The sequence below is a fragment of the Heteronotia binoei genome, chromosome 3 (genome assembly GCF_032191835.1).
Source record: "Heteronotia binoei isolate CCM8104 ecotype False Entrance Well chromosome 3, APGP_CSIRO_Hbin_v1, whole genome shotgun sequence".
In the NCBI taxonomy this organism is placed as follows: Eukaryota; Metazoa; Chordata; class Lepidosauria; order Squamata; family Gekkonidae; genus Heteronotia; species Heteronotia binoei.
This window is the reverse complement of record NC_083225.1, coordinates 191,285,446-191,427,538: the sequence shown is the minus strand read 5'-3', so window position 1 is coordinate 191,427,538 and position 142,093 is coordinate 191,285,446. Positions and strand designations below refer to the sequence as shown.

Below are 142,093 nucleotides of genomic sequence, written 5' to 3'. Positions count from 1 at the left end.
ATTGTGTGTGTGTGTGTATATATATGTGTGTGTGTGTGTGTGTGTATACACACACAATGTTTTTGGCAACTGTGTGACACAGAGTGTTGGACTGGATGGGCCATTGGCCTGATCCAACATTGCTTCTCTTATGTTCTTATGTGACTCAGATTGTTGGACTGGATGGGCCATTGGCCTGATCCAACAGGGCTTCTCTTATGTTCTTATGTGACACAGAGAGTTAGACTGGATGTGCCATTGGCCTGATCCAACATGGCTTCTCTTATGTTCTTATGTGACACAGAGTGTTGGACTGAATGGGCCATTGGCCTGATCCAACATGGCTTCTCTTATGTGACACAGAGTGTTGGACTGGAGGGGCCATTGGCCTGATCAAACATTGCTTCTCTGATGTTCTTATGTGACACAGAGTGTTGGACTGGATGGGTCATTGGCCTGATCCAACAGGGCTTCTCTTATGTGACTCAGAGTGTTGGACTGGATGGGCCACTGGCCTGATCCGACATGACTTCTCTTATGTTCTTATGTTCTTAACACGATGGAATCAAAGCCGACTTTGGAGAAGGCCCTACAGATAGCGACCAGCCGCAGAATCAGACGACTCCGATGGGGATGATAGCCTCAAGCTGCACCAGGCGGGCCAACAAAAGCCAAGGCCACGAGCGACGGAATTGACCACCCCCAAGACTTGCGCCACCTGTGGGGAGCCACGCAAGCGGCGCACGTGCAAGTTCAGGAGCACAACCTGCCATACATGCGGGAAGGCCGGACACATAGCTCGAGTGTGCCAGTCGGCGGTGCTGCGCCAAGGAAAACTTCCTCAGTAACAGAATGGCCACCGCCACAGTGTCGCAATAGTGGACAACAGCCAGGTACTCACCACTTCGGGGACCCAGGTATGCCAGTTGCCTCTTCTAAAGTGCTTCCCCTGTTGAAATCTTGCCTTCCCAAGGCTCCATCCCTCAAATCTCCAGGAAATTCCCAAACCAGAGCTGAGCACCCTGCTGTGCAAACCAGGAGGCATCATTTCAGTGACCTACAATGGCTTTTACAATGGCTTTTTAAGAAACTACACTTCCCACGAGGCAGTGCAAGGACATGTAAATACAGTCTCTTCTGGCTCCTACCAGTTTGATTGCCTTTGTCCTTAATGAAGAGTTGGCATCCTCACTGTACAGACTAGGAGGCGTCATTTCAGTGACCTACAATGGCTTTTTTAAAAACTACACTTCCCATGTGGCAGTGCAAGGACATGTAAATACAGTCTCCTCTGGCGCCTACCAGTTTGATTGCCTTTGTCCTTAATGAAGAGTTGGCATCCTCGCTGTATAGACTAGGAGGCGTCATTTCAGTGACCTACAATGGCTTTTAAAAAAATTACACTTCCCATGTGGCAGTGCAAGGACATGTAAATACAGTCTCCTCTGGCGCCTACCAGTTTGATTGCCTTTGTCCTTAATGAAGAGCTGGCATCCTTGCTGTACAGACTAGGAGTCATTTCAGTGACCTACAATGGCTTTTTTAAAAACTACACTTCCCATGTGGCAGTGCAAGGACATGTAAATACAGTCTCCTCCGGCACCTACCAGTTTGATTGCCTTTGTCCTTAATGAAGAGTTGGCATCCTCGCTGTACAGACTAGGAGGCGTCATTTCAGTGACCTACAATGGCTTTTTTAAAAACTACACTTCCCATGTGGCAGTGCAAGGACGTAAATACAGTCTCCTCCGGCACCTACCAGTTTGATTGCCTTTGTCCTTAATGAAGATTTGGCATCCTCGCTGTACAGACTAGGAGGTGTCATTTCAGTGACCTACAATGGCTTTTTTAAAAAACTACACTTCCCATGAGGCAGTGCAAGGACATGTAAATACAGTCTCCTCTGGCTTCTACCAGTTTGATTGCCTTTGTCCTTAATGAAGAGTTGGCATCCTCGTTGTACAGACTAGGAGGCGTCATTTCAGTGACCTACCATGGCTTTTTTAAAAACTACACTTCCCATGTGGCAGTGCAAGGACGTAAATACAGTCTCCTCTGGCTCCTACCAGTTTGATTGCCTTTGTCCTTAATGAAGATTTGGCATCCTCGCTGTACAGACTAGGAGGCGTCATTTCAGTGACCTACAATGGCTTTTTTAAAAAACTACACTTCCCATGAGGCAGTGCAAGGACATGTAAATACAGTCTCCTCTGGCTTCTACCAGTTTGAGTGCCTTTTGTCCTTAATGAAACTGTACTTTTCTCCCTTTCTCACAATACAAGAACTCGTGGGCATTCGATGAAATTGCTGAGCAGACAGGTTAAAACGGATAAAAGGAAGTACTTCTTCACCCAAAGGGTGATTAACATGTGGAATTCACTGCCACAGGAGGTGGTGGCGGCCACAAGTATAGCCACCTTCAAGAGGGGTTTAGATAAAAATATGGAGCACAGGTCCATCAGTGGCTATTAGCCACAGTGTATGTGTGTATATAAAATTTTTTTTTGCCACTGTGTGACACAGAGTGTTGGACTTGATGGGCCGTTGGCCTGATCCAACATGGCTTCTCTTATGTTCTTATGTTGAGGGCAGATGAGGATATCTTGAACCTGTAAGTCATTAACTATGAAAGGCAAAGGTTTGTGCCTTTAAGGAATGTGGTAAACAGTGGTGGGGGGGCAGGAGGAGGAAGTGGGCAGGGAAAAATGCTCACACTAGGGTTGCCAACCTCCCGGTGGCACCTGGAGATCTGCTATCACAGTGGATTTTCAGATAGCAAAGTTTAGTCCCCCCCCCCCCCGGGGGGGAAATGGCTGCTTTGGAAAGCGGAATCGATGGCATTATCCCCCACTGAACCCCCTCCCCTCCACAAACCGCACCCTCCCCAGGCAGCCCCCCCCCAAATCTCCAGGAATTTCCCAACCTGGTATTGGCAGCCCTAGGCAGATAGCCAGCTCCAGCTCTGACTGCTCTTTTGCATTAAAAGAAAAAACCCCAACTCCTTGTAAGCAGACAGCTAGCACTGCAGGGAGGGCAGTTCTCTTCGCTTGCGGTGCTGGCTTTGGGTGCTTTGGGAGTTTCCCCAACAACTCTCGGGATGCGATCATCGCACAAGGGATTTGGCCCGACCGAGCCACGCCTCGCATCCGGATTTAATGTGCACGATCACGCATGCACATCTGAGTCCTGCCCGTAGGTACTTCGTCTTGAGGACGGGCTGGGATCAGATTAAATGGCTACCAGGAACTTACCAGTAGCAAACCTCTAAGACGATGGTGTCAAACATGCGACCCCGGGGGCCGAATCAGGCCCCTGGAAGGCTCCTATCAGGCCCCTGAGCAACTGGCTGTCATCTGCTTCCTTCTCCCTCTCGCTTGCTTACTTCTGTGTAACAGCTTGCTTTGCTCAAGATCGTACAGGCGCTACAGAGCAAAACCTCTCTTTTCTCCACTGGCTGAGGCTCCTCCCGTGGGGAGGAAGAGCTCGCTTTGCTAGGTTCTCTCAATCGCACAGCCGAGCTACTGAGCCAAACCTCTCTTCCTTCTATTGGCTGAGGCTCCTCCCCCTCCTGGTCCCCTGGGGAAGGAAGGAAAGAGCCAGAGCTTCCTTTGCCCAGTTCCCTGGATCCTGTGGGAGAAATATAAAGAAAGCACCTTTAAGACCAATGAGTGCTAATGTTTCAAGCATGTTTTATTTTAAGGTTTGTTTTTTTAAAAAAAGAAGATATTGGATTTATATCCCACCCTCCACTCCGAAGAGTCTCAGAGTGGCTCACAATCTCCTTTACCTTCCTCCCCCACAACAGACACCCTGTAAGATGGGTGGGGCTGGTGAGGGCTCTCACAGCAGCTGCCCTTTCAAGGACAACCTCTGCCAGAGCTATGGCTGACCCAAGGCCATGCTAGCAGCTGCAAATGGAGGAGTGGGGAATCAAACCTGGTTCTCCCAGATAAGAGAGCTCTGGCTGACCCAAGACCATTCCAGCAGCTGCAAGTGGAGGAGTGGGGGAATCAAACCCGGTTCTCCCAGATAAGAGAGCTATGGCTGACCCAAGGCCCTTCCAGCAGCTGCAAGTGGAGGAGTGGGGAATCAAACCCGGTTCTCCCAGATAAGAGAGCTCTGGCTGACCCAAGACCATTCCAGCAGCTGCATGTGCAGGAGTGGGGAATCAAACCCGGTTCTCTCAGATAAGAGAGCTCTGGCTGACCCAAGGCCATTCCAGCAGCTGCAAGTGGAGGAGGGGGGAATCAAACCCGGTTCTCTCAGATAAGAGAGCTCTGGCTGACCCAAGGCCATTCCAGCAGCTGCAAGTGGAGGAGGGGGGAATCAAACCCGTTCTCCCAGATAAGAGAGCTCTGGCTGACCCAAGGCCATTCCAGCAGGTATCAAACCTGGTTCTCCCAGATAAGAGTCCGCACACTTAACCACTACACCGAACTGGCTCTCGTTATCTTTAACTGCATTTTTTGTGTCTTTCGTAAAGTTTATATCTCTGCTTCCTAATCTTAAATAGGAACACGCCTGTCCCGTCCCAACATGGTCTGGCCCAACAAGGCCTCATTTATGCCAGATCCGGCCCTCGTAAGAAATGAGTTTGACACCCCTGCTCACATTTCCTGGCTCTCTGAATGGCTTCTGCGTGATGAGCCCTCTCTCCCCATGTGCATGAGCGGTCTTGCCCGAGGGCAGCTCATGGCTCTCCCAGCAGCAGGGAAGGAACTATGTGAACTCTGGGGCACGGATCAAAGGGAACCGACTGTTTCAGAACCAGGATACTGCCGCAGCTAGTCTCTGATGTGATTGCACCATCCGTCAAGAAATTCCTAGAGATTTTGATGGAGATGGATGGAATTCACTGCCGCAGGAGGTGGTGGCAGCTACGAGCGTGGACAGCTTCAAGAGGGGATTGGATCAACATCTGGAGTAGAGGTCCATCAGTGGCTGTCAGCCCCAAGGTATAGATCAACGGTGGCCAAACTTGCTTAATGTAAGAGCCACATAGAGTAAAGTCAGGTGTTTGAGAGCCACAAGACGAGAAGGAAGGGAGGCAGGCAGGCAAATAGATGGGGGGAGGGAGGGAGAGGTGGGAAGAAAGCAACTTTATCTTTAAATGCATTCTCCAAGCCTCTGGCAGCTTAGCTTGGAGAAGTGATTTAAAGAGACAAATGTGGAGGCTCTGAGAGCCACACAATACATGTGAAAGATATCCTATTATCCTGTCCTTCCCGGCATGGTCTGGCCCAACGAGGCCTCATTTATGTCAGATTCGGCCCTCGTAACAAATGAGTTTGACGTACGTAGGGCACATTTCCCGGCTATCTGAATGGCCACCCCAAGTATAGATGGAACTCTCTGACTGGGGCAAGTGATGCTTTGTAGTCTTGGTGTGTGGTGGTGGTGGGGGGGTGCTTCTAGTGTCCTGGCCCCACTGATGGACTTCCTGAAGGCATCTGAGTTTTGGCCACTGTGACGGTGTTGGACTGGATGGTCCATTGGCCTGACAGGACTTCTCCAACAGGACTTCTCATGTTCTTCTCCAACAGGACTTCTCATGTTCTTAGGGGTTTGGGAAAGGGAGAGATCTCAGTGGGGTTGAATGCTAGGGAGCCCCCAGAACGGATCGCTGTATTCTGGGGGTCAGGTGCAATTCCAGGGGAATCTCCAGGCCCCACCTGGAAAGTGGCAACCCTGTTTGGTAGATACATGCCCTGGAGGTTCCAAACCGGGTCAGATACCCACCTGTACTAAAGTAACACTGAGGACAGAAACTCCACATGCTTTGCAACTTGGATTATCCTTATAAACTGGGTTGCCAGCTGGGGTTTGTGAAATTCCTGGAGATTTTGGGGGGGAGGAGCCCAGGGAGGGAGGGGTTTGAGGAGGGGAGGGGCTTCAATGGGGGTATTGTAACCAGGGATTTTTGTGTAGCCGGAACTCCTTTGCATCAGGCCACGCCCCCCTGATGTTGCCAATCCTCCAAGAGCTTACAGGGCTCCTTTGCATAATAGGCCACACCCCCTGATGTCACCAATCCTCCAAGAGCTTACAGGGCTCCTTTGCATAATAGGCCACACCCCCTGATGTCGCCAATCCTCCAAGAGCTTACAGGGCGCCTTTGCATAATAGGCCACACACCCTGATGTCGCCAATCCTCCAAGAGCTTACAGGGCTCCTTTGCATAATAGGCCACACACCCCTGATGTAGCCAATCCTCCAAGAGCTTACAGGGCGCCTTTGCATAATAGGCCACACCCCCTGATGTCGCCAATCCTCCAAGAGCTTACAGGGCTCCTTTGCATAATAGGCCACACACCCCTGATGTCGCCAATCCTCCAAGAGCTTACAGGGCTCCTTTGCATAATAGGCCACACCCCCTGATGTCACCAATCCTCCAAGAGCTTACAGGGCTCCTTTGCATAATAGGCCACACCCCCTGATGTCGCCAATCCTCCAAGAGCTTACAGGGCTCCTTTGCATAATAGGCCACACCCCCTGATGTTGCCAATCCTCCAAGAGCTTACAGGGCTCCTTTGCATAATAGGCCACACCCCCTGATGTCGCCAATCCTCCAAGAGCTTACAGGGCTCCTTTGCATAATAGGCCACACACCCCTGATGTAGCCAATCCTCCAAGAGCTTACAGGGCGCCTTTGCATAATAGGCCACACCCCCTGATGTCGCCAATCCTCCAAGAGCTTACAGGGCTCCTTTGCATAATAGGCCACACACCCCTGATGTCGCCAATCCTTCAAGAGCTTACAGGGCTCTTTTGCATAATAGGCCACACCCCCTGATGTAGCCAATCCTTCAAGAGCTTACAGGGCTCTTTTGCATAATAGGCCACACCCCCTGATATCACCAATCCTCCAAGAGCTTACAGGGCTCCTTTGCATAATAGGCCACACCCCCTGATGTCGCCAATCCTCCAAGAGCTTACAGGGCTCCTTTGCATAATAGGCCACACCCCCTGATGTCGCCAATCCTCCAAGAGCTTACAGGGCTCCTTTGCATAATAGGCCACACACCCCTGATGTAGCCAATCCTCCAAGAGCTTACAGGGCGCCTTTGCATAATAGGCCACACCCCCTGATGTCGCCAATCCTCCAAGAGCTTACAGGGCTCCTTTGCATAATAGGCCACACCCCCTGATGTCGCCAATCCTCCAAGAGCTTACAGGGCTCCTTTGCATAATAGGCCACACCCCCTGATGTCGCCAATCCTCCAAGAGCTTACAGGGCTCCTTTGCATAATAGGCCACACACCCCTGATGTCGCCAATCCTTCAAGAGCTTACAGGGCTCCTTTGCATAATAGGCCACACACCCCTGATGTAGCCAATCCTCCAAGAGCTTACAGGGCGCCTTTGCATAATAGGCCACACCCCCTGATGTCGCCAATCCTCCAAGAGCTTACAGGGCTCCTTTGCATAATAGGCCACACCCCCTGATGTCGCCAATCCTCCAAGAGCTTACAGGGCTCCTTTGCATAATAGGCCACACACCCCTGATGTAGCCAATCCTCCAAGAGCTTACAGGGCGCCTTTGCATAATAGGCCACACCCCCTGATGTCGCCAATCCTCCAAGAGCTTACAGGGCTCCTTTGCATAATAGGCCACACACCCGATGTCGCCAATCCTTCAAGAGCTTACAGGGCTCTTTTGCATAATAGGCCACACCCCCTGATGTCGCCAATCCTCCAAGAGCTTACAGGGCTCCTTTGCATAATAGGCCACACCCCCTGATGTCGCCAATCCTCCAAGAGCTTACAGGGCTCCTTTGCATAATAGGCCACACCCCCTGATGTCGCCAATCCTCCAAGAGCTTACAGGGCTCCTTTGCATAATAGGCCACACACCCCTGATGTAGCCAATCCTTCAAGAGTTTATAGGGCTCTTCTTCCCGGGCCTCCTGTAAGCTGCAGGAGGATTGGCTACATCAGGGAGGCGTGGCCTAATATGCAAAGGTGTTCCTGCTACGAAAAAGGCCCTGATCATGCCCTAGAGCAGGGGTGGCCAGCGGTAGCTCTCCAGATGTTTTTTTGCCTACAACTCCCATCAGCCCCAGCCAGCATGGCTGACGGCTGGGGCTGATGGGAGCTGTAGGCAAAAAAATACCTGCAGCGCTACCGTTGGCCACCCCTGCCGTAGAGTCCACCTTCCAAAGCGGCCATGTTCTCCAGGGGAGCTGAGCTCTTTGCCATGGAGACGAGCAGCAGTTCCAGAAGATCTCCGTCTCCCACCTGGAGACTTGGCAACCCTCTCAAAGAGCCATAAGCCCTCTTTTGAGGCCGGCTTGAGCCTAGGGTTGTCAGGTCCAATTCAAGAAATATCTGGGGACTTTGGGGGTGGAGCTAGGAAAGACTGGGGGTGGAGCCAGGAGCAAGGGTGTGACAAGCATGACTTAATGGCCATCCCATTTAAAGGGACCGCACACCTTTAAATGCCTTCCCTCCATTGGACATCACAAAGGACAGGGCACCTTCTTTGGGGGCTCATAGAACTTGACCCCTCGTCCAATCTTTTCCAGACTTGGAGGGCGTTTTGAGGAGAGACACCAGATGCTATGCTGCAAATTTGCTGTCTTTATCTCGTAAAAGCAGTCCCCCTGGAGCCCTGCAGACTGGCAGAGTGATTATCCATTATTCCCTAGAGGTATCGGTCTCCTTAGGTTATAATGGAGTGCCTAGGAGAAGAAGAGATGATGATATTGGATTTATATCCCGCCCTCCACTCCGAAGAGTCTCAGAGTGGCTCACAATCTCCTTTCCCTCCCCCCCCCCCACAACAGACACCCTGTGAGGTGGGTGGGGCTGGAGAGGGCTCTCACAGCAGCTGCCCTTTCAAGGACACAGTCTCAGAGCGGCCTACAATCTCCTTTACCTTCCTCCCCCACAACAGACACCCTGTGAAATAGATGAAGATATTGGATTTATATCCCGCCCTCCACTCCGAAGAGTCTCAGAGCGGCTCACAATCTCCTTTCCCTTCCTCCCCCACAACAGACACTCTGTGAGGTGGGTGGGGCTGGAGTGGGCTGTGACAGCAGCTGCCCTTTCAAGGACACAGTCTCAGAGCGGCCTACAATCTCCTTTACCTCCCTCCCCCACAACAGACACCCTGTGAGGTAGATGAAGATATTGGATTTATATCCCGCCCTCCACTCTGAAGAGTCTCAGAGCGGCTCACAATCTCCTTTACCTTCCTCCCCCACAACAGACACCCTGTGAGGTGGGTGGGGCTGGAGAGGGCTCTCACAGCAGCTGCCCTTTCAAGGACAACCTCTGCCAGAGCTCTGGCTGACCCAAGGCCATTCCAGCAGGTGCAAGTGGAGGAGTGGGGAATCAAACCCGGTTCTTCCAGATAAGAGTCCGCACACTTAACATTACACCAAACTGGCTTCCCCCTCCACACACACACTTTCTGATGACCCTGAAGTGGGGGGAGGGCCTCCAAACCGGGGGATCCCCTGCCCCCACCTGGGGACTGGCAAACCTACTGGAGCCCCTGAATATTTTCACTGCTGCTGTTTAACTCGGGGGGGGGGGCTTCTGCAGTAGCAGCAATGCCCTCTTGCACACTCGCTTTCTCCGTGCATTATCACACAGCTGGGATTATAGAGGAAAGGGCTCCCGGGTCAAAGGGCGCAGGCCAGAGGAAGACGTCATCCTCAGCGCGGTTAACTCTCTGCGCCTGGAACACTGTGGCTCTCTTCACAAACAACTCCAAACGACCTTTTACTGCGTTCCCGGCACCTAATTCTACAAGGCAGGAGTTGGCCTAACCCACCGACTCTCCAAGGCAATCCTGCTTCATCTCGTTTACCTTTGAGCAGGAGCGGAGCTCCGGAACCTCAATTTTATTGTGCTCTTTCTTTCTTAACCCCTCCCCCACAATAATACTTGATTCTGGGCTTCAGGCTTAAGATTCAGCAGGAGCTCATAGAAGCACAGCTCCTGAACCTTTCTGAGGGTTCCCCCTTCTCCTCCCCTCCTACCTTGTCCATTGAATAGGAGGTGCAGCTGCATAACAATCCCTGGATTAGGAGAGCGGGCAGCCAGCCAGCCACCAGGGGCTTTGCCACGCCCCCAGTTTGGTTCTGTGGTTAAGTGTGCGGACTCTTATCTGGGAGGACCGGGTTTGATTCTCCACTCCTCCACTTGCAGCTGCTGGAATGGCCTTGGTCAGCCAGAGCTCTCTTATCTGGGAGAACCGGATTTGATTCCCCACTCCTCGACTTGCAGCTGCTGGAATGGCCTTGGGTCAGCCAGAGCTCTCTTATCTGGGAGAACCAGGCTTGATTCCCCACTCCTCCACTTGCAGTTGCTGGAATGGCCTTGGGTCAGCCAGAGCTCTCTTATCTGGGAGAACCGGGTTTGATTCCCCACTCCTCGACTTGCAGCTGCTGGAATGGCCTTGGGTCAGCCAGAGCTCTCTTATCTGGGAGAACCAGGCTTGATTCCCCACTCCTCCACTTGCAGCTGCTGGAATGGCCTTGGGTCAGCCAGAGCTCTCTTATCTGGGAGAACCAGGCTTGATTCCCCACTCCTCCACTTGCAGCTGCTGGAATGGCCTTGGGTCAGCCAGAGCTCTCTTATCTGGGAGAACCGGGTTTGATTCCCCACTCCTCCACTTGCAGTTGCTGGAATGGCCTTGGGTCAGCCAGAGCTCTCTTATCTGGGAGAACCGGGTTTGATTCCCCACTCCTCCACTTGCAGCTGCTGGAATGGCCTTGGGTCAGCCATAGCTCTCTTATCTAGGAGAACCGGGGTTGATTCCCCACTCCTCCACTTGCACCTGCTGGAATGGCCTTGGGTCAGCCAGAGCCCTCTTATCTGGGAGAACCGGGTTTGATTCCCCACTCCTCCACTTGCACCTGCTGGAATGGCCTTGGGTCAGCCAGAGCTCTCTTTTCTGGGAGAACCGGGTTTGATTCCCTGCTCCTCTACTTGCAGCTGCTGGAATGGCCTTGGGTCAGCCCTACCCACCTCACAGGGTGTCTGTTGTGGGGGAGGGAGATAAAGGAGATTGTGAGCTGCTCTGAGACTCTTTGGAGTGGAGGGCAGCAAATGTCCAATATCTTCATCTACCTCACAGGGTGTCTGTTGTAGGGGAGGAAGGGAAAAGAGATTGTGAGCCCCTCTGAGACTCTTTGGAGTGGAGGGCGGGATATAAATCCAATATCTTCATCTACGTCACAGGGTGTCTGTTGTGGGGGAGGAAGGGAAAGGAGATTGTGAGCCGCTCTGAGACTCTTCGGAATGGAGGGCAGGATATAAATCCAATATCTTCATCTACCTCACAGGGTGTCTGTTGTGAGGGGGAGGGGAAGAGAAAGGAGATTGTGAGCCGCTCTGAGACTCTTCGGAGTGGAGGGCGGGGTATAAATCCAATATCTTCATCTACCTCACAGGATGTCTGTTGTGGGGGTGGAAGGTAAAAGAGATTGTGAGCTGCTCTGAGACTCTTCGGAGTGGAGGGCGGGATATAAATCCAATATCTTCATCTACCTCACAGGATGTCTGTTGTGGGGGAGGAAGGGAAAGGAGATTGTGAGCCGCTCTGAGACTCTTCGGAATGGAGGGCGGGATATAAATCCAATATCTTCACCTACCTCACAGGATGTCTGTTGTGGGGGAGGAAGGGAAAGGAGATTGTGAGCCGCTCTGAGACTCTTTGGAATGGAGGGCGGGATATAAATCCAATATCTTCACCTACCTCACAGGGTGTCTTTTGTGGGGGTGGAAGGTAAAAGAGATTGTGAGCCGCTCTGAGACTCTTCGGAGTGGAGGGCGGGATATAAATCCAATATCTTCATGTACCTCACAGGGTGTCTGTTGAGGGGGGGGGGGAGGGAAAGGAGATTGTGAGCCGCTCTGAGACTCTTCGGAGTGGAGGGCGGGATATAAATCCAATGTCTTCATCTACCTCACAGGGTGTCTGTTGAGGGGGGGGAAGGTAAAGGATATTGTGAGCTGCTCTGAGACTCTTCGGAGTGACGGGCGGGATATAAATCCAATATCATCATTTTCTTCTTCTTCGGACAATGGGATGGGGGTACAGCGAGTGGAACTACTTAGAGCTCGTGGGCAGTGGTTAGGGATGCAAAGTTAGAATCCAGTGGCAAAACTGTGAAAGTAATAAATTGAAAGAACATCGGGTCTGGATAGCATTTGCGTGGGAAACCAATAAAACGGATAATAAAACCAATAAACCAGAATGTGACATGTCTTTCTAAAAGTGTCTCCCCACAAAAAATGGGGAAATAACCCAAACACAGCAGCAGACAGAGGGAAATCTTCCTCCTGCCACTTTGGCCACACAGAAGAAAGGAATTGGAAAAAAAGTGTGACGGGAGGAAGGTTTTATGATGACAATTATAAATTCAAGAAGCCTTTTAAGGTAAATGCTGAGCTGCAGTGGCGGACTGGCCGGGGTGGCAGCATTGCCCGATGGCAAGTGGGCGCCTGATGAAGTGGGCTCCCTTAAACATTAGACAATATGTTAAAAATGTTAATGTCCTTTTAGTAGCTTAAAAATATAATAGAAGTCCCAGTGTTATTACTGGAATGCAACTAAAATTTATATTGTATTTAGGGTTGCCAGCCTCCAGGTGGGGCCTGGGGATCTGCCGTTTTTACAACGGGAGCTCCAGCTGGCCGAGATCAGCTCCCCCGGAGAAAACGCAAGTCTGTATTGACATTTAATATCCACCCCGTGCTGCTCGTAAAATGCACAATGTCTATAACACAGTAATTGCTAAACATATATAGGCATTCATTTCGCAAAAGTTTTCATTGCACCTTTTCCCCACTTTTTGAAAACGTTATTTATTTCTTATAAGGCGATCGTTTAATTTTTATAGGAAATAAATAACGTTTATTTCAACATGTGAAAGGACTTCCTGACAGTCAGAGCGGTTCCTCAGTGGAACAGGCTTCCTCGGGAGGTGGTGGGCTCTCCTTCCTTAGTCTCCTGGCAACCAATATTTTTAGACCCAGTCTGCCAATGCTGAGCTGATAGAATTGAGTACACCATCCGGTGATATCAGAGGTGGGTGGCATAGGCAAAGGAGTGACGCAGAGGAGTGGCGCTAATGAGCTCCGGCACCTCTTTTTCTACAAAATGTAGACGATAAGAAGATACTGGATTTATATCCCACCCTCCACTCCGAATCTCAGAGCGGCTCACAAGCTCTTTCATCTCCCCCCACCCCCCGCCCCAACGGACACCCTGTGAGGTGGGTTGGGCTGAGAGAGCTCTCCCAGAACCTACCCTTTCAAGGACAACCCCTGCTAGAGCTATGGCTGGCTCAAGGCCATTCCAGCAGGTGCGAGTGGGGAATCAAACCCGGTTCTCCCACATAAGAGTCTACACGCATAACCACAAAATGACCCCTGCCTCAAGGACTGGTGACGTGACGGCTCCCTTGGGAGTCTGGGTAAAGCAGTTGCCGTAGGTGGCCGATCTTTGTCTTGGCAACCTCTGTCCCTCCCTGCTGCTCCTGCCCTTAGACTCATAGAATCGTAGAGCTGGAAGGGATCTCCAGGGTCATCTAGTCCAACCCCCTGCACAATGCAGGAAACTCACAAACACCTCCCCCTAAATTCACAGGATCCTCGTTGCTGTCAGATGGCCATCTAGCCTCTGTTGAAAAACCTCCAAGGAAGGAGAGCCCACCACCTCCCAAGGAAGCCTGTTCCACTGAGGAACCACTCTAAACTCACAGATACCTCCCCCTAAATTCACAGGATCTTCATCGCTGTCAGATGGCCCTCTAGCCTCTGTTGAAAAACCTCCAAGGAAGGAGAGCCCACCACCTCCCGAGGAAGCCTGTTCCACTGAGGAATCGCTCTAAACTCACAGATACCTCCCCCTAAATTCACAGGATCTTCATTGCTGTCAGATGGCCATCTAGCCTCTTTTGAAAAACCTCCAAGGAAGGAGAGCCCACCACCTCCCGAGGAAGCCTGTTCCACTGAGGAAGCGCTCTAAACTCACAGATACCTTCCCCTAAATTCACAGGATCTTCATTGCTGTCAGATGGCCATCTAGCCTCCGTTGAAAAACCTCCAAGGAAGGAGAGCCCACCACCTCCCAAGGAAGCCTGTTCCACTGAGGAACCACTCTAAACTCACAGATACCTCCCCCTAAATTCACAGGATCTTCATCGCTGTCAGATGGCCCTCTAGCCTCTGTTGAAAAACCTCCAAGGAAGGAGAGCCCACCACCTCCCAAGGAAGCCTAATCTGCTGAGGAATCGCTCTGACTGTCAGGAAGTTCTTCCTCATGTTGAGCCAGAAATTCTCTTGATTTAATTTCAACCCATTGGTTCTGATCCTACTTTCTGGGGCCACAGAAAGCAATTCCACCCCATGGTCTACAGGACGGCCCTTCAAGTACTTGAAGATAGTGATCCTATCACCTCTCAGCAACTTCCTCTCCAGGCTAAACCTGCCCAGCTCCTTCAACCTTTCCTCATAGGACTTGGTCTCCAGACCCCTCACCATCTTCATCGCTTTCCTCTGGACCCATTCCAGCTTGTCTAGATCCTTCTTAAAATGTGGCCAAAACTGAACCCAATACTCTAGGTGAGGTCTTACCACAGCCTCTGATCATGGAAGTTTAGATGGCCATCTAGGATCATGGAGGTGTCAGAGGGCCATGTAGCTTGTTTCAAAACCTCCAAGGAAGGAGAGCCCACCACCTCCTGAGGAAGCCTGTCCCACTGACGAATCGTTCTAATGATCAGGAAGCTCTTCCTAAAGTTGAGCCAGAAACTCTTCTGATTTAATTTCAACCAGTTGGTTCTGGTCCTACCTTCCGGGGCCACAGAAAACAATTCCACGCCATCCTCTATAGGACAGCCCTTCAAGTACTTGAAGATGGTGATCCTATCACCTCTAAGCCGCCTCCTCTCCGGGCTAAACATCCCCAGCTCCTTCAACCTTTCCTCATAGGACTTGGTCTCCAGACCCCTCATCCTCTAGATGACAGCCCTTCAAGTCCATGAAGATGGTGATCCTATCACCTCTCAGCCGCCTCCTCTCCAGGCTAAATATCCCCAGCTCCTTTCGCCTTTCCTCATAGGACTTGACCTCCAGACCCCTCATCCTCTATAGGACAGCCCTTCAAGTACTTGAAGATGGTGATCCTATCACCTCTAAGCCGCCTCCTCTCCGGGCTAAACATCCCCAGCTCCTTCAACTTTTCCTCATTGGACTCGGTCTCCAGACCCCTCATCCTCTATAGGACAGCCCTTCAAGTCCATGAAGACGGTGATCCTATCACCTCTCAGCCGCCTCCTCTCCAGGCTAAACATCCCCAGCTCCTTCAACCTTTCTTCATAGGACTTGGTCTCCAGACCCCTCACCATCTTCGTCGCCCTCCTCTGAACCCCTTCCAGCTTGCCTAGATCCTTCTTAAAACGTGGTGCCCAAAACTGAACACAAGACTCCAGCTGAGGTCTTCCCAGAGCAGAGTAAAGCGATACCTTCATCCAACCTGGCCACTTACCCTCCCCCCCCCCCCACTTTCAGCCCCAGAATTAGAATAGCAAATTCTCCTCCTCTTCTTTCCTATCAGAAAGTGCTGTTGAATTACAGCCTAATCACACCGAACCCCATGAGGCGTTCAAGGCAAGAGGCGGACAGAAACGGTTTGCCGTTGCCTGCCTCTGCATAACATCTCCGGACTTTAATCAGGGGTGTCGAACTCATTTGTTATGCGGGCCGAATATGATGTAAATGAGACCTTGTTGGGCTGGGCCATGTGTGTTCCTATTTATGATTAGGTAGCAGAGATAGGAAAACACAAAGATTTTTAAAAAAAACCTTATTACATCCTAAACATTAGCACTCGTTGGTCTTAAAGGTACTTTCTTTATATTTCTCCCACGGGATCCAGGTATCCCTTTGTCAAGAACTGGGGAGCTTTCTTTGTATCTCTCCTGTGTGATCGAGGGAACTGGGCAATGGAAGCTCTGGCTCTTTCCTTCCTTCCCCAGGGGACTAGGAGGGGGAGGTGCCTCAGCCGTTAGAAGGAAGGGAGGCTTGGTTCAGTAGCTCTCCTGTGCAATTGAGAGAGCCTGGCAAAGCAAGCTATTCCTCCCCTCTTCCTCCCCCGGGGTTCCTCCCCCAGTGGAGAAGACAGAGGCTTTGCTCCGTAGCTCCTGTGCGATTGAGCAAGCCTGGCAAAGCAAGCTGTGATGCAGAGGGAAGCAAGAGAGAGGGAGAAGGAAGCCGAGGACTGCCAGTTGTTTGGGGGCCTGACGGAAACCCTTTTGGGGGCTGATTCGGCCCCCGAACCGCATGTTTGACACCCTGGTTCCCATCCAAGTGTTAACCAGGGCTGATCCTGCCTAGCTTCCAATATCTTATGAGACTGGGCTAGCTTGGGCCATTGAGGACACGACAAGAGATGAACAGAGGTGGTGTGCCATTGCTTGCCTCTGCGCAGCAACCCTAGACTTCCTTGGCGATCTCCCATTCAAGAACTAACCGGAGCTGACCCTGCTTGGCTTCCATGATTTGGCAACATCAGTCTAGCCTAGGGGTGTCAAACATGCATTTCAGGGGCCAAATCAGGTCCCTGGAGAGCTCCTATCAGGCCCCCGAGCAACTGGCTGTCACCTGCTTCCTTCTCCATCTCTCTTGCTTCCTCCTGCATCACAGCTTGCTTTGCCAGGCTTGCTCAATCGTACAGGAGCTGCAGAGCAAAGTCTCTAGTTTGATTCCCCACTCCTCCAGAGCCAGTTTGGTGTAGTGGTTAAGTGCGCGGACTCTTATCTGGGAGAACCGGGTTTGATTCCCCACTCCTCCACTTGCACCTGCTAGCATGGCCTTGGGTCAGCCATAGCTCTGGCAGAGGTTGTCCTTGAAAGGGCAACTGCTGTGAGAGCCCTCTCCAGCCCCACCCACCTCACAGGGTGTCTGTTGTGGGGGAGGAAGGGAAAGGAGATTGTGAGCCGCTCTGAGACTCTTCGGAGTGGAGGGCGGGATATAAATCCAATATCTTCATCTACCTCACAGGGTGTCTGTTGTGGGGGAGGAAGGGAAAGGAGATTGTGAGCCGCTCTGAGACTCTTCGGAGTGGAGGGCGGGATATAAATCCAATATCTTCATCTACCTCACGGGGTGTCTGTTGTGGGGGAGGAAGGGAAAGGAGATTGTGAGCCGCTCTGAGACTCTTCGGAGTGAAGGGCGGGAAATAAATCCAGTATCTTCATCTACCTCACAGGGTGTCTGTTGTGGGAGGGGGGGAAGGTAAAGGAGATTGTGAGCCGCTCTGAGACTCTTCGGAGTGGAGGGCGGGATATAAATCCAATATCTTCATCTACCTCACAGGGTGTCTGTTGTGGGGGAGGGAGGTAAAGGAGATTGTGAGCCACTCTGAGACTCTTCGGAGTGGAGGGCGGGATATAAATCCAATATCTTCTTCTTCTATTTTCTCCATTGGCTGAGGCTCCTCCCTTGGGAAGGAAAGGAGAAGGAACAGTTTGCTTTGCCAGGCTCTCTCAGTTGCACAGCAGAGCTACTGAGCCAAGCCTCTCTTCCTTCTATTGGCTGAGGCTTCCTCCCCCCAGTCCCCTGGGAAAGGAAGGAAAGAGCCGGAGCTTCCTTTGCCCAGTTCCCTGGATCCCATGGGAGAAATACAAAAGCACCTTTAAGACCAGCGAGTGCTACCGTTTTAAGCGTGTTTTAAGTTTAAAAAATATATATATATCTGCTACCTAATCTTACATAGGTACGCACACGGCCTAGCCCAACCTGACATGGCCTGGCCCAACAAGGTCTCATTAATGTCAGATCCGGCCCTTATATGAACATATGAAGCTGCCTTATACTGAATCAGACCCTTGGTCCATCAAAGTCAGTATTGTTTACTCAGACGGGCCTTCTCTGTTATAGCCCCGTGCCTTTGGAATCAACTTCCGGAGGAGGTACGGGCCCTGCGGAATTTGGACCAATTCCGCAGGGCCTGTAAGACCATCCTTTTCAAGCAGGCGTTTGTAGAACTTGATAGGATGGCTGTTTAATTACCAACGATTTATCTAGTGACCCCTGCCATAATACAAGTGTACAGATAACATCAGGAAGATCACCGCCGTTTAAACTATGGAATGATCCAGGCATTTGGAACTGGTTTTAGATTGTTGTTTTAAATCAATGTATAACTTAAATGTTGTTTTAAATTACCTTATATTGTATATTTTATATTGTATAATTTTATCAAACTTTTGTCAGCCGCCCTGAGCCTGCCTAGGCGGGGAGGGCGGGATATAAATAAAATTTATTATTATTATTATTAAAAAGACTGGCAGCAGCTCTCCAGGGTCTCAAGCTGAGGTTTTTCACGCCTATTTGCCTGGACCCTTTTTTAGTGGAGATGAAGATGAAGAAGAAGATATTGGATTTATATCCCGCCCTCCACTCCAAAGAGTCTCAGAGCGGCTCACAATCTCCTTTCCCTTCCTCCCCCACAACAGACACCCTGTGAGGTGGGTGGGGCTGGAGAGGGCTCTCACAGCAGCTTCCCTTTCAAGGACAACCTCTGCCAGAGCTATGGCTGACCCAAGGCCATTCCAGCAGGTGCAAGTGGAGGAGTGGGGAATCAAACCCTGTCCTCCCAGATAAGAGTCCGCACACTTCACCACTACACCAAACTGGCTCTCCAGGGATGCCAGGGATTGAACCTGGGACCTTCTGCTTACCAAGCAGATGCTCTGCCACTGAGCCACCGTCCCTCCCCAAATGAGTTTGACACCCCAGCCTCAGCCTGCGCCCTCCAGGTCAGGCAAAATGCAGCGGGGGTGTGCCATGGCCAGCCTCCTGCAACCGAAGGTGAGCCAGACGGCATCTCTGTCTCGGAGCTTGTGATGGGCGTTGGCCATTCTGCACAACGCCAACGCATGCCCCTCCAGAGCTCCGCGCCGAAGAAAGCATCCTCCTCCGTCAGAAGTCCGGCGAACCCTGCCTTAGACATTTGTCTCCAACTTGGAAGGCGCCTCGAATTTGAAACTCGCTGAGCACGTTGGAAAAGGCAGAGTTAGGACTTTCAGTCTGTTGAAACGTCCTGAATTTGGTCTGCGTTGCAACAGAGCAGCCCTCCGGATGGGGAGTCGGGGCGGGCTCGAGAGACTCCCTTGGCCTCTCTACGTCAGGGAAATGAGCCATGGGAAAAGGTGGCCGGTTTTGCCTCTCGCTGCCCGATGGAAGTCCTGCAAGGAGTCAAGGACAGCAGTCGTAACTGTCTGGTGACACTTCCCTGACCCTTTTTGTGAAAACATGAAAGGGGCCAATTGGAGCGCTGGCAAGAACAGAAGATAAAAAAAAAACAGATTCCCTCTTGGCCATTGCTGGATTTAGGCTTTTGTGGGCGTGCGCAAAAGCAGGACACAAGTCCCCAGGGGCTGTCTTTGGCACCCACGACACTTCTCTTGGAGCAATTCTGGAGGCTGGCATTGTGTGGCCACCGGCTGAAAGATGTCACAGGCTTGCATGGCCTTGTGAGGCCAGATGGCCTGGCGTGGGTCTTGGGTTGCCTTGGGGACAGCTGGCGTTCACGAGACTGCCCATGAGCGAGTGGCACAGATAAGGCATTTCTTTGTAGAAGACGACGACGATATTGAGTTTATATCCCGCCCTCCACTCAGAGTCTCAGAGCGGCTGACAATCTCCTTTATCTTCCTGCCCAACAACAGACACCTGTGAGCTGGGTGGGGCTGAGAGGACTCTCACAGCAGCTGCCCTTTCAAAGACAACCTCTGCCAGAGCTCTGGCTGACCCAAGGCCATTCCAGCAGGTGCAAGTGGAGGAGTGGGGAATCAAACCCAGTTCTCCCAGATAAGAGAGCTCTGGCTGACCCAAGGCCATTCCAGCAGGTGCAAGTGGAGGAGTGGGGAATCAAACCCGGTTCTCCCAGATAAGAGAGCTCTGGCTGACCCAAGGCCATTCCAGCAGGTGCAAGTGGAGGAGTGGGGAATCAAACCCAGTTCTCCCAGATAAGAGAGCTATGGCTGACCCAAGGCCATTCCAGCAGGTGCAAGTGGAGGAGTGGGGAATCAAACCCAGTTTTCCCAGATAAGAGAGCTATGGCTGACCCAAGGCCATTCCAGCAGGTGCAAGTGGAGGAGCGGGGAATCAAACCCGGTTCTCCCAGATAAGAGAGCTCTGGCTGACCCAAGGCCATTCCAGCAGCAGCAAGTGGAGGAGTGTGGAATCAAACCCGGTTCTCCCAGATAAGAGAGCTCTGGCTGACCCAAGGCCATTCCAGCAAGTGCAAGTGGAGGAGTGGGGAAGCAAACCCAGTTCTCCCAGATAAGAGAGCTTTGGCTGACCCAAGGCCATTCCAGCAGCTGCAAGTGGAGGAGTGGGGAATCAAACCCGGTTCTCCCAGATAAGAGAGCTCTGGCTGACCCAAGGCCATTCCAGCAAGTGCAAGTGGAGGAGAGGGGAAGCAAACCCGGTTCTCCCAGATAAGAGAGCTCTGGCTGACCCAAGGCCATTCCAGCAGGTGCAAGTGGAGGAGTGGGGAATCAAACCCGGTTCTCCCAGATAAGAGAGCTCTGGCTGACCCAAGGCCATTCCAGGAGGTGCCAGTGGAGGAGTGGAGAGTCAATCCCGGTTCTCCCAGATAAGAGAGCTCTGGCTGACCCAAGGCCATTCCAGCAGCTGCAAGTGGAGGAGTGGGGAATCAAACCCGGTTCTCCCAGATAAGAGAGCTCTGGCTGACCCAAGACCATTCCAGCAGATGCAAGTGGAGGAGTAGGGAATCAAACCCGGTTCTCCCAGATAAGAGAGCTCTGGCTGACCCAAGGCTATTCCAGCAGCTGCAAGTGGAGGAGTGGGGAATCAAACCCGGTTCTCCCAGATAAGAGAGCTCTGGCTGACCCAAGACCATTCCAGCAGATGCAAGTGGAGGAGTAGGGAATCAAACCCGGTTCTCCCAGATAAGAGTGCTCTGGCTGACCCAAGGCCATTCCAGCAACTGCAAGTGGAGGAGTGGGGAATCAAACCTGGTTCTCCCAGATAAGAGTCATAGAATCATAGAGTTGGAAGGGAGCTCTAGGGTCATCTAGTCCAACCCCCTGAACAATGCTGTTTCGATTATCATCTGATTGGAATGGAGTTTTCAGTGACTGTTTGGGAAATGTAACTCTGTCCCTAAATGCCATCGTGGGGGGCGGGGCGGGGAGAAGACGGCTGGACTTTGTCCTCCTGCGTCCCCTTTGCTTGCCTTTGAATTGAGGCCAGTCGATTGGTTTCCCAAAAGGGTCTGCAAACAGTTGCCAGCTTCCAAAAACAGCATGGGCGTGGTGGGTGGCCTTGTCTGGAAGGGATCCGACCAAGGGGCAAGTGCCACTCTGCCAGCTACCACTTCCAAAGGTCACCGACGGATGGTGCAATTGTGGCTGGTCTCGGGAGGCTGGAAGCTGAAATCACGGCTGACTCATGTGGCGAAATGTCCCATTAAGAAGAAACTGGATTCATATCCTGCCCTTCGCTCTGAATCTCAGCGTCTCAGAGCGGCTTACCATCTCCTTTATCTTCCTCCCCCACAACAGACACCCTGTGAGGTGGGTGGGGCTGAAAGAGCTCTGGCAGGAGCTGCCCCTCTTTCAAGGACAGCTCTGCAAGATCTGTGGCTGACCCAAGGTCACTCCAGCAGCTGCATGTGGAGGAGGTGGGGAATCAAACCTGCTCCTCCCAGATAAGAACTCGGACCCACCCAACACTCCATGTTGCACAGCGGCCAAAACCCAAGGACCAACAGCAGGGCCAGAACTCCAGAAGCCCTTCCACTGTTGCCCCCCAAGCACCATGAAGACAAAGCATCACTATCTCAGACATGAGAACATAAGAGAAGCCCTGTTGGATCAGGCCAATGGTCCCTCCAGTCCTGCACTCTGTGTCACAGAGGGGCCAAAACCCAGGGGCCATCCAGGGGTCCACCAGTGGGGCTAAATTCCAGAAGCCCTCCCACTGTTTCCTCCCCCCAAGAACCAAGAAGACAGAACATTACTGCCCAGACATAAAAGGAAGCCATGTTGGATCAGGCCAAGGGCCCATCCAATCCAACCCTCTGTGTCACATAAGAATATCAGAGAAGCCATGTTGGATCAGGCCAAGGGCCCATCCAATCCAACACTCTGTGTCACATAAGAACATAAGAGAAGCCATGTTGGATAATGCCAATGGCCCATCCAATCCAATACTCTGTGTCACATAAGAACATAAGAGAAGCCCTGTTGGATCAGGCCAATGGCCCATCCAGTCCAACACTCTATGTCACATAAGAACATAAGAGAAGCCCTGTTGGATCAGGCCAGTGGCCCCTCCAGTCCAACACTCTGTGTCACATAAGAACATAAGAGAAGCCCTGCTGGATCAGGCCAGTGGCCCATCCAGTCCAACACTCTGTGTCACATAAGAACATAAGAGAAGCCATGTTGGATCAGGCCAGTGGCCCATCCAGTCCAACACTCTGTGTCACATAAGAACATCAGAGAAGCCATGTTGGATCAGGCCAAGGGCCCATCCAATCCAACACTCTGTGTCACATAAGAACATAAGAGAAGCCATGTTGGATCATGCCAATGGCCCATCCAATCCAATACTCTGTGTCACATAAGAACATAAGAGAAGCCCTGTTGGATCAGGCAGTGGGCCCTCCAGTCCAACACTCTGTGTCACATAAGAACATAAGAGAAGCCATGTTGGATCAGGCCAATGGCCCATCCAGTCCAACACTCTGTGTCACATAAGAACATAAGAGAAGCCATGTTGGATCAGGCCAGTGGCCCATCCAGTCCAACACTCTGTGTCACATAAGAACATAAGAGAAGCTATGTTGGAGCAGGCCAGTGGCCCATCCAGTCCAACACTCTGTGTCACATAAGAACATAAGAGAAGCCATGTTGGATCAGGTCAATGGCCCATCCAGTCCAACACTCTGTGTCACATAAGAACATAAGAGAAGCCATGTTGGATCAGGTCAATGGCCCATCCAGTCCAACACTCTGTGTCACATAAGAACATAAGAGAAGCCATGTTGGATCAGGTCAATGGCCCATCCAGTCCAACACTCTGTGTCACATAAGAACATAAGAGAAGCCATGTTGGATCAGGTCAATGGCCCATCCAGTCCAACACTCTGTGTCACATAAGAACATGAGAAGCCATGTTGGATCAGGCCTGTGGCCCATCCAGTCCAACACTCTGCGTCACATAAGAACATAAGAGAAGCCATGTTGGATCAGGCCAAGGGCCCATCCAGTCCAACACTCTGCGTCACGTAAGAACATAAGAGAAGCCATGTTGGATCAGGCCCATGGGTCATCCAATCCAACCCTCCGTGTGGCACAGTGGCCCAAACCCAGGGGCCACGACCAGGAGGTCCGCCAGCGAGGCCAGAACTGCAGAAGCCCCCTCCGACAGCTCTTATACGTTGTTAGCACCCTTCCACCTCCCCTAAGAGTATGTGAACCCCCTCTCCAGATCCCGGGGGAGCCGCAGCTCCGTTGCAAGAACCCTCTTTACAATCAGGCTAATGATGCATTTCAAACCAAAAGGAAAAAAAAAATCGGTTTTGCAAGCCCCCCCCCCCGTCAAGGGGGGGTGGGGATAAGCAGCCTCCCGGCGGGCGGGGCCGTGCAGCCAGGGGCCCGATCCCCCCGCCTCCTCCCCGCCCGGGCTCCGGCCATGGAGCGGCCTTGCTGGCATCACAATCCGGCTCCGCCTCCCGCTCCCCCCCCCCCCCCGCCGCGGGCCGGCCGCCTCCTTCCCTCCCGGGCCGCGCCAGGTGGCTATAAATGGATGCGGAGCGGCTCCTCGCCGGGAGGCTGGCGGGGATCGGGAGCGCCGGGCCCCCTAACGAGGAAGCCGAAGCCGCGGTTCTTCTGCTCTGCCCCGCGCCGGAGAAGCCATGAAGACCATCATCGCCGCCTACTCTGGAGCCCTGCGAGGTAGGCCGCCGGCACAGGCGCCTTTCCCTTCTCCCTCCTCTCCGGCCCTGGGGGCAGTCGAGCGAGGGGAGCCCGCCGAGCCGGGATCGGGGCCCCCCCGGACCCGCAGCGAGGCGCTGCTTTCGAACCCGCAGCTCGGCTTCCTCTTTCGTTTTCGCTCTCCCTCCCTCCCTCCCGTTGCAATTTGCGTTTTGTCCCAGAGGCTCCGATCCAGCCGAGATCGGGCCCGGGAAGGGTCTCCCGGGGAGGTGGGGGAGCTCCCAAGGCCTGAGGGCGCGGGGATCTTTTGCAGTTTGCGGGAAGCAGCGGCTTCCCGGGCTTCTCGCAGGGGACCCGATCCCTCCTCCGTCTGGGGCTGCAGAGGCGGGAAGGTGCGTTGCATGCATGCTCCGGGCTCGGGAAGGGAGGGCTGGGTGGGAAATGGCAGTGCTGGAGGGGAAACGGCTTCTTCCCTTTTGTCTTGCACCCGGCTCCTTGTGACCCCTTTCTGCGCAGGAATCAGCCTCCTCCCCTCTTTCTTCCTTGCTATGGTTCGTCTTCCGTTTCCCCAGCATCGTAAGCCGCCCGCTGGGTTTTGCGTTTGGCCCTCCGGCTCGAGATTCCGCACCCCCTCTTTCTTCCTTACTGCTGTTTTGCTGCCTCTTCATCGTCGCCGTCCGTTGCCCTGGACTTGCGTTTGCCTGGCTTTTGCATTGGGCCCCTCCGGTTCATAGAATCATAGAGTTGGAAGGGACCTCCAGGGTCATCTAGTCCAACCCCCTGCACAATATGAACATATGAACATATGAAGCTGCCTTCTACTGAATCAGACCCTGGGTCCATCAAAGTCAGTATTGTCTTCTCAGACTGGCAGCGGCTCTCCAGGGTCTCAAGCTGAGGTTTTTCACACCTATTTGCCTGGACCCTTTTTTGGAGATGCCGGGGATTGAACCTGGGACCTTCTGCTTCCCAAGCAGATGCTCTACCACTGAGCCACCGTCCCTCCCCTCAATGCAGGAAACTCACAAACACCTCGCCCTACATTCACAGGATCCTCATTGCTGTCAGATGGCCTCTGCTGAAAAACCTCCAAGGAAGGAGAGCCCTCTTTCATAGAATCATAGAGTTGGAAGGGACCTCCAGGGTCATCTAGTCCAACCCCCTGCACAATGCAGGAAACTCACAAACACCTCCCCCTATATTCACAGGATCCTCATTGCTGTCAGATGGCCTCTGCTGAAAAACCCCCAAGGAAGGAGAGCCCTCTTTCATAGAATCATAGAGTTGGAAGGGACCTCCAGGGTCATCTAGTCCAACCCCCTGCACAATGCAGGAAACTCACAAACACCTCCCCCTACATTCACAGAGCCCTGTGGTGCAGGGCTGGATCTGGGGGGGGGGGGCAGAGGGGGGTAGTTGCCCCGGGCGCCAACGGAGGGGGGTGCACCAAATTGGGTATGGAGTCCACTGTATTCTATGGGACCATAAGATAGAATCGCCCATAAGGGTGCATCATTTTTTCATTTTGCCCCCCCCCCTCCTCGAAAAACATGTAGATCCGGTCCTGCTGTGGCGCAGAGTGGTAAAGCTGCAGTACTGCAGTCTGAGCTCTCTGCTCACGACCTGAGTTCAATCCCGGCAGAAGCTGGTTCAGGTAGCCGGCTCCAGGTTGACTCCACCTTCCATCCTTCCGAGGTTGGTCAAATGAGTCCACAGCTTGCTGGGGGGAAAGTGTAGAGGGCTGGGGAAGGCAATGGCCAGCCACCCCGTAAAAAGTCTGCCGTGATTCACAACGTCACCCCGAAGTCGGAAACGACTGGTGCTTGCACAAGGGACTACCTTTACCTTTTTAAAATTCACAGGATCCTCATTGCTGTCAGATGGCCATCCAGCCTCTGTTTAAAAACCCCCAAGGAAGGAGAGTCCGCCACCTCCTGAGGAAGCCTGTTCCACTGAGGAACTGCTCTGTCAAGCAGTGTTCCCTCTAAGCTGAGTTAGTGTGAGCTAACTCACAGATTTTGAGCCTCCAGCTCACACCTTTTTGTCTTAGCTCAGGAACATAAGAGAAGCCATGTTGGATCAGGCCAATGGCCCATCCAGTCCAACACAGTCCACACAGTGGCCAATATATGTGTGTGTGTGTGTGTGTGTATACACACACACACACATACACACACACACACACACTAATAGCCACTGATGGACCTCTGCTCCATATTTTTATTCAATCCCCTCTTGAAGCTGGCTATGCTTGTGGCCGCCACCACCTCCTGTGGCAGTGAATTCCACATGTTAATCACCCTTTGGGTGAAGAAGTACCTTCTTTTATCTGTTCTAACCCGACTGCTCAGCAATTTCATCGAATGCCCACGAGTTCTTGTATTGTGAAAAAGGGAGAAAAGCACTTCTTTCTCTGCTTTCTCCATCCCATGCATTATCTTGCAAACCTCTAGGAAGGATGACCCCAGAGCACACTCATTGATGCAGCAGCTCGCAACTTGAATGCCTTGGCAAGGCTCTTTTTCTAGCAGGAGCTTCTCTGCATATTAGGCCACGCCCTCTGCTGTAGCCAATCCTCCTGGAGCTTCCAGTCAGTCCTGTGCGAAGAGCCCTCTTAGCTCTCCTCCTCCTCCTCCTTCCTCTTCTCCTCCTCCTCCTTCTTCTTCTCCTCCTTTTCCTTCTCCTCCTCCTTCTTCTTCTCCTCCTCCTTCTTCTTCTCCTCCTCCTCCTTCTCCTCCTCCTCCTCCTTCTTCTCCTCCTTCTTCTCCTCCTTTCTCCTCCTTCTCCTCCTCCTCCTCCTCCTTCCTCCAAAGTTCCACATAGAGATACGTTACATGTGTATGTACAGAAATATTGCATGGGGTGAAAGGGTTAACCCCCCCCCCCGGGTTGCTTTGAATTTTTAATGAAAAGTCTGAAAAACGATCCGGATCCTCCAGTTGCGGCTCATGTGACCCTCCGTCTTGGCTCGTGCGCGGATAGCACGTGTCCGAAGCGCTAAAACGCGAAACTTTTCCCGTGCGTCGTGTCTTTCATAAGACAATGTTTCTCCGTGCTCGCGTGTGAGTGGTGTCCTTAGCCATGGTTTCCTCCTATTCTATCACACAGGCCTTCAATATTTCCTGTCTTGGTGTAAAGCACCTGGCCCTGATGGCCTTCCCGCTGAGGTATTCACAAAGTTTGCCGATTGGTGGCTCTTGCCCCTTGCAAAATTGTTTTCTTTCATCGACCTGCATGGCTCCATCCCTGACTCTTGGCTTGATTCTATAATTATCCCAATATACAAAAAGGGGGGGTTGGTGTTACCAGAAAATTTCCGCCCCATTAGTTTATTATCTATAGTGGGCAAATTGTATGCCAAACATTTAGAACGCCGATTAACTGACTGGATGCGCCTAGGCAACATCATAGGTCCTGAACAGCTTGGCTTCTCCAAAGGCAAATCTGCTACGGATCACTGCTGCACTCTGGCCTTCCTTGCTGAAAAATATATGCATACCGGGTCAAAAAAAATTATACGCTGCCTTCATCGATTTGAAGGGTGCTTTTGATTCAATCGATAGAGCCCAACTTTGGATCAAGCTAGGTTACCTGGGAATGGACCCTCCTCGTCTGCTGTTTCTCTCGAGGAAACTTCATTCTAATACCTTTTGCCCAGTGAAATTTTCTTCTAGCGGTGACTTGACTAGTAAAATCCCAGTGTTAAAGGGGGTTAAACAAGGTTGCGTGCTGGCCCTGCATCTTTTGAATTTATTTTTAACTGACCTGGCACAATTTTTGAACCCTATCAACAGTCATCCGTCTAAACTTGCAGGCCGAGCGGTCCCCTTATTACTTTATGCCGATGACACTACCATCCTCTCCTGTACAAGAGTGGGCCTGCAAAGGTATCTGAGTGCCTTTTACGACTACTGTAATTGTAATTCACTTTCTATCAATTATGCCAAATCTAAAGTAGTTGTTTTTTCAAATTGTTGGCGCCCACAGAGATGGTTTATTGGCAACTCAACAATTGTGCAAACAAATTTTTTTAAATACTTGGGGATCACTTTTAATCACAAGTTAAGCTGGGTTTCACATCGTAACAACACCGTCAACTTGGCTAAATGTTCAGCTGCTCAAATTAAACAGTTTTTCTTTGCAAGGGGCAACCGATTAGTTCCAGCAGCAATTAAAGTGTTCAAAGCCAAAACGCTTGCCCAAATCCTCTATGGTATCCCTATATGGATCCCAGCTTTTACCAGGAATGTGGAGGGCATTCAAGCCTCATTCTTTAGACAAATTCTTGGTTTGCCAAAATGTGTGTCCTACTTTGCTCTTTGCTCTGAAGTGGGTCAGTCTTTGGCGGAGACAAAAGCCTGGGTTGCAATGTTTAAATTCTGGCTCAAAATTCACTTTAGAACAGATCCTAACAGCCTTCTTGATTGTATGAAAAGAGACCCATATATTTCATCCTGGACAGCAGTGCTTCTGTCTAATCAATTGGGGTTAGAGGTAGATGATTTTTCTACCTCTGATGAGTCATATATCTTCAGATGTATTAAACTGAGACTGTGGGAATCGGAGGAAATGAAATTATGGCCAACAGACCCTTATATTTGCTCTCCAGCTTCCTTAGGTCTTTATGCTTTCTGTGGCAAAATGCCCAATTATCTATCAGACTTAACCATCCCAAGTCATCGCAGGGCATTTATGTTGGCTAGACTAAATGCGTTTCCCTCCAAAGTTTTACAAGGGAGATATCATCGAGTCCCTTTAGCCGACAGACTTTGCTCCTGTGGAGCGAATACTCCTGACTCAATCCAGCATATATTGCTTGATGGTTCTTTTTACCATAACCTCCGTAAAGACTTATTTGGCAAGCTTTCTTTTTCCCCAGATTTGTCTATTCTGCCACCCTGTTATTATTTATTGAGTGATACTGAGGGGGTGGTTAGTGAGGCTGTGGCAAAATTTCTGGCTGACATCCTTAAATTTAATTCTGACCATGTTTGAATGCGTCTGTAAGCTCGGTTTCATTTTGATCTTATCTCCAATGTTTAAATTTTTATATTCTGTGTATTTTTATTTGAATCTATTATGCCATTAAAGGTTTGGTATGATTTGGTGGCTGCAAAATGAAACTGGGCACACAAGTAAGCGTAGCTGCATAGAGGAGCCATGGCTCAATGGTAGAGTCTCTGCTTGGCATGCAGGACGTCCCAAGTTCAAGCCCCACATCTCCAGTTAAAAAAGGACCAAACAGTAGTCGGGGTGTCAAACATGCGGCTCGGGGACTGAATCAGGCCCTCAGACGGTTCCCATCAGGCCCCTGAGCAACTGGCTGTCATCTGCTTCCTACTCCATCTCTCTTGCTTCCTTCTGCATCACAGCTCACACAGGAGCTGCAGAGCAAAGCCTCTATTTTCTCCATTGGCTGAGGCTCCTCTTGGGGAGGAAGTGCGGGGAGAGGGAGAGCTTGCTTGGCCAGTCTCTCTCAATCACACAGCAGAGCTATTGAGCCAAGCCTCTCTTCCTTCTATTGGCTGAGGCTCCTCCCCCTCCTGGACCCCTGGGGAAGGAAGGGAGAAGCCAGAGCTTCCTTTGCCCAGTTCCCTGGATCACACAGGAGAGATACAAAGAAAGCACCTTTAAGACCAACGAGTGCTAATGTTTTAAGCATGTTTTAAGGGTTTTTTTTCTAAACTCTTTGTGTTTGTCTATGTCCTTTATAAAGTTTATATCTCTGCTACCTAATCTTAAAGAGCATGGCTTCTCTTATGTTTCTTACGTGACACATGGCCCAGCCCAGCAAGGTCTCATTTACGTCAAATCCGGCCCTCATAACAAATGAGTTTGACACCCCTGCAGTAAATGATGTGAAAAGACTTTTCTCTGCCTGAGCCGTTGGAAAGCCTCTGCCAGTCTTGGGTCTGATTCAGCATGAGGGTCTAAATCGGGGGTTGCCAAATTTGCTTAATGTAAGAGCCACATAGAATCAACGTCAGATGTTCGAGAGCCACAAGACGTGAACGTCAGATGTTTGAGAGCCACAGGACAGGAAGGTAAATGGGGGAGGGAGAGGTAGAAAGAAAGCAACCTTAAGAACATAAGAACATAAGAGAAGCCACGTTGGGTCAGGCCAGTGGCCCCTCCAGTCCAACACTCTGTGTCACGCAGTGGCCAAAAAACCCCAAGTGCCATCAGGAGGTCCACCAATCGGGCCAGGACTACATGCATTCTTTATATGCAACTTTACATGCCTTCTCCAAGCTGACGGATGGGGCGGTGGGGACTTTGAGAGCCACACTATACGTGTGAAAGAGCCACAGTTTGGCTACCCCTGGACTAAACCAGTACAACACAGCTTTGTGTGTGGGATAATGAGACATACTCCTTTGCAGGGGTGGAATTCTAGCAGGGGCTCCTTTGCATATTAAGCCACACACCCCTGATGTAGCCAATCCTCCTGGAGCTTACAAAAAAGAGCCTTGTGAGCTCTTGGGGGATTGGCTACATCAGGGGTGTGTGGCCTAATATGCAAAGGAGCTTCTGCTAGAATTCCACCCCTGGGCCACACACCCCTGATGCAGCCAATCCCCCAAGAGCTTACAGGGCTCTTCTTACAGGGCCTCCTGTAAGCTCCAGGAGGATTGGCTACATGAGGGAGGTGTGGCCTAATATGCAAAGACACTTCTGCTGGAATTCCACCCCTCGGCCACTCCCTCGTGATGTAGCCAATCCTCCTGGAGCTTACAAAAAAGAGCCTTGTGAGCTCTTGGAGGATTGGCTACATCAGGGGTGTGTGGCTTAATATGCAAAGGAGCTCCTGCTAGAATTCCACCCCTGCTCCTTTGGGCCAATGACCTGGATCGTCCTGAGTTTCCATTGGGACCCTTTGAGGCAAGAAGGGAGCCGCTGCTCCCCCATATTTGAGCTACAGCAGTGGCCCCCCTCAGTTGCCAACCTGGGATGAACAGCGGGCAGGGTCTGTGTCCCAGGGACTTGGCAGAAAGCGGTGGTGGTGGTGGGGCATTGAGTTTGGGCTTCGGTTTACTCTCTCGCAGGCCCTGCAGTGGAACTATTGCCAAGACAGCTTCCTCACGGGGGGCGGGGGGAGGTTGGGGAGTGTGTGTCATGACGGCTGCTTACTGGGATGCGCAGAGGCTAAAAATAGGGGGTCCGGAGGGATTCTGTCTGCAGCTGCGAGCATCCCAGAGGTTCGGCAGCTGTTAGCTCTCCGCAGGGGGCTCTTTCTGAGGATATATCAAGATGGGTCGCCTTGTCAGTGTGTCTGCAGCACTAGAAAGGACCAAGAGTCCAGGGGCGCCTTCAAAATGAACACAATTTGTGGCCGGGGATAAGCTCTCGCACAGTCGAGTCCGACTCTTTGCAACCCCACAGACAAAGTCATAAGAACATAAGAGAAGCCATGTTGGATCAGGCCAATGGCCCCTCCAGTCCAACACTCTGTGTCACACAGTGGCCAAAAAAAATTATATATATACACACACACACACACACACACTGTGCCTAATAGCCACTGATGGACCTCTGCTCCATATTTTTATCTAACCCCCTCTTGAAGGTGGCTATGCTTGTGGCTGCCACCACCTCCTGTGGCAGTGAGTTCCACATGTTAATCACCCTTTGGGTGAAGAAGTACTTCCTTTTATCTGTTTTAACCTGTCTGCTCAGCAATTTCATCGAATGCCCACATGTTCTTGTATTGTGAGAAAGGGAGAAAAGTACTTCTTTCTCTACTTTCTCCATCCCATCCATTATCTTGTAAACCTCTGTCATGTCACCCCGCAGTCGACGTTTCTCCAAGCTAAAGAGCCCCAAGCGTTTCAACCTTTCTTCATAGGGAAAGTGTTCCAGCCCTTTAATCATTCTAGTTGCCTTTTTCTGGACTTTCTCCAATGCTATAATATCCTTTTTGAGGTGCGGCGACCAGAACTGCACACAGTACTCCAAATGAGACTGCACCATCGATTTATACATGGGCATTATGATACTGGCTGATTTGTTTTCAATTCCCTTCCTAATAATTCCCAGCATGGCGTTGGCCTTTTTTATTACAATCACACACTGTCTTGCCATTTTCAGTGAGTTATCTACCATGAGATCTCTCTCTTGGTCAGTCTCTGCCAGTTCACACCCCATCAACTTGTATTTGTAGCTGGGATCCTTGGCCCCAATGTGCATTACTTTGCACTTGGCCACATTGAACTGCATCTGCCACGTTGACGCCCACTCACCCAGCCTCAACAGATCCCTTTGGAGTTCCTCACAATCCTCTCTGGTTCTCACCACCCTGAACAATTTAGTGTCATCCGCAAACTTGGCCACTTCACTGCTCACTTCCAACTCTAAATCATTTATGAACAAGTTAAAGAGCATGGGACCCAGTACCGAGCCCTGCGGCACCCCACTGCTTACCGTCCTCCACTGCGAAGACTGCCCATTTATACTCCTTCTCTGCTTCCTATTACTCAGCCAGTTTTTGGTCCACAAAGGGACCTGTCCTTTTACTCCATGACTCTCAAGCTTTCTAAGGAGCCTTTGATGAGGAACTTTATCAAAAGTGTGGAGGAACCGGCCCGATTCTGCCTTCAGGCCCGGTCCCGTCAACTCCCTATTGAGTCGCCAACTCCTGGAGGGAGCTATTTCTCCTCCTGCCCCTTGGGCTCGCTGCCACCACCTGCTCAGTCTAGGGGTTCAGATTGAGAGGAACAGGACTCCCAATCCCCCTCTCCAGGTATGAGGCCAGGCCTCAAGGTCCTCTGCCACCCTGTACTTGGGTTTCACAGAGACCTCAGCACTTCTTTGGGGCACCCCTGGAGGATTGGCACCTTATCCAACTGCATGCCTTCCCCCTTCCCCGGGGCCCCCTTTATAAAACAGCGTGGTCTAAGGCAGTTGGGGATCTATGTGGTACAGAGTTTGACTGCCAGCATTCAAAACAGAAAAAAATATTTATTTACAAGAGAAAAAGAAAGGGAAAGAAAAACAAAACCAAAACAGTTGCATATAAAAAGTTAGCACCGCACAGCACCCACACAGCAAACAGCATGACAAAGGAAAGGTGTTATAAACGCATCCTACTGTCCCTGGTCTAAACTTGCCCCGCCTTGGGGATGACTTACTTGGTCTGACTGCCTGGGGGCCTCATTTTCCTGAGCAGGCCTACCCCACCAGCAGGAGCCCACAGGCAGGCAACCTCTCTTCCTGAGCACCAGCTGCAAACTGCCTTCTCTTCCTGCTAACTCCAATCCCAAGAACAAAAGAACTTCCTAGGAGACTTTCCCCCTAGCGTTGTTGGTTTGGCTCTGGAAGGGAGGGGGGGTTTGGAGGGAGGCTAGGCCAAAGCCTGCTTAGGAGTTTCATGTTTTCCCTCCCAATGAAGCACCAACATTGACTAAAATGGCGTTTCTCCACAAAAAGCTTTCTGGAAGTCAAGGTAAACAAGGTAAAGTCACGGTAAACAAGGTAAAGTCAAGGTAAACAAGGTAAAGTCACGCCAGGCCCTCCTTTCTTCCGCCATCCTCCAAAGTCTGCTCAAATTCGTGTTTGTTACATCAGTAACGCTGTCCAGCCATCTCCTCTTTTGCTGTCCCCTTCTTCTTTTGCCTTCAGTCTTTCCTAGCATCAGGATCTTCTCCAGAGTGCTCCCTTCTCATTGGGTGGCTAAAGTATCTGAGCTTCAGCTTCAGCATCTGACCTTCCAGGGAACAGTCTGGGCTGATTTCCCTTAGGACTGACTGATTGGATCTTCTTGCAGTCCAAGGGACTCTCAGGAGTCTTCTCCAGCACCACAGCTCAAAAGCATCTATTCTTCTGCGCTCGGCCTTCCTTATAGTCCAGCTCTCACAGCCATACATGACTACTGGGAATACCATTGCTTTGACTATACAGACTTTTGTTGGCAGGCTGATGTCTCTACTTTTTATTATACTGCCCAGGTTTGCCATAGCTGTCCTCCCAAGGAGCAAACGTCTTTTAATTTCATGGCTACAATCACCATCTGCAGTGATCCTGGATCCCAGAAATGTGAAGTCTGTCACTGCTTCCATGTCTTCCCCTTCTATTTGCCAAGGTGTGATGGGGCCGGATGCCATGATCTTAGTTTTTTGATGTTGAATTTCAAGCCTACATTTGTGCTCTCCTCTTTCACCCTCAACAAGAGGTTCTTTAGGTCTTCCTCACTTTCTGTCATTAGAGTGGCGTCGTCTGCATATCTGAGGCTGTTGCTGTTTTCCCCTGCAATCTTAATTCCGGCTTGTGCTTCATCCGGGTCAGCATTCCACATTATGTACTCTGCATATAAATTAAATAAGCAGGGTGACAATATACATCCTTGTTGAACTCCTTTTCCTATTCTAAACCAATCAGTTGTTCTATATCCCGTTCTGACCGTTGCTTCTTGAACAGCAAAATTCTCACAGGGGGGTTGAACAATGGAGCCCAGAAGCAAGTATTTTTTGGGGGGGGGGGGCGAGGGGGTGGTAAGATAGAAAGACCACAGTAAAATTTAGAGGTTCCGGAGCTCCTTTCCTGTGTACTCCTGCCCAAAATGAGGCCTGCACTTGCCAAGCTGGTTTTATCTCTTTTAAAATCTCTGTAGTCTTGGAAATAAGTCAAGCATAGCAAGAAAGATCTAAGAAACTGGTGCATTCTGGGAGGCACCTTTTGAATCAAGTTAAAAGGATCTGAGTGCAATTGGAGCCGCTCTGACCTGCAAGGAGGCTTCTGATCAAATATGTATAAGCAGGTGTTGTTAACGGTTCCTGGTGCTCACCCTAGGAAGAGCTTACGGCCAATGCTATGCTGGGGATTATTAAGAAGGGAACTGAAAACGAATCAGCCAGTATCATAATGCCCCTGTATAAATCGATGGTGTGGCCTCATTTGGAGTACTGCATGCAATTCTGGTCACCGCACCTTAAAAAAAGATATTATAGCAGAAAAAGTCCAGAAAAGGGCAACTAGAATGATGAAAGGGTTGGATCATTGTCCCTATGAAGAAAGATTAAAGCACTTGGGACTCCTTAGCTTGGAGAAACGTCGACTGCGGGGTGACATGATAGAGGTCAAGCATGCAGTTTCAATGACGAGTCGAGTGGATACAAAACTACATTTATTGATAGACTGATACGCTTTCTTAAGACAGGTTCTTGAGAGTGATACAGATAATACATTGATACAGTTCTTTTAAGGCACACTTCAAAGGGTTCCCAAAGGTGGGGGCTAGGAATGCTCTCTAACACATAAACTATCATAAATGTCTACATTCTCACAATGTTATCAGTACCTTGTCCTTGCTTTCCCCCCCGGATGTTTTCACACTCCCAACCAGGAATGTATGGGAAGGTGTTGAGTACTCTTTATCTTGTTAGTTTCCTTTCTTTCTACTCTACTTCGAGCAATAAGCAGGAAAGGGGGAGGGGTAAGAATACCAGTGTCAAACTACTTCAGTCCTCCATGATACTTCACAGGCCAACTTTATGGGGGGGGGCCATTAAACCATTAATTACCATTGGAATTTTACCATGCTTGACAACAAGATCCAAGTGGGCAGCTGTGTTGGTCTGAAGTAGCTGAACGAAGCAGAAGTCAAGCTGCGCTTTTAAGACCAACTAAGTTTTATTTAGAAAGTAAGCTTTCGTGTGCTCTCTAGGCACACTTCATCAGACGAGCGGATCAAAGAGGTTTACAAGATTACGCACGGGATAGAGAAGGTAAAGAAAGAAGTCCTTTTCTCCGTTTCTCACAATACGAGAACTCGTGGCCACTGAAAGAAATTGCTGGGCAGTCGGGTTAGAAGAATTCGAACTGAAAAAAAGGAAGTCCTTCTTCACCCAAAGGGTGATTAACACGTGGGATTCACTGCCACAGGAGGTGGCGGCGGCTGCAAGCATAGCCAGCTTCAAGAGGGGGTTAGATAAACATATGGAGCAGAGGTCCATCAGTGGCTCTTAGCTACAGTGTATTGTTGAAACTCTCTGTCTCGGGCAGTGATGCCCTGTATTCTTGGTGCTTGGGAGGGGCAACAGTGGGAAGGCTTCTAAGTGTCCTGGCCCCACTGGTGGACCTTCTGATGGCACCTGGGTTTTGGCCACTGTGTGACACAGAGTGTTGGACTGGGTGGGCCATTGGCCTGATCCAACATGGCTTCTCTTATGTTCTTATAAGGGTGATTAACACATGGAATTCACTGCCACAGGAGGTGGTGGCGGCTACAAGCCTAGACAGCTTCAAGAGGGGATTGGATAAACATCTGGAGCAGAGGTCCATCAGTGGCTCTTAGCCACAGGGTATAGATGGAACTCTCTGGAGCAGTGATGCTCTGTATTCCATCGCTCTTTGGGCGAAGAAGTACTTTCTTTTATCTGTACTTTCTTTTAAGGAAACTGGCTGTTGAATGTGATAAGGAAACAGCCAGTTTCCTTATCACTACCCTTCCAGGAAGCCCCACCAAACAATGGGCACATCCACAAACCTATTGCCCTTTCACCACACCCCCTCCAGCCTAGAAATAGCAGCTCTCCAGCAGCCCTGGCCTCACTCAATGCACAGAAGCCAAGAAGGTCAGAGCGCCTGCTCCGGCTGCAACGCCACTGAGGATGTTCTCCGCAGCCGAGAACGAAACGTCTGGAAGAAAAACTTTCTCCAGTAGAACACGGCACTTGAGCCCGAAAGATTCTACAAACCCTAATGATGTTACCAGCTGTGAAAACCTGAAATCTTTGATAAAAGTGTACTTCTTCGCCACATTCAGTTTTACAAGCGCGAGACCCTTCGTTTTGTTTAAATGAAACTGCAGATATCCCTAAAACCAGCTGAGGTTTGCTTCACCCTGCACATACTACTGAAGTAGAACAAAGCAGGAGTCAAGTGGTACCTTTAGGACCAACAAAGTTTTATTCAGAATGTAAGCTTTCATATGCAGGCACACTTCTTCAGATGAGGGGATAAGGTCAGACCCTCGTCTGAAGAAGGACGCCTGCATACGAAAGCTTATGTTCTGAATAAAACTTTGTTGGTCTTAAGGGTGAAACTTAACTCCTACTTTGTACTACTGCTTCAGACCAACACGGCTGCCCGCTCGGATCTATACTACCGAAGTGCGTATCTTGCTGGTTCCTGTTGGAGAAGAAAGGTAAAATAAAACGAGGGAGCAAGCCTTCTCAACAATGGCCCCCCGATGGTGGAATCAACTCCCAGAAGGGGTGCGAGCCCTGCGGGATCCGAATCAGTTTCGCAGGGCTTGCAAAACCGCCCTCTTTCAGCTCGCTTTTAAGATGGAACCCGGCTAAATTGACTTCTAGCCATCCTGTACATGTTTCTGAATTGTAGCACCTTAATTAGTAACTTATAATGGCTAACTGTTTTATCTAATTTTTAACTTAATTTATAAATGTAATTCAACTGTATTTTAATCTGTTTTACTGTAATGATTGTAGTTTATTGAAATCATGGTTATACCATGTCCTGTGAGCCGCCCTGAGCCTGCCTTTGGCAGGGGAGGGCGGGATACAAAAATAAATTTATTATTATTATTATTAAAAACTTGAGTGCAGAAAACAAAAACGTGGCGGGAAACAAAAGGAGGTCTATTTGGATTTAGGAAACAGTCTTTGTGGGGCTGCAGGATTAAGGTCTTTCACCCAGTTTGGATTCAGAGCTCAGTTTAACACAGCAAACATTGACCCTTTCAGTAGAGTATTACCAGTCCTGGTAAACAAGGGCCAAAGTCGCTGCATCTACTCATATTTCTTAAAAATAAGTTCCAAACAACTGTGTCACAACACCAGGAGTTGGTTTTATCCATGGGTTTTTCTGAGCAGGAATGCACAGCAACACCGTTCCTGCTGGCTTGGTGTCAGGGGGGGGGGGCTTAATATGCAAATGAGTTCATTTGCATGCCAGGGGTGTGTGGCCTAATATGCAAATGTGTTCCTGCTGGGCTTTTCCTACAAAAATAGCCCTGGACTGTTAGCTAATGTTGCAAATACGTACATAAACATTTGGGGCGGGATATAAAACCTTCTCTTAAAGAATAGTACCCCAACCACCTGCTGACACCTTCTCTGGTACCCAAGAAGTGTTTTTAGGCAGCGGGTGGGGCCAGGCAGGTCTTTTGCCTTCAAGGGTTCCTGATTGGCTCCTGGAGATTTGACTGCCTGCACTGGTTTTTGTAAACCAGTTTTTGTAAGATGTTTGCTCTTTGGGAGGACAGCTATGGCGAACCTGAGCAGTATAATAAAAAGTAGAGACATCACCCTGCCAACAAAAGTCTGTATAGTCAAAGCAATGGTATTCCCAGTAGTCATGTATGGCTGTGAGAGCTGGACCATAAGGAAGGCCGAGCGCAGAAGAATAGATGCTTTTGAGCTGTGGTGCTGGAGAAGACTCTTGAGAGTCCCTTGGACTGCAAGAAGATCCAATCAGTCAGTCCTAAGGGAAATCAACCCAGACTGTTCCCTGGAAGGTCAGATGCTGAAGCTGAAGCTCAAATACTTTGGCCACCCAATGAGAAGGGAGCACTCACTGGAGAAGACTCTTGAGAGCCCCTTGGACTGCAAGAAGATCCAATCAGTCAGTCCTAAGGGAAATCAATCCAGACTGTTCCCTGGAAGGTCAGATGCTGAAGCTGAAGCTCAAAGACTTTGGTCACCCAATGAGAAGGGAGCACTCCCTGGAGAAGACTCTTGAGAGTCCCTTGGACTGCAAGAAGATCCAATCAGTCAGTCCTAAGGGAAATCAATCCAGATTGTTCCCTGAAAGGTCAGATGCTGAAGCTGAAGCTCAAATACTTTGGCCACCAAATGAGAAGGGAGCCCTCACTGGAGAAGACTCGAGAGTCTCTTGGACTGCAAGAAGATCCAGTCAGTCAGTCCTAAGGGAAATCAATCCAGACTGTTCCCTGGAAGGTCAGATGTTGAAGCTGAAGCTCAAATACTTTGGCCACCAAATGAGAAGGGAGCCCTCACTGGAGAAGACTCGAGAGTCCCTTGGACTGCAAGAAGATCTAATCAGTCAGTCCTAAGGGAAATCAATCCAGACTGTTCCCTGGAAGGTCAGATGCTGAAGCTGAAGCTCAAATACTTTGGCCACCAAATGAGAAGGGAGCCCTCACTGGAAAAGACTCGAGAGTCCCTTGGACTGCAAGAAGATCCAGTCAGTCAGTCCTAAGGGAAATCAATCCAGACTGTTCCCTGGAAGGTCAGATGCTGAAGCTGAAGCTCAAATACTTTGGCCACCAAATGAGAAGGGAGCACTCCCTGGAGAAGATCCTGATGCTGGGAAAGACAGAAGGCAAACGAAGGGGACGGCAAAAGATGAGATGGCTGGATAGCGTTACTAATGTAACAAACACGGATTTGAGCAGACTTCAGAGGATGGTGGAAGACAGGAGGGCCTGGCGTGACTTTGTCCACGGGGCCACAAAGAGTCGGACTTGACAGTGCGACTGAACAACAACAACAACAACCGTTTTTTGCAAATGCTGCAATGGTAGCAGCTGCTACCACAGCACAAGGATCTGCCTGAGCGTGTAAGAAAGGGCCGCAAGAACTAAGCACTGATGCGACCCTTCCTGCCCTCCCGCTCACGGTCTTCTGAAGTGCACAGAATCAGCATTACTGTCAGAACCCAGGGGAGCCCATTGCTGTCAGAGCCCATTGAGCCCAGGGGAATCAAACATGTGGCCCGTGGGCCGGATCAGGCCCCTGGAGGGCTCCTCTCAGGCCCACGAGCAAGTCTGCTTCCTTCTCTCTCTCTTTTGCTTCTTTCTGCGTCGCAGCTTGCTTTGACAGGATTTCTCAGTTGCACAGACGAGCAAAGTCTCCATTTCCCCCATTGGCTGATTTCCAGGGTAGGAGTTTTCAGGGGTCAAAGATACAGACAGGAATGGAACTCTGTAAGTATGCATTTTGACTGGTATCTGATGAAGGGACCTTTGGCATTTGAAAACAAGGGGCTGTGGCTCCGTGGCAGAGTCTTTGCTTGGTGTGCAGAAGGTCCCAGGTTCAATCCCCGGCATCTCCACAGTTAAAAGGACCAGGCAGTAGGCGATGGGAAAGACCTCAGCCTGAGACCCTGGAGTCTGTAGGGCTACAGTGGGGCTGTAGCTCAGTGGTAGAGCATCTGCTTGGTAAGCAGAAGGTCCCAGGTTCAATCCCCGGCATCTCCAGTTAAAGGGACCAGGCAGTAGGCGATGGGAAAGACCTCAGCCTGAGACCCTGGAGAGACATACAGTGGGGCTGTAGCTCAGTGGTAGAGCATCTGCTTGGTAAGCAGAAGGTCCCAGGTTCAATCCCCGGCATCTCCAGTTAAAAGGACCAGGCAGTAGGCGATGGGAAAGACCTCAGCCTGAGACCCTGGAGAGCCGATGCCAGTCTGAGTAGACAGTGCTGACTTTGATGGACCAAGGTTCAGATTCAGTAGAAGGCTGCTTCGTGTGTTCACCTCAAACAGGGGTGTCGAACTCATTTGTTATGAGGGCCAGATCTGACATAAATGAGACCTTGCTGGGCTGGGCCATGTTGCGCAGGGCCAAATGAGTACCTCTGTTCAAGATTAGGTAACAGATATAAAATTTATAAAGGACACAGACAAACGCAGTTAAAAGGTTTTTTCCCCCTTTTAAACAACTTAAAATAAAACATGCTTAAAACATTAGCACGCACTGGTCTTACAGGTGCTTTCTTCGTATTTCTCTCATGGGATCCAGGGAAGTGGGCAAAGGAAGCTCTGGCTCTTTCCTTCCTTCCCCAGGAAACCAGGAGGGGGAGGAGCTTCAGCCAATAGAAGGAAGAGAGGCTTGGCTCGGTAGCTCTGTTGTGTGATTGAGAGAGCCTGTCAAAGCAAGCTCTGCCTCCGCCCTGTCCTCCCCAAAGGAGGAGCCTCAGCCAATGGAGAATTCAGAGGCTTTGCTCTGTAGCTCCTGGGCGATTGAGCAAGCCTTGTAAAGCAAGCTGTTATAGAGAAGGAAACAAGAGGGGGCGGGGGGAGGAAGCACATGACAGCCAGTTGCTTGGGGGCTTAATCTGGCCCCGGGCCGCAAGTTTAACACCCCGGACCTAAAATTTATAATCCAGATGTCTTGTTTGTCATCAAACAAGATTAAATAATAGAATCATAGAGTTGGAAGAGACCCCCCCCCCAGAGTCATCTAGTCCAACATCTAGTCCAGGTGGAGCTCTGCATTCTGAATACTACCCGGTTTCCCCAAGGGCTAACCCAGCACTATAACCACTCCACACCACAACGGTGTTCCTTGGGAGGGTTTACCCCTGGAGACCATCTCAGGTCACAACGGAGTATCCCTCTCCAGGCCCGACTTCCTTATCTGCCGAGAGGGATAGAAAGGCAAGCGAGCCATAAACGTGATCGGAGCACAAATATTTACTCTCCGGAAATAAACACTTTACAGGGGCTGTAAACGGGGCAGGGTTAACAGGGGTGAAAAAGGGAGTGCGGGCAACGTGCGGGAACGGCTGGCGTGAGGGTTGCCAACTTCCGGGTGGTGCCCAGGAGAAAACACCCAGTTCCAGGAATACCAGCCTCAGCCAGACTCAACCAACCACTGGACAATTGTGAAAATATTAAACTATTGCAAATAAAGTTTGCAATCGGACATCGCCATCCGCTTCAAGGCGGTCTTCAAAGGCAGGAACGCTTACTGACCTGATTCTGTCTGGGTGTAGCGGCAGAAAAGTCTTGCAAAACTAACACTGTGGCAACAGCATTTCAACATACCGCGACTGGTGTATTCAACTGCTACTAACATAAGCGCTCCTTAAAGATACAAGCAGGCTGTCCAAAATCCACCATGGGTCACCATTTTCTTAAGGACACACAAGCTTTAAAAAGCAAGACAGATCCCATTCATTGTTTAAACCTTTTGGGGCTAGAGTCTGTAGCTTGAAAATCCAACCGCCAACATCCTCACTCTTTACATTTTTTTGTTCTTTTCAAATATTCTGCTAAGCCTTATAGTCGTTAAGAACATAAGAGAAGCCATGTTGGGTCAGGCCAATGGCCCATCCAGTCCAACACTCTGTGTCACATAAGAATATAAGAGAAGCCATGTTGGATCAGGCCAATGGCCCATCCAGTCCAACACTCTGTGTCACATAAGAACATAAGAGAAGCCATGTTGGATCAGGCCAATGGCCCATCCAGTCCAACACTCCGTGTCACATAAGAACGTAAGAGAAGCCATGTTGGATCAGGCCAGTGGCCCATCCAGTCCAACACTCTGTGTCACATAAGAACATAAGAGAAGCCATGTTGGATCAGGCCAATGGCCCATCCAGTCACACAGTGGCCAATACACACACACACACTGTGGCTAATGGCTGCCCACCTGAATTTATGGCTGTTGTGACATTGGTAAATTTTTATTGCAACAGGAGATGAGACGGATTTGATCATATGTACTGCATATATCCTTCTGTGAATTTAGTCTCTTGTGTTATATAATGCAAACTTTGGCAGAGCTGCTCTGGTTTAGGTCAACTGACATAATGGATTTAAGACTGCAGATGGAAATCTTCCTCATGCCACTGTGGCCACACAGGAGAAAGTCATTTAGAAAGTATGATGGCAGTATGACAGTTATAATTCAAGAAGCGTTTGAAGGCAGATGCTGGGGTGGAATTCTAGCAGGAGCTACATTGCATACTAGGCTACACACCCCTGATGTAGCCAATCCTCCGAGAGCTGACAAGACTCTTTTTTGTAAGCTCTTGGAGGATTGGCTACATGAGGGGTGTGTGGCCTAATATGCAAAGGAGCTCCTGCTAGAATTCCACTCCTGGAATTTACGTAGTTCATCTTCCGGTGATGTTAGGGAGAATGTGGCATATACAAATGAGTTATGCAGATAAGTTGTGCTAATGAGCCCCGGTACCTCTTTTTCTTGGTGCTTTGGGGGGGCACAGTGGGAGGGCTTCTCATGTCCTGGACCTCCTGATGGCACCTGGTTTTTTAGGCCACTGTGTGGCCTGATCCAACATGGCTTCTCTTATGTTCTTATGTGACACAGAGTGTTGGACTGGATGGGCCATTGGCCTGATCCATCATGGCTTCTCTTATGTTCTTATGTGACACAGAGTGTTGGACTGGATGGGCCATTGGCCTGATCCATCATGGCTTCTCTTATGTTCTTATGTGACACAGAGTGTTGGACTGGATGGGTCATTGGCCTGATCCAACAGGGCTTCTCTTATGTTCTTATGTGACACAGAGTGTTGGACTGGATGGGCCATTGGCCTGATCCAACAGGGCTTCTCTTATGTTCTTATGTGACACAGAGTGTTGGACTGGATGGGCCATTGGCCTGATCCAACATGGCTTCTCTTATATTCTTATGTGACACAGAGTGTTGGACTGGATGGGCCACTGGCCTGATCCAACATGGCTTCTCTTATGTTCTTATGTGACAGAGTATTGGACTGGATGGGCCATTGGCCTGATCCAACAGGGCTTCTCTTATATGACACAGAGTGTTGGACTGGATGGGCCATTGGCCTGATCCAACATGGCTTCTTTTATGTTCTTATATCTGGGGCAGTGATGCTCTGTCTTCTGACTTGGTGCTTCGAAGGCAACAGTGGGAGGGTTTCTGGAGTCCTGGCCCCACTGGTGGACCTCTGGACGGTGCCTGCATTTTGGCCACTGTGTGACACAGAACATTGGACTGGATAGGCCATTGGCGTCATCCAACATGGTTTCTCTGAGGTTCTTATGTTCTACAAAATGACCCCTTGTAGGAGCGCGTGGACGCAATAACAAATCCACATTCTTCCTGGTAAATTCTGGTTCAGTCCTGAAGCCGGAATCCAGAGTTGTTCATCTTGTCTTCTGGGTCAGTCTTCCTCTGAGGGAGTTAACAGAACTTTGGGTTCCTAGGAACTGTAAACGTCTCAGGCCGCTAGGCCAAATACGCTATTCGGGTTGTTGTGGAGGTGTTTGCTTATCAACTGTGAATTTAGTCTCTTGCGGTTTTATTATGCAACCTTTGGCAGAGCTGTTCCAGTTTAGGTCGATTGAAATAATGGGTTTAAGGCTGCAGTCATGCTGCCAGGGATCCGTCTATTAATCTCCTTGAGAATCTCAGCCAGGCTTCTGAAACGCCTGAACGAGCAGCCCGTTCGTTTGGCTTGAGTACGTGGAATCTTGGCTCTGCGTTTGAAATCTGACCCTCCCAGAAGTGGGGACCCGTTTCCTTGTGAGCGCCTTGGAGTGCCGGACGCCCTTTGTTAATCCTGAAAGTGGTCCGAAGAGGATAAATAGAACCGAGACGTGGGAAAGCCTTGGAGTGTGCAATTGAGCAACTTGGAAAAACGGCACAGAGTGCTTAGGAGTTTCTACACCTGTGAAACCGGAGGGTTGCATTACCGTGACGTGCTTTGGGGACTGTCCTGGTTTGGAGTGCTTTTCATTTCAAATGGCTCGAGGGGTGAGAATTGGCAGCTCAGCCCTGTTGAATACAGTGACCCCCGATCACAGGTTACGGGGAATGCACGTACAATCTGGCACAGTGTACACTTGATTTTTCTCTGTATGTGCATTGACTGTGTATACACTGTACACAAAGCCAGTTTGGCGTAGTGAATAAGTGCGCAGACTCTTATCTGGGAGAACCGGGTTTGATTCCCCACTTCTCCACTTGAAGCTGCTGGAATGGCCTTGGGTCAGCCAGAGCTCTCTTATCTGGGAGAACCGGGTTTGATTCCCCACTTCTCCACTTGCAGCTGCTGGAATGGCCTTGGGTCAGCCAGAGCTCTCTTATCTGGGAGAACCGGGTTTGATTCCCCACTCCTCCACTTGCACCTGCTAGAATGTCCTTGGGTCAGCCAGAGCTCTCTTATTTGGGAGAACCGGGTTTGATTCCCCACTCCTCCACTTGCAGCTGCTGGAATGGCCTTGGGTCAGCCAGAGCTCTCTTCTCTGGGAGAACCGGGTTTGATTCCCCCACTCCTCCACTTGCAGCTGCTGGAATGGCCTTGGGTCAGCCATAGCTCTCTTACCTGGGAGAACCGGGTTTGATTCCCCACTCCTCCACTTGCAGCTGCTGGAATGGCCTTGGGTCAGCCAGAGCTCTCATCTGGGAGAACCGGGTTTGATTCCCCACTCCTCCACTTGCAGCTGCTGGAATGGCCTTGGGTCAGCCAGAGCTCTCTTCTCTGGGAGAACCGGGTTTGATTCCCCCACTCCTCCACTTGCAGCTGCTGGAATGGCCTTGGGTCAGCCATAGCTCTCTTACCTGGGAGAACCGGGTTTGATTCCCCACTCCTCCACTTGCAGCTGCTGGAATGGCCTTGGGTCAGCCATAGCTCTCTTACCTGGGAGAACCGGGTTTGATTCCCTACTCCTCCACTTGCAGCTGCTGGAATGGCCTTGGGTCAGCCAGAGCTCTCTTATCTGGGAGAACCGGGTTTGATTCCCCACTCCTCCACTTGCAGCTGCTGGAATGGCCTTGGGTCAGCCAGAGTTCTCTTATCTGGGAGAACCGGGTTTGATTCCCCCACTCCTCCACTTGCAGCTGCTGGAATGGCCTTGGGTCAGCCAGAGCTCTCTTATATGGGAGAACCAGGTTTGACTCCTCCACTCCTCCACTTGCACCTGCTGGAAAGGCCTTGGGTCAGCCAGAGCTCTCTTATCTGGGAGAACCGGGTTTGATTCCTCCACTCCCCCACTTACAGCTGCTGGAATAGCCTTGGGTCAGCCATAGCTCTCTTATCTGGGAGAACCTAGTTTGATTCCTCCACTTACAGCTGCTGGAATGGTTTTGGGTCTGCTAGAGCTCTCTCATCTAGGAGAACCGGGTTTGATTCCTCCACTCTCCCACTTACAGCTGCTGGAATAGCCTTGGGTCAGCCATAGCTCTCTTATCTGGGAGAACCAGATTTGATTCCGCCACTCCTCCACTTGCCCCCGCTGGAATGGCCTTGGGTCTGGCAGAGGTTGTCCTTGAAAGGGCAGCTTCTGTCAGAGCTCTCTGGACCCCACCTTCCTCACAGGGTGTCTGTTGTGGGGGAGGAAGGTAAAGGAGATTGTAGGCTGCTCTGAGACTCATTCAGAGTAAAGGATGGGGTATAAATCCAATATCATAATCCTTCTTTCTTCTCCTCTTCCTTCTCCTCCTCCTCGTCTTATGTTACATTTCACATACTGAATTGGATTCCCACTCCATCAAGGTCAGTTTGCTATTGAGAGCCAGTTTGGTGTGGTGGTTAAGAGTGTGCTGGACTCTAATCTGGAAAACAGGATTTGATTTCCTCACTCCTCCACATGCAGCAGCTGGGTGACCTTGGGTCAGTCACAGTGCTCTTTCAGCCTCACCTACCTCACAGGGTGTCTGTTGTGGGTAGAGGAAGGGAAGGAGATTAGAAGCCCCTCTGAGACTCCGAGTGGAGGGTGGGGTATAAAGCCAATCTCCTCCTCCTCCATCGCCTCCTCTTATCATAAGTGGCTCTCCAGGGTCTCAGGCAGAGGTCTTTCATATCACCTTCTGCCTGGTCCTTTTTAATTGGAGATGGTGGGGACTGAGCCTGGGACCGTCAGTAAAGCAGATACTAAAAAGAAACAGGCAGACGGTGACGTGAAAGACCTTTGCCTGAGTGCCTGGAGAGCAGCTGTGGCTTTGATTCCCCACTCCTCCACTTGCAGCTGCTGGAATGGCCTTGGGTCAGCCATAGCTCTCTTATCAGGGAGAACCGGGTTTGATTCCCCCTCCTCCACTTGCACCTGCTGGAATGGCCTTGGGTCAGCCAGAGCTCTCTTATCTGGGAGAACCGGGTTTGATTCCCCACTCCTCCACTTGCAACTGCTGGAATGGCCTTAGGTCAGCCATAGCTCTCTTCTCTAGGAGAATCAGGTTTGATTCCCCACTCCTCCACTTGCACCTGCTGGAATGGCCTTGGGTCAGCCAGAGCTCTCTTATCTGGGAGAACCGGGTTTGATTCCCCACTCCTCCACTTGCACCTGCTGGAATGGCCTTAGGTCAGCCATAGCTCTCTTCTCTGGGAGGACCAGGTTTGATTCCCCACTCCTCCACTTGCACCTGCTGGAATGGCCTTGGGTCAGCCAGAGCTCTCTTCTCTAGGAGAACCAGGTTTGATTCCCCACTCCTCCACTTGCACCTGCTGGAATGGCCTTAGGTCAGCCATAGCTCTCTTCTCTAGGAGAACCAGGTTTGATTCCCCACTCCTCCACTTGCACCTGCTGGAATGGCCTTGGGTCAGCCAGAGCTCTCTTATCTGGGAGAACCGGGATTGATTCCCCACTCCTCCACTTGCAGCTGCTGGAATGGCCTTGGGTCAGCCAGAGCTCTCTTATCTGGGAGAACCGGGTTTGATTCCCCACTCCTCCACTTGAAGCTGCTGGAATGGCCTTGGGTCAGCCAGAGCTCTCTTATCTGGGAGAACCGGGTTTGATTCCCCACTCCTCCACTTGCAGCTGCTGGAATGGCCTTGGGTTAACCATAGCTCTCTTATCTGGGAGAACCGGGTTTGATTCCCCACTCCTCCACTTGCAACTGCTGGAATGGCCTTGGGTCAGCCATAGCTCTCTTATCTGGGAGAACCAGGTTTGATTCCCCACTCCTCCACTTGCAACTGCTGGAATGGCCTTAGGTCAGCCATAGCTCTCTTCTCTAGGAGAATCAGGTTTGATTCCCCACTCCTCCACTTGCACCTGCTGGAATGGCCTTGGGTCAGCCAGAGCTCTCTTATCTGGGAGAACTGGGATTGATTCCCCACTCTTCCACTTGCAGCTGCTGGAATGGCCTTGGGTCAGCCAGAGCTCTCTTATCTGGGAGAACCGGGTTTGATTCCCCACTCCTCCACTTGCACCTGCTGGAATGGCCTTGGGTCAGCCAGAGCTCTCTTATCTGGGAGAACCGGGTTTGATTCCCCACTCCTTCACTTGCAGCTGCTGGAATGGCCTTGGGTTAACCATAGCTCTCTTATCTGGGAGAACCGGGTTTGATTCCCCACTCCTCCACTTGCACCTGCTGGAATGGCCTTGGGTCAGCCAGAGCTCTCTTATCTTGGAGAACCGGGTTTGATTCCCCACTCCTCCACTTGCACCTGCTGGAATGGCCTTGGGTCCGCCATAGCTCTGGCAGAGGTTGTCCTTGAAAGGGCAGCTTCTGTGAGTGCCCTCTCCAGCCCCACCCACGTCACAGAGTGTCTGTTGTGGGGGAGGAAGGTAAAGGAGATTGTAGGCCACTCTGAGACTCTTTGGAGTGGAGGGCGGGATATAAATCCCATAAAACCAGAAGTTAAGCTCTAGTCTGCAAAGGCTCTTGGAATGTCCTGTGTGTTTGGGCAAATCTGTTAATATGTCACTTCCGCGCCTCTGTTTTGCTTGCAGATTAGAGAACGTCTTGTAAACAAAATCGGGGCCCGCCAAAACCATTGGTTTCCATAGTCCAGTTCGCTAGCAAGTTAAAACAGCCGTCTGACTCGCTGCTTAACCTTAACAAGAAAAGATGGGCTGGAATCTTCCTGGCTTGGACTCTTTCTCCTGCGATGCTCGGGGCAGAGCGGGAGAGAGCTGCGGCTGAATTGTGAAGGTCGTTGACTTCAGTTGTACTCTCAGCTGACGTCTCGTGACCAGGGAAGACAAATTTCAGGGTGATGCTGCCATGCCTGCTTGGTCATTTGACAATAATTGACTCAGGGAGGACTCTGCTTTTTAGTTTTTGGAGCAGGTATCATCCTGCTGTTCCTCTCTCCTTCCTGGAACAGAGGGGGATATAAAAACTGTAGGTCGGAGCCAACGTTCCCTCTAAGCTGCGGAGCCTTGTGAGCAAAAATTCTACTTTGTGAGCTGCTGGCATTCAAGTGGTGAGCTGCTGTGTAAATGAGCGTGCTCTGGGGCCATTGTTTTCCTGAGCTAAGACAAAAAGGGGTGAGCTGGAGGCTAAAAATCTGTGAGCTAGCTCATACTAGCTCGGCTTAGAGGGAACTCTGTTCAAAGCCATGGCCGGGGCTTCTTTTGTAGTGGGAACTCCTTTGCATATTAGGCCACACCTCCCTGATGCAGCCAGTGCTCCTGGAGCTTACAGTAGGCCATGCACTAAGAGCCCTGTAAGCTTCAGGAGGATTGGCTACATCACGGAGGTGTGGCCCAGGGGTGGGATTCTAGCAGAAGCTCCTTTGCATATTAGGCCACACCTCCCTGATGCAGCCAATCCTCCTGGAGCTTACAATAGGCCCTGTTCTAAGAGCCCTGTATGCTCTTGGAGGATTGGCTACATCAGGGAGGTGTGGCCCAGGGGTGGAATTCTAGCAGAAGCTCCTTTGCATATTAGGCCACACACCCCTGATGCAGCCAATCCTCCTGATACAGCCAATCCTCCTGGAACTTACAGTAGGCCTTGTACTAAGAGCCCTGTAAGCTCTTGGAGGATTGGCTACATCAGGGAGGTGTGGCCCAGGGGTGGGATTCTAGCAGAAGCTCCTTTGCATATTAGGCCACACCTCCCTGATGTAGCCAATCCTCCTGGAGCTTACAGTAGGCCCAGTACTAAGAGCCCTGTATGCTTTTGGAGGATTGGCTACCACAGGGCCTAATATGCAAAGGAGTTCCTGCTACAAAAAAAAAAAAGCCTTGATTACACAACATTGTGCCTTCACACTGCTTCGAAATCTTGGGTGCATATTGTGCCCTGCACACTCACAGTGGGGGAAACGTCCAGATTAGTCTTATGCCGATGCAGCGAATCAATTCTTACCCTTTCAAGGCACCTGTAGGTTGGCTGACAACAATGCAGTTATGTTATTCTGTACTGTATTCTGTACTCGCGGCTGGTGGACCACCAACTTTCTCTTCTCTCGTCTTCAGGGAGGGGTTCCAGCGTCCTTTCGGCCCTTCAAGACCTGTCCTGGCTCTCCAAGTCCAAAGTTGAGAAACAGCTGCAGATTATATCCGTGCTGCAATGGATACTGACCTTCCTGTTCCTGGGTAAGTGTTGCGGCTGCCCAAAAGGCTTGGGTGGGTGGGGGAGGCCTCTGTGTTTGGGTTTTGCGCATGTTGGAGAACACAGCTGACTTCTCTTCTGAGGTGCTCTTAGATCTTCCCTTCTGCCTCCGCTGCCCCCACAAACCAGGTTATGACCCATTCAGCCTGCATCACTCATAAGAACATAAGAGAGGCCATGTTGGATCAGGCCAGTGGCCCCTCCAGTCCAACACTCTGTGTCACATAAGAACATAAGAGAAGCCATGTTGGATCAGGCCAATGACCCATCCAGTCCAACACTCTGGGTCACATAAGAACATAAGAGAAGCCATGTTGGATCAGGCCAGTGGCCCCTCCAGTCCAACACTCTGTGTCACATAAGAACATAAGAGAAGCCATGTTGGATCAGGCCAGTGGCCCCTCCAGTCCAACACTATGAGTCACATAAGAACATAAGAGAAGCCCTGTTGGATCAGGCCAGTGGCCCCTCCAGTCCAACACTCTGTGTCACATAAGAACATAAGAGAAGCCCTGTTGGATAAGGCCAGTGGCCCCTCCAGTCCAACACTCTGTGTCACATAAGAACATAAGAGAAGCCATGTTGGATCAGGCCAGTGGCCCCTCCAGTCCAACACTCTGTGTCACATAAGAACATAAGAGAAGCCATGTTGGATCAGACCAATGGCCCATCCAGTTCAACACTCTGTGTCACATAAGAACATAAGAGAAGCCATGTTGGATCAGGCCAGTGGCCCCTCCAGTCCAACACTCTGTGTCACATAAGAACATCAGAGAAGCCATGTTGGATCAGGCCAGTGGCCCCTCCAGTCCAACACTCTGTGTCACATAAGAACATCAGAGAAGCCATGTTGGATCAGGCCAGTGGCCCCTCCAGTCCAACACTCTGTGTCACATAAGAACATCAGAGAAGCCATGTTGGATCAGGCCAGTGGCCCCTCCAGTCCAACACTCTGTGTCACATAAGAACATAAGAGAAGCCATGTTGGATCAGACCAATGGCCCATCCAGTTCAACACTCTGTGTCACATAAGAACATAAGAGAAGCCATGTTGGATCAGGCCAGTGGCCCCTCCAGTCCAACACTCTGTGTCACATAATAACATCAGAGAAGCCATGTTGGATCAGGCCAATGGCCTGTCCAGTCCAACACTCTGTGTCACATAAGAACATAAGAGAAGCCATGTTGGATCAGGCCAGTGGCCCCTCCAGTCCAACACTCTGTGTCACATAAGAACATCAGAGAAGCCATGTTGGATCAGGCCAATGGCCCATCCAGTCCAACACTCTGTGTCACATAAGAACATAAGAGAAGCCCTGTTGGATCAGGCCAGTGGCCCCTCCAGTCCAACACTCTGTGTCACATAAGAACATAAGAGAAGCCATGTTGGATCAGGCCAATGGCCCATCCAGTCCAACACTCTGTGTCACATAAGAACATAAGAGAAGCCCTGTTGGATCAGGCCAGTGGCCCCTCCAGTCCAACACTCTGTGTCACATAAGAACATAAGAGAAGCCATGTTGGATCAGGCCAATGGCCCATCCAGTCCAACACTCTGTGTCACATAAGAACATAAGAGAAGCCATGTTGGATCAGGCCAATGGCCCATCCAGTCCAACACTCTGTGTCACATAAGAACATAAGAGAAGCCATGTTGGATCAGGCCAATGGCCCATCCAGTCCAACACTCTGTGTCACATAAGAACATAAGAGAGGCCATGTTGGATCAGGCCAATGGCCCCTCCAGTCCAACACTCTGTGTCACATAAGAACGTAAGAGAAGCCATGTTGGATCAGGCCAGTGGCCCCTCCAGTCCAACACTCTGTGTCACATAAGAACATAAGAGAAGCCCTGTTGGATCAGGCCAGTGGCCCATCCAGTCCAACACTCTGTGTCACATAAGAACATAAGAGAAGCCCTGTTGGATCAGGCCAGTGGCCCCTCCAGTCCAACACTCTGTGTCACATAAGAACATAAGAGAAGCCATGTTGGATCAGGCCAGTGGCCCCTCCAGTCCAACACTCTGTGTCACATAAGAACATCAGAGAAGCCATGTTGGATCAGGCCAGTGGCCCATCCAGTCCAACACTCTGTGTCACATAAGAACATAAGAGAAGCCCTGTTGGATCAGGCCAGTGGCCCCTCCAGTCCAACACTCTGTGTCACATAAGAACATAAGAGAAGCCATGTTGGATCAGGCCAGTGGCCCCTCCAGTCCAACACTCTGTGTCACATAAGAACATCAGAGAAGCCATGTTGGATCAGACCAGTGGCCCATCCAGTCCAACACTCTGTGTCACATAAGAACATAAGAGAAGCCCTGTTGGATCAGGCCAATGGCCCATCCAGTCCAACACTCTGTGTCACATAAGAACATAAGAGAAGCCATGTTGGATCAGGCCAGTGGCCCCTCCAGTCCAACACTCTGTGTCACATAAGAACATAAGAGAGGCCATGTTGGATCAGGCCAGTGGCCCATCCAGTCCAACACTCTGTGTCACATAAGAACATAAGAGAAGCCCTGTTGGATCAGGCCAGTGGCCCCTCCAGTCCAACACTCTGTGTCACATAAGAACATAAGAGAAGCCATGTTGGATCAGGCCAGTGGCCCATCCAGTCCAACACTCTGTGTCACATAAGAACATAGGAGAAGCCTTGTTGGATCAGGCCAGTGGCCCATCCAGTCCAACACTCTGTGTCACATAAGAACATAAGAGAAGCGTTGTTGGATCAGGCCAATGGCCTGTCCAGTCCAACACTCTGTGTCACATAAGAACATAAGAGAAGCCATGTTGGATCAGGCCAATGGCCCATCCAGTCCAGCACTGTGTCACATAAGAACATAAGAGAAGCCCTGGGGGGCTTCTAGTGGGGCCAGGACACTAGAAGCTCTCCCACTGTGCCCCCCCCCCGCAAGCATCAAGAAGACAGAGCATTACTGCCCCAGTCATAAGAACACAAGAGAAGCCCTGTTGGATCAGGCCAGTGGCCCCTCCAGTCCAACACTCTGTGTCACATAAGAACATCAGAGAAGCCATGTTGGATCAGGCCAGTGGTGCATCCAGTCCAACACTCTGTGTCACATAAGAACATAAGAGAAGCCCTGATGGATCAAACAATAAACAAACAATAAATAAAACTTGGGAACAAAGCAGGAGTTAAGTGGTACCTTTAAGACCAACCAATTTTTATTTAGAATGTAAGCTTCATGTGCTCTTAAGCAAACTTCCTCAGACGAGGAATCCAGCACAGTGAGCAAAGCCATACAGAGCTGAGCCGAGCCACACATAGCTGGTATGCAGTGGCCCAGAATGCAACATGGTACAGATTTAAGAACCAATGACAGTGAAGTAAAATTATCTGGTAGGCCAGTTGTTTACAATGTAAAATGGTACAATGACAGAATAGTTAAATTGGTAAAACAAATCTGATATTAGGAATTACAGAACTGAGCAATCTGTGGGGGAACACTTTAACCTTCCAAAGCATTCAACGGGAGACCTCAAGGTAGCTGTTTTACTGCAAAGGAACTTCAAGAACAGAACGGAGAGAGAAACTGCTGAATGACAAATTCTTATGAAACTCGGAACAAACACCTCCCCAGGACTGAACAGGGATATTGGTTTTTTTAATCTCATTACAGCTGCTAAACCCAATCTCAGTGAGTACAGCTATACACCCACAGTATTCCAATGTGTTTCTCTTTTAGAATTGTGTATCAGTATAATTATTTGCATTGACATACTCAAAATAGGGATATTGGCTGTATATCTCATTGCATATGAGATATACCCATTTTCACTCTATTTTATCGCATTCCTTTTTCCGATGGTGAACTAGAATCATGTTTACATGTTAAAAAGTAAATTAGGCGGACAAGAACATCACTATCCAATGCATTTCTCTCTTAGCTGTATTGACACACTCAAACAGGGACTTTGGTTGCTTATCCCATTACATATATTGAACCCATCTCCCATTGTCATGGACGGACAATCTCACATTTGGACATACTGCTGTTTTGTTGCTTTCGCATGCTCCTGCGACTCAGATCAAAGGTTTGCTCAATTTGTTAATTGTACTATTCTGTCATTGTACCATTTTACACTCTAAACCACTGGCCTACCGGATAATTTTACTTCACCGTCATTGGTTCTTAAATCTGTACCATGTTGCATTCTGGGCCACTGCCTGCCAGCTCTGTATGGCTTTGCTCACTGTGCTGGATACTTCCTCTGAGGAAGTGTGCTTAAGAGCACACGAAGCTTACGTTCGGAATAAAAACTGGTTGTTCTTAAAGGTGAAACTTGACTCCTGCTTTGTTCTCAAGTTTTATTTATTGTTTGCACGCCTGCTTTTCTCCTGCCCCTTTCAGGACCCAGTCTCGAACCTGTTCTCATCTTTCCCATCCCTGTGGTACCAGTTTGGTGCAGTGATTAAGTGCGTGGATTCTTATCTGGGAGAATCGGGTTTGACTCCTCCACTTGCACCTGCTGGAATGGCCTTGGGTCAGCCATAGCTCTGGCAGAGGTTGTCCTTGAAAGGGCAGCTGCTGTCAGAGCCCTCTCAGACACACCCACCTCTCAGGGTGTCTGTTGTGGGGGAGTAAGATAAAGGAGATTGTGAGCTGCTCTGAGGCTCTGAGATTCGGAGTGGGGGGCGGGATATAAATCCAATATCATCTTCTTCTTTTGTCTCATGGCCAGTGTTCCCTCTAAGCTGTGGAGTCTTGCGAGCAAAAATTCTATTTTGTGAGCTACCGGGACTAAAGTTGTGAGCTCCTGCATCAATGAGTGTACTCTGGGGCCATCCTTCCTGAGCTGAGACAGAAATGTGTGAGTTGGAGGCTAAAAAACTGTGAGCTAGCCCACGCCAACTCAGCTTAGAGGGAACACTGGTCATGACACTCTGCCTGCCGATGCAGCTGAGCTTCAGCTGTTCAGTCTCCCCAGGAGTGGGATGCTAGCAGGAGCTCCTTTGCATATTAGGCCGCACCCCCTGATGTAGCCAATCCTCCAAGCACTTTCAAGGTTCTTTTTTGTAAGCTCCAGGAGGATTGGCTACATCAGGGGTGTGTGGCCTAATATGCAAAGGAGCTCCTTCTAGAATCCCACCCCTGAGTCTCTCTCTGTTCTTTGCCGGGGGGGGGGGAGCAAGCTGCAGATTCCCCCCCCCCGGAGCCTTGGAGATGGGCGTGGTGAAGGGGCGGGGCCTGCAGCTTTTGGCTGCTCCTGTGAAGAGGAGGCTGCTGATTGGCAGGTCATTGATCCCCTGTGTCTGAGCACACAGCTGCGCTCCTTGAGACTAATCAGCTTTGCAGAGCAAAGGGAGGGATAAGAGGGCCAGGAGACGTCTGCGTGTCACTGTGTGGTTCAGTGGAATAGCCGCGGGTTTTATTCCTGGCACCTCCCAACTAAGAGGATGAGATAGAAAAGGATGAGATAGGGAGGGACAGTGGCTCAGTGGTACAGCATCTGCTTGGTAAGCAGAAGGTCCCAGGTTCAATCCCCGGCATCTCCAACAAAAAGGGTCCAGGCAAGTAGGCATGAAAAACCTCAGCTTGAGACCTTGGAGAGCCATGAATGGGGCTGTGGCTCAGTGGTACAGCATCTCCTTGGTAAGCAGAAGGTCCCAGGTTCAATCCCCGGCATCTCCAACTAAAAAGGGTCCAGGCAAATAGGCGTAAAGAACCTCAGCTTGAGACCTTGGAGAGCCATGAATGGGGCTGTGGCTGAATGGTAGAGCTATCTGCTTGGCATGCAGAAAGTCCCAGGTTCAATCCCCGGCATCTCCAACTAAAAAGGGTCCAGGCAGGTAGGCGTGAAAAACCTCAGCTTGAGACCATGGAGAGCCTCATAAGTGTTAGGGAGGGACGGTGGCTCAGTGGTAGAGCATCTGCTTGGTAAGCAGAAGGTCCCAGGTTCAATCCCCAGCATCTCCAACTAAAAAGGGTCCAGGCAGGTAGGCGTGAAAAACGTCACCTTGAGATCTTGGAGAGCCACTGCCAGTCTAAGTAGACAATACTGACTTTGATGGACCGAAGATCTGACTCAGCAGAAGGCAGCTTCATATGTTAAGGGGAGGGACAGTGGCACAGTGGTAGAGCCATCTTCTTGGCAAGCAGAAGGTCCCAGGTTCAATCTCCAGCACCTCCAACTAAAAGGGGTCCAGGCAAATAGGTGTGAAAAACCTCCGCTTGAGACCCTGGAGAGCCGCTGCCTGTCTAAGTAGACAATACTGACTTTGATGGACCGAGGGTCTGATTCAGTAGAAGGCAGCTTCATATGTTCATAGAAAGTGATGTAAAAGAGTCAGAAGGGATCTCCAGGGTCATCTAGTCCAACCCCCCCCCCCCCCCGCATAATGCAGGAAATTCACAAATGCCTCCCCTCCATATCCCCAGTGACCTCTGCTCCATGCCCAGAAGATAGCAAAAAAACCCCCTCCAGAATCCCTGGCCAAAAGGATTATTTCCAGACCCCAAAGTGTCCATCAGCATTTCCCTGGGCGTGTAAGAAGGGGCCACGAGAACCAAGCACTGATGCAGCCCTTCCTGCCCTCCTCCTCACGATCGGCCCAAGTTCACAGGGTCAGCACTGCCGTCAGACGGCCATCCAGCCTCTGCTTAAAAACCTCCAAAAAAGGAGATTCGAACCTGTGGGCTTCCCGTTCCTGGCCCAAGACTTGAACTGTGAACTCCACAAAGCTCTCTTGTGGCTTGTGGCTGATGCAGAAGAGGGGCCCCCAGCTGTCTGGAGCCGGTGGGAAACTTTGGAATTCTGACCCAGGAGGCCGAGCGCGGCCGCCAAATGGCTTCCACGAGCTGATCAAAAAATGTCAGAGAGCGAGGTGATATAGAACTGTTATCAGGGCTTTTTTGTGGCAGGAACTCCTTTGCATATTAGGCCAAACCCCCCCGATGTAGCCATCTGATTGGCTGTGCAGCAGGGCATCTGATTGGCTGTGCAGATCAAAAGGCAAGGGCTCCTTTTTTGTAGCAGGGTCTCCTTTCCACAGGGCGTTTCTTGAGCAGGGACGCAGTCCCAGCTGGCTTAGCATCAGGGGGTGTGGCCTAATATGCAAACGAGGGCTTTTTCTACAGCACGAAGCAATGGTGGTATCAGGGGGTGTGGCCTAGTATGTAAATGAGTTCCTGCTGGGCCTTTTCTACCCAAAAGCCTTGACTTTGCATATTAGGCCACGCACTCCTGATGTAGCCAATCCTCCAAGAGCTTGCAGGGCTGTTAGTACAGGGCCTACTGTAATTTCTTGGAGGACTGGTTATGTCAGGGGTGTGTGGCCTAATGCGCAGAGGCGTTCCCGCTACAAAAAAAGCCCCGAATGTCATAGTGACTTCAGCGTTTTAAGCAGAAGCTCTGTTTAACAAGATGCCTTTTAACAGGCCTTTTTTTTGCAGCAGCAGGAACTCCTTTGCATATTAGGCCCCACACCTCTGATGTAGCCAGTCCTCTAAGAGCTTACAGGAGGCCCTGTACGAAGAGCCCTGCAAGCTCTTGGAGGATTGGCTACATCAGGAGCGCGTGGCCTAATATGCAAAGGCAGGGCTTTTGGGGTAGAAAAACCACAGCAGGAACTCATTTGCATATGAGGCCACACCCCCTGATGCAACCATTGTTTCGCGCTGTGGGGGAAGCCCAGCAGGAACTCATTTGCATATTAGGCCACACACCCTGCTAAGCCGGCTGGAACTGCATCCCTGCTCAAGAAATGCCCTGTGCAAAGGAGGAAACGAAAGGGAAGGTCCTCTGTGCAAGCACCAGTCGTTTCCGACTGGGGTGTCGTTGCTTTCACAACGTTTTCACGGCAGGCTTTTTTACGGGGTGGTTTGCCCTTGCCTTCCCCAGTCCTCTACGCTTCCCCCCCCCCAGCAAGCTGCGCACTCATTTTACCAACCTCGGAAGGATGGAAGGCTGAGTCAACCTTGGGCCGGCTACCTGAATCCAGCTTCCGCCAGAATCGCTCAGGTCGTGAGCAGACGGTTCAGACCACAGTACCGCAGCACTGCTGCTTTACCGCTCTGCGCCACGGGGCGCAAAGGAGACCCTGCTACAAAAAAAGGCCTTGCTTTTTAATCTGCACAGCCAGTCAGATGCCCTGCTGTGCAAACCCTCCGTCCTTCCGCTTTCTGGAAACGCTTGGCAGGGGCCAGGGAAGGTTTTGACACATTGGTTGAAGCATAGAAGTTATGTCCTCTCGTATTTCTTGTCTTAGTTTAGACATTGCCTGAAACAATAAATTCACCGTGAGAGGACTTTCTGCAGGTCGTTCCTCACATCTCTCCAAGCTTGCGTGGGAGGTGGAAGGCAGTTCCAAGAAATGAGTTAGAGGCTGAAAGCTTTTTTCCTTCTGCTTAGTCTTTTTCACCCCTTTCGGAGGCATCTTTCAAAAGTTCAAAAATATAATTTAAAGGGGTAAAAAAAGATATAACTTTGGAGCCAGCTGGGAGAGCGTTAGGCAAAGGCTCCTGACCGGATATTGGTCAAAGCCACTCCCCCCGCCAGGGAAGGTTTTGGAGGACAGCTTGGCACCCATGGGCTCCAGGTTGGGGACCCCTGATGCGGACGCCAAGGCGATAGCTGTCCCCATCGCTCCCCGGGGCGCAGAACCTTCTAAAAGACCTGGATCGCCCTGCAGGCTCTGAAACAGGAGAGAGGAATCACTGGGCCGAGTAACTAAGGAGGCTTGAGAGGCAGCCTTTGGCCGGAGCTGTGCAGGAGATTTGAGCCCAGAGGGCCGTCTTAAGCCCTTGGAGAACAAAATCCGCCTTAGCTGAAGGGGGGGGAGGGGGAAATCCTTCAAGTGCGGAGCAGCATTGTACGCCAGCCCAAATCCCTTTCGCTTAGCACAATGGCCTAATTCTCCTGTTTCCCACCCCTCCCCTCTTCCTCCTGCCACAGGTGTAAGTTGCTCAATCGTTCTCTTGTACTTCCTTTGTACCGACTGCTGGGTGATCACGGTGGTGTATTTTGCCTGGCTGGTCTTTGACTGGAACACTCCCGTGAAAGGTAAGCTGAAGAGGAGGTGAGCTTTTCATCCAAGGCTACGTTTGCCCCCTTCCCCCAGGTACATTTGGAAATGCGACGGCACTACCCGGGGCTTTTTTTGTAGCAGGAACTCCTTTGCATATTAGGCTACAACCCCACCCCCCTCCCGATCTAGCCAATCCTCCTGGAGCTTACAGTAGACCCTGTAAGAAGAGCCCTGTAAGCTCTTGGAGGATTGGCTACATCAGGGGTGTGTGGCCCAGGGGTGGAATTCTAGCAGAAGCTCCTTTGCATATTAAGCCACACCTCCCTGATGTAGCCAATCCTCCTGGAGCTTACAGTAGGCCCTGTAGGAAGAGCCCTGTAAGCTCTTGGAGGATTGGCTTTATCAGGGGTTTGTGGCCCAGGGGTGGAATTCTAGCAGAAGCTCCTTTGCATATTAGGCCACACCTCCCTGATGTAGCCAATCCTCCTGGAGCTTACAGTAGGCCCTGTAGGAAGAGCCCTGTAAGCTCTTGGAGGATTGGCTACATCACAGGGGTGTGGCCTCATATGCAAAGGAGTTCCTGCTACCAAAAAAGCCCCGGTGACACCGTGGTTTCACGCAGTTACCAGTAGGGATGGGCACAAACTGAACAACAAAGCAAAATTCATCACAGATTTTGCCTGAAGAGCACACTCTCCCACAGACCACAGTTTGTAGCGGTTCGTGGGTAGAGCAGAAAGCCGGGGTTTAAAGAGGCTCTTGAGTCCCTTTAAACCCCTGCTGTCTTCTCCCTGTGAAATCTTCAATAACAGCTAAGCGGTGGGGAGCAGAATGTTCCTTGCCACTCGGCTGTTTTTTGGACTTTCTTGTGAAGTTAAACACAAGGCCGGATGCGCCACTAGTCCTCCTGATCTCTGGTGGCAGCAGCTGCGGAGGTTGAATCCACAGAAAACCCCCTCCTTCAGGGCTTTTCTTGTAGCAGCAGCTTTTTTGCATATTAGGTCAACCCCCCCCCCAATGTAGCCAATCCTCCAAGAGCTTAGAGTAGGCCCTGTAGGACGAGCCCTGTAAGCTCCTGGATTGGCTACATCAGGGGTGTGTGGCCCAGGGGTGGAATTCTAGCAGAAGCTCCTTTGCATATTAGGCCACACCTCCCTGATGTAGCCAATCTTCCTGGAGCTTACAGTAGGCCCTGTAGGAAGAGCCCTGTAATCTTCTGGAGGATTGGCTACATCAGGGGTGTGTGGCCTAATATGCAAAGGCACTTCTGCTACAAACGCCCCCCCCCCCGCCCGCTACCCTCCATAATTCTATAAGGATTTCATTCTTTCCAGCCTTTTTCTCTTATGATGCTCCCTAATACTGAACAGAGGCTTCTGTTTTATGTGGTAAAATTGCAAACACTGCAGTGTGGTCTCTTAAACGGCAGAATCCCAATGCGTGGGACTGTTTTTAGGCCTATCATTTGAGGGGTTTTTTCTGACATCCTTTGTCTGTGAGGGGAATTGCACAGTGCAGGGGTCCCCATTTTGTCGCTCACGGGCACCACTGAACCCGCCCAACACTTTCCCTGGCACTGGCTAAGTGTTTTTAGAAGGTAGGTGGAGCTTTGTCCAGCAAAGCTTCTGATTGGCTGTTGGAGAGTTAATTGGCTCCCCAGCTTGTTAAAAATGTGGCTTTGGCAGCAGCTACGCCACAGCAAAAAGATCTTTGTTGTGTGACTGGAAATAAGCTGCAGCGGCCATTTTGTGGCTGGCTCCGCCTCCGGTGGCAGCCATTTTGTGGCTGTGCCCACAACACTGTGGCAGAATTCCAAGGATGCTCGTGGGCTCTGGGGACCCCTGACATGGGGGGGCTGTGAGGCTGTTTTTTGTTAAGATTCTCTCGCCTTCCTGATATATGATTGATGCTTTCTCTTCTCCAAAGGTGGAAGGAGGTCTCAGTGGGTCCGAAACTGGGCCATGTGGCGGTATTTCCGGGACTACTTTCCCATACGAGTGAGTATGGCCACCTTCCCTCCTCTCGAAGATACTTTCAGAGAGTGAACGTCTTGACTTACGGTCAAGTAATATGATGTTTTATGTTGTGCGCTTTGCTGATTCGAAATGTTTATTTTGTAAAATCTGTATTGATGAATTGTGTGAACTGGCAGAGACTGACCAAGAGAAAGATCTTGGGGTCATGGTAGATAACTCACTGAAAATGTCAAGACAGTGTGTGATTGCAATAAAAAAGGCCAACGCCATGCTGGGAATTATTAGGAAGGGAATTGAAAACAAATCAGCCAGTATCATAATGCCCCTGTATAAATCGATGGTGCGGTCTCATTTGGAATACTGTGTGCAGTTCTGGTCGCCGCACCTCAAAAAGGATATTATAGCATTGGAGAAAGTCCAGAAAAGGGCAACTAGAATGATTAAAGGGCTGGAACACTTTCCCTATGAAGAAAGGTTGAAACGCTTGGGACTCTTTAGCTTGGAGAAACGTCGACTGCGGGGTGGCATGATAGAGGTTTGCAAGATAATGCATGGGATGGAGAAAGTAGAGAAAGAAGTACTTTTCTCCCTTTCTCACAATACAAGAACTCGTGGGCATTCAATGAAATTGCTGAACAGACAGGTTAAAACGGATAAAAGGAAGTACGGTACTTCTTCACCCAAAGGGTGATTAACATGTGGTATTCACTGCCACAGGAGGTGGTGGCAGCCACAAGCATGGCTACCATCAAGAGGGGTTTAGATAAAAATATGGAGCAGAGGTCCATCAGTGGCTATTAGCCACAGTGTGTATGTGTGTCTGTATATATATATATATATATATATATATATATATATATATATATATATATATATAAATAAAAATTTGGCCACTTTGTGACACAGAGTGTTGGACTGGATGGGCCATTGGCCTGATCCAACATGGCTTCTCTTATGTTCTTATGTGACACAGAGTGTTGGACTGGGTGGGCCATTGGCCTGATCCAGCATGGCTTCTCTTATGTTCTTATGTGACACAGAGTGTTGGACTGGATGGACCATTGGCCTGATCCAACATGGCTTCTCTTATGTTCTTCTGTGACACAGAGTGTTGGACTGGATGGGCCATTGGCCTGATCCAACAGGGCTTCTCTTATGTTCTTATGTTCTATTTCATTGGCATTTGCTTATGGCCAAATGGTCTGTGAGCAATAAATATATGATATGATATGTGGTATGATATGGCCGAGTAACTAGATCTGAGTCCAGTTGCACCTTAAGAGACCAACAGAACTTTGGGGATATAAACGTTCAAGAGTCCTTTATCAGATAGAAACCTCCGTTTCTCCTTGTATCCTACAAAGGGAACTTTGACTCTCAGAAGCTCATCCCCTAAAGAACTTTGAAGATCATACCCCAGAGATCTTCGAGCCTGTCTTGTTGGGAGGGTGGAATACAAATCATAGAAAAAGAAAGGAAGGAAGGAAGAAAAAGAAGAAGGGAGGGAGGGGAGGGAGCAGTGACTCATGAAAGCTCCTAAAAAAGGTAGTCCCCTGTGCAAGTACCAGTCGTTTCCGACTCTGGGGTGACGTTGCTTTCACAACGTTTTCATGGCAGACTTTTGACGGGGTGGTTGGCCATTGCCTTCCCCAGTCATCTACACTTTCCCTCCAGCAAGCTGGGGACTCATTTTACCGACCTCGGAAGGATGGAAGGCTGAGTCAACCTGAGCCGGCTACCTGAACCCAGCTTCCGCTGGGATCGAACTCAGGTCGTGAGCAGAGGGCTCCGACTGTAGTACCGCAGCTTTACCGCTCTGCGCCACGGGGCTCTTCATGAAAGCTCCTACTTTGCCCCAAATTATGTTTCGTCTTGGAGCTGCTTCCGGACTCTTGCTATTTGCTGCTGCTGCAAACGGACTAACCCGCTACCCGTCTTGATCGATCCCCAAAGATTTTCCTGCTCTCTAAGGTGTTCCCGAACTCAAGTCTGGCAAATCTTCAAACCCCTTCTGAATCTTGGAGGGGTGTGTGTGTCCTTTCTGACTTCCCTGCGTTTGTTGGATGTGCTGTTAAAACGCTGCGGTCATTTAAAAAAAAAAACAACTGGCGTAACAGGTATTTATTTATTTATTTAATTTATTCTATGACTTATATCCCGCCCTTCCCATAAAATGGCTCAGGGTGGCTCACAACAAACGATAAAACAATAAACAAAGTGCAAAATTATTACAATTAAAAAGTCAAAGCATTTAAAAACCTTAAAATCTTAACATTAAAACTATACCGTATATTTCACTAAAGTCTGATAAGCTACATTAATCTAGTCAGGCGTAGGCTAGCCGGAAGAGGCTTGTCTTACAGGCCCTGCGGAACTGAGTAAGATCCCGCAGGGCCCTCACCTCTTCCGGCAGCTGGTTCCACCATGTGGGGGCCATTGTAGAGAAGGCCCTGTCTCTGGTTGTCTTGAGACGGACTTCTTTGGGCCCGGGGATGGTGAGAAGGTTTTGCGTCCCAGACCTCAGTACTCTCTGGGGAACATGTGGGGAGAGACGGTCCTTCAGGTAGGCAGGTCCCAGGCCATATAGGGCTACAGGTAGCTGGCAATATCTGGGTTAGAGCAGCGTGTTTCCCCCGCCACACCTGTACACAGTAGACTGTTGCGCAGTGGCTAAAGCCAGCTGATGCTGAGTGATAGGTTGGTATCAAAGGGCACCCTTATCTGATGTAGGTACAGTGCCTAATTGTTTTTGCCCGTCTGACCGTGTGCTTTTTTTAGCCCCGGGCGGACTCTGCCTGTCTCCCACGCCAGAGTCCAATTACCCGACTTGTAGATGAATCTCAGCTCCGATCTTGTTTTCTTTTCTTTTTTTTTAATTGCATCATTTGAATCTGAAGGTCTCTGTTGCGTCATATCATGATAGAAGGCTGTAGATATCGCTTCAGAGGATGAGGCAAGAGCGGGTGAAGGGTTTCCTACTGCTGGGCTTCTATGTGATAAAAGCCTGATAGCCAGCGTGGCGTAGCGATGAAGGGCATCGGGCTGCTGACTGATGAAAGAGACTGCTGAGAGTCAGTTTGGTGGAGTGGTTCAGTGCGCAGACTCTTATCTGGGAGAACCGGGTTTGTTTCCCAGCTCCTCCACTTGCAGCTGCTGGAAGAGCCTTGGGTTAGCCATAGCTCTTGCAGAGCTGTCCTCGAAAGGGCAGCTTCTGGGAGAGCTCTCTCAGCCCCATCCACCTCACAACTCATCTTTTGTGGGGGAGGAAGATAAAGGAGATTGTGAGCCACTCTGAGATTCAGAAGGGCGAGGTATGAATCCAAAATCTTATTCTTATTCTTCTCGAAGCTCATGACAGTGCATCCTCCTGGACTGAACTGAGACCTAGGTTTTCTTTCTCATTACCAATGCTCATTTCTCCATGCCTGCTACCCTTCTGCATATCACACCTAATCCAATCACGCCTGCTGTTGTCATTCGGCTGCTATTGTCATTCAGCATCTGAAATCACTGCACTCCCGAGATGTAAGGACCAACGGACTCATATTCTAGCTGTATCTAAAGAAGCAAGTGGCAACTCACGAAAGCTCATACCTTGGCACAAATGTTGTTAGTCTAGAACAGGAGTGGCCAAACTGTGGTGCGGGAGCCACGTGTGGCTCTTTCACAAATAGTGTGTGGCTCTTGAAGCCGCCACCACGTTGGTTGGCTTGGAGAAGGCATTTGTCTCTTGAAATCACTTCTCCAAGCCAAGCCAGGTGGTAGCTTAGAGAATGCATTTAAAGTTGCTTTCTTTCCATCTCTCTCTCCACTGTATTTTCCTTCCTTCCTTCCTTCCTTCCTTCCTTCCTTCCTTCCTTCCTTCCTTCCTTCCTTCCTTCCTTCCTTCCTTCCTTCCTTCCTTCCTTCCTTCCTTCCGTCTTTCGGCTCCCAAACATCTGACGTTTGTTCGATGCGGCTCTTACTTTAAGCAAATTTGGCCACCCCTGGACTTGAAGGTGCCACTGAATGGGGGTATGTGAATATATTAAGGCACTTCAAAACTAGGAGAATAAAAAGTGGTGGACTAGAATTGGGGAGACCCGGGTTTGAATCTTGAAGCTTGCTCGGTGTCAATAGTCTTTTTTAGCCTAACCTGCTTCTCAGGGATATTGTGAGGATAAACTGGAGAAAAGGAGTTCTTTGTTGCATCATAACATGGAAGGAAAGGGAAGGTCCCCTGTGCAAGCACCAGTCGTTTCTGTTTTCACGGCAGACTTTTTACGGGGTGGTTTGCCATTGCCTTCTCCAGTCATCTACACTTTCCCCCGCAGCAAGCTGGGGACTCATTTTACTGACCTCAGAAGGATGGAAGGCTGAGTCAACCTGAGTCGGCTACCTGAAAACCCAGCTTCTGCCAGGGATCGAACTCAGGTAGTGAGCAGAGGACTCCGACTGCAGTACTGCAGCTTTACCACTCTGCGCCACAGAGCTCCTTCAGTGTAGATAGGAAAGAAAAGGTCCCCAATGCAAGCACCAGTCGTTTCCGACTCTGGGGTGCCGTTGCTTTTACAACGTTTTCACGGCAGACTTTTTACGAGGTGGTTTGCCCTTGCCTTCCCCAGTCATCTACGTTCCCCCCCCCCCCCCAGCAAGCTGGGGATTCATTTGACTGACCTCGGAAGGCTGGAAGGCTGAGTCAACCTCAAGCCGGCTACCTGAAACCAGCTTCCGCCGGGATCGAACTTAGGTCGTGAGCAGAGCTTAGGACTGCAGTACTGCAGCTTTACCACTCTGTGCCACGTAGCTCTTAAAGGTAAAGGTCGTCCCCTGTGCAAGCACCAGTCATTTTCAACCGCAGCTTTACCACTCTGCGCCACAGAGCTCCTTCAGTGTAGATAGGAAAGCGGGTGGAATACAAATCATAGAAAAAGAAAGGAAGGAAGGAAGAAAAAGAAGAAGGGAGGGAGGGGAGGGAGCAGTGACTCATGAAAGCTCCTAAAAAAGGTAGTCCCCAATGCAAGCACCAGTCGTTTCCGACTCTGGGGCGCCGTTGCTCTCACAACGTTTTCACAGCAGACTTTTTACGGGGTGGTTTGCCATTGGCTTTTACTGACCTCAGAAGGATGGAAGACTCATTTTACTGACCTCAGAAGGATGGAAGGCTTAGTCAACCTGGAGCTGGCTACCTGAAAACCCAGCTTCCGCCGGGGATCGAGCTCAGGTCGTGAGCAGAGCTTAGGACTGCAGGACTGCACCTTTAACCCTCTGCACCACAGGATTCTTACCATAACATGATAAGGCTTTAAATCTTGCTCCTCCTCCTTCCTATGGCTGGGCTTTTTTTGGGATGGAGGCACAACTGAGCCCAGTGTCTAACTTGGGAGCTGGGACTTAGGGTTTCGAACTCTGAGTTGGGAAATTTCTGGAGATTTGGGTGTGGACCTTGGGGAGCGGAGTCATGCCATAGAGTTCATCCTCCAAAGGGGCCGTTTTCTCCCTGTGACCTGATTTCTGTCAACCGGAGATCAGTTGTTGTAATGTTAGGCGATCTCCAGCCCCCGCCAGGAGGCTGGCAACCCTAGCTGAGCCAGATCTAGATTCAGAGGGGTCGGTGTATCCCCTTTGCTCCTGGGAAGCAGCCCTGTGGCTTAGCTGAGCGCCCCCTGCAGGCAGCCTCGGATTCTGCATCTGCTTTCTGAGAAAAGATGCAGTGCCCTGGGAAGGTGTGGACGGACGGAGTGAGTGAGGCGCTGGGGGTCTAACTTCTCTTCTGTCCCACCTTTTCCCTTCCTGTTGCTTCACCAGGACAAATGTCAAAGACATGCATCACCAGGGCTTTTTTTTCATAGCAGGAACTCCTTTGCATATTAGGCCACACCGCCCTGATGCAGCCAGTGCTCCTGGAGCTTACAGTAGGCCCTGTACTAAGAGCCCTGTAAGCTCCAAGGGGATTGGCTACATCAGGGAGGTGGGGCCAGGGGTGGAATTCTAGCAGAAGCGCCTTTGCATATTAGGCCACACCTCCCTGATGCCGCCAATCCTCCTGGAGCTTACAGTAGGCCCTGATCTAAGAGCCCTGGAAGCTCCAGGAGGATTGGCTACATCAGGGGGGTGGGCCTAGGGGTGGAATTCTAGCAGAAGCATCTTTGCATATTAGGCCACACACCCCTGATGCAGCCAATCCTCCTGGAGCTTACAGTAGGCCCTGTACTAAGAGCCCTGGAAGCTCCAGGAGGATTGGCTACATCAGGGAGGTGTGGCTCAGGGGTGGAATTCTAGCCGAAGCACCTTTGCATATTAGGCCACACCCCCCTGATGTAGCCAATCCTCCTGGAGCTTACAGTAAGCCCAGTACTAAGAGCCCTGGAAGCTCCAGGAGGATTGGCTACATCAGGGGGTGTGGCCCAGGGGTGGAATTCTAGCAGAAGCGCCTTTGCATATTAGGCCACATCCCCCTGATGCAGCCAATCCTCCTGGAGCTTACAGGAGGCCCTGCACTAAGAGCCCTGGAAGCTCTTGGAGAATTGGCTACATCAGGGGTGTGTGGCCCAGGGGTGGAATTCTAGCAGAAGCTCCTTTGCATATTTGGCCACACCCCCTGATGTAGCCAATCCTCTTGGAGCTTACAGTAGGCCCTGTTCTAAGAGCCCTGTAAGCTCCAGGAGGATTGGCTACATCAGGGGGGTGTGACCCAGGGGTGGAATTCTAGCAGAAGCTCCTTTGCATATTAGGCCACACACCCCTGATGTAGCCAATCCACCTGGAGCTTACAGAAGGCCCTGTTCTAAGAGCCCTGGAAGCTCCAGGAGGATTGGCTACATCAGGGAGGTGTGGCCCAGGGGTGGAATTCTAGCAGAAGCGCCTTTGCATATTAGGCCACATCCCTGGATGCAGTCAATCCTCCCAGAGCTTACATTAGGCCCTGTACGAAGAGCTCTGTAGGCTCTTGGAGGATTGGCTACGTAAGAGGGGTGTGGCCTAATATGCAAAGGAGTTCCTGTTGCAAAAAAAAAAAAAAGCCCTGGGGATGCATGTCTTTGACATTTGCCACTGTGAAGCAACAGGAAGGGAAAAGATGGAGCAAAATAGAAGCCAGCCCCTCCCTCCCCGATCGTGTTCGCTGCATTCTGACAGCTGAGCGTTTTTGGATGTGGATGGAGCTGTTTGGCATTCCTCTCACCCGGCAGCTGGGAGGCTGTGTGTCTTCGAGCGTTGGCGTCTGCGGGATATTTTGCTCCGGGAGTGTCCCTGGTGGCCCCCCCGGGCACATCTGTTGTTCCCCAGGAGACCTTCCACCTGCTGCAAATGGCAAACAGGGCTCCCAAACAAGCTGAGGCTAAAAATGCAGGGCTGCGCGTGAAGGGCCAAGAGCAGCGGAGAGCTGCAGTCTGATTGTCTCTTCTCTGAGTCTTTTGGGGAGTGAGGGGTCCCCAGAAAGATTTATGGGGGGGTGGGTCTGGCAAGACTGCTGTTAGTTCATACGTTTGGTGTAGTGCTTAAGTTAAGTGTCTCTTGCCACGGACTTTCATTTTCCATTGCCTCCACTTGCACTGTCGCTATCTCTATGAAACAGTAGAAACATTCCTTTCTGCCGGGTCTCGAGAGTTACTAAGGTCGCTCTTGCCTGATTAAGTGCACACCTGCGAGGGGCCTGGGTAGAATCTTGGGGGTGTGGGACTGCTTTCTTCCCGCTTTTCTTTGAATGTATAATGGTTTGGACCAGGGACCATAAAAGAAGGGAAAAAGCTTGCCAAAGCCAGTTTTCGCAAAGGCTGTCTTACTCTGACCTGTCATGTCTCGATAAACAGCTAATTTTGTAATGGACTGTCTCCAATCATTGAACTGTCAGGGTCTGACATGAGTGTGCAGACTCTTATTTGGGAGAAATAGGTTTGATTCCCCACGCCTCCACTTGCACCTGCTGGAATGGCCTTGGGTCAGCCAGAGCCCTCTTATCTGGGAGAACCGGGTTTGATTCCCCACTCCTCCACTTGCAGCTCCTGTAATGGCCTTGGGTCAGCCATAGCTCTCTTATCTGGGAGAACCGGAGTTGATTCCCCACTCCTCCACTTGCAGCTGCTGGAATGGCCTTGGGTCAGCCATAGCTCTCTTATCTGGGAGAACCGGGTTTGATTCCCCACTCCTCCACTTGCAGCTGCTGGAATGGCCTTGGGTCAGCCATAGCTCTCTTATCTTGGATAACCGGGTTTGATTCTCCACTTGCACCTGCTGGAATGGCCTTGGGTCAGCCATAGCTCTCTTATCTGGGAGAACCAGGTTTGATTCCCCACTCCTCCACTTGCAGCTGCTGGAATGGCCTTGGGTCAGCCAGAGCTCTCTTATCTGGGAGAACCGGGTTTGATTCCCCACTCCTCCACTTGCAGCTGCTGGAATGGCCTTGGGTCAGCCAGAGCTCTCTTATCTGGGAGAACCGGGTTTGATTCCTCACTCCTCCACTTGCAGCTGCTCGAATGGCCTTGGGTCAGCCAGAGCTCTCTTATCTGGGAGAACCGGGTTTGATTCTCCACTTGCACCTGCTGGAATGGCCTTGGGTCAGCCAGAGCTCTCTTATCTGGGAGAACCAGGTTTGATTCCCCACTCCTCCACTTGCAGCTGCTGGAATGGCCTTGGGTCAGCCAGAGCTCTCTTATCTGGGAGAACCGGGTTTGATTCCCCACTCCTCCACTTGCAGCTGCTGGAATGGCCTTGGGTCAGCCAGAGCTCTCTTATCTGGGAGAACCGGGTTTGATTCCTCACTCCTCCACTTGCAGCTGCTCGAATGGCCTTGGGTCAGCCAGAGCTCTCTTATCTGGGAGAACCGGGTTTGATTCCCAACTCCTCCACTTGCACCTGCTGCAATGGCCTTGGGTAAGCCAGAGCTCTCTTATCTGGGAGAACCGGGTTTGATTCCCCGCTCCTCCACTTGCAGTTGCTGGAATGGCCTTGGGTCAGCCAGAGCTCTCTTATCTGGGAGAACCGTGTTTGATTCCCCACTCCTCCACTTGCACCTGCTGGAATGACCTTGGGTCAGCCATAGCTCTCTTCTCTGGGAGAACCGGGTTTGATTCCCCACTCCTCCACTTGCACCTGCTGGAATGGCCTTGGGTCAGCCAGAGCTCTCTTATCTGGGAGAACCGGGTTTGATTCCCCTCCACTTGCAGCTGTTGGAATGGCCTTGGGTCAGCCAGAGCTCTCTTATCTGGGAGAACCGGGTTTGATTCCCCACTCCTCCACTTGCACCTGCTGGAATGGCCTTGGGTCAGCCAGAGCTCTCTTATCTGGGAGAACCGGGTTTCATTCCCCACGCCTCCACTTGCAGCTGCTGGAATGGCCTTGGGTCAGCCAGAGCTCTCTTATCTGGGAGAACCGGGTTTGATTCCCCACTCCTCCACTTGCAGCTGCTGGAATGGCCTTGGGTCAGCCAGAGCTCTGTTATCTGGGAGAACCGGGTTTGATTCCCCACTCCTCCACTTGCAGCTGCTGGAATGGCCTTGGGTCAGCCAGAGCTCTCTTATCTGGGAGAACCGGGTTTGATTCCTCACTCCTCCACTTGCAGCTGCTCGAATGGCCTTGGGTCAGCCACAGCTCTCTTATCTGGGAGAACCGGATTTGATTCCCCACTCCTCCACTTGCAGCTGCTGGAATGGCCTTGGGTCAGCCATAGCTCTCTTATCTGGGAGAACCGGGTTTGATTCCCCACTCCTCCACTTGCAGCTGCTCGAATGGCCTTGGGTCAGCCACAGCTCTCTTATCTGGGAGAACCGGGTTTGATTCCCCACTCCTCCACTTGCAGCTGCTGGAATGGCCTTGGGTCAGCCACAGCTCTCTTATCTGGGAGAACCGGGTTTGATTCCCCACTCCTCCACCCGCAGCTGCTGGAATGGCCTTGGGTCAGCCAGAGCTGTCTTATCTGGGAGAACTGGATTTGATTCCTCATTCCTCCACTTGCACCTGCTGGAATTGCCTTGGGTCAGCCATAGCTCTCTTATCTGGGAGAACCAGGTCTGATTACCCACTCCTGCACTTGCAGCTGCTGGAATGGCCTTGGGTCAGCCATAGCTCTGTTATCTGGGAGAACCGGGTTTGATTCCCCACTCCTCCACTTGCACCTGCTGGAATGGCCTTGGGTCAGCCAGAGCTCTCTTATCTGGGAGAACCGGGTTTGATTCCCCTCCACTTGCAGCTGTTGGAATGGCCTTGGGTCAGCCAGAGCTCTCTTATCTGGGAGAACCGGGTTTGATTCCCCACTCCTCCACTTGCACCTGCTGGAATGGCCTTGGGTCAGCCAGAGCTCTCTTATCTGGGAGAACCGGGTTTGATTCCCCACTCCTCCACTTGCAGCTGCTGGAATGGCCTTGGGTCAGCCAGAGCTCTCTTATCTGGGAGAACCGGGTTTGATTCCCCCCTCCGCCACTTGCAGCTGCTGGAATGGCCTTGGGTCAGCCAGAGCTCTCTTATCTGGGAGAACCGGGTTTGATTCCCCACTCCTCCACTTGCACCTGCTGGAATGACCTTGGGTCAGCCATAGCTCTCTTATCTGGGAGAACCGGGTTTGATTCCCCACTCCTCCACTTGCAGCTGCTCGAATGGCCTTGGGTCAGCCACAGCTCTCTTATCTGGGAGAACCGGGTTTGATTCCCCACTCCTCCACTTGCAGCTGCTGGAATGGCCTTGGGTCAGTCAGAGCTCTCTTATCTGGGAGAACCGGGTTTGATTCCCCACTCCTCCATCCGCAGCTGCTGGAATTGCCTTGAGTCAGCCATAGCTCTCTTATCTGGGAGAACCAGGTCTGATTAGCCACTCCTGCACTTGCAGCTGCTGGAATGGCCTTGGGTCAGCCAGAGCTCTCTTATCTGGGAGAACCAGGTTTGATTCCCCTCCACTTGCAGCTGCTGGAATGGCCTTGGATCAGCCAGAGCTCTCTTATCTGGGAGAACCGGGTTTGATTCCCCTCCACTTGCAGCTGCTGGAATGGCCTTGGGTCAGCCATAGCTCTCTTATCTGGGAGAACCGGGTTTGATTCCTCACTCCTCCACTTGCAGCTGCTGGAATGGCCTTGGGTCAGCCATAGCTCTCTTACCTGAGAGAACCGGGTTTGATTCCCCACTCCTCCACTTGCAGCTGCTGGAATGGCCTTGGGTCAGCTAGAGCTCTCTTATCTGGGAGAACCGGGTTTGATTCCCCACTTCTCCACTTGGAGCTGCTGGAATGGCCTTGGGTCAGCTAGAGCTCTCTTATCTGGGAGAACCAAGTTTGATTCCCCACTCCTCCACTTGGAGCTGCTGGAATGGCCTTGGGTCAGCCAGAGCTCTCTTATCTGGGAGAACCGGGTTTGATTCCCCACTCCTCCACTTGCAGCTGCTAGAATGGCCTTGGGTCAGTCATAACTCTCTCAGAGCTGTTCTGCTCAAGAGCAGTTTCTGTCAGGGTTCTCTCCGCCCCACCGACCTCACAGGGTGTCTGTCATGGGGAGGAGAAGGGAAGGAGGTTGTAAGTCGCTCTGTTAGACTCCTTTGTGTAGTGAAGGGTGGGGTATAAATGCAATCTCCTCCTCCTCCATCTTTATCATCAGTTGAGCTGCTGGGTTCCTCCAGCCCCCGTCCTCTAGTATGACAACTTTACTCACCTGAGCAAGGTCTTCTGCAGGTGCCAATCTGCAGATGGGCAAAATCTACAACAGCCCATACTCTTTTGGAATACTGTGTACAATTCTGGTCACTGCACCTCAAAAAGGATATTATAGCATTGGAGAAAGTCCAGAGAAGGGCAACTAGAATGATTAAAGGTCTGGAACACTTTCCCTATGATGAAAAGTTAAAACGCTTGGGGCTCTTTAGCTTGGAGAAACGTTGACTGCGGGGTGACATGAGAGAGGTTTACAAGATTATGCCTGGGAAGGAGAAGGTAGAGAAAGAAGTCCTTTTCTCCCTTTCTCACAATACAAGAACTCGTGGGCATTCAATGAAATTGCTGAGCAGTCGGGTTAGAACGGATAAAAGGAAGTCCTTCACCCAAAGGGTGATTCACACGTGGGATTCACTGCCATGTACTACACGGGTCAGGAAGACAAGGCCCTCCCTCATGCCTGCCCCCCCAACGTTTTAGGAGCTTTTGCTGGGAATACGGTGGGAGAGCTGTAATGGGAGGGCATCATGTGCCTGACAGCAGGGCAGAGTCTCCATCTTGAAATTCAACTCTCCCCGCACGCAGAAAACTAGCCCTGCAGGGAAAAAGGGTTCTACACTCTCTGCCTAGGCTGGCTGTGAAAATGGCCGTCATCCCACCTGGCTTGAAAAATTCAACTTCACCCCAAAAACAGCTTTGGGCATATGAAGAACATTTGATCTTCATATGGTGGTGGTGGCTACAAGCATAGCCAGCTTCAAGAGGGGATTGGATGAGCATATGGAGCAGCATATTGCCACAGCTTATTGTTGGAACTCTCTGTCTGGGGCAGTGATGCTCTGTATTCTTGGTGCTTGGGGGGGCACAGTGGGAGGGCTTTTAGTGCCCTGGCACCACTGATGGCACCTGCGGCTTTTGGGCCACTGTGTGTACAGAGTGTTGGACTGGATGGGCCATTGGCTTGATCCAATATGACTTCTCTTGTGTTCTTATGTCTGGAGCTGTGATGCTCTGTCTTCTTGGTGCTTGGGGGGGGGGCACAGTGGGAGGGCTTCTAGTGTCCTGGCTCCACTGATGGACCTCCTGATGGCACCTGTTTTTTTTTAGCCATTGTGTGAAACAGAGTGTTGGGCTGGATGGGCCACTGGCCTGATCCAACATGGCTTCTCTTATGTTCTCATGTGACACAGAGTGTTGGGCTGGATGGGCCACTGGCCTGATCCAACATGGCTTCTCTTATGTTCTCATGTGATACAGAGAGTTGGACTGGATGGGCCATTGGCCTGATCCAACATGGCTTCTCTTACGTTCTTATGTGATACAGAGTGTTGGGCTGGATGGGCCACTGGCCTGATCCAACATGGCTTCTCTTATGTTGTTATGTGACCCAGAGTGTTGGGCTGGATGGGCCACTGGCCTGATCCAAAATGGCTTCCCTTATGTTCTTATGTGACACAGAGTGTTGGACTGGATGGGCCATTGGCCTGATCTAACATGGCTTCTCTTATGTGATACAGAGTGTTGGGCTGGATGGGCCACTGGCCTGATCCAACATGGATTCTCTTATGTTCTTATGTGACATAGAGTGTTGGACTGGATGGGCCACTGGCCTGATCCAACGTGGCTTCTCTTATGTTCTTATGTGACATAGAATGTTGGACTGGATGGGCCACTGGCCTGATCCAACGTGGCTTCTCTTATGTTCTTATGTGACACAGAGTGTTGGACTAGAGGGGCCATTGGCCTGATCCAACATGGGTTCTCTTCTGTTCTTATGTGACACAGAGTGTTGGACTGGATGGGCCACTGGCCTGATCCAATATGGCTTCTCTTATGTTCTTATGTGACTCAGAGTGTTGGACTGGATGGACCACTGGCCTGATCCAACATGGCTTCTCTTATGTTCGTATGTGACGCAGAGTGTTGGGCTGGATCGGCCACTGGCCTGATCCAACATGGCTTCTGTTATGTTTTTATGTAACTAATTTTATTCCTTCTTCTCTCTCCCTTTCTCTTTCCTTCCTCAGCTTTTCAAAACCCACAACTTATTGACCACTCGGAATTACATTTTGGGCTACCACCCGCATGGCATCTTTGGACTCGGGGCCTTTTGCAACTTCAGCACGGAAGCCACGGGCGTGGGCCAGAAGTTTCCCGGGATCCGGCTGCACCTCGCCACGCTCGCTGGCAACTTCCGATTGCCCATTTTGAGGGACTACTTGATGTCTGGGGGTAAGCGCTGAAGCCCACCCAGCTCTCTTGCTGGAGGCATTATTATTTATTAGTCTTCTATCCTACCCTCCCCTACACTGCGTGGGTCAGGCAGGGTTACAGCGAAGAGTGAAGCAACAATTAAAACATCATTCGAAGAGGAAGATACGGACATGTGAAGCTACTCTGTTCTTGCAACCTGGATCGATGGAGACAGTCGAATGTGTCCTTTTACAGCACCTGCTTTATCAGAACATTCGATCTTCATATCCTACTCCATTTGCCTCCAGGTTTCCGGGCAGATCTAATCAATTTTATGCTTCCTCCTCTTGCTGATTGTTGTAATGAAATCACCTCCAAGGTAGTGAGGTTTTGTGCCTTGGCCTAGTTTAATTAGGCTAAACCAGAAAACACCAGATATCTTCCTTGTATAATGAAAACAATGTACTTAGTATCTCCAACACACAAATAATAATAAGAACATAATAGAAGCCATGTTGGATCAGGCCAATGGCCCATCCAGTACAACACTCTGTGTCACACAGTGGCCAAAAAAATTATATATATATATATATATATACACACACACACACACACTGTGGCTAATAGCCACTGATGGACCTCTGCTCCATATTTTTATCTAACCCCCTCTTGAAGCTGGCTATGCTTGTAGCCGCCACCAGCTCCTGTGGCAGTGAATTCCACATGTTAATCAACCTTTGGGTGAAGAAGGACTTCCTTTTATCTGTTTTAACCTGACTGCTCAGCAATTTCATTGAATGCCCACAAGTTCTTGTATTGTGTGAGAGAGAGAAAAGTACTTCTTTCTCTACTTTCCCCATCCCATGCATAATCTTGTAAACCTCTATCATGTCACCCCGCAGTCGACGTTTCTCCAAGCTAAAGAGCCCCAAGCTTTTCAACCTTTCTTCATGGGGAAAGTGTTCCAAACCTTTAATAACATAAACCAAACCACCAAGTTCTATTACAGTCCCAGGCTTCCAAGGAATATGTAAAGACTTGTACAACACTCAAAGGCGATATAAATATATTCTCCAACTGCACATAACGTATGTTCTCAATGGAAATTTTGATCGTTATATTTCCCGTTTCGATTAGTATCTTTGTCAAGAGATGCACATATGAATAACTTAAGCCTTTAGTCTGAGGCTCTCTGAAGTCTTACGTCAGCTTCAAAAATATTTCTTGTAATCTTTCTTATCTCTGGCGCTTTACAGCCTCTGTAATATTCACGACTCAGTGTTACCTACTTCCTGTTGGGCCAGTAGCTCTCCAATGTTTTCATTATACAAAGGAGATACCTGGTGTTTCTGGGTTGTTTAGACTTTCTCCCTGTCCTGGTTTTTTTCATTGATGTTTAATTAGGCGGCAAAAACTTGGTCTTATTTCAACGTACTTATTCTGTTTTATATACTATTTAGCTCCAATTTTCATTCTAGCCAAGAATTTTTGACATGCAACTCATATTTGTAATCAGGGCCTTTTTTTTTTTTTTAGTAGGAATTCACAGGAACACCGTTCCGGCTGGCTTGGCAGGGGTGTGTGGCCTAATATGGGAATGAGTTCCTGCCGCACTTTTTTTCCTAGGAAAAAAAAGCCCTGTATGAAACAATGATGATCTCAGGGGTGTGTGTTCCTCCTGGGCTATTTCTTCAAAAACAGCCCTGATTGTAATAAACTGAACTTGGAAACATTATTGAAAGCTTAAAACTATAACGGTAGAATATACAGATGGCGATCCGGTACAGAAGGGGGGACGCTCCTAGAAGTTCCGCATGTAAATGCACGCACAATGGACCAAATTCTGGGAAGTGGCTTGCTTTTAATTAAGCCCCACTGAGTTAAATGATGGAACCTCTTCCTTGGGTTCATTTTTTACTGGGTGAGACGTTAACCTGAGAGTCCCGTGTTCGAATCCCCACGGCAGCCATGAGCTTGCCTTTTTTATTATTATTATTATTAAATTTTATTTGTATCCCGCCCTCCCCGCCTAGGCAGGCTCAGGGCGGCCTTGAAGTCACTATCCGTCTAAGTCCATCAAGATGTCATGACGGTAACCTCGTCACTGTCCTGTTCACGCACAAGCTGCCCGTTAAGGAATGCAAGGATAAAGGTAGGATCGTGGGTGGGGTCCTGGAGATAAACATTAAGAAGAAAAACAAGACTTTGTCTGATTACAGGAAATGCTGATCATAGAGTTTCTGGCAGTTCCTAGAGCTACCTGGAAGTGTTGTAGTGTAGCTCTAGGAATCGCCAGGAACTCTGTGGTCAGGACTTCCTGTAAGTAGTTAATGATAGATAATTGTGAAATATTGTTTGTTAACAAAAAATAATAAAAATTTCAATGTGGGGAAAAACAAGAACTTCCTGTAAGCAGACAAGGCCTTATTTTCTTTTCAGCTTTTCTCCCCAGGACAATCCGTTGCCTTGGTTTCTTTCTGCCAGTCATGTGAGCATCAGTAGGCAAGGACTGCTGTCATCTGGCCATCTCCCACCATATGTGGGCAAAAGAGAACCCTCGACGGAGAGTTCTTTGCCCCTTCTTCTGCCTTCCCTTGTGCTCTACGGCTCCAAACATTTTGTTCCCTGCTCCGTGAGGCCCCAAGAGGCGTAGGGGTGAGCGTGTCAGACGATGACCCGAGAGACCGAGGTTCCAATCCCGGCTCAGCCGTGAAGCTCCCGGGATGACCTCGGGTCAAGCAGCTTAACTTCCTTCACAGGGGGCTGATCTCCTCTGGGAGTGGGTAGAAACGGCAGGATAGAAATGTCCTCGGGAGCCCGAATCACCTCCCGGCATCAGAAACAACCCAGGTGCAAAACATGTCAAGCAGCCAAACGACGAAGGGGGCAAAGTTTGACTTCCAGCGGCCACCAGCTCTATGAAAAGTTATCTGGATACGAACCCACATGCAAGGGCAGCCCTGCAGAGAGAAGCCCTGAACAGTTCTCTAGAGCAGAACGTAAGAGAAGCCATGTTGGATCAGGCCAATGGCCCATCCAGTCCAACACTCTGTGTGTCACATGGGCCAAAAACCCCAGGTGCCATTAGGAGGTCCACCAGTGGGACCAGGACACTAGAAGCCTTCCCACTGTGCCCCCCCAAAGCACCAAGAATACAGAGCATCATGCCCCAGACATAAGAACATAAGAGAAGCCATGTTGGATCAGGCCAATGGCCCATCCAGTCCAACACTCTGTGTGTCACATGGGCCAAAAACCCCAGGTGCCATCAGGAGGTCCACCAGTGGGGCCAGGACACTAGAAGCCTTCCCACTGTGCCCCCCCCAAAGCACCAAGAATACAGAGCATCATGCCCCAGACATAAAAACATAAGAGAAGCCATGTTGGATCAGGCCAATGGTCCATCCAGTCCAGCACTCTGTGTCACACAGGGGCCAAAAAACCCAGGTGCCGTTAGGAGGTCCACCAGTGGGGCCAGGACACTAGAAGCCCTCACACTGTTGCCTTTCCCAAGCACCAAGAATACAAAGCATCACTGCCCCAGACATAAGAACATAAGAGAAGCCATGTTGGATCAGGCCAGTGGCCCATCCAGTCCAACACTCTGGGTCACATAAGAACATAAGAGAAGCCATGTTGGATCAGGCCAATGGCCCATCCAGTCCAACACTCTGTGTCACATAAGAACACAAGAGAAGCCATGTTGGATCAGGCCAGTGGCTCATCCAGTCCAACACTCTGTGTCACATAAGAGAAGCTATGTTGGATCAGGCCAATGGCCCATCCAGTCCAACACTCTATATCACACAGTGGCCAAAAAACCCAGGTGCCATCAGGAGGTCCACCAGTGAGGCCAGGACACCGTACCATACCAAACCTTTAATGGCATAACAGTTGCAAATGAGAATTCACAGAAAAAAAAAATTAAACATTGGAGATAAAAATTGAAAAGAAACCGAGATTATAAATGCATTCATACATGGTCAGATTTAAATTTAAGGATGTCTGCCAAAAATTTTGCCACAGCCTCGCTAACCTCCCACTCTGTATCATTCAGTCACTAATGACAGGGTGGCAGAATAGACAGATCTGGGGAGAAGGAAGGCTTGCAAAATAGATCTTTACAGAGATTATGATATATGGAACAATCAAGCAATATATGCTGAATTGAGTTGGGAATATTCACTCCACAGGAACAGAGTCTATCACATAAAGAGATTCGATGATATCTCCCTTGTAAAATTTGGAGGGAAACGCATTTAATTAGCCAACATAAATGCCCTGCGATGACTTGGAATGGTTAAGTCTGATAGATAATGAGGCATTTTGCCACAAAAAACCATTGAGCCCTAAGGATGCTGGAGAGCAGACAGAAGGGTCCGTTGGGCACAGTTTTGTTTCCTCCAACTCTTACAATCTCAGTTTAATACATCTGAAGATATATGACCGCTATCCACAACTGGTTACGTTTGGTCTGCTGACCTGGATGAGGCGTGAAGAACCTCAGCTGGAGACCCTGGAGAGCCATGAATGGGGCTGTGGCTCAGTGGTAGAGCATCTGCATGGGAAGCAGAAGGTCCCAGGTTCAATCCCTGGCATCTCCAACTCAAAAGGGTCCAGGCAAGTAGGCGTGAAGAACCTCAGCTTGAGACCCTGGAGAGCCATGAATGGGGCTGTGGCTCAGTGGTAGAGCATCTGCTTGGTAAGCAGAAGGTCCCAGGTTCAATCCCCGGCATCTTCAGCTAAAAGAGTCCAGGCAAATAGGTGTGAATAACCTCAGCTGGAGACCCTGGAGAGCCATGAATGGGGCTGTGGCTCAGTGGTAGAGCATCTGCTGGGTAAGCAAAAGGTCCCAGGTTCAATCCCCGGCATCTCCAACTCAAAAGGGTCCAGGCAAGTAGGTGTGAAGAACCTCAGCTGGAGACCCTGGAGAGCCATGAATGGGGCTGTGGCTCAGTGGTAGAGCATCTGCTTGGTAAGCAAAAGGTCCCAGGTTCAATCCCCGGCATCTCCAACTCAAAAGGGTCCAGGCAAGTAGGTGTGAAGAACCTCAGCTGGAGACCCTGGAGAGCCATGAATGGGGCTGTGGCTCAGTGGTAGAGCATCTGCTTGGTAAGCAGAAGGTCCCAGGTTCAATCCCCGGCATCTCCACTAAAAAAGGGTCCAGGAAAATAGGCATGAAAAACCTCAGCTTGAGACCCTAGAGAGCTGCTGCCAGTCTGAGTAGACAAGACTGACTTTGATGGACGGAGGGTCTGATTCAGTAGAAGGCAGCTTCATACATTCATATATATATGTTCAGTGAGCTCCGGCACCTCTCTTTCTATTACATGACCCCTGCTTTAGAGAATCTCAACATTTAAAGGGCCGGTTCATGCCTGGGTAGACGCTTTTATAGGACAAGGTGTCCTGGCAGGTGGTCACGTGATCTCAGCTGAAGTGGGGCTTACCTTCCGAGCCCTGCTTTGCTGGCCGAACAGCTTAGCCGTTCAGTCTGGGGCTCTCTGCAGCTGACAGAAAGGGACCCGGAAGGACCCCGGCCGGGATTAGAGAGCCGTCTGTGCGACCTTTTACTCTCTCTTCCCGCCTTCAGCAGAAAAGGTCCCGCAGTGTCATGTTAGTCTGGCCGAGGGACAGGGCCGGATTAACCGTTAGGCCAACTAGGCACTAACCTATGGGCCCCCACACCCTGGGCCAGCTCCCCCCCCCCCATTTGCAGCCCTCCCAGCCTGCACACACAGCCAGCAACTGAGCCGCTCTTTGCCCGACTCGCCTGGTGCGGCTGCTGCCGGCGTCGTCGCCAAGTTTGCCTTTCTCTGCCTCTCCCCCGCGGCTTTGTCAAAGGGGCCTTCAGGACCCTCCAACTCAGAGATGATTTGCAAGGGGGGCCCTGAGATTTTGACTGCCTCGAGGCCTCCACGGGGTTTGATCTGGCACTGCCAAGGAAGGAAGGGATCTCTGGTGTGAAAAAACAACCGATCGCAGCCCGGGCTTTTTGGGTGTTCGAATGGGAAAGGCGCCATCTGGTCTCATTTCTCTCCCTGTTTGTGAATCTGGCCCTCCTTTGGGTAAGCCGATTAGCCCGCTTGGAAGGCGGCCTTGGAGGCTAAGGAGAAAGCAGCTGAGAAGTTGCAGCAGCTGCCAAAATCTCTCGACGGCTCTTGGTGCGAAGCTGGTAAAAGCCCAGCGTTGAACACGTACAAAGCTAGCTTATGTCAAATCAGTTCACCGCGGTCAGTATTGTCAACTCTAATTGGCAGCAGGGTCTCAGGCAGAGGTCTTTCCTAGCACCTACTGCCTGGACCCTTTGTAGTTGGAGATGCTGGGGATTGAACCTGGGACCTTCTGCTTTCCAAGCAGATGCTTTGCCACTGAGCTGCAGCCCCACTGTATGTCTCTCCAGGGTCTCAGGCTGAGGTCTTTCCCATCGCCTACTGCCTGGTCCTTTTAACTGAAGATGTCGGGGATTGAACCTGGGACCTTCCACTTACCAAGCAGATACTCTGCCACTGAGCTACAGCCCCACTGTATGTCTCTCCAGGGTCTCAGGCTGAGGTCTTTCCCATCGCCTACTGCCTGGTCCTTTTAACTGAAGATGTCGGGGACTGAACCTGGGACCTTCTGCTTCCCAAGCAGATGCTCTGCCACTGAGCTACAGCCCCACTGTATGTCTCTCCAGGGTCTCAGACTGAGGTCTTTCCCATCGCCTACTGCCTGGTCCTTTTAACTGAAGATGTCGGGGACTGAACCTGGGACCTTCTGCTTCCCAAGCAGATGCTCTGCCACTGAGCTACAGCCCCACTGTACGTCTCTCCAGGGTCTCAGACTGAGGTCTTTCCCATCACCTACTGCCTGGTCCTTTTAACTGGAGGTGCCGGGGACTGAACCTGGGACCTTCTGCTTCCCAAGCAGAAGCCCTTCCACTGAGCCACGGCCCCTCCCTGGCATTCATGGCCAGGTGGTCATGGAATCCAATGCCCCGTTGGATTCAATGACCACAGCATGGAATCCAGTGCCCCGTTGCAGATAGTGCCTTGGACTAATATGGGACTTTTCAGTTCATGAGAACATCAGAAGAGCTCTGCCAGATCAGACCAGTGAGGGTCCATCTAGTCCAGCATCCTGTCTCAAACAGAGGCCAACATGTTTCTCCAGAGGGCCAACAGGAGGGCATGGAGGATGAGGGCCTTCCCCGATAAAAACATCAGAACGGCTCTGCTGGATCAGAGCAGAGGTCTGTCTAATTTCACATAGTGGTCAGCCAGTTCCTATGGATGGCCAAAAGAGGGCGTAAGAGCCAAAGAAGAGCCCTGCTGGATCAGACCAGGGAGGGCCCATCCAGTCCAGCCTCCTGCCTCACACAGGGGCCAACCAGTCCCTCGGGAGGGCCAACGACAGGGCAGAGAGGCCGAGGCCTTCCTAAGAACATCAGAAGAGCCCTGCTGGATCAGACCAGGGAGGGCCCATCCAGTCCAGCCTCCTGCCTCACGCAGTGGCCAGCCAGTTCCTCTGGAGGGCCAACAACAGGGCAGAGAGGCTGAGGCCTTCCCCTGAGAAGAACCTCAGAAGAGCCCTGCCGGATCAGACCAGGGAGGGTCCCTCTAGTCCAGCCACCTGTCTCACACAGTGGCCAGCCAGTTCCTCTGGAGGGCCAGCAACAGGGCAGAGAGGCTGAGGCCTTCCCCTGAGAAGAACCTCAGAACCCTGCTAGATCAGACCAGTGGTCCATCTAGTACAGCTCCTGTCACACAGTGGCCAACCAGTTCCTCGGGAGGGCCAACGACAGGGCAGAGAGGCTGAGGCCTTCCTAAGAACATCAGAAGAGCTCTGCTGGATCAGACCAGTGAGGGTCCATCTAGTCCAGCCTCCTGTCTCACACAGTGGCCAACCAGTCCCTCAGGAGGGCCAATGACAGGGCAGAGAGGCCGAGGCCTTCCTAAGAACATAAGAAGAGCCCTGCTGGATCAGACCAGTGAAGGTCCATCTAGTCCAGCTTTCTGTCTCACACAGGGGCCAACCAGTTCCTCTGAAGGACCAACAACAGGGCAGAGAGGCTGAGGCCTTCCCCTGAGAAGAACCTCAGAAGAGCCCTGCTGGATCAGACCAGGGAGGGTCCCTCTAGTCCAGCCACCTGTCTCACACAGTGGCCAGCCAGTTCCTCCGGAGGGCCAACAACAGGGCAGAGAGGCTGAGGCCTTCCCCTGAGAAGAACCTCAGAAGAGCCCTGCTAGATCAGACCAGTGGTACATCTAGTCCAGCTCCTGTCACACAGTGGCCAACAAGTTCCTCTGGAGGGCCAACGACAGGGCAGAGAGGCTGAGGCCTCCCTAAGAACATCAGAAGAGCCCTGCTGGATCAGACCAGGGAGGGTCTATGTAGTCCAGGATCCCGTCTCCCACTGTGGCCAGCCAGTCCCTTTGGAGGGCCAATAACAGGTCACAGAGACTATGGCCTTCCCCTGATGTTGCCTCCTGGTGCTGGTATTCAGAGGTTTACCGCCTCTGAATATAGAGGTCCTTATCCCCCTTTCGTTATGGGGGTGAGCCTTTCTCTTGGGTTAACCAAACCACACAGGGTTGTTGTGTTTGGTGTAGTGGTTAAGTGCGTGGACTCTTATCAGAGAGAACCGGGTTTGATTCCCCACTCCTCCACTTGCAGCTGCTGGAGTGACCATGAGTCAGTCACAAGTTCTCTCAGAGCTGTTCTGCTCAAGAGCAGTTCTCGGAGAGCCAGTTTGGTGTAGTGGTTAAGTGCGTGGACTCTTATCTGGGAGAACCGGGTTCGATACCCCACTCCTCCACTTGCAGCTGCTGGAATGGCCTTGGGTCAGCCAGAGCTCTCTTATCTGGGAGCACCCGGTTTGATTCCCCACTCCTCCACTTGCAGCTGCTGGAATGGCCTTGGGTCAGCCATAGTTCCGGTAGGAGTTGTCCTTGAAAAGGCAGCTTCTGGGGGATCTCTCTCAGCCCCACCTACCTCACAGGGTGTCTGTTGTGGGGGAAAGAAGATAAAGGAGATTGTAAGTCGCTCTGAGACTCTGATTCTGAGAGAAGAGTGGGGTATAAATCTACGGTGGTCTTCTTCCTCTGCCTAAAACAGGAGCTCTTGGAAGGATGGGTCAGACAGGTCCAGATAAATCTGATAGCCACAGCTAACAGCCAGTGCCACAGCCTTGAGTTGTGCCACCATGCGGTATTTTAAAATCAGAATGCGAAGCTAAAGGAGCTCAAGTTCTGACCTAAATTTTGCCATCTGCATTTTGCTCGTTTAAGGAGGATTTTTTTGGGGGGGTGGGGGGCGGGAATTTCCCATTGTTTCCCCTGGCTGTCCTCTTTCCTTCCCCAGCGATAAAAGCGGAAATTCTCAGGATGCTGAATTCTGAGCCGTTTCTGGCCAGAATCACGGGACGGATGCTGCTCTCTTGAACTCGGGGTGAAGTGGCAAGGGCATTCCTGCTAACAGCTTAACCCTGGTTTTTTTTTCCTGTTTTCTCCACAAAAGAGGCTATATTTTCCCATTGGGAGTTTGCAAAGTCCATTTGGTTCCATTTTTTTAATGCTCTCTCTCTCTCTCTCTCTCTTCTGAATGCTCAGGTATCTGCCCCGTGAACCGCGACAGCATAGACTACATCCTTTCCAAAAAGGGCACCGGGAATGCCGTTGTGATCGTAGTTGGTGGGGCCGCCGAATCTCTCAACTGTGTCCCAGGCAAAAACTCTGTGACTCTGAAGAACCGGAAGGGTTTTGTCAGGCTGGCATTACGACACGGGTAAGGCTCCTGGATCAGATCCGAAAGGTTTCTGTCTGGTTTTGGCAGAGTGGCGCAGAGTGGTAAAGCTGCAGTTCTGCAGTCTGAGCTCATGACCTGAGTTAGATCCCGGCGGAAGCTGGTTTCAGGTAGCCAGCTCCAGGTTGACTCAGCCTTCCATCCTTCCAAGGTTGGTAAAATGAGTTCCCAGCTTGCTGGGGGGGAAAGTGTAGATGACTGGGGAAGGCAATGGCAAACCACCCCGCAAAAAGTCTGCCGTGAAAACATTGTGAAAGCAATGTCACCCCAGAGTCGAAAACGACTGGTGCTTACACAGGGGACTACCTTTACTTTTAAGAGCTCTGTGGCGCAGAGTGGTAAAGCTGCAGTACTGCAGTCTGAACTCTCTGCTCACGACCTGAATTCGATCCCGGCGGAAGCTGGGTTCAGGTAGCCGGCTCCAGGTTGACTCAGCCTTCCATCCTTCCGAGGTGGGTCAAATGAGTCCCCATCTAGCTGGAGGGAAAGTATAGATGAATGGGGAAGGCAATGGCAAACCACTTCTTAAAAAGTCTGCCGTGAAAACGTTGTGAAAGCAACGTCACCCCAGAGTCGGAAACGACTGGTGCTTGCACAGGGGACTACCTTTACCTTTTTTAAAACTTCCAATACAAGGAGGCTTTGATTGTGGAACCACGGCTCTTCTGTCAAGCTGCAGATTAGGAAATAGCTGAAGATTTTGGAGATGGAGCCTGAGGAGGTTTTGGAGAGAGGAGGGACTTCAATGGGCTATATCAGGGGTGGCCAAACTTGTTTTAACGTAAGAACCACATCCTTTAAATAAAATTCTTGCCAAATTCAACACGATAGAGTGTCTTACAACCTCATATCGGACTTGGCAATAACTTCATTTAAGGGTAGATCCAAGCGGGCAGCTGTGTTGGTCTGGAGTAGCTGAACAAAGCAGGAGTCAAGTGGCACCTTTAAGACAAACCAAGTTTTATTCAGGTTCTGAATAAAACTTGGTTAGTCTTAAAGGTGACACTTGACTCCTGCTTTATTTAAAGAATTAGACTGCACAAGCACTTTACAGGAAGAGTGAAAGAAGAACAGAAAGGAGGACGTTCTTCATGTGGAATTGGATAGAGTGAACCCTTTTGTAAAACTGATGAATCTTCATAAGGACATAGCATTGCGAGGAATTTCAAGCATTTAAAATTATAGCCAGGTGGTGCCCGTCTCTCCATGCTATACAGATTTAAAACATCTACAAATTGCGTAAAACTAGAATGCTTCAAGGGTTGGAACACTTTCCCTATGAAGAAAGGTTAAAACGCTTGGGGCTCTTTCGCTTGGAGAAACGTCGACTGCGGGGTGACATGATAGAGGTTGACAAGATAATGCATGGGATGGAGAAGGCAGAGAAAGAGGTACTTAAGAACATAAGAGAAGCCATGTTGGATCAGGCCAAGGGCCCATCCAGCCCAACACTCTGCGTCACATAAGAACATAAGAGAAGCCATGTTGGATCAGGCCAGTGGCCCCTCCAGTCCAACACTCTGCGTCACATAAGAACATAAGAGAAGCCCTTTTGGATCAGGCCAGTGGCCCCTCCAGTCCAACACTCTGCGTCACATAAGAACATAAGAGAAGCCATGTTGGATCAGGCCAGTGGCCCATCCAGTCCAACACTCTGTGTCACATAAGAACATAAGAGAAGCCATGTTGGATCAGGCCAATGGCCCATCAAGTCCAACACTCTGTATCACACAGTGGCAAAAATTTTTATATATACACACACACTGTGGCTAATAGCCACTGATGGACCTGTGCTCCATATTTTTATCTAAACCCCTCTTGAAGGTGGCTATACTTGTGGCCGCCACCACCTCCTGTGGCAGTGAATTCCACATGTTAATCACCCTTTGGGTGAAGAAGGACTTCCTTTTATCTGTTTTAACCTGTCTGCTCAGCAATTTCATCGAATGCCCACGAGTTCTTGTATTGTGAGAAAGGGAGAAAAGTACTTCTTTCTCTACTTTCTCCATTCCATGCATTATCTTGTAAACCTCTATCATGTCACCCCGCAGTCGACGTTTCTCCAAGCTAAAGAGCCCCAAGCGTTTCAACCTTTCTTCATAGGGAAAGTGCTCCAGCCCTTTAATCATTCTAGTTGCCCTTCTCTGGACTTTCTCCAATGCTATAATATCCTTTTTGAGGTGCGGCGACCAGAACTGCACACAGTACTCCAAATGAGACCGCACCATCGATTTATACAGGGGCATTATGATACTGGCTGATTTGTTATCAGTTCCCTTCCTAATAATTCCCAGCATGGCGTTGCTCTTTTTTATTGCAAACGCACACTGACTTGACATTTTCAGTGAGTTCTCTACCACGACCCCAAGCTCTCTCTCTTGGTCAGTCACACCCCATCAACTTGTATTTGTAGCTGGGATTCTTGGCCTCAATGTACTTTTCTCCCTTTCTCACAATATGAGAACCTGTGGGCATTCAATGAAATTGCTGAGCAGTCAGGGTTAGAATGGATAAAAGGAGGTACTTTACCTCAGAACTTGAGCTCCCTGAGCTCTGAGTTTTGATTCTAAAATAATTCATGGCACAACTCAAAGTGTTAGATCAACATGCGGAATTCACTGCCACAGGAGGTGGCGGCGGCTGCAAGCATAGCCAGCTTCAAGACGGGATTGGATAAGCATATGGAGCAGAGGTCCATCAGTGGCTATTAGGCACAGTGTATTGTTAGAACTCTCTATCTGGGGCAGTGATGCTCTCTATTCTGGGTGCTTGGGGGCGGGCAACAGTGGAAGGGCTTCCAGTGTCCTGGCCCCACTGGTGGACCTCCTGGTGGCACTTGGGTTTTTTGGCCACTGTGTGAAATAGAGTGTTGGACTGGATGGGCCATTGGCCTGATCCAACATGGCTTCTCTTATGTTCTTATGTGACACAGAGTGTTGGACTGGATGGGCCATTGGCCTGATCCAACATGGCTTCTCTTATGTTCTTATGTGACACAGAGTGTTGGACTGGATGGGCCACTGGCCTGATCCAACATGGCTTCTCTGATGTTCTTATGTGACACAGAGTGTTGGACTGGTTGGGCCATTGGCCTGATCCAACATGGCTTCTCTTATGTTCTTATGTGACACAGAGTGTTGGACTGGATGGGCTATTGGCCTGATCCAACATGGCTTCTCTGATGTTCTTATGTGACACAGAGTGTTGGACTGGATGGGCCATTGGCCTGATCCAACATGGCTTCTCTTATGTTCTTATGTGACACAGAGTGTTGGACTGGATGGGCCACTGGCCTGATCCAACATGGCTTCTCTTTTGTTCTTATGTCTGGGGCAGTGATGCTCTGTATTCTTGGTGCTTGGGTGGGCAGTGGGAGGGCTTCTAGTGTCTTGGCCCCCACTGGTGGACCTCCTGATGGCACCTGGGTTTTTTGGCCACTGTATGGCAGGGTGTTGGACTGGATGGGCCATTGGCCTGATGCAACATGGCTTCTCTTATGTTCTTAAACAATGTGGGCAAATTGCTACACATCTTCACTCTTGGTGGTCTTGCCCCCTCATCCAGACATACTGGAAAACTATCATTTTAGAAATAAATAACATATTGAATAGTCACTTACCTCTTAATCCTGAAATGATATTACCGGAACACTGGACCCACTTCATACCAACACTTCTGTCTATTGGAAAAACACTCCTAGCATATAATTGGAAAAACTCTAATATGCCAACTCTGTATAGTTGGAGAAACAAGATCTGGGAATACTTTATTCTTAGTAAACTCTCATATTCAAATAATGATATTCCACCAGAATTAGATGAAAAGAAAATTGCAGAAAAAGATATCCAGTAGTTACATACTTGTCAGAGCATAACATTATTCTAACAGATCCTTTGTACCGGAATTTGATTTCTTTTTGAACTATTGTTATCAGCATGATTATGGCGTATGCACCCTATTTCTGCAAATGTATCGAATCTGGCAAAAGAATAAAGTTTAGTTGAAAGTTTAAAAAAAATGATGAGGAATTTCAACTGATATTGTAATTAATAGAATGTGTTTTGCCTGATTTTTGAAGAGCCCCGTGGCGCAGTGTTAAAGCTGCAGTACTAAGCTCTGCTCACGACCTGAGTTCGATTCCCAGCAGAAGCTGGGTTTTCAGGTAGCCGGCTTGAGGTTGACTCAGCCTTCCATCCTTCCGAGGTCGGTCAAATGAGTCCCCAGCTTGCTGTGGGGGAAAGTGTAGATGACTGGGGAAGGCAAAGGCAAAACACCCTGTAAAAAGTCTGCCGTGAAAACTTTGTGAAGGTAAAATGAGTCCCCAGCTTGCTGGGGGGAAAGTGTAGATGACTGGGGAAGGCAATGGCAAACTGCCCCGTAAAAAGTCTGCCGTGAAAACGTTGTGAAGGTAAAATGGGTCCCCAGCTTGCTTGGGGGAAAGCGTAGATGACTGGGGAAGGCAATGGCAATCCACCCCGTGAAAAGTCTGCTGTGAAAATGTTGTGAAGGTAAAATGAGTTCCCAGCTTGCTGGGGGGAAAGTGTAGATGACTGGGGAAGGCAAAGGCAAAACACCCTGTAAAAAGTCTGCCGTGAAAACGTTGTGAAGGTAAAATGAGTTCCCAGCTTGCTGGGGGGAAAGTGTAGATGACTGGGGAAGGCAATGGCAAACCACCCCGTAAAAAGTCTGCCGTGAGAACGTTGTGAAGGTAAAATGAGTTCCCAGCTTGCTGGGGGGAAAGCGTAGATGACTGGGGAAGGCAATGGCAAACCACCCCGTAAAAAGTCTGCCATGAAAACGTTGTGAAAGCGACGTCACCCCAGAGTCGGAAACCACTGGTGCTTGCACAGGGGGCCTTTCCTTCGCCTAATTTGTGATTTAGTTATTTGTCACAATCATTTGCTTAGCTTTACCCAACTAGAGGTTGGCAGTCCCAGGTGATGGTATACCTGGCTCGAAGCAACAGAATAATCTTGCACTTACCCTGTGTCTTGGCGTCCCGTAAAAAGGAAAGGTGCTTACCAGCGTCTTTTTAAAAACTTTCCAGGGCGGATCTCGTTCCCATCTATTCGTTCGGCGAGAACGAAGTTTACAAGCAGGTGGTCTTTGAGGAAGGCTCGTGGGGCAAATGGATTCAGAAGAAGTTCCAGAAGTACGTCGGCTTCGCCCCCTGCTTCTTCCTCGGACGGAGCCTCTTCTCCTCTAACACCTGGGGCTTGCTGCCCTTCTCCAAGCCGATCAACACCGTAGGTGAGATGGAAGCCCAGGCTGACCTCTTCCCAGGGGTGTGGAGCTAGACTGGAAGCATGAACGTAAGAGAGAAGCCATTTTAGATCAGGCCACAAAATGGTTGCCTCAGCTTACATTCAGTCATGCCGTGATGATAAGAACATAAGAGAAGGCATGTTGGATCAGGCCAATGGCCCATCCAGTCCAACACTTTGTACACACAGTGGCCAAAAAACCCTAGGTGCCATCAGTGGGGCCAGGACACTAGAAGCCCTCCCATTGTGCCCCCCAAGCACCAAGAAGACAGAGTATCACTTGCCCCAGACATAAGAACATAAGAGAAGCCATGCTGGATCAGGCCAATGGCCCATCCAGTCCAACACTCTGTGTCCCACAATGGCCAAAAAACCCAGGTGCCATCAGGAGGTCCATCAGTGAGGCCAGGACACTAGAAGCCCTCCCACTGTGCCCCCCAAGTACCAAGAATACAGAGCATCACTTGCCCCAGACAGAGAGTTCCAACAATACGCTGTGGCTAATAGCCACTGATGGGCCTCTGCTCCAGATGTTTATCCAATTCCTTCTTGAAGCCGGCTATGCTTGTAGCCGCCCCCACCTCCTGCAGAAGTGAGTTCCACATGTTAATCACCCTTTGGGTGAAGAAGGACTTCCTTTTATCCATTCTAACTCGACCGCTCAGCAATTTCATTGAGTGCCCACGAGTTCTGGTATGATCCTTGTGGTGTGGGGGCAGCTGCTACCAAAGCAAGTTTAAAAAAAAAAATCTGTAGTCATACCATACCATACCAAACCTTTAATGGCATAATAGATTCAGATAAAAATACACAGAATATAAAAATTTAAACACTGGAGATAAAATCAAAATAAAACCGAGCTTACAGATGCATTCAAACATGGTCAGAATTAAATTTAAGGATGTCAGCCAGAAATTTTGCCACAGCCTCACTAACCACCCCCTCAGTATCACTCAATAAATAATAACAGGGTGGCAGAATGGACAAATCTGGAGAAAAAGAAAGCTTGCCAAATAAATCTTTACGGAGGTTATGGTAAAAAGAACAATCAATCTGTAGTCAATCAAATCTCCAATGGCCAATCAGAAACTTTGCTGCGGGAAAGCTCCAGCAGGCCCTGCCCACTTTCGAAAAACGCAAGGGCAACATGGTGGAGACTCCTGGCTCGTCTTCTTCAGCATTGCTTAGCGGTGCCTGCATAGAGTTGCCAGTCCCCAGGCGGGGGAAGGTCCCCTGGTCTGGAGGCTCTCCTCCAGCTTCAGAGTTATCAGAAAGCGAGGGGGGGAGGGAGAGAAATGTCTGCTGGGCACTCCATTATACCCTCTGGAGACTGATTCCCATAGGGCAGGAGTGGCCAACGGTGGCTCTCCAGATGTTTTTTTGCCTACAACTCCCATCAGCCCCAGCCAGCATGGCCGATGGCTGGGGCTGATGGGAGCTGTAGGCAAAAAACATCTGGAGAGCTACCGTTGGCCACCCCTGCCGTAGGGTATAATGGAGAATGGATCTGAGGGTATCTGGGGCTCCGAGGGGCCTGTTTTTTGTGTCACGGCTGGGGCCGGGTCAGGCAAAGTCCAGAGGCAGTCCGAGGTCTGTAGCCAGTAAGCAGGAGGGTCCGAGGCGCCAAATCCGAATCACTGTAGAAGTATCGCAGGTCTGAGGTCCAGAAGCCGAGGTCAGGGAGTCCAGAAGTCCAAAGCCAAAGTCAGGGAGTCAGGAACCAAAGTCAAGCCGGAGTGGATGCTAGAATGTCAGGGAGATGACTAGTTGCTTCCACAAAGCCTCCTCCCAAAGCCCACAGCTATATAGCCCTCTGCTGGCTGTTGCCCGTTTGGGCTAATTGCTGGCTCAGGGAGGCAGCCAGGATCCTGTTACCACTCAAGCATCCTTGCTCTTAGAAGGGCCAGAATCCTCTCAGAACTCAGGGCTCAGGGAGCGTCTTGCTTGTGAGCGTGCCGCCCTCCTCCGATCCCTGAGGTCCTGCCGGAGGCGGTCACGCACACGAGCCACCCGAGAGGGCGAGGCAGGGGGGCTGGGATCTTCTCCAGCAGGAGGCAGGGGCACTGGTGCAGGTGGCAGGGGCACAGTTTCCTCATCAGACTCAACTTCCTCTGAAAGGTCCCCAGCACCCATGACATTTTGAGGTAGAGGCCAGATTTTCGGTATAGATTCCAATGTCTCTTTGCAAAACACGCCCCCCCCCCCAAGTTTCAAAAAGATTGGACCAGAGGGTCCAATTCTATGAGGCCCCCCAAAGGAGGTGCCCCTAGCCTTCATTATTTCCAAAGGGAGAGAATGCGTTTAAAAGGCGTGAGGTCCCCATAAATGTGAAAGCCAGAACTCCCTGCAGAAGGTCCCAGGTTCAATCCCCGGCATCTCCAACTAAAAAGGGTCCAGGCAAATAGGTGTAAAAAACCTCAGCTGGAGACCCTGGAGAGCCATGAATGGGGCTGTGGCTCAGTGGTAGAGCATCTGCTTGGGAAGCAGAAGGTCCCAGGTTCAATCCCCAGCATCTCCAACTAAAAAGGGTCCAGCCAAATAGGTGTGAAAAACCTCAGCTGAGACCCTGGAGAGCCGCTGCCAGTCTGAGTAGACAATACTGACTTGATGAACCCAGGGTCTGATTCAGTATAAGGCAGCTTCATATGCTCATATGTCCCTTTGGAATTCAGTTGTGCTTGTCACACCCTTGCTCTCGGCTCCACCCCCCAAAGCCCCCCCGGCTATTTCTTGAGCTGGACATGGCAACCCTATGCATTCAGGGTATTTGATCTCTTGTATCTCCTGAGTCACAGCTTGGAAAGGACCATAGCCAGGGATTCTGGAGAGGTATGGGTGTGTAAGCTGGAGACCTTTTTGCTAGGAGAGCCATTCGTCCCAGCTGGCTGTCGCCCGCCCAGGCCTGTAGCCGGAAAATTTTAGGTGGGGGAGGGGCCTTGGAAAAAAATTTCGGGTGGAGGGGCCCCTGCTTTGGCGGCCCCCTCTCTCTCCGCTGCCACCCCCCTCTCTCTCCGCCATTCTGGCAGCGCCCTCCGCGACGTTTTCCCCTCCTTCCCACTCACCCACCCGGTGAAGCCCGGCTCCTGGGGCTCTTTCGAGGCACCCCCCCCGCCGATCAGCTGATCGACGGGAAAAGCCATGCAGAGGCCGGCGGTTCCTATGCTGGCTTTCCGGCACGCTCAGCACATTCAGCACTGGGGCGGCCAGCGCTGAATGTGCTGAACGCGCCGGAAATCCAGCATGGGAACCACCGGCTCTTTGGTGTGGCTTTTCCCGCCGATCAGCTGATTGGCGGGGGGCTGCCTTGAAAGAGACACAGGAGCCCACGCTTCACTGGGTGGGAGGGAGGGAGGGAGGCACCACGGAGGGGTGGTGAGGGCTGCCGGAGTGGCGGGGAGATTGGGGGCTGCCAGAGAAGTGACTGAGGAGAGAGTGGGGGGAAAGGAGGGGCCATAAAGGTCGAAGGGGGGTTGGGTGGAGAGGCCGCCCCCCCCCATGGTTACGGGCCTGCGCCCTCCCCTCTCCAGGGGAGAACCAGTTTGGTGTAGTGGTTAAGTGTGCGGACTCTTATCTGGGAGAACCGGGTTTGATTCCCCACTCCTCCACTTGCACCTGCTAGCATGGCCTTGGGTCAGCCAGAGCTCTGGCAGAGGTTGTCCTTGAAAGGGCAGCTGCGGTGAGAGCCCTCTCCAGCCCCACCCACCTCACAGGGTGCCTGTTGTGGGGGAGGAAGGGAAAGGAGATTGAGCCGCTCTGAGACTCTTCGGAGTGGAGGGCGGAATATAAATCCAATGTCTTCATCTACCTCACAGGGTGTCTGTTGTGGGGGAGGAAGGGAAAGGATATTGTGAGCCGCTTTGAGACTCTTCAGAGTGGAGGGCGGGATATAAATCCAATATCTTCATCTACCTCATAGGGTGTCTGTTGTGGGGGAGGAAGATAAAGGAGATTGTGAGCCGCTTTGAGACTCTTTGGAGTGGAGGGTGGGATATAAATCCAATATCTTCATCTACCTCACAGGGTGTCTGTTATGGGGGAGGAAGGTACAGGAGATTGTGAGCCGCTCTGAGACTCTTGCAGTGGAGGGCGGGATATAAATCCAATATCTCCATGTACCTCACAGGGTGTCTTTTGTGGGGGAGGAAGGTACAGGAGATTGTGAGCCGCTCTGAGACTCTTCGGAGTGGAGGGCGGGATATAAATCGAATATCTTCTTCTTCTTCTCCATAACTCACCAAGCGCGTCTCTCTCCTTTCAGTGGGGGAGCCGATCACCATTCCGAAAATCGAAAACCCGAGCCAGAAGGAAGTAGACTTTTATCACAGCCTCTACGTCAGCTCCCTGAGGAAGCTCTTCGACAAGCACAAGACGAAATTCGGCCTGCTGGAGGCGGACGTCTTGGAAGTCAACTGACGGCAAGAGGAGCTGTCCCGCTGACTTGCGTGGGAATGGGGGAAGAGGCGAACTTGCTCTCGCATCAAAGACGCTTTTCTGCCGGAGGGGGAGTGGCTTGTTTCCTGGTCTGGGAATCCGGGACGTGAGCCTTGACAATGGGGGGGGGTGAGCTTTAGAAGGACAAAAAAACCAAAACAAAAGTTGTCTAAATATGTTAGACCCGTCTTGTAACCTTCTTTCTCGGTGACGGACGCATCCGGTGCCAACGCAGTACAGTTCCCCCATCAAACTTGGACGAGGCAACATTTGTGTTGGGAAATCTGCAAAATGAGACCTGTATTGCCCCTCTTGGGCAGGGAACAGAGTGCCTGAGCCAAGAAGCCGAAAGGTCACTTCCTGCCACCCAAATCAAAGCGCTTGTTTCGTCCTGATGCTCTGGCCTAATCTGAATTGGGGCTGTTATGCTGCCCCCAAGTGGTTGGCAAGAGAATGGAGTCGCAAGCGGCTTCCTTGGTACCTGGTCTGAGAAGTATAAGGGACAGGGCCGTAGCTGACTGGTGGAGTGCGTTCTTGGAACATAGAAGGTCCCAGGCCTCAGATTCAGCAGGACCTCGCAAGAGCACAGCTCCTGGACCTTTCTGACAGTTCCCCCTCTTCCTCTCCACCTACCTTGTCCACTTAATAGAAGGTGCAGCTGCAGAACAATCCTTGGATTAGGAGAGCGGGCAGCCAGCCAGCCCCCAGGGGCTTTGCCACGCCCCCAGCAGCCCTCATGAACCCCTGAAGTCTGCACCACCCGTTCTCCGCTTCTTATGAGATTCTGGGCAGCAGGTGGCTTGCTGGCCTTTTGACTGGGGGAAGGGCAGCCCAGGGGAGCCCCAGGCGAGCGAGGCCTGCTTGGGCTGGCTGGATCTTTACCCAGCCCAAGCAGGCCTCGCTCGCCTGGGGCTCTCCTTTCTTGCATCAGGTTGCTTTTGGCTGGAGGGGTCGTGGTGGTGGTGGTATATGCGAATGAGTTATGCCAACGAGCTCCACCACCTATTTTTCTACAAAACGACCCCTGGAAGGTCTCGAACTCAGTCCCTGGCATTCAGTGACAGAATCTGGCAGCGGGTGATGCGCAAAAGCTCTGCTTTGGACCCTGGAGAGCCCCTGCGAGTCAGAGCAGGCAAGACCCTGAAAGACCGTGGCTGATTCTTGGGGCCTGTGGCTGTGTGATCCACCAGGGGGCGCTGCTTAGACTGGTCCCCAGGACTAGCTTTCTGCAGAGTGTGAGGAAGAGGCTCCGAATGAGGTGAACCTAGTTTAGCGTCGTAAGCCCCCCACCTTTGGACGCAGAAGAACTTCAAGTGGCTTAGTAGCGGTTGATGGGTCACATCTGGGGTCCCCAATGAGGGGCCCATGAGCGCTGCGGGGCCTGTTGGCGCCTTTCTTGGTATCCACCAAGTGCTTTTAGAACTGGGGCGGGGCTAAGTGAGGCTTTTGCCCAGCAGGTCTTCTGATTGGTGTAGATCTGCGTAGATAAAAAGGCGTCTTGCTAAACAGTCCTTTCTTGGTATCAACCAAGAACTGGGGTGGGGCTAAGTGAGGCTTTCGCCCAGCAGGTCTTCTGATTGGCTGTGTGGATCAAAAGGCATCTTGCTAAGCAGTCTGCCCTTCCTTGGTATCCACCAAGTGCTTTTTGAACTGGGGTTGAGCTAGGTGAGGCTTTTGCCCAGCAGGTCTTCTGATTGGCTGCACAGATCAAAAAGCATCCCGCTGAACAGTCTGTCCTGGAATGCAGCCAGCATAGGGCAGGTCAGCCAAGCCAGGGCACGAGTGAGGTGAGGCGTGGGCACAACCAGCGCAGCGTGGTCAAATTCTAGCTCCCCGGCTGGACGTACAGTAGGCCGTTCGGCAGCAGCGACAGGTTTGTGGGCGAATCCAGAGGTCTGAGTCCAAACTGGGTCCAAATGTTCAGAGTCACAAGCCACGGAGAGTGTCACCGGCCACGAGGTCAGGAATAAAACAATGTGCTGCTTCCACAGTGGCCGTCTTCCCCCTTTCCCATCCTTTTTAACAGAGATGCCGGTCTCGCAGCCAGATTGCATCATGCAAGCAGTGTGCTCACCCATGCTCACGGTCTGGATCCAGGTGTCGCTGAGCTGCTAGAATCATAGAGTTGGAAAGTGCCTCCAGGGCCATCTAGTCCAACCCCCTGCACAATGCAGGAAACTCACAAACACCTCCTACATTCACAGGATCTTCATTGCTGTCAGGTGGCCATCTAGCCTCTGTTGAAAACCTCCAAGGAAGGAGAGCCCACCACCTCCCGAGGAAGCCTGTTCCACTGAGGAACCGCTCGAATGGTCAGGAAGTTCTTCCTCATGTTGAGCCGGAAATTTTTAATTTCAACCCATGTTGAGTCTGTATAGCAAGAACCTCAGTTTTAATAGTAGGAACCAGGCGATGGAGTCTAGGCCACGGGTGTCAAACATGCAGCCCAGGGGCCAAATCAGGCCCCGGAGGGCTCCTATCAGGCCCTGAGCAACAGGCTGTCCTCTGCTTCCTTCTCCCTCTCTTTTGCTTCCTTCTGCATCCCAGCTTGCTTTGCCAGGCTTGCTCAATCGTACAGGAACTACGGAGCAAGGCCTCTATTTTCTCCATTGGCTAAGGCTCTTCCCCTGGGGAGGAAGGGGGGGGGGAGGAATAGCTTGCTTTGCCAGGCTCTCTCAATCGCACAGCAGAGCTACTGAGCCAAGCCTCTCTTCCTTCTACTGGCTGAGGATTCTCCCCCTCCTGGTCCCCTGGGGAAGGAAGGAAAGAACCAGAGCTTCCTTTGCCCGGTTCCCTGGATCGCACAGGGGAGATACAAAGCAAGCACCTTTAAGAAATGAGTGCTCATGTTTTAAGCATGTTTTAAGGGTTTTTTTGTTTTTTTAAAAATATCTTTAATTGTGTTTGTCTGCGTCCTTTACAAAGTTTACATCTCTGCTACCTAATCTTAAATAAGTACACACACGACCCTCCCCGACACAGCCTGGCCCAACAAAGTCTCATTTATGTCACAGATTCGTCCTGAGTTTTGACACCCATGGTCTAGACCTCGCCCTTGTTAGGGAATTCTGTTTGACATTCTATTTCTTTATCTCAAACAGCGGGGTGGATCACTGGATCAAATAACCATTGAGAAGCATTTGACATGAAAAAGCCAAAACCTATTTTTTTTTCTACAGGGAAAGGGTACTGGGAGGCGAAAACCACAAATAGGGAATCAGGCACAGTGTTAACCCTATAATGGCTGGACCTTTAGAACATTGCAAAGGACATACAGAACAGATATTTCCAACAACCCTGGCCTTCCAGGAAAAGACCCAGTTGGAATCTGCCTTTGGTTCTGCAAGTCCCATCCGTGGCTGCGTTGCCTTCTGTCACTGCAGAATGCCGGTGCATTAGAACTGCTTTTCCAGGCACAGTTCTGTAACCCAAGGGCCTTTCTGGTTGAGAAGAACACCCCCCCCCCCCAGCGCACAAGCAATGCAAATTCAGAGGTTCTCTCCCCATGCAGGTGCGCTTTTTCTTTACACCTTGCGGCGCAAACCAGGGCGGGAACTGAAAACCTTTCTTGGTCATCAGTTTTTCTTCAATTGTGTGTATATATAAAAACACAACAGCTGCTCCGGTCAGATCTTTCTCCCTTCCCTTTGTTAAATGCCTCTCCACCCCCCCCCCCCGCCACCCCCTTTGCAGGTGCCCTTGGGTGAATTAGCCTAAGGTTTCTCCCACTCATACAGCTTTGAAAAGCAAAGGTATTAAAAGTTCAAGAAAGGCGTTTGCAGCCTGGGAGAACCAGTTTCAGGAGGGGAGCTGTATGGGTCTTCGGAAGAATAGCGACATTCAAGTCCAGATGCCCTTCAAGTCCAGGCAGGTTTGATTCCCCACTCCTCCACTTGCAGCTGCTGGAATGGCCTTGGGTCAGCCAGAGCTCTGGTAGGAGATGTCCTTGAAAGGGCAGCTTCTGTCAGAGCTCTCTCAGCCCCACCCACCTCACAGGATATCTGTTGTGGGGGGAGGAGATAAAGGAGATATAACTTTTGAAGAAGACGACGACATTGGATTTGTATCCCCGTCCTCCACTCTGAATTTCAGAGTCTCAAAGCAGCTCACAATCTCCTTTACCTTCCCCACAACAGACAACCTGTGATGTGGGTGGGGCTGAGAGAGCTCTGACAGAAGCTGCCCTTTCAAGGACAGCTCTGTGAGAGCTATGGCTGACCCAAGGCCATTCCAGCAGCTGCAAGTGGAGGAGTGGGGAATCAAACCTGGTGTTCCCAGACAACAGTCTGCACACTTAACCACTACACCAAACTGGCTCTCTATGAATTTTAGCTCCTTCATCAGATAGGGATCTCCATTCTTGCTTATGTCTTTTCCCCCCTCCCCTCCTCCTCCCTCTTTTTTTCTTACTCATGTCTGATAAAGGGAGCTTTGACTCTTGAAAGCCGGTACTCCCAAAATTTTGTTGGTCTCTTAGTGCTACTGGACTCGAATGTAGCTGCTTGAAGACAGCCAGAGCGTGTTTTCCTTGAGATGAAGAACGACGGGGTGAAACGACAAGAGGTCAACATTGGAGGGTAATTTTAAAAAGCCTTACTCTCTCTGTCTTCACGTCCGATGAATGTACAGAGCGGCTCTTCTGCACAATGAATGGATCTTAAATGTTTACATGCCGTTCGACTGATGCTTTGTAGAGAAGTATAGTTTAGAGGCCAAAGAGTACATCTGTGGGATAGATGGAAAGATATTTAAGCGTATTGGTCCTGCTGTGTGCTTAACTGGGTTTGAATCACTACGTGGAATCATCACTTCAGTGGTTTGAATCCTCACTACGATTGAAGCTCTAACGTGTGCCTTTTGGGTCACACAGAACACTGGGGCTTTGGTTCCCATGTTCGTGTGTCCCCGCGATCATGAGAATTATGTGTAAAAGAGGGGAAATGTGCAATTTTTGGTGTCTCATGAATACTGTGTATCTAGAGAAAAATCCTTTTTGGGGATTTGGGGAGTACAAACCTATAGAAATAAACGTAAGTGAAAATAATTTGCGTTTGGCTGCGTTCCCTGCTCTTTTCTAGCCCTACACGGGTGGGTTTAGACTCATCAGCCAGTATCATAATGCCCCTGTATAAATCGACGGTGCAGCCTCATTTGGAGTACTGTGTACAATTCGGGTCACCGCACCTCAAAAAGGATATTATAGCACTGGGAAAAGTGCAGAAAAGGGCAACTAGAATGATTCAAGAGTTGGGACACTTTCCCTATGAAGAAAGGTTAAAACGCTTGGGGCTCTTTAGCTTGGAGAAATGTTGACTGCGGGGTGACATGATCGAGGTTTACAAGATTATGCCTGGGATGGAGAAGGCAGAGAAAGAAGTCCTTTTCTCCCTTTCTCACAAGACAAGAAATTGTGGGCATTCAATGAAATTGCTGAGCAGTCGGGTTAAAATGGATAAAAGGAAGTCCTTCTTCACCCAAAGGGTGATTAACGTGGAATTCACTGCCACAGGAGGTGGTGGCGGCTACAAGCATAACCAGCTTCAAAGGGGACTGGATAAGCATATGGAGCAGGGGTCCATCAGTGGCTCTTAGCGACATTGTATTGATGGAACTCTGTCTGGGGCAGTGATGTTCTGTATTCTTGGTGCTTGGAGGGGGGGCACAGTGGGATGGCTTCTATCCCCACTGATGGACCTCCTGATGACACTCACAACCTGAGTTCGATCCCCGGTGGAAGCTGGGTTTTCAGGTAGCCGTCTCGAGGTTGACTCAGCCTTCCATCCTTCGGAGGTCAATGAAATGAGTCCCCAGCTTGCTGGAAGGAAAGCGTAGATGACTGGGGAAGGCAACGGCAAACCACCCCGTAAAAAGTCTGCTGTGAAAATGTGAGAGCAACGTCACCCCAGAGTCAGAAACGACTGGTGCTTGCACAGGGGACCTTTCCTTCACTCTGAATCTCAGAGTGGCTTACAATTGCCTTTCCCTTCCTCCCCCACAACAGACACCCTGTGAGGCAGGTGGGGCTGAGAGAGCTCTCACAGAAGCGGCCCTTTCAAAGACAATCTCTGGCAGACCTATGGCTGACCCAAGGCCATTCCAGCAGCTGCCAGTGGAGGAGTGGGGAATCAAACCCGGTTCTCCCAGAGAAGAGAGCTCTGGCTGACTCAAGCCTTTCCAGCAGGTGCGAGTGGAGGAGTGGGGAATCAAACCCGCTTCTCCCAGATAAGAGAGCTCTGGCTGACTCAAGGCCTTTCCAGCAGGTGCGAGTGGAGGAGTGGGGAGTCAAACCCGGTTCTCCCAGATAAGAGAGCTCTGGCTGACCCAAGGCCATTCCAGCAGCTGCCAGTGGAGGAGTGGGGAATCAAGCCCGGTTCTCCCAGATAAGAGAGCTCTGGCTGACCCAAGACCATTCCAGCAGCTGCCAGTGGAGGAGTGGGGAATCAAGCCCGGTTCTCCCAGAGAAGAGAGCTCTGGCTGACCCAAGGCCATTCCAGCAGCTGCAAGTGGAGGAGTGGGGAATCAAACCCGGTTCTCCCAGATAAGAGCCCTCTGGCTGACCCAAGGCCATTCCAGCAGGTGCAAGTGGAGGAGGGGGGAATCAATCCCGGTTCTCCCAGAGAAGAGAGCTCTGGCTGACCCAAGGCCATTCCAGCAGCTGCAGTGGAGGAGTGGGGAATCAAACCCGGTTCTCCCAGATAAGAGAGCTCTGGCTGACCCAAGGCCATTCCAGCAGCTGCCAGTGGAGGAGTGGGAAATCAAGCCCGGTTCTCCCAGATAAGAGAGCTCTGGCTGACCCAAGGCCATTCCAGCAGCTGCCACTGGAGGAGTGGGGAATCAAGCCCGGTTCTCCCAGATAAGAGAGCTCTGGCTGACCCAAGGCCATTCCAGCAGCTGCCAGTGGAGGAGTGGGGAATCAAGCCCGGTTCTCCCAGTTAAGAGAGCTCTGGCTGACCCAAGGCCATTCCAGCAGTTGCAAGTGGAGGAGTGGGGAATCAAGCCCGGTTCTCCCAGATAAGAGAGCTCTGGCTGACCCAAGGCCATTCCAGCAGGTGCAAGTGGAGGAGGGGGGAATCAAACCCGGTTCTCCCAGAGAAGAGAGCTCTGGCTGACCCAAGGCCATTCCAGCCGCTGCAGTGGAGGAGTGGGGAATCAAACCCGGTTCTCCCAGATAAGAGAGCTCTGGCTGACCCAAGGCCATTCCAGCAGCTGCAAGTGGAGGAGGGGGGACTCAAACCCGGTTCTCCCAGATAAGAGAGCTCTGCCTGACCCAAGGCCATTCCAGCAGGTGCAAGTGGAGGAGTGGGGAATCAAACCCGGTTCTCCCAGATAAGAGAGCTCTGGCTGACCCAAGGCCATTCCAGCAGGTGCAAATGGAGGAGTGGGGAATCAAACCCGGTTCTCCCAGTTAGAGAGCCATGGCTGAACCAAGGCCATTCCAGCAGGTGCAAGTGGAGGAGGGGGGAATCAAACCCGGTTCTCCCAGATAAGAGAGCTCTGGCTGTCCCAAGGCCATTCCAGCAGGTGCAAGTGGAGGAGTGGGGAATCAAACCTGGTTCTCCCAGATAAGAGAGCTCTGGCTGACCCAAGGCCATTCCAGAAGGTGCAAATGGAGGAGTGGGGAATCAAACCCGGTTCTCCCAGATAAGAGAGCCATGGCTGACCCAAGGCCATTCCAGCAGCTGCAGTGGAGGAGTGGGGAATCAAACCCGGTTCTCCCAGATAAGAGAGCCATGGCTGAACCAAGGCCATTCCAGCAGCTGCAAGTGGAGGAGGCGGGAATCAAACCCGGTTCTCCCAGATAAGAGAGCTCTGGCTGACCCAAGGCCATTCCAGAAGGTGCAAATGGAGGAGTGGGGAATCAAACCCGGTTCTCCCAGATAAGAGAGCCATGGCTGACCCAAGGCCATTCCAGCAGCTGCAGTGGAGGAGTGGGGAATCAAACCCGGTTCTCCCAGATAAGAGAGCTCTGGCTGACCCAAGGCCATTCCAGTAGCTGCAAATGGATGAGTGGGAAATCCAACCCGGTTCTCCCAGATAACAGAGCTCTGGCTGACCCAAGGCCATTCCAGCAGCTGCAAGTGGAGGAGTGGGGAATCAAACCTGGTTCTCCCAGATAAGAGAGCTATGGCTGACCCAAGGCTATTCCAGCAGGTGCAAGTGGAGGAGTGGGGAATCAAACCCGGTTCTCCCAGATAAGAGAGCTCTGGCTGACCCAAGGCCATTCCAGCAGGTGCAAGTGGAGGAGTGGGGAATCAAACCCGGTTCTCCCAGATAAGAGAGCTGTGGCTGACCCGAGGCCATTCCAGCAGCTGCAAGTGGAGGAGTGGGGAATCAAACCCAATTCTCCCAGATAAGAGAGCTATGGCTGACCCAAGGCCATTCCAGCAACTGCAAGTGGAGGAGTGGGGGAATCAAACCCGGCTCTCCCAGATAAGAGAGCTCTGGCTGACCCAAGGCCATTCCAGCAGCTGCCAGTGGAGGAGTGGGGAATCAAACCCGGTTCTCCCAGATAAGAGAGCCATGGCTGAACCAAGGCCATTCCAGCAGGTGCAAGTGGAGGAGTGGGGAATCAAACCTGGTTCTCCCAGATAAGAGTCCGTGCACTTAACCACTATAGCACACTGGCTCTCTAGCCCTATGAGAAAAGTCTGAGGGACTTGGGGATGTTTAGTCTGGAGAAGAGGAGGTTGAGGAGGGACAGGATTGCTCTCTTGAAGTCTTTGAAGGGCTGTCACTTAGGGGACGGCAGGGAGCTGTTCCCGCAGGGCTGGCGCTAGCAGTTCTGCTGCTAGAGGCAGTCCCCAGTGCCGTGCCTTCTCTCTCCCCCAAAAAACTCCCTCTATGGCAGGGGTGTTAAACTCATTTGTTATGAGGGCTGGACCTGACATAAATAAGACCTTGAAGGGTTGGGCCATGTCGAGTTGGGCCAAGCCTGTGTACCTATTAAGATTAGGTAGCAAAGGTATACAATTTATAAAGAACGCAGACAATGAGTTAACATTCATTGGTCTTAAGGATGCTTTCTTTGTATTTCTCCCATGGGATCCAGGGAACTGGGCAAAGGAAGCTCTGGCTCTTTCCTTCCTTCCCCAGGGGATTATGTGGGGGGGGAGAGCCTCAGCCAATGGAGAAAGAGGTTTTGCTCTGTAGCTCTTGAGAAATTGAGCAAGCCTGGCAAAGCAAGCTGTGATGCAGAAGGAAGTTTCGGTCTCTATGCCCTCTTGTTGGCCTTCCAGAGGAACTGGCTGTCTACTGTGGGATGGACCCTCCCTGGTCTGATCCAGCAGGGTTCTTCTGATGTTCTTAGGAAGGCCTCAGCCTCTCTGCCCTGTTGTCGGCCCTCCAGAGGAACTGGTTGGCCACTGTATGAGACAGGAGGCTGGACTAGATAGACCCTCCCTGGTCTGATCCAGCAGGGCTCTTCTGATGCTCTTCTCAGGGGAAGGCCTCAGCCTCTCTGCCCTGTTGTTGGCCCTCCAGAGGAACTGGCTGGCCCCTGTGTGAGACTGGAGGCTGGGCTAGATGGACCCTCCCTGGTCTGATCCAGCAGGGCTCTTCTAATGCTCTTCTCAGGGGAAGGCCTCAGCCTCTCTGCTCTGTTGTTGGCCCTCCAGAGGAACTGGCTGGCCCCTGTGTGAGACAGGAGGCTGGGCTAGATGGACCCTCCCTGGTCTGATCCAGCAGGGCTCTTCTGAGGTTCTTCTCAGGGGAAGGCCTCAGCCTCTCTGCCCTGTTGCTGGCCCTCCAGAGGAACTGGGTGGCCTCTGTGTGAGACAGGAGGCTGGACTAGATGGACCCTCCCTGGTCTGATCCAGCAGGGCTCTTCTGATGTTCTCCTCAGGAGAAGGCCTCGGCCTCTTTGCCTGCTGTTGGCCCTTCAGAGGAACTGGGTGGCCTCTGTGTGAGACAGGAGGCTGGGCTAGATGGACCCACACTGGTCTGATCCAGCCGGGCTCTTCTGAGGTTCTTCTCAGGAGAAGGCCTCGGCCTCTGTGCCCTGTTGTCGGCCCTCCAGAGGAACTGGTTGGCCTCTGTGTGAGACAGGAGGCTGGACTAGATGGACCCTCCCTGGTCTGATCCAGCAGGGCTCTTCTGATGTTCTCCTCAGGAGAAGGCCTCGGCCTCTTTGCCTGCTGTTGGCCCTTCAGAGGAACTGGGTGGCCTCTGTGTGAGACAGGAGGCTGGGCTAGATGGACCCTCCCTGGTCTGATCCAGCCGGGCTCTTCTGAGGTTCTTCTCAGGAGAAGGCCTCGGCCTCTGTGCCCTGTTGTCGGCCGTCCAGAGGAACTGGGTGGCCTCTGTGTGAGACAGGAGGCTGGGCTAGATGGACCCTCACTGGTCTGATCCAGAAGGGCTCTTCTGAGGTTCTTCTTGGGGCAAGGGCTCAGCCTCTCTGCCCTGTTGTCGGCCCTCCAGAGGAACTGGGTGGCCTCTGTGTGAGACAGGAGGCTGGACTAGATGGACACTCACAGGTCTGATCCAAGAATTGCAATTGAGGTGGAAAAGGAGCTAGAAGCCAATCAGTGGGGACAACTCCGCTATTTCTAGTAGAACAGTGAAGGGGGGGCGGGGGAGAGGGATAAACGGAATGAGTGGATTTGGAGAAGCCTTCTGGGACAAGCAGAATATGGAATAAGCTGGTGCTGCCCCCCGGTGGCTGGACTATGTTATACTATAAGATATATGTTGGTGAGTTATTCTATTTCATCTTTACGAGAGGCTCAAAGGGCAACTGCTTCATTTAATGGTACACCGAAAAGCTTTTCTGTTGCACAGCAGCTCAAACTAACCAAGGTGGGGGTGTTCCCATTTACTGACACTGCTTTCACTAATGAGGGATGGCTGACCTTTAGGTTCAGTGCTAAATCTGATTGACGAGAGTGGGAATAAAAGCCAAAGAAGAGCCCTGCTGGCTCAGACCAGGGAGGGTCCATCTAGCCAGGCCTCCTGTCTCACACAGGGGCCACCCAGTTCCTCTGGAGGGCCAACAACAGGGCAGAGAGGCCGAGGCCTTCCCCTGAGGAGAACATCAGAAGAGCCCTGCTGGATCAGACCAGGAAGGGTCCATCTAGTCCAGCCTCCTGTCTCACGCAGTGGCCAGCCAGTTCCTCTGTAGGGCCTGCAACAGGGTAGAGAGACTGAGGCCTTCCCCTGAGAAGAACCTCAGAGGAGCCCTGCTGGATCAGACCAGTGTGGGTCCATCTAGTCCAGCCTCCTGTCTCACACAGGGGCCAGCCAGTTCCTCTGGAGGGCCAACAACAGGGCAGAGAGGCTGAGGCCTTCATCTGAGAAGAACATCAGAAGAGCCCTGCTGGATCAGACCAGGGAGGGTCCATCTAGTCCAGCCTCCTGTCTCACACAGTGGCCTGCCAGTTCCTCTGGAGGGCCAGCAACAGGGCAGAGAGGCTGAGGCCTTCCCCTGAGAAGAACCTCAGAAGAGCCCTGCTGGATCAGACCAGTGAGGGTCCATCTAGTCCAGCCTCCTGTCTCACACAGTGGCCAACCAGTTCCTCTGAAGGGCCAACAGCAGGCAAAGAGGCCGAGGCCTTCTCCTGAGAAGAACCTCAGAAGAGCCCTGCTGGATCAGATCAGTGAGGGTCCATCTAGCCCAGCCTCCTGTCTCACACAGTGGCCAACCAGTTCCTCTGAAGGGCCAACAGCAGGCAAAGAGGCCGAGGCCTTCTCCTGAGAAGAATCTCAGAAGAGCCCGGCTGGATCAGATCAGTGAGGGTCCATCTAGTCCAGCCTCCTGTCTCACACAGTGGCCAACCAGTTCCTCTGAAGGGCCAACAGCAGGCAAAGAGGCCGAGGCCTTCTCCTGAGAAGAACCTCAGAAGAGCCCGGCTGGATCAGATCAGTGAGGGTCCATCTAGCCCAGCCACCCGTCTCACACAGTGGCCAACCAATTCCTCTGGAGGGCCAATAACAGGGCAGAGAGGCTGAGGCCTTCATAAGAACATCAGAAGAGCCCTGCTGGATCAGACCAGTGGTCCATCCAGTCCAACACTCTGTCTCACACAGTGGCCAGCCAGTTCCTCTGGAGGGCCAACGACAGGGCACAGAGGTTAAGAAGAGCCCTGCTGGATCAGACCAATAGTCCATCTCAGGGCTTTTTTTTTTTAGGACAAATGCACAGGAGCATAGTTCCAGCCGGCTTAGCACCAGGGGGTGTGGCCTAATATGCAAATGAGTTCCTGCTAGGAACTACCCCCAAAAAAGCTCTGGTCCATCTAATCTAGCATCCTGTCTCACAAAGTGGCTAATCAGCTCCTCTGGATGGTGAACAACAGGGCACAGAGGCCGAGACCTTCCCCTGATAACATATGAGCCCTGCTGGATCAGACCAGGGAGGGTCCATCTAGTCCAGCCTCCTGCCTCACAGTGGCCAACCAGTTCTTCTGGAGGGCCAACAACAGGGCAGAGAGCCCGAGGCCTTCCCTTGAGAAGAACATCAGAAGAGTCCTGCTGGATCAGATCAGTGAGGGTCCATCTAGTCCAGCCTCCTGTCTCACACAGTGGCCAACCAGTTCCTCTGAAGGGCCAACAACAGGGCAGAGAGCCCGAGGCCTTCCCCTGAGAAGAACCTCAGAAGAGCCCTGCTGGATCAGAGCAGGGAGGGTCCATCTAGTCCAGCCTCCTGCCTCACACAGTGGCCAACCAGTTCCTCCGGAGAACAAGGGCACAGATGCCAAGGTCTTCCCTAGATGTTGCCTCCTGTCCTGTAAATGGTTGGCTTGTTTTATGTCTCTGTGCTTCATCCTGCATGTGCTTCAATGGGGAGAAGAAAAAGGAGTCCTGCAGTCCTAAGCTCTGCTCACGACCTGAGTTCGATCCCCGGTGGAAGCTGAGTTTTCAGGTAGCCGGCTCAAGGTTGACTCAGCCTTACATCCTTCCGAGGTTGGTGAAATGAGTACCCAGCTTGCTGGGGGGAAAGCGTAGATGACTGGGGAAGGCAATGGCAAACCACCCCGTAAAAAGTCTGCTGTGAAAGCAACGTCACCCCAGAGTCGGAAACAACTGGTGCTTGCACAGGGGACCTTTGCTTTTCTTCTTCACTCTGAATCAGAGACTCAGAATGGTTCACAATCTCCTTTATCTCCTTCCCCCACAACAGACACCCTGTGAGGTGAGTGGGGCTCAGAGGGCTCTCACAGCAGCTGCCCTTTGAAGGACAACTCTGTGAGAGCTACGGCTGACCCAAGGCCATTCCAGCAAATGGAGGAGCGGAGAATCAAACCCGGTACTTCCAGATAAGAGTCCGCGCCCGTAACCACTACACCAAACCAGCTCTCATGGGTTTTTGTTGTTGTTGTTCAGTCGCACAATTGAGTCTGACTCTTTGCGATCCCAGGGGCCATATCACTCCAGGCCCTTCTATCCTCCACCGTCCTCCCAAGATCGCTCAGATTCACGTTACTCGCATCGATAACACTGTCTAACCATCTCATGCTTTGCCTAGGGTTGCCAATCCCCAGGTGGGGGCAGGGGATCCCCCGGTCTGGAGGCCCTCCCCCCGCTTCAGGGTCGTCAGAAAGCAGGAGAAGGGGAGGGAAATGTCTGCTGGGAATTCTATTATTCCCTATGGAGATTTATTCCCATAGAAAATCATGGAGAATTGATCTGCGGTTATCTGGGGCTCTGGGGGGGCTGTTTTTTGGGGTAGAGGCACCAATTTTCAGTATAGCATCTAGTGCCTCTCCCCAAAATATCCCCCCAAGTTTCAAAACGATTGTACCAGGGGGTCCAATTCTATGAGCCCCAAAAGAAGGTGCCCCTATCCTTCATTATTTCCTATGGAAGGAAGGCATTGAAAAGGTGTGCCGTCCCTTTAAATGTGATGGCCAGAACTCCCTTTGGAGTTCAGTTATGCTTGTCACAGCCTTGATCTTGGCTCCACCCCAAAGTCTCCTGTCTCCACCCCCAAAGTCTCCTGTCTCCGCCCCCAAAGTCCCCAGATATTTCTTGAATTGGACTTGGCAACCCTAGCTTTGCCGTCCCCTTCACATATAAATTTGAAATAAACCACAGCTAGAGTTGCCAACTCGAGGTTGGAAAATATGGGGAGATTTTGAGGGTGGAACTTGGGAAGGGTGGGGTTTGGGGGGTGGAGTCTCAGCTTGGTAAAATGCCATACAGTTCACCCTACAAAGCAGCCATTTTCTCTAGGTAAACTGATTCTCTGTCACCTGGAGATTAGCTGCAATAAGGGGAGATCTCCAGCCATCACCTGGAGGTTGCCAACCGTACCCACAGCCTTATGGTCGTCTCCCTCCAATTGCTTAGGAGAACCCGCAAGGCCGGGATGCTCTTGGTTGCTGCCGACGCAATGCATTGTGGGGGATAGCATCCTTGGGCATCTTTGAGCGAGGCCGTCTTCCTCGGTTACCATGGAGACGGGACAACGGCCTCCTCCGCCGCAGCTGTCTCAGGCGCTACTTCTACCACGTGACGTAAACATCCCCCACGTGACACGCTACCTCCCATTCCGTCCCCTCCCCTTTCTCCGGACCCCCGTTGGTTCAACTCTTCGTTTAGAACCCCTCGCCGTCCAATCGGGAGCCCCTCCCGAAAGCATCTCTCCCGCCCTCCGGAAGCGCGCGGACCAACCAGGAGCGAGCTAAGAATTCCCTGTCAGCGGGGCTTTGACACAGGCGCTGTTTGGTGGGGAGGCAGGCTCGCAGGAGAGGCGGGACGGCGGCCCGATTGGCGTGCGCAGGCAACCAATGAAAAAGCGGCGCGAGAGGCCCGAGCCCCGCCTCATGCTAGCCCGAGCCAATCGGCGCGAGGCGTATCTCTGCCTCTCACTCGTTCTGCTCTCTCCTTCCCTCAGTGCGGCTTCATAATATGGCTCCGTGAGGCGACCGCGGCCTCGGCTCCTGTCGACGGTTGAGAGAAGGGGGAGGGCGAAAAAAAAGGGAGAAGAAGAAGAAAAAAAGAGCCGTTGCGCGCCGTGACGTCACCGCCGCCTCCCTTAACCCTTCCGTGCCCGGCGGCCGCGGGCGACGCGGGCTCAATGCGCAGGCGCCAAGGCTGCTCCTGTCGCCGCCACCGGGCAGCATGAGCCAGGCCGCTGCCACCGTCCTGGCCCCGCCAGGCCCCGCCGCCCGCGCCCTGCATGTGGAGCTGCCCTCGCAGCAGGTGGGTCGAGGCCTCCCCTGGCCCTGGAGGAGGAGAGAAGGCCGAGGAAGGGGCGCTCGGGCAGGGGAGGGTTAATGGGCCTGGGGGGGAGGCTGGGGGCAATAAGGGGTTAAGGGGGCAATGGATTTGGGGGCTTCTCCCTGCTGACGAGGGACGCTCTGGGCGCCAAATGGGGCAAACTCTATGGTCTGTCATAGAGGATACGTGGAACGCCTTCCCTAGAGTGTCCTCCCCACCAGTGTTCCATATAAGCTGCAGAGGCTTGTGAGCAAAAATTCTACTTTGTGAGCTGCTGCATAAATTAGTGTGCGCTGGGTTCATCCTTCCTGAGCTAAGACAAAAATGTGCGAGCTGGATTTGGGGGCTTCTCCCTGCTGATGAGGGACGCTCTGGGCGCCAAATGGTGCAAACTCTGTGGTCTGTCATAGAGGATACATGGAAGGTCTTCCCTAGAGTGTCCTCCCCACCAGTGTTCTCTCTAAGCTGCAGAGGCTTGTGAGCAAAAATTCTACTTTGTGAGCTGCTGGCATTAAAGTTGTGAGCTGCTGCATAAATTAGTGTGCGCTGGGTTCATCCTTCCTGAGCTAAGACAAAAATGTGCGAGCTGGATTTGGGGGCTTCTCCCTGTTGAAGAGGGACGCTCTGGGCGCCAAATGGTGCAAACTCTGTGGTCTGTCATAGAGGATACATGGAAGGTCTTCCCTAGAGTGTCCTCCCCACCAGTGTTCCCTCTAAGCTGCAGAGGCTTGTGAGCAAAAATTCTACTTTGTGAGCTGCTGCATAAATTAGTGTGCGCTGGGTTCATCCTTCCTGAGCTAAGACAAAAATGTGCGAGTTGATTTGGGGGCTTCTCCCTGTTGAAGAGGGACGCTCTGGGCGCCAAATGGTGCAAACTCTGTGGTCTGTCATAGAGGATACATGGAAGGTCTTCCCTAGAGTGTCCTCCCCACCAGTGTTCCCTCTAAGCTGCAGAGGCTTGTGAGCAAAAATTCTACTTTGTGAGCTGCTGCATAAATTAGTGTGCGCTGGGTTCATCCTTCCTGAGCTAAGACAAAAATGTGCGAGTTGATTTGGGGGCTTCTCCCTGTTGAAGAGGGACGCTCTGGGCGCCAAATGGTGCAAACTCTGTGGTCTGTCATGGAGGATACATGGAAGGTCTTCCCTAGAGTGTCCTCCCCACCAGTGTTCCCTCTAAGCTGCAGAGTCTTGTGAGCAAAAATTCTGCTTTGTGAGCTGCTGGCATTAAAGTTGTGAGCTGCTGCATAAATTAGTGTGCGCTGGGTTCATCCTTCCTGAGCTAAGACAAAAATGTGCGAGCTGGATTTGGGGGCTTCTCCCTGCTGATGAGGGACGCTCTGGGCACCAAATGGTGCAAACTCTGTGGTCTGTCATAGAGGATACATGGAAGGTCTTCCCTAGAGAGTCCTCCCCACCAATGTTCCCTCTAAGCTGCAGAGGCTTGTGAGCAAAAATTCTACTTTTGAGCTGCTGCATAAATTAGTGTGCTCTGGGGTCATCCTTCCTGAACTAAGACAAAAATGGGTGAGCTGGATTTGGGGACTTCTCCCTGCTGATGAGGGGCGCTCTGGGCGCCAAATGGGGCAAACTCTGTGGTCTGTCATAGAGGATACATGGAAGGTCTTCCCTAGAGAGTCCTCCCCACCAATGTTCCCTCTAAGCTGCAGAGGCTTGTGAGCAAAAATTCTACTTTGTGAGCTGCTGGCATTAAAGTTGTGAGCTGCTGCATAAATTAGTGTGTGCTGGGTTCATCCTTCCTGAACTAAGACAAAAATGGGTGAACTGGATTTGGGGGCTTCTCCCTGCTGATGAGGGACGCTCTGGGAGCCAAATGGTGCAAACTCTGTGGTCTGTCATGGAGGATACATGGAAGGTCTTCCCTAGAGTGTTCTCCCCACCAGTGTTCCCTCTAAGCTGCAGAGGCTTGTGATCAAAAATTCTACTTTGTGAGCTGCTGGCCCTAAAGTTGCGAGCTACTGCATAAATTAGTGTGCTGTTGTGGGGTCATCCTTCCTGAACTAAGACAAAAATGGGTGAGCTGGATTTGGGGGCATCTCCCTGCTGATGAGGGACGCTCTGGGTGCCAAATGGTGCAAACTCTGGTCTGTCATAGAGGATACATTGAAGGTCTTCCCTAGAGAGTCCTCCCCACCAATGTTCCCTCTAAGATTCTACTTTGTGAGCTGCTGCATAAATTAGTGTGCTGTGGGGTCATCCTTCCTGAGCTAAGACAAAAACGTGTGTGAGCTGGAGGCTAAAAATCTGTGAGCTAGCTTACATTAACTTAGCTTAGAGGGAATACTGACCCCTGACCCTTTTAACTGGAGATGCCAGGGATTGAACCAGGGACCTTTTGCATGCCAAGCAGATGCCCTGCCACTGACTAACAGCCCGTCCCCCTGTTATCTCAGGTGTTCAGAAAAGCTGTGTTCTATTTGGGATACTGGAGAGCTGCTGCCAGTTGGAGTAGATAGCACTGAGGCAGGTGGACCAGTAGTCTGACTTCACGTTCCCTGGTATAGCAGAACTGCTGTGTAGCAACAGAAAGGCAGGCTAAAAATCGAATAAATCAAATCGCATCTCTCATTTGGATCTTGACACATTCGTGAACTCACTGGGTGGCCTTAGGCGAGTGACAGTAAGATTACCGGCCTCCTACTTTACAGGGGAATTGCTTGTAAGTAGTACGGCCGGTTAGTCTTTATGAAGATCACTGAATGCCCGGAAGCAGTGGCGGTTATTATTCATTGGAATCTCCCTGGTTATTGTAGACGTCATTTGACTAAAGAACAGAGGTGAGGGAGAAAACGTGCATTGCCCTTAGCCAGTAATGGATTAATAGTTCTTGTTAAGAGAACTAGGGCAGGAGGTAAGAGAATGTAGTTATTCCTCAGGAGTCTGGTCTAGACATTGGTTTTGGCAGGGCTATTTTTGTAGCAGGAGCTCCTTTGCATATTAGGCTACATTCCCCCTGATGTAGCTAGTCCTCTTAAGAGCTTACAGCAGGGGTGGCCAAACTGTGGCTCGGGAGCCACATGTGAACATAAGAACATAAGAGAAGCCATGTTGGATCAGGCCAACGGCCCATCAAGTCCAACACTCTGTGTCACACAGTGGCAAAAAATGTTATATACACACATACACTGTGGCTAATAGCCACTGATGGACCTGTGCTCCATATTTTTATCTAAACCCCTCTTGAAGGTGGCTATACTTGTGGCCGCCACCACCTCCTGTGGCAGTGAATTCCACATGTTAATCACCCTTTGGGTGAAGAAGTACTTCCTTTTATCCGTCTTAACCTGTCTGCTCAGCAATTTCATCGAATGCCCACGAGTTCTTGTATTGTGAGAAAGGGAGAAAAGTACTTCTTTCTCTACTTTCTCCATTCCATGCATTATCTTGTAAACCTCTCTCATGTCACCCCGCAGTCGACGTTTCTCCAAGCTAAAGAGTCCCAAGCGTTTCAACCTTTCTTCATAGGGAAAGTGCTCCAGCCCTTTAATCATTCTAGTTGCCCTTCTCTGTGGCTCTTTTACAGATATTGGTGGCTCTTGAAGCCCACCCCCTACACCATCGGCTGGCTTGGAGAAGGAATCTCTCTCTTTAAATCACTTCTCCAGCAGGTGGCTTGGAGAATGCATTTCAAGTTAAAGTTGTTTTCTTTCCACCTCTCCCTTACTCCTCCCTCCTTCCGTCCGTCCATCTCACAGCTCTCAAGCATCTGATGTTCACGTCTTGCGGCTTTCAAACATCTGATGTTCATTTTATGCGGCTCTTACATTAAGCAACTTTGGCCATCCCTGGCTTACTGGGCTCTCCTTACAGGGCCTACTGTAAGCTGTTGGAGGATTGGCTACATTGGGGGAGGGAGGTTGTAGCCTAATATGCAAAGGAGTTCCTGCTGCAAAAAAAAGCCCTGGATTTGGTTAAGGAATAATTCTCTGCCAAAATGCATGGAATGGCCAGAGCCTCATTACTTAAAATGGACGACGCACTACTTAAAATGGACTACTTTTCTTCCTTGTGTTTTCGATAAGGGAGAAGACCGTATCGGTTGTTCTTGATCTTTTCCCATGACACACTCACTGATGCACAAGGAAGCGCTGACTAGACCTTGGCTCAGCCTGCACTCGGATACCTTTCCAGGTAGCCGGTAGAGTGTATTGTTCTGTGTCTGGGATCGATAGCCGTCCCACCATGCTTTGCTTTCTTCCAAGGGAAGCTTATGCTTTGCTTAGAAGTAGGCTGCGATAATGCCTACCTGTATGCAAAGACTGCTGGAGAGGAATTCTTTAATTGCAAATAGGGTTGTCAGGTGCTTCCAGCTGCTGGTGTGGAGTGGAGAGGGAGGAAGGGATGCCAGTTCCAGGTTGTGGAACTCCTGAGAGCCAGTTTGGTGTAGTGGTTAAGTGTGCAGACTCTTCTCTGGGAGAACTGGGTTTGATTCCCCACTCCTCCACTTGCACCTGCTGGATTGACCTTGGGCCAGCCATAGCTCTCTTATCTGGGAGAACCGGGTTCGATTCCCCCCACTTCACCACTTGCGGCTGCTGGAATGGCCTTGGGTCAGCCAGAGCTCTCTTATCTGGGAGAACTGGGTTTGATTCCCCACTCCTCCACTGGCAGCTGCTGGAATGGCCTTGGGTCACCCAGAGCTCTCTTATCTGGGAGAACCAGGTTTGATTCCCCACTCCTCCGCTTGCACCTGCTGGAGTGACCTTGGGTCAGCGAGAGCTCTCTTATCTGGGAGAACCGGGTTTGATTCCCCACTCCTCCACTTGCAGCTGCTGGAATGGCCTTGGGTCAGCCATAGCTCTCGTAGGAGTTGTCCTTGAAAGGGCAGCTGCTGTGAGAGCTCTCTCGGCCCCACTTACTTCATGGGGTGTCTGTTATGGGGGGAGAAGGTAAAAGGAAATTGTGAGCAGCTCTGAGACTCGGAGATTCAGAGTATAGGGCGGGATATAAATCCAATATTATCATCTTTTTCTATATTTGTTTCCTTTGATTATGAACAAGACATGGCTGGACTCTGAGATTTTGGGGGTCTCTAACAGTTAATTGTTCTGAAAAAGATTCTTGTTTGGGCAGTGCACATTCTCTCACCGTCCTTATTAGTTCAGTTCCCCCCCATAGATCCATAGCATTGGAAGGGGGCCTAAAGGCCATCTAGTCCAACCTCTTGCTCAATGCAGGATCAGCCTAGAGCAGAGGTGGCCCAACTGTGTCATGGGAGCCACATGTGGCTCTTTCACACATATTGTGTGGCTCTTGAAGACCCCCTCCTGCCCTACAGGCCAGCTTGGAGAAGGCATTTGTCTCTTTAAATCATTTCTGTAAGCCAAGCCAGCCAGCAGTTTGGGGAATGCATTTAGAGTTGCTTTCTTTCCACCTCTCTCTCCCTCCCCTGACCTATTTGCCTGCCTGCCTTCTTTGCAGCTCTCAAACATCAGGTGTTCATGTCTTGAGTCTCTGACACATCTGGCATTTATTCTGCGTGGCTCTTACGTTAAGCAAGTTCGGCCCCCCCTGGCCTTGACAGGTGTTCCTCCTGCTGCTGCTTGAAGACTGCCAGGGGGAGGAGCTCACCACCTCCCTAGGCAGCCCATTCCACTGGTGTGATCTGTCCTCACTGTCATTCCGCCCCCCTAATATCTGGCCAGTCCCTTTCCACCCACAATTTAAATCCATTATCACGAGTCCTGTCCTTTGCTGCCAATAGGCAGTGACCCCCAACCTTTTTGGCACCAGGGACTGGTTTTGTGGAAGACAATTTTTCCATGGACCAGTGGAGGTGGGGGTGCTGGTGGTTTTGCCTACCCCAGGCTGCCCCTGCACCCCATCCCTGCCCCCCCCCCATGCGGGTCTTTTGATGAGGAGTAGGTGAAGGTCTCTGCCTCACTCTGCGGCCCGGTTGCTAACAGGCCACAGACTGGGACCGGTCCACAGCCCAGGGGTGGCCAAACTTGCTTAACATAAGAGCCACATAGAATAAACGTCAGACGTTTGAGAGCCGAAAGACATGAACGTCAGATGCTTGAGAGCCACAAGACGAGGGAGGGAGGGAAACCGATGGGGAAAGGAGGAGGAAGGGAGAGGTTGAAAGAAAACAGCTTTAACTTTAAATACATTCTCCAAGGTGGCTGACGGGGCAGTGAGGGCTTTGAGAGCCACAAATTATGTACGGAAGAGCCACATGTGACTCCCGAGCCACAGTTTGGCCACCCCGATCCAGTTTGATTTTGGGGCGAAAGTCACAACGCCTTTGTTTTTGATGGCGAGCGAGTTCATTGTTCTTCCATTGGACTTTCCTCCCTCCGTGTCTCTTATCCTTTCCTCCCCACCCCCTTGTTTACTTGGCTGCTGCGTCGCTGGATGACTTCTGTTGGCCCCGGCTTTTGCAACCTCATGAAGCCTTTTTTTGGACAGGCGGGCCGAAGATTAAGCAAAACTGTGCTTCTGTGGATGGGCTGTCTAAATATAGCATAATACGTTTAATATGTCAGTGTTTACAGCTTCGCAGCTTGCAGCGTCTCCTCGCTTTGCTCTTTGTTGCGTTCCATGCGAGCTGGAAGGCCTCGATAATCGATGCAGGCTGAATTTCTCAGCACAGCTCTTTGACATGTGTTCAGTTGGCAAGCCGCAGTCGTTTTCCTTTGTAGTCTTTTTTTAAAAAAAATTTTTTTTTGAAACATGTTCTGTGAAAAGTGAGTGCTGGAAACCACTGGCAGTTTCTCATCCCATTGTCTGCTTGCTGGTGCTGGGCTTTTCCTTTGTGCGCAAGTCCTGGGTTTGTAGCCCCGGTTGTTGGATTGTAACCTGGTGGTACGTGCACCGTTCACAGCTGCATGTTTTTAAGAGAAAGTGCAGCCACTATGCTTCCTGTCCCACTTTCCCCATTGATTCTCTCTTCCTTCCTCCCCTGCCTCTTCAGAAACCCCAACTTCAGTTCTGCTTTGTTGCTGGGGGCTGTATTTCAAAGCCTAAATTAGCAGTTATCCTGAAAAAAAGGTAAAGGTAGTCCCTTGTGCAAGCACCAGTCATTTTTGACTCTGCGGTGACATTGATTTCACGTTTTCATGGCAGACTTTTTACGGGGTGGTTTGTCATTGCCTTCCCCAGTCCTCTACACTTCCCCCCCAGCAAGCTGGGCGCTCATTTGACCGACCTCGGAAGGATGGAAGGCTGAGTCAACCTGAGCTGGCTACCTGAACCAGCTTCCTCCGGGATCAAACTCAGGCCGTCAGCAGAGAGTTCAGACTGCAGTACTGCAGCTTTAGCACTCTGTGCCATGGGGCTCTTAAAGGTAAAGGTAGTCCCCTGTGCAAGCCAGTTTGGGAAGAGCCAGTTTGGTGTAGTGGTTAAGTGTGTGGACTCTTATCTGGGAGAACGGGGTTTGATTCCCCACTCCTCCACTTGCACCTGCTGGAATGGCCCTGGGTCAGCCAGAGCTCTGGCAGAAGTTGTCCTTGAAAGGGTAGCTGCTGTGAGAGCCCTCTCCAGCCCCACCCAGCTCACAGGGTGTCTGTTGTGGGGGGGGGGGAAGGTAAAGGAGATTGTGAGCCGCTCTGAGATTCTTCGGAGTGGAGGGCGGGATATAAATCCAATATCATCTTCTTCTTCAAGCACCAGTTGTTTTTGACTCTAGGGTGATGTTTTTTTCACGGCAGACTTTTTACAGGGTGGTTTGTCATTGCCTTCCCCAGTCATCTACACTTTCCCCCCAGCAAGCTGGGTGCTCCTTTTACTGACCTCGGAAGGATGGAAGGCTGAGTCAACCTGGAGCCAGCTACCTGAACCAGCTTCCGCTGGGATCAAACTTGGGTCGTGAGCAGAGGGCTCCGACGGCACTACTGCAGCTTTACCGCTCTGCCCCCCTCCCCCAATGTAATCTTTTGTGCATTAGAACTGCTTCTTCCGATGTAACGAGTGCACCCTTACAAGACAAACATTTTATGTAGAGGTTTTGAAAAATAATAATAGATCAAGGGGCTGCAAAGTGCAGGAAGTCAAAGGTTAAATGTAATAATTGAAAATTCAGATCTAGTAAGTTGTCTCTTTGTAGAGAGCCAGTTTGGTGTAGTGGTTAAGTGTGCGGACTCTTATCTGGGAGAACCAGGTTTGATTCCCCACTCCTCCACTTGCAGCTGCTGGAATGGCCTTGGGTCAGCCAGAGCTCTCTTATCTGGGAGAACCGGGTTTGATTCCCCACTCCTCCACTTGCAGCTGCTGGAATGGCCTTGGGTCAGCCATAGCTCTGGCAGAGGTTGTCCTTGAAAGGGCAGCTGCTGTTAGAGTCCTCTCAGCCCCACCCACCTCACAGGGCGTCTGTTGTGGGGGAGGGAGATAAAGGAGATTGTGAGCCGCTCTGAGACTCTTGAGTGGAGAGCGGGATATCAATCCAATGTGTTTTTCTTGATTGGTTAAACTAAGCTGGTATTTTTTTTTTATTTTCTTGATTGATTAAACTGAGCTAGTTAATAACAGTACAGGGTGGGAACTTCCAGGTTTTGTTAAAATATTAAAAAAGTCATAGTGACTTTTTGACATAGTTCCTGTTTGACACTTTTGGGCAGGGATTCTTGAATCTCTTCGTGAAGCAATTTAGCAGCTTCATGCTGGAGCCTTCCTTTGAAATACTTCTCAGGAATAACTGTGACTTTTTGGTCAAAATCAGAGGATCCAGATAGATGGAGAACGTTCCTCTGTTGATTTCCAAAGGCCGCAGCTTTTAAGGCTAGTTTTGTGTCATTTGTTCTTGTATGTAGGCAGTGAGCTCTTTGTTCTATACAGGGATGGCCAAACTGGCTCTTTCACATGTGTGGCTCTCAAAGCCCCCACTGGGGAGGGACGGTGGCTCAGTGGTAGAGCATCTGCTTGGGAAGCAGAAGGTCCCAGGTTCAATCCCCAGCATCTCCAAAAAAGGGTCCAGGCAAATAGGTGTGAAAAACCTCAGCTTGTGACCCTGGACAGCTGCTGCCAGTCTGAGAAGACAATACTGACTTTGATGGACCCAGGGTCTGATTCAGTATAAGGCAGCTTCATATGTTCATATGTCCTGTTGGCCTGCTTGGAGAAGGCATTTTTTCCTCTTTAAATCACTTCCCCAAGCCAAGCCAGCTGGCTGCTTGAAGAATGCATTTACAGTTAAAGTTGCTTTCTTTCTACCTCTCCCTCCTCCCTCCATCTATTGCTCCCTCCCTCATCTTGCATCTCTCCAACATCTGATGTTCATGTCTTGTGGCTCTCAGACATCTGACTTTCATGTTTTGTGGTTCTCAGATGTTTATTCTATGTTTGTTCTGATGTTTATTCTATGTGGCTCTTGCATTAAGCAAGTTTGGCCACCCCTGTTCTATACAGAGCTCTGGGGGGGGGGGGGGGTAGTTAATATTGATGCCTGATGGCATCTATATCACTGGAGGATAAGTATAGGTGCAGTCCTTGTGGCCTGACAAGTCAAGTGTAATTTGTAGCTGCATAGCTGGGCTTTCCTTTCATTCCTGGCATTGCTAGTGTTCTTGGTAATCCCCTGTGAGCAGATATTTCTGTTGCACTCTGTGGCAGTTGTATGCAAGGGGCCTCCTTCAAGAAGGAACTGAATTTGGAGGAGGTGTAGTTCAGTGGTAGAGCATCTGCTTGGCATGCAGAAGATCCCAGGTTCAGTCCCCGGCATCTCCAGTTAAAAAGACAGGCAGCAGGCGATGGGAAAGACCTCAGCCTGAGACCCTGGAGAGACATACAGTTGAGCTGTAGCTCAGTGGTAGAGCATCTGCTTGGTAAGCAGAAGGTCCCAGGTTCAATCCCTGGCATCTCCAGTTAAAAGGACCAGGGAGTAGGCGATGGGAAAGACCTCAGCCTGAGACCCTGGAGAGACATACAGTGGGGCTGTAGCTCAGTGGTAGAGCATCTGCTTGGTAAGCAGAAGGTCCCAGGTTCAATCCCCAGCATCTTCAGTTAAAGGACCAGGCAGTAAGCGATGGGAAAGACCTCAGCCTGAGACCCTGGAGAGACATACAGTGGGGCTGTAGCTCAGTGGTAGAGCATCTGCTTGGGAAGCAGAAGGTCCCAGGTTCAATCCCTGGCATCTCCAGTTAAAAGGACCAGGGAGTAGGCGATGGGAAAGACCTCAGCCTGAGACCCTGAAGAGACATACAGTGGGGCTGTAGCTCAGTGGTAGAGCATCTGCTTGGCATGCAGAAGATCCCAGGTTCAATCCCCAGCATCTCCAGTTAAAAAGGCCAGGCAACAGGCGATGTGAAAGAACTCTGCCCTGGGCCATCGGAGAGCGGCTGCCTGTCTGAGTAGACAATACTGACCTTGATGGACTGATGGTCTGATTCAGTAGAAGGCAGTTTGGTGTGTCTCAAGTGCATACCAGTGCATTTTTCAGTTAGTATTCTGGCCCTCCCGCTGTACAGCTGGTTTTCTGCGTGGGGTGGATTTCAGGCTGGATTCCCAGAGGCTGATGCCTGGTTCTGCTGAAACTGCAGTTGGAAATAGTTTGCTCTTTGAATGTACGAAGCTGATTGTATGAAGAGCCAATGTGGTGTAGTGGTTAAGTGTGCGGACTCTTATCAGGGAGAACTGGGTTTGAGTCCCCATTCCTCCACTTGCAGCTGCTGGAAGAGCCTTGGGTCAGCCATAGCTCTCTTATCTGGGAGAACTGGGTTTGATTCCCCACTCCTCCACTTGCAGCTGTTGAAATGGCCTTGGGTTAGCCATAGCTATCGCAGTGAGAGCCCTCTCAGCCCCACCTACCTCACAGGGTGTCTGTTGTGGAGGGAGAAGAGATAGGAGATTGTAAGTCGCTCTGAGTCTCTGATTCAGAGATAAGGGCGGGGTACTAATCTGCAGGTGTCTTCTTCTACTGAATCAGACACTTTCAAAGTCAGCATTCTCTGCTCAGACTGGCAGCTGCTCTCCAAGCTCTCAGACTGAGGTTTTTGACATCACCTGTTGTCTGGTCCTTTTAAAGTGGAGATGCTGGGGATTGAGCCTGCGTCTTTCTGCTTACAAAGAGAATAGACACACAGAGCTCCTCATGCTGAATAAGACTAGTGGTCCATCATGTTTTCTGTTTGTTTTCTGTGGCCCCGGAAGGTAGGATCAGAACCAACGGGCTGAAATTAAATCAGGAGAATATCTGGCTCAACATTAGGAAGAATTTCCTGACCATCAGAGCAATTCCTCAGTGGAACAGGCTTATTTTTTATTTTATTTATTCTATTTTATTCGATTTATATCCCGCCCTACCCCACCGAGGCGGGCTCAGGGCGGCTCACAGCATAAAAAGCTAACAAAATCAATTTAAAATACATTAATAATACATTAATAATTATAATTATACAATAAAATACATAAAATACATATGGGCTTCTTGGGGAGGTGGTGTGCTCTCCTCCCTTGGAGGTTTTTAAGCAGAGGCTAGATGGCCATCTGACAGCAATGAAGATCCTGTGAATTTAAGGGGAGGTATCTGTGAGTTTAGAGCAATTCCTCAGTGGAACAGGCTTCTTGGGGAGGTGGTGGGCTCTCCTCCCTTGGAGGTTTTTAAGCAGAGGCTAGATGGTCACTTGTCAGCAATGTGGATCCTTTCCAACTCTGTGATTCTATGATTGTAATCTGCCTCTCAGGAGTGTTGTGAGGATAAATTGAAGAAGAGAGGTACATATGTACCTTCAGGTTCTATTTTGTTTTAACAATTTATTAATAACACATGGTTACAATATTTAATTAACTTTTCTTATACTAAACCATATGATATTTCACCCCCCCTCCCTCCAATATTGACTTCCCCAAAGTTATTAATTTCCAGTTAATTCTAAAGGTACCACTAATCTATCAAAATGTAATACTTTTGATTAATACTAATACTAAAAAATTGTCCAATGTCTTTTTACGTTCCACTCTTTCTCCATATATCCTTTGAATTTCTTCCACTCCTTTTTGAATAAGTCTAAGTCATAGTCTCTTAAAGTTTTAGCTAATTTATCCATCTCACTCCACGATAAAACTTTCACAATCCAATCCCGTTTCTCTGGTATTATTCCTTGTTTCCAAAGCTGTGCATACAATGTCCTAGCAGCTGAGAGCAAATACCAGATTAAAGTCCTGTCTTCCTTGGGAAATTTTTCTAATTGTAATCCAAGCAAAAAAGTCTCTGCAGTTTTCTTGAAGTCGTAACCCAACATTTTGGAGATTTCTTGTTGTATCATCTTCCAATACTCCTTTGCTTTTTCACAAGTCCACCACATATGAAAGAAAGAACCTGTACCTTCAGGTTCTAGATCAAGGGTGGCCAAATTGTGGTTCAGTACCACATGCGGCTCTTCCACACATACTGTGTGGCTCTTGAAGCCCCCCCCCCCCTCACTGGCTAGCTTGAAGGCATTTCTCTCTTTAAATCACTTTACCAAGCCCCCTTCCTCCCTCCCCTGACCTCCCTCCATTCCCTCCTTCCTTCCTTCCCTCCCTCCTTCCCTCCCCACATCTGATGTTCATGTCTCGTGGCTCTCAAAACCTCTGATGTTCATTCTATGCGGTTCTCATGTTAAGCAAGTTTGGCCCCCCTGTTCTAGAATCAAATCCAGTAGCACCTTAGAGGCCAACAAAATTTTTATTGGTGGGGTGGGGTAAGCTTTCAAGACACAAAACTGCCCACATGAAATATCTGGCACCTTTGCCTCTTGAAAACCTATACCCTCAAACTCTTGCTGGTCTCAGAAGCACATCTGGACTGGATTCTGGCTTTTCTGCATTCAACCGACTTCACCACCCTTTGAAAGCACCTTTAGATTCTGACACCCTGCCCTCAATCGGTGTTTGAAAGAGAACCTGCGTGCTTTTCCTCTCCCTTTCTCCAGTTCCCAAAAGAATGTGTTAACTGTGTTTTCCCGTGCCAGTCCACAGTAACTTCTGAACCGGAGCAGGAGTCAGACTTTGATATACAGTTCTGTGCTCGGTTGTCAGTAGGCCGCTTAGCGGAACAAATTAGACTTCCAGTCGGGACGCATTCCTCTTGGAAGGATTTAAGCAAAAATGCAGGCTTAACGTTGGAGGCTGTCACACTGCAGTCAGTTGATCTCTCCCAAGCTGCCGTGCCGAGGGCTGAGGTCTGGTCGACAAGTATGCCGAGCTGTCTGGCTTGGAAACGAGGAAAGCCCCATGCGCATCGAAGGGAGGGGCTGTGACTCAGTGGAAGAGCCTCTGCTCAACGTGCAGAAGGCCCCAGGTTCAATCCCTGGCACCTCCAGTTAGGCAGGAGGGGTGTGTGCAAGACCTGACAGCCTGGGAAGCTGCTGCCAGTTGCAGTAGACAATACTGATGGTGATGGACCAAGGGTCTGATTAGGTATCAGGCTGGGGCGGCCAGACTTGCTTAATGTAAGAGCCACATAGAATAAACGTCAGATGTTTGAGAGCCGCAGGACATGAATGAGCCAGATATTCGAAGGCAGGAAGGCAACAAGATGGGGGAGGGAGGCAGAGACGGAAAGAAAGCAACTTTAAGTGCGTTCTCCAAGCTGCATTACCAAAAAGCCACCAGCCTATAGAAAGGCGGCTTGACTTTGAGAAGTGATTTAAAGAGAGACATGTTTTCTTGGAGAGCCAGTTTGGTATAGTGGTTAAGTGCACAGACTCTTATCTGGGAGAACGGGGTTTGATTCCCCCACTCCTCCACTTGCAGCTGCTGGAATGGCCTTGGGTCAGCCATAGCTCTCTTATCTGGGAGAACCGGGTTTGATTCCCCACTCCTCCACTTGCAGCTGCTGGAATGGCCTTGGGTCAGACATAGCTCTCTTATCTGGGAGAACCGGGTTTGGTTCCTCACTCCTCCACTTGCAGCTGCTGGAATGGCCCTGGGTCAGCCATAGCTCTCTTATCTGGGAGAACCGGGTTTGATACCCCACTCCTCCACTTGCAGCTGCTGGAATGGCCTTGGGTCAGCCATAGCTCTCTTATCTGGGAGAACCGGGCTTGATTCCCCACTCCTCCACTTGCAGCTGCTGGAATGGCCTTGGGTCAGCCAGAGCTCTCTTATCTGGGAGAACCGGGTTTGATTCCCCACTCCTCCACTTGCAGCTGCTGGAATGGCCTTGGGTCAGCCATAGCTCTCTTATCTGGGAGAACCGGGTTTGATTCCCCACTCCTCCACTTGCAGCTGCTGGAATGGCCTTTGGTCAGCCATAGCTCTCTTATCTGGGAGAACCGGGTTTGATTCCCCACTCCTCCACTTGCAGCTGCTGGAATGGCCTTGGGTCAGCCAGAGCTCTCTTATCTGGGAGAACCGGGTTTGATTTCACTCTCCTCCACTTGCAGCTGCTGGAATGGCCTTGGGTCAGCCAGAGCGCTCTTATCTGGGAGAACCCGGTTTGATTCCTCACTCTTCCACTTGCAGCTGCTGGAATGGCCTTGGGTCAGCCAGAGCTTATCACAGGAGTTGTCCTTGAAAGGGCAGCTGCTGTGAGAGCCCTCTCAGCCCCACCCACCTCACAGGGTGTCTGTTGTGGGGGGGAGATTTTAAGCATCTCTGAGTCTCTGATACAGAGAGAAGGGCGGGGTATAAATCTGCAGTTCTCCTCCTCCTCCTCCAAGCCTACCAGTGGCGCAGTGGAAGGCTTTGAGAAAGAGCCACATGTGGCTCCCGTGCTGCAGTTTGGCCACCCCTGGTATGAGTTATGTTCATGTTGTTGGGCATGATGGAAGTCTGAGTATGAAATGGACACACAGCCGGTATTGCCAAAGGAGAGGGGCTGAGGCACTGTAGGAAAAGCATCTGTTTGGCATGCAGAAGGTCCCCAGTTCAGTCCCCGGCATTTCCAGTGACAATGAGTAAGTAGTAGATGGTGTGAAAGACCTCTGCCCGCCTGAGTAGCCAATATTGACCTTGGTGGAACAAAGATCTGATTTGGTACAAGGCAGCTTTGTGTGTGTTTGTGGCTGGTTTCTTTTTAGTTCTGGTGGGAGTTACTGGGGTTTTGTCGCTTTTCTGTGCAGCTCTCCCAGGTGGCAGGGTGATGGTGGTTTTGGGATGATATCTGAAGAAGTGTGCGTGCGCCCAAAAGCTTATACCTTGAATAACATGGAATTCACTGCCACAGGAGGTAGTGGCAGCTGCATGCATGGATGGCTTCAAGAGGGGATTGGATCAACATCTGGAGCAGAGGTCTATCGGTGATTCTCTGTCTGGGGCAGTGATGCTCTATATTTTTGGTGCTTGGGGGGGCAACAGTGGGAGGGTTTCTAGTGAGAGTCAGTTTGGTGTGAGAGCCAGTTTGGTGTAGCGGATAAGGGTGCAGACTCTTATATGGGAGAACCAGGTTTGATTCCCCACTCCTCCACTTGCAGCTGTTGGAATGGCCTTGGGTCAGCCTGAGCTCTCTTATCTGGGAGAACCGGGTTTGATTCCCCACTCCTCCACTTGCAGCTGCTGGAATGGCCTTGGGTCTGCCATAGCTCTCGCAGAGCTGTCCTTGAAAGGGAAGCTTCTGGGAGAGCTCTCTCAGCCTCACCTACCTCACAGGGTGTCTGTTGTGGTGGTGGTGGTGGGACAGATAAAGGAGATTGTGAGCCACTCTGAGATTCAGAATATAGGAAAAAAGGAAAAGGAAAGGTCCCCTGCACAAGCACCAGTTCACGACATTTTCACGGCAGACGTTTTACGGGGTGGTTTGCCATTGCTTTCCCCAGTCATCTACACTTTCCCCTCAGCAAGCTGGGTACTCATTTTACCGACCTCGGAAGGATGGAAGGCCGAGTCAAACTCGAGCCGGCTACCTGAAAACCCAGCTTCCGCCGGGGATCGAACTCGGATCATGAGCAGAGCTTAGTACTGCAGTACTGCAGCTTTAACACTCTGCACCACGGGGCTCTTTCCTCAGAGTATAGAGCAGGATATAAATCCAGTATCTTCTTCTTCTAAAGCAAGCAATGGGGTTTAGTATTCATGGATATAATCACAGTGCGGGGTTAGTACATCATTTACGCACAAAGGCAACAACATGATAATAACAGATCCTTAATGAGCAAGGATAATAATACCAGCAAAATAACAGCAGTGCCATCTCAAGATGTGATGGACTATTGTGTGGCACTGCTGGCCTGTTTTACTACTGTGTGGGGCTGGCCCACTCAGTCTCTGCACATTTCCCATGGCCAGTTGCCACAGATGGCAGTGACTACTGAATTCGTGAACACCTTTTAAGAAGGATAAAGACAAACTGGAACGGGTCCAGAGGACGATGACAAAGATGGTGAGGGGTATGGAGACCAAGTCCTATGAGGAAAGGTTGAAGGAGCTGGGGATGTTTCGCCTGGAGAGGAGGCGGCTGAGAGGTGATAGGATCACCATCTTCAAGGACTTGAAGGGCTGTCATATAGAGGATGAGGGGTCTGGAGACCGTCCTATGAGGAAAGGTTGAAGGAGCTGGGGATGTTTAGCCTGGAGAGGAGGCGGCTGAGAGGTGATAGGATCACCATCTTCAAGGACTTGAAGGGCTCTCCTATAGAGGATGAGGGGTCTGGAGACCGTCCTATGAGGAAAGGTTGAAGGAGCTGGGGATGTTTAGCCTGGAGAGGAGGCGGCTGAGAGGTGATAGGATCACCATCTTCAAGGACTTGAAGGGCTGTCATATAGAGGATGAGGGGTCTGGAGACCAAGTCCTATGAGGAACGGCTGAAGGAGCTGGGGATGTTTAGCCTGGAGAGGAGACGGCTGAGAGGTGATAGGATCACCATCTTCAAGGACTTGAAGGGCTGTCCTATAGAGGATGAGGGGTCTGGAGACCGTCCTATGAGGAAAGGTTGAAGGAGCTGGGGATGTTTAGCCTGGAGAGGAGGCAGCTGAGAGGTGATAGGATCACCATCTTCAAGGACTTGAAGGGCTGTCCTGTAGAGGATGAGGGGTCTGGAGACCAAGTCCTATGAAGAAAGGTAGAAGGAGCTGGGGATGTTTAGCCTGGAGAGGAGGCAGCTGAGAGGTGATAGGATCACCATCTTCAAGGACTTGAAGGGCTGTCATATAGAGGATGGTGTGGAATTGTTTTGTGTGGCCCCTGAAGGTAGGACCAGAACCAGTGGGTTGCAATTAAATCAGAAGAGTTTCCGGCTCAACATTCCTGACCGTTAGAGCGATTCCTCAGTGGAACAGGCTTCCTCGGGAGGTGGTGGGCTCTCCTTCCTTGGAGGTTTTTAAACAGAGGCTGGATGGCCATGTGACAGCAATGAGGGTCCTGTGAATTTAGGAGGAGGTATTGCGAGTTTCCTGCATTGTGCAGGGGGTGGGACTAGATGACCCTGGAGGTCCATTCCAACTCTATGATTCTATGTGAGCACATGGAAGGGCCTAATAGTGAATCAGACCCTTGGTCCATCAAAGTCAGTATTGTCTCAGCAGGGCTGTAGGGTCTCTGATGCGTGTCTTTCATACCACCTGCAGCCTGCGCTGGCCTGATCTCATCAGATCTCGGAAGCCAAGCCAGGTCGGCCCTGCTTAGAGCTTGGATGGGAGACCACCAAGGAAGTCTGGGGCTTGCTACGCAGAGGAAGACAGTGGCATACCACCTCCAAATGCTTCTTGCCCATGGGGTTGCTATAAGTGAGTTGCGGCTTGATGCGCTTTCCTCCGCCGTCCTGCCGCATCCGTTAAACCGGAGATGGCGGGGATTGAACCTTGGGACCTTCCACACGACAAACAGATACTCTACCAACGAGCCATGGCCTTTCCCTGGAGGCAGGGGCTTAATCATCCTGCGTCTCGTGCGTTATTGTCGGAAGCGTGGGTTGCGGGAAGCCAGTTGCACAGATTTGCTGGGCCTCCAGCTTTACGGGGAGTATTCCCTGCGCTGCCAAATCGCGCACAATATTGTGATAGGTTGGCTTCAAAGCCAGCTGGAGCAGCCAAGCTGTTTTGAGATCTGGGGGGGTTCGGTCTTAAGAGTTTTGGAGTCGGAGTGGCGTCTTGTGTCAGTCATTCAGCGGAACAGAATGCAAGCCCGTGTGGATTGTTGGTAGTGTGTCGGGGTCGTTTCCCCCGTTTTCTAGGGCAAGGTCAAGTTTTCACATTGCACGAAGTCCCCTTTTCCCGTCGCCGTGTCGTATGCCAGTTTTCCTTCAGAGCATGTATGCCTTTGCCTTGTATAAACAGGGGGGAAATTGTGTCGGTCTGCAAAGTCACTCTTGCAGCTGTGGAATGTACATGTCCCTTTCGTTCTAAGTTCTGTTTTAACAGGAAAACAGATTGCGTTCTGAACTGGCCGCTGGTGGTTGAACGTTGGCCAGTTTACTTGCTTAATTCCTTGTTCCTGTATGTCGATTTAGACTCCTAGCAAGCTAGGAGATCGGAAGAAGGGTTGTGGAGATGTCTAAGGTGCAGCTGTGCTTGGCGTGCAGCCTGTGGGCTTTCAGGGGATGCCAGAAGGAGAACTGCACACTGCTGCAGACAACAGAGCGAGACGGTGGTTTGGTTCACCAGTTTTCGTTGTGTGTCGCTAATGCTGTTATCTTTAGACTGTGCCTCTGCTTTCAGGGACTTGCCAGTTCCAAACCTCACCTCTGCTATGAACTCATTAAATGACATTAACAAGCCACTGCTGGCACCGCTCTCCCACTACGAGCTGCGCTATGGGCGTGAGACTCCCCCACCCCCCAGGCAAGTCTCCCTGCCTTCTGCCCTCCTGCGGCTGAAGAAGGAAACTGGCCCGCCAGCTTCAGAATTGAGAAGGAGACAGCAGCTCTGGCACCCGGGTCCTTCTTCCTTCCCCAGACTAGATCTCTGCGCTCTCTGCCTGCCTGGTTTGAGCTCACTCTGTTGCTGCCTCCCTGGCCCGGTGGAGAGCCAGTTTGGTGTAGTGGTTAAGTGTGTGGACTCTAATCTGGGGTAACTGGGTTTGATTCCCCTCTCCTCCACTTGCAGCTGCTGGAATGGCCTTGGGTCAGCCAGATCTCTCTTATCTGGGAGAACCGGGTTTGATTCCCCACTCCTCCACTTGTAGCTGCTGGAATGGCCTTGGGTTAGCCATAGCTCTCTTATCTGGGGTAACTGGGTTTGATTCCCCCACTCCTCCACTTGCAGCTGCTGGAATGGCCTTGGGTCAGCCAGAGCTCTCTTATCTGGAGAACTGGGTTTGATTCCTGCCTCCTCCACATGCAGCTGCTGGAATGGCCTTGGGTCAGCCAGAGCTCTCTTATCTGGGAGAACCGGGTTTGATTCCCCACTCCTCCACTTGCAGCTGCTGGAATGGCCTTGGGTCAGCCAGAGCGCTCGTATCTGGGAGAACCGGGTTTGATTCCCCACTCCTCCACTTGCAGCTGCTGGAATGGCCTTGGGTCAGCCAGAGCTCTCTTATCTGGGAGAACTGGGTTTGATTCCCCACTCCTCCACTTGCACATGCTGGAATGGCCTTGGGACAGCCAGATCTCTCTTATCTGGGAGAACTGGGTTTGATTCCCCACTCCTCTCTTGCAGCTGCTGGAATGGCCTTGGGACAGCCATAGCTCTCTTATCTGGGAGAACTGGGTTTGATTCCCCACTCCTCCACTTGCAGCTGCTGGAATGGGCTTGAGTCAGCCAGAGCTCTCTTCTCTGGGAGAACCGGGTTTGATTCCCCACTCCTCCACTTGCAGCTGCTGGAATGGCCTTGGGTCAGCCAGAGCTCTCTTATCTGGGAGAACCGGGTTTGATTCCCCACTCCTCCACTTGCAGCTGCTGGAATGGCCTTGGGTCAGCCAGAGCTCTCTTATCTGGGAGAACCGGGTTTGATTCCCCACTCCTCCACTTGCAGCTGCTGGAATGGTCTTGGGTCAGCCAGAGCTCTCTTATCTGGGAGAACCGGGTTTGATTCCCCACTCCTCCACTTGCAGCTGCTGGAATGGCCTTGGGTCAGCCAGAGCTCTCTTATCTGGGAGAACCGGGTTTGATTCCCCACTCCTCTACTTGCAGCTTCTGGAACGGCCTTGGGTCAGCCATAGCTCTCTTATCTGGGAGAACTGGGTTTGATTCTCCCCTCCTCCACTTGCACTTACTGGAATCTCCTTGGGTCAGCCAGAGCTCTTATCTGGGAGAACTGGGTTTGATTCCCCCCTCCTCCACTTGCAGCTGCTGGAATGGCCTTGGGTCAGCCAGAGCTCTCTTATCTGGGAGAACCGGGTTTGATTCCCCACTCCTCCACTTGCAGCTGCTGGAATGGCCTTGGGTCAGCCAGAGCGCTCGTATCTGGGAGAACCGGGTTTGATTCCCCACTCCTCCACTTGCAGCTGCTGGAATGGCCTTGGGTCAGCCAGAGCTCTCTTATCTGGGAGAACTGGGTTTGATTCCCCACTCCTCCACTTGCACATGCTGGAATGGCCTTGGGACAGCCAGATCTCTCTTATCTGGGAGAACTGGGTTTGATTCCCCACTCCTCTCTTGCAGCTGCTGGAATGGCCTTGGGACAGCCATAGCTCTCTTATCTGGGAGAACTGGGTTTGATTCCCCACTCCTCCACTTGCAGCTGCTGGAATGGGCTTGAGTCAGCCAGAGCTCTCTTCTCTGGGAGAACCGGGTTTGATTCCCCACTCCTCCACTTGCAGCTGCTGGAATGGCCTTGGGTCAGCCAGAGCTCTCTTATCTGGGAGAACCGGGTTTGATTCCCCACTCCTCCACTTGCAGCTGCTGGAATGGCCTTGGGTCAGCCAGAGCTCTCTTATCTGGGAGAACCGGGTTTGATTCCCCACTCCTCCACTTGCAGCTGCTGGAATGGTCTTGGGTCAGCCAGAGCTCTCTTCTCTGGGAGAACCGGGTTTGATTCCCCACTCCTCCACTTGCAGCTGCTGGAATGGCCTTGGGTCAGCCAGAGCTCTCTTATCTGGGAGAACCGGGTTTGATTCCCCACTCCTCTACTTGCAGCTTCTGGAACGGCCTTGGGTCAGCCATAGCTCTCTTATCTGGGAGAACTGGGTTTGATTCTCCCCTCCTCCACTTGCACTTGCTGGAATCTCCTTGGGTCAGCCAGAGCTCTTATCTGGGAGAACTGGGTTTGATTCCCCCCTCCTCCACTTGCAGCTGCTGGAATGGCCTTGGGTCAGCCATAGCTCTCTTATCTGGGAGAACCGGGTTTGATTCCCCACTCCTCCACTTGCACCTGCTGGAATGGCCTTGGGTCAGTCAGAGCTCTCGCAGGAGTTGTCCTTGAAAGGGCAGCTGCTGTGAGAGCCCTCTCACCCCCACCCACCTCACAGGTTGTCGGTTGGGTGGAGGTGAATGCAGCTAGCCACTGTTAGAAACAGAATGCTGGGTTAAAGGGATCTTTGGATTGATGGAGCCATGTGATTCTTAAGTTCTTTTATGCGCTTGGAAGCTATCCATCAGTTGTGCTTGGTTTTTTTTTTCTTGTTTACTCATAGATAATTTGTATAGGAACAGAACGAGGCCAGTAGCTTGCTGTTACAGGCAAACTTGTTCCATTTTTTTTTTTAAGTTTGCTTTTGTACAGGCTGCCGATTGGACAGCCGGTTTGCTAGAAGCTGTTGTGGTGTTTGATTTGCAAGCACTCCACACAAGTACGTGCTCACCTCAGACCAGTTCAGTGAACTTGATAGTTCTGCAGGGTCTAGAATGACTCAAACTTGGACTTTGGCCACCCCTGGTCTAGCTCAAACTTGCTTAATGTAAGAGCCACATAGAATAAATGTCAGATGCTAGAGAGCCACAAGACTTGAACAGCAGATGTTCAAGAGCTGCAAGGAAGGAAAGAAGGCAAATAGATAAAGGGGAGGGAGGTGAAGGTGGAAAGAAAGCAACTTTAATTTTAAATGCATTTTCCAAGCCACCCGCTGGTTTGGCTTGGAAAAGCGATTTAAAGAGAGAAATGCCTTTTTCAAGTTAGCCAACGGGGCAGTGGGGGCTTCAAGAACCACACAATATGTGTGAAAGAGCTACATGTGACTCTTGAGCCACAGTTTGGCCACTCCTGAGCTTGAGAGACTTCATGCTTTGTTGGTCAAATATGACATAAGAACATAAGAGAAGCCATGTTGGATCAGACCAATGGCCCATCCAGTCCAACACTCTGTCACACAGGGCCAAAAAAATTATACACACACACACACACACACACACACTGTGGCTAATAGCCACTGATGGACCTCTGCTCCATATTTTTATCTAACCCCCTCTTGAAGGTGGCTATGCTTGTGGCCGCTGCCACCTCCTGTGGCAGTGAATTCCACATGTTAATCACCCTTTGGGTGAAGAAGTACTTCCTTTTATCCGTTTTAACCTGTCTGCTCAGCAATTTTGTCGAATGCCCACGAGTTCTTGTATTGTGAGAAAGGGAGAAAAGGACTTCTTTCTCTATTTTCTCCATCCCATGCATTATTTTGTAAACCTCTATCATGTTACCCTGCAGTCGACGTTTCTCCAAGCTAAAGAGCCCCAAGCGTTTCAACCTTTCTTCATAGGGAAAGTGTTCCAGCCCTTTAATCATTCTAGTTGCCCTTTTCTGGACTTTCTCCAATGAGTCTTGTCTGGGTACTAGAAGTGCTTAAAATGTCTAAAGTGACAACTTAATTGTGCTCTTTTTAACGAATTTATATATTTGCGGTATTTATCATCCGCCTTTCTCTCTGGGAGTCGAGGCAGATTACACAGAACGAGTCAATACAATTAACAGCATGGACCATTGAACCAGCTGTGCAGTAAGGTAGGATTTGGGTTGTGGAAGAACCAGAAGTCTAGAAAACAAAACTGAAGCAAAGCATAAATATTAATATGACACATTCAGTGATGCAAAATCACATTGAAGGAACCTACTTACTTCAAGCAATAAGGTAGTAATAATTGACCGCAGTCTCTAATCTAACTTTGTGAATCATTGTGTGCAGTGCAAGTCTCATTACCTGTGCAGAAAAGCCCTCTTGAATAATTCAGTTTTGCATAGTTCATTGAAAGCCAGAAGAGCCAGGAGCCTTCCTGACCTCCTTGGGCAGTCTGTTCCTCAAGGTGGGGGCCAGAACAGAGAAGGCACCATGTTGGGCAGTTGTGGGGTTTGCTTGCTTGCAGGATGGCGAAGTCCCACACTTTTGCTTTGTCAATAGGTGCTGCATTAGTGGCATTCAGTCACGTAGGACGATGCTCTGTTTCTCCATGGGAAATTTCCTTCCCCACGTTTGTAAATATAGTCTCTGCTCAGCTGTACTAGAGAGGGCTGTTCAGCTGTCAGTCAGTTGTGATATAGGGCAGGGGTGGGCAGGCTGTGGCTCTTTCTCACATATTGTGTGGCTCTCAAAGCCCCCATCGCCCTATCAGCTGGCTTGGAGAAGGCATTTGTCTCTTTAAATCACTTCTTCAAAGCCAAGCCAGCTGGCAGCTTGGAGAAGGCATTTAAAGTTAAGTTACTTTCTTTCCACCTCTCTCTCCACCTTCCTGCTTGCCTGCCTGCTTGCCTGCCTGTCTGTTTTCGATGCCTGTCTGCCTGTCTGCTTTCGATGTTCATGTCTTGCTGCTCTCAGACATCTGATGTTTATTCTGTGTGGCTCTTACGTTAAGCAAGTTTGGCCATCCCTGACAGTAGACCAGCTAGATTGGAACTCAGTAGCTAGATTGGAACTCAGTATTTTCAGGGTATAAGGTTTCAAGAGTTAAAGAAGGGTGGCTTGACTCTCAAAAACCTATACCCTTGGAAATCTTGTTGGTCTCTAAGGTGCTATTGAATGTGAATTTAGGTGTGTTTGTGTGCGTTTTAAATAACAATTTTTATTGGGTTCCAACAGTACAAACACAAATTGTACAGTTATTACAGATGTTGTTAAAATTATATCAAATAACCTGCTGGTATTATAAATTAAAAAATGAAAACAAAAATAAAGGCAGTAATGCAACCGCTGTCTATAATCCATCTTTGTGTTTTAACAATTTATTAATAACACATGGTTACAATATTTAATTAACTTTTTCTTATACTAAACCATATGATATTTCACCCCCCCTCCCTCCAATATTGACTTTCCCGAAGTTATAAATTTCCAGTTAATTCTAAAGGTACCACTAATCTATCAAAATGTAATACTTTTGATTAATACTAAAAAATTGTCCAATGTCTTTTTACGTTCCACTCTTTCTCCATATATCCTTTGAATTTCTTCCACTCCTTTTTGAATAAGTCTAAGTCATAGTCTCTTAAAGTTTTAGTTAATTTGTCCATCTCACTGTCTATAATCCATCTTGACACTTATTACAACATTTGATAAAGATACCGTTTATTCACAAGATTTGGAATTTCGTTCTGTGAAGTGAACTGGTCTAGTATTGGAAACCATGTAGCTTCAGAGTTTACAAAATGAAAATTATTAGTCGATGGTTGTACATTTACAGTTATTTTACTCGTTATATATAATGACCACAGTTTCTTATCCCAGAGTTCAATTGTAGGTTTGCGTTTGTCTTTCCATAATAAAGCTATTGTAACTTTGGCAGCATATAATAATAAAGCTATTGTTTTCTTAACAGTAAGTGGGATGGATTCATTTAAACACAAGTTCAATAATAAAGATTCTGGGGAGATCTCAATTTCATCGCCTGTAATTTTCTGAGCTTGCTGTGTTATCATAGTCCAAAATGGAAATATTAAAAGGGCAATATATCCAGCAATGTAATAATAGCAATCTTGAGGACAAACGGAGACTGAGGAAGAATCGCACTGCTACAGGACCAACCCTAAATCAGACTTTTCCCTGCAGCCGCTGTGGTCGGACCTGCCTGTCCCACATTGGTCTTGTCAGCCACCAGCGAGCCTGCAGCAAACGTGGACTATTGCACCCTTCTTAAATCTTCGTTCGCGAAGCCAAGCCGAGAGAGAGAGAATAATAATAATAATAATAATAATAATAATAATAATAATAATAATACCTTTTATTTATATCCCGCCCTCCCCACCAAAGCAGGCTCAGATATGTAGATATGAGCCTTCTCCATTGCAATTTTTCTAGCATTTTGGTGATAAATTAGGTATAAAGCATGAGAGTTGAAGGGGGGTGTGATACCAGAAAGTCATAATTTTTAATATTTGTTGTCTAATTTCTATAACAGAAGATAGTGTCTCATAACTATTCCAAATTCAATCCCAAATTTCTGGCGCTAAGGTTGCTTTACATAGTTTTTGCCATTTAGCTTGGTATGGTATATTTCGATTCTCTTTGAGACGAAGCATAACTTGATATATTTGAGATAGGAGTCCTTTATGATTAGAATATGATTTTTTTATGATTCTTTAAATGGTGTCATTGTTTTAGGGAGTTGGACTAGATGACCCTGGGGGTCCTTTCCAACTCAAAAATGTGTGTGTTAAACATTTTTTTTTTTTGGCAAAGGAAATTTGATGGTGAGTGAAATCCAAAGTCTGTTTTGCTCCTTGGTGCATTGATTTTGTAATAGATTCAGGTGGGTAGACGTGTTGGTCCAGTGGCACATTTAATACCAACCCAGTTTAATGCCGGGTATAAGCTTCGGTGCGCAAGCACACTTCACCAGATAACATTTCGTAAATGTTTTCATGTTCTAGTGCAGGGGTGGCCATACTTCTCAACGTAAGAGCCGCCTGGAATAAACGTTAGGTGTTTGTGAGCCGCAAGAAATGAACGAATATTACACACGTCTTTATTAAAACTCTCCATAGCTTTGTTTGCACAGAGAGATGAAATTGATACGTATGCACTCGGCAACGCAACCGTGCTAGAAGGAGACTTCTTTTAAACAACTAAAAGCTGGGAATAACAGTCCCCATAAGACCAGCGTAAGGAAAGGTTGGGGAATTATTTTTTGGCACCAGTGAGAGAGGGAAGCATGCATGTGCCATATAAATCACCGGCCACTGTTTGCCAGTGCTTTCTTTCCGTTTTCATTCTACATCTCTGCCTTGACAGCAGGGTTAGTACATGCAGCTCCTAGAAGAGCTAGGAAACTTAAGGGGAACACTGCACAGCCCTCTTTAATTCTGTTCCTGCATCCAATGGCTCCCTCGGCTCTTGCACTCTTTCCCCACTCTAGGTCTCTGGGCATCCTCTGTGATAGAGAACAACGTGCAAGCTTGCCTTTCCCCCCCTTCTTCTCCGCTTCGCACGTGGTGGAAATTGCCGTCTTCCTATTGGTCAGCGCTCAAGAGACTGACCGAGGTCCCGATGCTAAGCATGGTTATTTGAGAGTAAGCCTGCATTAAGTTCCTCTTTGACCTTCGGGAGCCACATGCAGGCCCGTAGCCGCGGGGGCGGCCTCCCCACTAAAGACCCCCTTCGACCTGTATGGCCCCTCCTGGCAGTCCCGCTCTCCCCGCTGTTCTCGCAGCCCCCACTCTTTCCGCCACTCTGGGGAGGCGCCACAGAGGGGGGCAGGGACCACCAGAGTGGTGGGGAGATTGGGCCACCAGAGCAGCGGCGGCGGAGAGAGTGGGAGCCACCAGAGTGGGGGGCCCCTCCATCGGAAATTTTATTCCGTGGGTCCTCCCACCTAAAATGTTCTGGCTACAGGCCTGGCCACATGAGACTTCGAAGCCACATTTTGGCCACTCCTGGTCTGGTGTTCATGCTGTTTCTTTTTCTTTGGGACAGATGGTGAGAAAGAGCTGTCTTCCGATACTGTCGCCTGCAGGGTATCAGAGCTAGGTATCTGGGCCAAGGGTCCATTTCTGACACAGGAAAGTGTGGGAGGCAGCTGGAACCCGGGACGAGTGTAAAAACAAATGTAAAAACGAATGCTAAAACGGTTTATATGAAATCTCTCGTCCTTGGCTTTGTTGTGATTGAATGGGGCGGGCGTTCATATCCCTCTTGCAGTTTATTCAGCTTGGGGCCGCCTGATTGTAGATTGTCGAAAAAGACAAACCAGTGGGTTCTAGATCAGGGGTGTCGAACTCATTTGTTGTGAGGGCCAGATCTGACATAAAAAAAACCTTCTCGGGCAGGGCCATGTCAGGCCAGGCTGTACGTGTACCTATTTAAGATTAGGTAGCAGAGATAGAAACTTTATAAAGGACACAGACTAACACAATTAAGCTGTGTGTGTGTTAAGTGTTGTCAATAAACCCCATAAATAAGAATGAATAGTTTCCTATTTAAGGCCGCCCTATGAATTAACGGCTCCCAAACGTTCTACCATTAACAGCCATGCTCAGGTCTTGCAGAATGAAGGCAGTGGCTTCTTTTTCATCCATGAGAACATAATTTTTATTTATTTTTTATTTTATTTCATTCGATTTATATCCCACCCTACCCCACCGAAGCGGAGAAGCCCTATTGGATCAGGCCAGTGGCCCATCCAGTCCAACACTCTGTCACATAAGAACATAAGAGAAGCCATGTTGGATCAGGCCAATGGCCCATCCAGTCCAACACTCTGTGTCACATAAGAACATAAGAGAAGCCATGTTGGATCAGGCCAATGGCCCACCCAGTCCAACACTCTGTGTCACATAAGAACATAAGAGAAGCCATGTTGGATCAGGCCAATGGCCCACCCAGTCCAACACTCTGTGTCACATAAGAACATAAGAGAAGCCATGTTGGATCAGGCCAATGGCCCACCCAGTCCAACACTCTGTGTCACAGAAGAACATAAGAGAAGCCATGTTGGATCAGGCCAATGGCCCACCCAGTCCAACACTCTGTGTCACATAAGAACATAAGAGAAGCCATGTTGGATCAGGCCAATGGCCCACCCAGTCCAACACTCTGTGTCACAGAAGAACATAAGAGAAGCCATGTTGGATCAGGCCAATGGCCCACCCAGTCCAACACTCTGTGTCACATAAGAACATAAGAGAAGCCCTGTTGGATCAGGCCAATGGCCCATCCAGTCCAACACTCTGTGTCACATAAGAACAGAAGAGAAGCCATGTTGGATCAGGCCAGTGACCCCTCCAGTCCAACACTCTGTGTCACACAGTGGCTAAAATTTTATATATATATATACACTGCTCAGCAATTTCATCGAATGCCCACGAGTTCTTGTATTGTGAGAAAGGGAGAAAAGTACCTCTTTCTCTACTTTCTCCATCCCATGCATTATCTTGTAAACCTCTCTCATGTCACCCCGCAGTCGACGTTTCTCCAAGCTAAAGAGCCCCAAGCGTTTTAACCTTTCTTCCTAGGGAAAGTGTTCCAGCCCTTTAATCATTCTAGTTGCCCTTTTTTGGACTTTCTCCAATGCTATAATATCCGAGTTGGACTAGATTACAATCATAGAGTTGGACTAGAGGTCCCTTCCAACTCTATGATTCAATAACAGCTTGCTTTGCAAGGCTTGCTGAATTGCGCAGGAGCTGCAGAGCAAAGTCTCTATTTTCTCCATTGGCTGAGGCGCCATTGGCTGGAGGGGCTGATCTACTGTTCTCCGTGTTCTCTTACAAATTAAAGAAACCTGAATCCATTGCGGTTAGAAATACACTTGTTCCCTGCCACAAGTCTAGTTACTTGACGGGCTATCAGGACCCCAGAGGAACTAGTACAAGTCTAGTTACTGGCAGATTCCATAACTGTAGGAAGCGGAAGAATCTGAACCAGAAGGTATCATTTCTGTGGAATCCAGGGTTGGGCTCAATATATCTGCTAAACTATTCACAGTTCCTCCTTCCTCTTACTGCATAAAATCTTTTCCCCTGCACCGGGGCCTGTTCAGAGCTGCTGGCGTGACTCTGTTCATTTTTTCCACAAATAGTCATCGCGAGGCACGACTCAGTCTCGGGAAATTTCAGCAGAATATAAGCGAGTCTTTGAAAGTGAAAAGAGACACTTCAGTTTCACTTAAGAATGTTCATCCGGTGGGCAGAACAGGTAGGCGATCATAAGCGGAACGGTTTTGTGGCAAAGCGTGGTTTTGTGTACACCAGTTTGGTGTAGTGGTGAAGTGTGCGGACTCTTATCTGGGAGAACCGGGTTTGATTCCCTACTCCTCCACTTGCAGCTGCTGGAATGGCCTTGGGTCAGCCAGAGCTCTCTTATCTGGGAGAACCGGGTTTGATTCCCCCACTCCTCCACTTGCACCTGCTGGAATGGCCTTGGGTCAGCCACAGCTCTCTTATCTGGGAGAACCGGGTTTGATTCCCCACTCCCCCACTTGCAGCTGTTGGAATGGCCTAGGGTCAGCCACAGCTCTCTTATCTGGGAGAACCGGGTTTGATTCCCCACTCCTCCACTTGCAGCTGCTGGAATGGCCTTGGGTCAGCCATAGCTCTCTTATCTGGGAGAACCGGGCTTGATTCCCCACTCCTCCACTTGCAGCTGCTGGAATGGCCTTGGGTCAGCCATAGCTCTCTTATCTGGGAGAACTGGGTTTGATTCCCCACTCCTCCACTTGCAGCTGCTGGAATGGCCTTGGGTCAGCCATAGCTCTCTTATCTGGGAGAACTGGGTTTGATTCCCCACTCTTCCACTTGCAGCTGCTGGAATGGCCTTGGGTCAGCCATAGCTCTCTTCTCTGGGAGAACTGAGTTTGATTTCCCACTCCTCCACTTGCACCTGCTGGAATGACCTTGGGTCAGCCGTAACTCTTTTATCTTGGAGAACCGGGTTTGATTCCCCCACTCCTCCACTTGCAGCTGCTGGAATGGCCTTGGGTCAGCCAGAGCTGTCGCAGGAGTTGTCTTTCAAAGGGCAGCTGCTGTGAGAGTACTCTCAGCCCCACCCATCTCACAGGGAGAGGAAGATAAAGGAGATTGTGAGCTGCTCTGAGACTCTGAGATTCGAAGTGGAGGGCAGGATATAAATCCAATATCATCATCTTCTTATATTAATAGATTCTGGAAAAAATGTTGGGCGCCAGTGTTCCTCTAAGCTGCAGAGTCTTGTGAGCAAAAAATTCTACTTTGTGAGCTATTGGCATTAAAGTCGTCAGCTCCTGCATAAATTAGTGTGCTGTGGGCTTCCATCCTTCCTGAGCTAAAACAAAAATGTGCGAACTGGAGGCTAAAAATCTGTGAGCTAGCTCTCACTAACTCAGCTTAGAGGGAACACTGATGGGCACTGTTTGGAAAATGCCAGAGCAAGAGAAATGTTTTTGCCGTCACGTTGCAGCTGACTTCTGGGTGAGCCCGCGGGGTTTTCGAGGCAGGAGACGTTCAGAGGTGGTTTGCCATCGCCTGCCTCCACGTCGTGGCCCTGATATTCCTCGATGGTCTCCCTTCCAAATTCTGACCAGGACGAACCCTGCTTAGCTTTCGAGATTCGGCAAGAGCAGGCTCGCCCAAGCTATCCCGGTTCAAGGGAGATCACGCACAACAGGAGTGGGGAACCTTTTTTCCGCCAAGGGCCGTATGGATATTTCTAACATCGCTTGCGGGCCGTACAAATTTATCCACTTAGATTCAGGCCATCGAAATTAATGCAAATAAAGAAAGGAGGGGGAAACTTACCTGAATTGTGGCAGTAACTTTTCCCGGCCCCGCAGCAATCCTGGCTGGCCAGCCAGGCCCCAGGGAGGCTGTCGCGCAGTGCAGCTGGGCCCCACAATCCCTGCCAGGCCCTGGGGAGGCCGCTACACAGTGTGGCTGGGCCCCATGATCCTCGCTGGCCAGCAAGGCCCCAGGGAGGCTGCCATGTGGCTTGGCTCAGCCCAGCAATCCCCGAGGGCCACACCTAATGATCTCAAAGGCCGTAAACGGCCCTTGGGATGGACGTTCCCCACCCCTAATGTAGAACTTCGTGCAGTGTGAAGAGGGGCGTATAGCCAAAGCTAGCCCCGCCCCCAACAAAGCATGAGCTCTGCTCTGCTTCCTTCCTTCCCCCGTCTCTGCATTGTGCAGAAAAAGCTAGCCTTGAAGACTGATACAAGCTGCAAAACCTGAGCTCCATTTTCCTTCCTTTCCCCGTCTCTGTGATGTAATTCTCTCAGCCCTTCCTACTTCACACAGTGTGTGTTGTGGGGGAGAGGAAGGGAATGGAAGGAGACTGTAAGCCTCTCTGAGGCTCCTTTGGGCAGTGAAGGGCAGCAGAGTATAAAACCAACGCTGCTTCTTCCGCCTATAGGAATATACAGAACAAAATGGAAGGTAGAATCTGCATGCAGCGCTCAGGGGGAAAAGCAGTTGCTCTATTCGGGTTGCCCTGACTCAGTGTTTCCCATTTGCAGGGTCACGACTCGGCACAGGGCCACAGAAACCTCAATACTGGGTCACAAGAAAAGCCAAAGCTAGCCCCGCCCCCAACAAAGCATGAGCTCTGCTTCCTTCCTTCCCCCGTCTCTGCGTTGTGCAGAAAAAGTTAGCCTTGAAGACTGATACAGGCTGCAAAACCTGAGCTCCATTTTCCTTTCTTCCTTTCCCCGTCTCTGTGACATAATTCCTGTCTCCCGGCTCCACCCCCGAATTTTAGTGGGCGACGAAGGAGAAGTGTAAAAATAACTGGGCCATGGGGGGAAAAAAGTTTGGGATACCCTGCCCTGACTTGTAGGGCCGAGGCTCTCTCAGTGTTATCAGATCTCAGAAGCTGAGCAGGGTCAGCCCTGGTTAGTTATTGGGATGGGAGACCAGCACGGACCTCCAGAGTTGCTACGCAGAGGCAGCTGGTGGCAACCCAGCTTCGTTTCTTGCCTTGGAAACCCCACGGGGTTGCCGTACGTCGGCTGCAACGGGATGCCGTTTTCTACCACCCTGGTTGGAGTAATGCGACCTAATTTCTAAAGCCCTAAGGGGGTAGTTTTGCCGCCTGACTGAGCAATTGCTGGTTTGTTGAGCTGCTGCAGACAGCAGGCTGTGCGTTTTATAGAACTGGTAATAAATAGCCTCTTCCCAGAAGTGTCTTGGGCTGCCATTAGGACTTTTTTTTTTTTTTTTTGCAGAAGCTCCTTTGCATATTAGGCCACACACCCCCAATTTAGCCAATCCTCCTGGAGTTTACAGTAGGCCCTGTAAGAAGAGCCCTGTAAGCTCCTGGAGGATTGGCTACAACGCAGGGGAGGGGGTGTAGCCTAATATGCAAAGGAGTTCCTGCTCCGAAAAAAGCCCTGGCTGCCATCCTGCAGTGTTCTTTAAGGCTGCCAGGTCTGCCCTGTCTCTGGCCCTTTGTTTGGTACATCCATGATGCTGGAGTCATTAGAGCGATGTCCTTGGGAGCTCATGTTGTTGTCCCTTTCTTTCTTTCTTTCTTTCTTCTTTCTTTCTTTCTTTCTTTCTTTCTTTCTTTCTTTCTTTCTTTCTCTCTCTCTCTCTCTCTCTCTTTCTTTCTCTCTCTCTTTCTTTCTCTCTCTCTTTCTTTCTCTCTTTCTTTCTCTCTTTCTTTCTCTCTTTCTTTCTCTCTTTCTTTCTCTCTTTCTTTCTCTCTTTCTTTTCTCTCTTTCTTTCTCTCTTTCTCTCTCTTCTCTCTTTCTCTCTTTCTCTCATCTTCTCTCTTTCTCTCTCTCTCTCTCTCTTTCTCTCTCTCTCTCTTTCTCTCTTTCTCCTCTCTCTTTCTCTCTCTCTTTCTTTCTTTCTCTCTTTCTTTCTCTCTTTCTCTCTTTCTCTCTCTCTCTTTCTCTCTCTCCTCTCTTCTCTCTCTCTCTTTCTCTCTCCCTCTCTCTCTCCCTCCCTCCCTCCCTCCCTCTGGCAGGATGCTCTAGAACAGGGGTGTCGAACTCATTTGTTATGAGGGCCGGATCTGACATAACAGAGACCTTGTTGGGCCGGCCATATGCGTACCTACTTATGATTAGGTAGCAGAGATATAAACTTTATAAAGAACACAGGCAAACACAAATATATACATTTTGAAAACTTAGAAGGTGCTTAAAATGTAGGCATTGGTCTTAAGGATGCTTTCTTTGTATTTCTCCACGGGTTCCAGGGAACTG

At 50.5% G+C, this 142,093-nt stretch overlaps 2 protein-coding genes across 2 annotated transcripts in view; both read left to right on the top strand.

Moving 5' to 3' along the window:
* The first annotated feature begins 23,863 nt into the window (after window positions 1-23,863).
* Window positions 23,864-94,324, top strand: LOC132568847 (diacylglycerol O-acyltransferase 2-like). Its single transcript, XM_060235031.1, has 8 exons — window positions 23,864-23,938; window positions 49,766-49,885; window positions 58,821-58,928; window positions 60,820-60,890; window positions 74,504-74,708; window positions 84,263-84,437; window positions 89,503-89,705; window positions 93,978-94,324. The coding sequence occupies exons 1-8, from the start codon at window positions 23,899-23,901 to the stop codon at window positions 94,130-94,132; spliced, it is 1,077 nt and encodes a 358-aa protein (XP_060091014.1). The 5' UTR covers window positions 23,864-23,898; the 3' UTR covers window positions 94,133-94,324.
* A 14,739-nt stretch (window positions 94,325-109,063) lies between these two features.
* The window catches only part of LOC132569161 (UV radiation resistance-associated gene protein-like), a 127,736-nt gene continuing 94,706 nt past the window's right edge, over window positions 109,064-142,093 (top strand). The window contains exon 1 of the mRNA XM_060235348.1: window positions 109,064-109,288. Coding sequence (XP_060091331.1) covers window positions 109,208-109,288 — 81 coding nt within the window. The 5' untranslated portion in view covers window positions 109,064-109,207. The remainder of the gene's footprint in view (window positions 109,289-142,093) is intronic.

Excerpts from the sequence above, each read along its gene's own strand:
- LOC132568847 (XM_060235031.1), top strand. The coding sequence starts at position 23,899 with ATGAAGACCATCATCGCCGCCTACTCTGGAGCCCTGCGAG. Across the intron at positions 49,886-58,820 it reads ACTGACCTTCCTGTTCCTGG|GTGTAAGTTGCTCAATCGTT; the intron begins GTAAGTGTTGCG and ends CTCCTGCCACAG. Across the intron at positions 60,891-74,503 it reads GGGACTACTTTCCCATACGA|CTTTTCAAAACCCACAACTT; the intron begins GTGAGTATGGCC and ends TTCCTTCCTCAG.